The sequence below is a fragment of the Narcine bancroftii genome, chromosome 8 (assembly GCF_036971445.1).
Source record: "Narcine bancroftii isolate sNarBan1 chromosome 8, sNarBan1.hap1, whole genome shotgun sequence".
NCBI classification, from domain to species: domain Eukaryota; kingdom Metazoa; phylum Chordata; class Chondrichthyes; order Torpediniformes; family Narcinidae; genus Narcine; species Narcine bancroftii.
Window position 1 is genome coordinate 57,645,040 of NC_091476.1, and position 144,179 is coordinate 57,789,218.

General features: G+C 46.7%; 1 protein-coding gene across 3 annotated transcripts; it reads left to right on the top strand.

Moving 5' to 3' along the window:
• The first annotated feature begins 15,484 nt into the window (after positions 1-15,484).
• Positions 15,485-110,235, top strand: LOC138740725 (gamma-aminobutyric acid receptor subunit gamma-4-like). Of its 3 annotated transcripts, none has more exons than XM_069893790.1 (8): positions 15,485-15,500; positions 35,826-35,893; positions 73,422-73,642; positions 80,164-80,246; positions 82,690-82,827; positions 89,736-89,888; positions 104,787-104,986; positions 109,576-110,235. In XM_069893790.1, exons 2-8 carry the CDS (start codon positions 35,891-35,893, stop codon positions 109,852-109,854), a joined length of 1,077 nt encoding a protein of 358 aa, XP_069749891.1. In that variant the 5' UTR covers positions 15,485-15,500; positions 35,826-35,890; the 3' UTR covers positions 109,855-110,235. The 3 variants fall into 3 exon arrangements, with proteins under 3 accessions (XP_069749891.1, XP_069749893.1, XP_069749892.1); XM_069893792.1 differs by having other exon boundaries at positions 104,787-104,972; positions 109,576-109,714; XM_069893791.1 differs by lacking the exon at positions 15,485-15,500 and adding an exon at positions 24,291-24,388.
• Positions 110,236-144,179: the final 33,944 nt, after the last annotated feature.

Genomic DNA, 144,179 nt, shown 5'->3' on the forward strand with positions numbered 1-144,179 from the left:
AGCGCAGGTAGATAGAATAGAGTGTTGAGGACATTTGTGTTCATTGGCCAGGGCATTGAAACAGAAGTGTTGGGACATCATGTTGTACATGCTGCTGAGGCCACATTGGGAATATTGCCCAGCTATTGGAAAGATATAAGGTAGAAAGAATACAGAACAGGTTGACAATGTTGTTGCCAAGATTATGTAAGTTAAAGTGAGTGACTGGAAAAACTAGGCCTGATTTCTGTAGACCATAGGCATTTGAGAGAGATCTGATTGAGGGCTATAAAATCAAGAGGGATTGTCAGTTTCCTTGAGTGGGAGAATCTAAGACAAGGATGCATAATTATAAGGTATGGGGATTGGGATTTAGAAGGGATGTGAGGGGACGGTTCTTCACTCAGAGGGTGATCTGCACATGGAATGAGTTACCAGACACAGTGGCAGAGGCAGGGACATTTGCTTCCTTTAAGAAAGACTTGGGATAACAATGTGGATTGAAGGGCATTGGAGCGGTCCGGGCTTAAAATGGCAAGTGGGACGAAAGCAGGAGGGTACGGACAAGCTGCACTGTGGACCAGCTCCCTTGCTGTAGGACTCTGTGATTCTTGGACTCTCTATGAAGATTGTGAATGAGAATGATATAAATTGCCAGGTACTGGGATCCCTGTTGAGGCAGCTGGACATGTTTGTGGTAAGACCACAAAACGAAGATGATCGCATCTGCAGGGAAGTACTTTGGAGTTTCTCTATAACATGAAGGGGATATAATACAAAGACATAATCCTGGGCACACAGGAGACTGAAAACATTGGAATCTGAAGCTAAACACAATCTGCTGGAGGAAGTCAGTGGGTCGAGCAGCATCAGTGGGAGAAAGAGAACGATTGATGTTTCGGAACCCTTTTGAAATGAAAGGTCTGAACTCAAAGTGTTGATCATTCTTTACTCATTCTGATGCTGCTCGACCTACCAAATTCTTCCAGCAGTGATTATAATATAGGGTGTGCTGGTAGTTCAAGGGTTAAATTGCTGTTCTGTAAGGCACTAACAAGCCAGGGACCTGAACTCAGAGAAACACCAATATCGATTGTTTTAAATTCAGGTAATAATCTGTAAAATTGTTTTCAAAGCTATTAGCACAGAACTGTTGAATTGTTGCATAACCTGCCTGTCACTAATGCTCTTCTGGGAAGGAAGGTCTGCCACTGACCAGACCACACACTTGGTCTGGATGACTCCATGCCCACTGGCCCTGCAAGCTTCCCAGCTTAAGGGCAATCATTGCTGGCCTTGGCAATGGTGCCCAGATTCTGGATAAATAAATAAATAAATACACAGCATCAGCTAATTCACCTTGAGCTAACTTCCCTTCCTGCCTTGAGCCATCCCTTCAAAAAATATTTCACCTCCTGGAGCCTTTTATACTTTTATACTCTCCTGGCCCATGCTGCCTGAATCCACTCCCCATCTCCAACTTCTCAAGAGGACGTAGCTTTCTCACATAATACCTCATGAGGTGAGAAGTGTTCTTGTGTTGAGAGGAGTTTAACAGGCCACCTCTGACTGTCATAATTGACAGTGCAGGATAACAATGAAAAGGAAGATCAATTAGAACTAAGAGCTCTTGTGGGGCTCGTTCAGGAGCCTGATGGTTGCGGGCAGAAATTGTTGTTGTCCTCTTACAAACTCTTGAGCCTTCTCTCCAATGGAAGGAGGGAGAAGGGCGAGTGTGTGGAATGTGTTGGGACTTTCAGTATATTGGCAGCAGGAGATGGAGTCTGTGGATGGGAGGGAGGTTTGTGTGATGTTCTGAGGTGCATTCACCACCTTGCACAGCTTATTCTGTTCCTGAGCAGAGCAGCTCCCACCCCATGCTGAGAGGCATGCAGCAAGTCTGTTGGTTGTGCACCCATAGACATTGTTGGGATCATGGCAAACTCCCTTCATCTTCTGAGAAAGTAGAGGCTTTGTCAGTTTCATGTTCAATGGTGAAAGATAATCAATCATACGAACCAGCAAATCAAAAGGGACAGTGTGGGCCTAATGTTAAGGGCCAGGAGATAGGACTTGGTGTTCCCTCCCTTACCTGATGGAGTGGAGCGAGCTTTTCTTATTTATCACCATCTCTCTAGGAGGCAGGCAGCAGATGATCAGTGGATGGGGAGATGGGTTCCTGGGTAAATGCAGGAGCGTTTTACCTTGGCTCCAGATTGCTGGCAGCCATTGGGTGTGAGGGAGGCCGTGGCGTTCATTTGGAATGATTCAAAGCAGTTGCTGTTGAGCTTAGAATGGGTGCCAAAGTAGAGAGAGAGAATATGGCATTCAAATTGCTTTTATATACCAAGCAATGGCAAGTAACAGTGATTGGAATTAGTTTGGAGACACAGGAATCTGGAGCAACCCGCAAATCTGCTGGAGGACCGGTGAGGTGGGGAGCATCAGTGGGAGAAAAAAGAACAGTCGATGTTTTGAGTTGCAACCCTCCAGCAACCCTCCAACTGGTTTGGGATTGATGAAGGGCTGAGGAAAGAGAATAGGGCCGTGTGGAGCAGATTGAGTGGAGAGGGAACCTCTCTGACCAACTTTGCCCTGGTGCATTGCTTCAGTGGGGGTGGGGGTGGGGGTCATTTCGGCTTCAAGAGCAGGCTGGTGAGAATAGGTTGTGACTCAAAGCATGATGAGAATGGGGATAAATTTGAGATTGCCAACAGAAGCACAGAGAGATTCCTGTGCTGAATCACTTTCTTCTTTGCGTGAACTTTTGATGATTGACAGAGTTTAAAATGTCAAACTTGATGACATGATTAACTTCAGAGTTGCAGAAAAAGGCTTTTAGCAGGGTATGAGTAGGGGTCTAATTTAGGCACAAGTGCAAACCATTTCCTTTCCGTACATTTAATTGGAATCTGGGCACATCAGCTGCTTCCTCAGCTGTGTGAGAGTGGCTTAATCGACTCAAATTGGTGTGATGAATGAAATTCGCGTGGGCGGGGACTCAGGACAGGGTGGGCAGAAGGGCCTGCCTTTGTGCCACCTTAACTCTGAATGTAAATCACATTTGGAAAGCACGTTGGAAGAAATTCTAGTGAAGGAAATTCAAGGGGAATCATACAGGTAACAGGAGAGTGGAACCGACTGGGTAGCAGGGATCGATGGAACAAATGGTCTCTCTCTGTGCTGTCACATTCTGCAACCTGGAAGTTAATTCATGCAACTATTAAAAAAAAATTATGCTGCATTGGATAAGGTTCCGCACAAAAGACTAGCGTCCAAACTTAAAAACCATAGTATAGGAAGTATGGTATTAAGGTGGATAGAGAATTGGTTGAGGGACAGGAAGCAAAGAGTAGGAATAATGGGTTCTGTTCAGAATGGCAGCCAGTGACTAGTGGAGTACTGCAGGGCTCCGTGCTGGGGCCACAGCTGTTTACATTATAGATCAATGAGTTAGATGTGGGAATAGAGCTGGATGAGGTCCTCACCCAGGATGAGACATATAAGGCAATCGAACAACTGAAAAGTGGCAAAGCAGCAGGTATGGATGGAATCCCCCCAGAGGTCTGCAAGGCTGGCGGTAAAACTCTGCATGTCAAACTGCATGAGTTTTTCAAGCTTTGTTGGGACCAAGGAAAACTGCCTCAGGACCTTCGTGATGCCACCATCATCACCCTGTACAAAAACAAAGGCGAGAAATCAGACTGCTCAAACTACAGGGGAATCACGTTGCTCTCCATTGCAGGCAAAATCTTCGCTAGGATTCTCCTAAATAGAATAATACCTAGTGTCGCCGAGAATATTCTCCCAGAATCACAGTGCGGCTTTCGCGCAAACAGAGGAACTACTGACATGGTCTTTGCCCTCAGACAGCTCCAAGAAAAGTGCAGAGAACAAAACAAAGGACTCTACATCACCTTTGTTGACCTCACCAAAGCCTTCGACACCGTGAGCAGGAAAGGGCTTTGGCAAATACTAGAGTGCATCGGATGCCCCCCAAAGTTCCTCAACATGATTATCCAACTGCACAAAAACCAACAAGGTCAGGTCAGATACAGAAATGAGCTCTCTGAACCCTTCTCCATTAACAATAGCGTGAAACAAGGCTGTGTTCTCGCACCAACCCTCTTTTCAATCTTCTTCAGCATGATGCTGAACCAAGCCATGAAAGACCTCAACAATGAAGACGCTGTTTACATCCGGTACCGCACGGATGGCAGTCTCTTCAATCTGAGGCACCTGCAAGCTCACACCAAGACACAAGAGAAACTTGTCTGTGAACTACTCTTTGCAGACGATGCCGCTTTAGTTGCCCATTCAGAGCCAGCTCTTCAGCGCTTGACGTCCTGTTTTGCGGAAACTGCCAAACTATTTGGCCTGGAAGTCAGCCTGAAGAAAACTGAGGTCCTCCATCAGCCAGCTCCCCACCATGACTACCAGCCCCCCCCCCCACATCTCCATCGGGCACACAAAACTCAAAACGGTCAACCAGTTTACCTATCTCGGCTGCACCATTTCATCAGATGCAAGGATCGACAACGAGATAGACAACAGACTCGCCAAGGCAAATAGCGCCTTTGGAAGACTACACAAAAGAGTCTGGAAAAACAACCAAGTGAAAAACCTCACAAAGATAAGCGTATACAGAGCCGTTGTCATACCCACACTCCTGTTCGGCTCCGAATCATAGGTCCTCCACCGGCATCATCTACGGCTCCTAGAACGCTTCCACCAGCGTTGTCTCTGCTCCATCCTCAACATTCATTGGAGCGCTTTCATCCCTAACGTCGAAGTACTCGAGATAGCAGAGGTCGACAGCATCGAGTCCACGCTGCTGAAGATCCAGCTGCGCTGGGTGGGTCACGTCTCCAGAATGGAGGACCATCGGCTTCCCCAGATTGTGTTATATGGCGAGCTCTCCACTGGCCACCGTGACAAAGGTGCACCAAAGAAAAGGTACAAGGACTGCCTAAAGAAATCTCTTGGTGCCTGCCACATTGACCACCGCCAGTGGGCTGATAACGCCTCAAACTGTGCATCTTGGCGCCTCACAGTTTGGCGGGCAGCAACCTCCTTTGAAGAAGACCGCAGAGCCCACCTCACTGACAAAAGGCAAAGGAGGAAAAACCCAACACCCAACCCCAACCAACCAATTTTCCCCTGCAACCGCTGCAACCGTGTCTGCCTGCTCCGCATCAGACTTGTCAGCCACAAACGAGCCTGCAGCTGACTTGGACATTTACCCCCTCCATAAATCTTCGTCCGCGAAGCCAAGCCAAAGAAGAAGAGATAGCAATATCTTAAAATTTGCAAATGACATGTAATTGGGTAGTGGGGTTGGCTGTCTTGAGGACGCTAGGAGGGTGCAGAGTGATTTGGACATTTTAGGCGAGTGAGTCAAGATGTAGCAGATGCAATTTAATGTGGATAAATGCGTGTTCTTGCACGTATGCATGTAGTTGTGTGTGCGTCCATATGTGTGCTGACAGACGTGAATATGGTTTTGGGCATGTGTGAGTGCAAGTGTTTCCATTTGCGTGAGTATCTGTGTGTGTTTGCCTGGGACTGTTGTAATCCCATTCCCCATCCTTCCCTGCTGCTGACTTCTCCAGCAGCCTGCATTGTTACATTCCTCATGGTTTGTGTATTCGCTCCAAGGTCAGTGTACAGCTGTGCTCACATTTGTCACTCCTCTCCTCTCCTGAATGAGCAATAACCACACACCATTTCTCTCAGCTTTCTGTCAATTTTTCTGCTCAGGCTCCAACTCGTTCATCTTATTAACAAATCTATGAATTATGAGGTACTTTGTCAGATGCCTCTTAGAATTGCAAACACAGAACATGAGACTTATTAGTTTCATCAATCGTCATTACTTGTCAACAGAACTTAACCAGTTCGGTCAAAAGGAGCTGCCTTCAATAAAATTGTGCTGACGTTCATTGTGAGCCTGCACTTTTCCAAACATTAGACTATTGAGACAGAGGTAATTGGGTGTTCAATTCACTGGCCTGAAGCTGTTGGCCTTTATTCAGACCTGGTCTGGAACGCAGCAACAATAGCAAGGTTTAGACACAGCTCCCATCCGAAGAAACACTGGCGGATGTGGACTGAGCCCCCACACTTTCCACTTGACACATTCACCATGCACTTGAATTGAATGGTTAGTACCAAGATGCAGTGAAATTCCTATTTTGTGTGTGATCTAGGCAAGTTGACCATACTTAGTGCAGCAGGGAGTGAAATGATACAAGTGTGGTGTTACAAAGTGAAGTGGATCGCGAAAAGTATAGCTAAAGGTGCACGGGCATCCTGTTTTACTATGAGAGGTTCATTGGGAGTCTTTTAAAAGCATGGAAAGAACTGTTCTTGTGTCCAGAGGTTTGTGTTTATTCATTTTAATGCTATGACATTGTCCAAGGCCCTTCAGTCCATGAATCCCATGCTGCCCAATTAATTTACCAAACCCCAAACGTGTTGGAGGATGGGAGGAAACTGGAACACCCAGAGGAACCCCAGACAGGTTGCAGGGAGAATGTGCAAGCTCCTTCAGTCCATTGCTGCACAATGTTTTCAAGCTCGTGTATTTTCTGCCCGACAGGGGAAGGAGAGAGTGTGACCATGGTGGGATGGGTCCTTAAATATGTGGGCAGCTTTCCCCGAGACTGTGGGAGGTGTAAACAGAGTCAATGGAGGGGAGGGGAGTTTGTGTGATGGCCTGAGCTGCATTCACAACTTGAGCAGAGCAGTTCTTGTCCCAAGCTGTAATTTTTACAGATGGGACACTCTCCTGGGTAAACTTGTACCTCTCACTTTGTTCGTTTTAGATTGGTCACAGTGTTTGAGCTACCGAAAGAAAACAGAGACACACCCCGAGAGCACTTCCTCAGTTATAAGAACACTGAAGAAGGCGTTAACGAGATCAATGACAGCATACCATGTGCCTGAGTTCGCAGTAGCAATGTTTTCAATAAGGGTAACAATGTCCGGAACTGCCGAAGCAAATGATGGGGCATGTTTGTTCAAAAAAAAAATCAACTGTCATTCTCCAGGAGCCGTCCGGCTTCTGGACCGGCCAAACAAGGCTATTAAAGGGTGACGTTGTGAGCCTCACTACCCCCTCTTCTTGCAAAGCATCGATGGTGGCAGTAATCTCTTTCTGCCCTCCAGGGAGGCGATATTGTGGAATGCATACTGGTTTGGGGGGGGGTGGGGGGAGAGGCACCATCACAGGATCCCACTTAGCCCGACCCACCACTAGTCTTTTTGTAATGGTCCGAATTCCAAATGCAAATCCCCCTTGGCTAGTATTAAGGGCTGTACCGGCCAACATATTAATACCCAGGATACACTCGTCAGTGGCAGCCACCAGGGCATGTAACCATACAGGGGAAGGGCCATCACCCACCGTGGCGCGGACTTTTATTTCCTTCGCCAGGGTGATCGCTCCTCCCATCCCCTCTATTCAAAATGTCGGTCCAGTCCAGAGGTCCGTGTTACCAGGAATCACTGAGTGCTCCGCACCGGTATTGACCAAGGCCAAATTTTGGCGGTCATTACCCCCACCCCAATGGATTGTTAATAGTATGTAGGGCCACGGGTCCCCGTGTATCCGCCGTATTTCAATGGAGTAGACTCCGGGATCCCGCCCGCACCCTCATGCCTTAGTAGGGTTCGGGAGCTTCCAGGACCACATGTTACTATTATCCATAAGAGCCTTTTTAACCAATTGTTGTATCTCATCACGGGTAACTGGAGCAAGGGAAGCTGGCTCGATAGGAGCAGCAGTGGGAGCAGAAGGCACAGCTGGGCCAGGAGGACTCAACAGCTGGGGATGATGTCGCCTTGCCTTCCTCTTATAAAGGCCATAAAGGACTGCAGTAGGTTTCCCATCAATATCACTTTTAGGTACGCCTAACTTTAACAAGGTTAGAAAAAGGTCCTTCCTTGTCGGTCCGTTATTAGCAGCAGCCCCTCTCCTTTCATCCTGCTTGTCTGATTTAACCTGGGCTGTACGTGAGTGGATTTTACCTCCCAACTCTAATTCTCGAAGCCCAGATAAGGCGTGCACTGCCTCAGACACAGGGTGCCCAATTAGCGGACTAGTTACGGACAGATTCAGTCCCCGTACAGAGGGTTGGGCGGAACGAACCAATCAGGTATGCATTCCGGCCGTGAACATCTCTTTGTCAGGGCTCCCCCCATGTACCCACAGCCTCAAACGCCCTGCATACAAGGCAGAGGCAGGCCAGGGCCTGTTGACAAATGACTGCTATACCCTCCTCTGGGCTGCCCCAATTGTTCTGCAAATGTAAATCCCAATCTACTGGTGACGGGTATACTCGTAACAGGGCATCCCCTAGAGTGGCAAGTAAGTAATCCACCCCTCTCCTTCTACCACGAAGCTCAGCAGTGACCCTGATATCAGTAGTCAATGTTCCTAATCCCAACAATTCCTCAGGGGTTAAATATACATTACCCCCTCCTTGTTCCCAAACACGCAGGAGCCCAGCCGCCAGAGTTTCTCCTGCCTTTTGCCTAAATCGATCTCCAATGGCAGTCAACTCTTTTACAGAGAAGTCACGGATCATTGACGGCTTCCGACCCCTGTTCCCACTTTGGCCTACAGGGTCCTCCACCCAGTTTAGGGAAGGAGGCCGAGGCCATCCCGTAGAGGAGGGGGGCATAGAGCATAAGCAGGGGTTCAGGTATCTTCCCCTGGGTCCACTTGGGGGGCTGGGGCATCTATCCCTTCAATCTCTACCATTACATCATACCAGATATTTCTGTCCCAATCATCAATTACATTAGGATCGTCCCCATTCCTTATTATGGCACGAATACGGTGTGGATCGGGTTCTACCCCTTGCTTTTCCTTATCTGCACAGAGCTGCTGCCGGATTTAATATTATGGCAGATCGTTGGACATGCTTATTCTCCCATTCTTTGGCTCGGTCCTGACTGGTGCAAACAATCTTGCTCATCATGGAACAGCGTTTTCGCATTGGTTTCTATCTCCTCCTCTAGTTGCTCTCTCTTGTGCTGGGATTCTACTTCTTGTTGAACTAACCTCACAGGAAGATCTCATTTTCATTAATTCCCCCCTCCCCAAGACTCACTTTCCCTATTCCTTTCTGCCAGCTCTCTGCCCTGTCAGACTGCGTTCCTCCCCCCGCCCCTTCAACACCCTTTCTCCCACCAAGAAAGAGGCAGGGAGAGGGGACCCAGAGGTGATGGAGTATGAGTGAAGGTGTGGGTAGTGGGGAGACAGGTTGAGGGAGATACCATCAGGAAGTTGGGAAGGGATAGAAAAGTTATGGAGGGAGAAAAAGTTATGCAGCAGTAGATAGAGATGAGAACAAATCATATGGAGTGGGGGTGACCCGAGATTATTCATATTAAAAGGTTTTAACCTGGCCAGGAGAAATATGCTGTGTGGTATGTGAAGTTTACATTGAGTCTTGTTCTGACAATTGAGAGTCCAAGGACAGACCTGTCACTGTAGGAATGACCGGGGGAATTGAAACGTTCAACTGCAGTGTTAAATACGAAAATCTGCAGATACAGGGGTGGAGTGCAGTACACAAAGGTGCTGGAGAAACTCGGGTCACAGCAGCATCCGTTGAAAGTAACAGGTCTCAGGACCTGAGGCATTTCTCAGGAATTTGAGAAAGGAGGAAGATGCGGGAATTAAAATATTGGGGGGGTGGGGTGCGGGGAGGAGGAAAGGGCAGGGAAGGAGCACAGGCTAAAAGCTAAAGGGTCAAAGTGGAGAGGCGCGCACAAAGCCACATTGATTATCCCTGAACCCTGATGATCCGAATCCTACTCTATCCCGTCCCTGACGATCCAAATCCTTGTATATCCCGTTCCTGACGATCCAAATCTGAGCATTTCCCATCCTTGACGATCCTAATCCTGGTATGTGCAATCTCTTTAAACACATTCCGATAAGTGAGGATAGAAAGGAAAGACAATGAGGTGATTGGGGAGAGGGCTAAGAAGGGTAACTCTGATCGGAGAAGGAAGGGAAGTCATTGTGGAGCAAGAGGAAGGGAAACAAAGAAATAGATTGGGGAGGGGTTTAACTGAAATTGGAGAAATAAAAATTGATATGGTCTGGTCCACAGGAAACTCAATATCAGACCCACACACATCTGCCAAGTGGACCCAGGGGAAGATACCCGAACCCCTGCTTATGCTCTATGCCCCCCTCCTCTACGGGATGGTATTCAATGAAGCAGTCACTCAGTCCGAGTTTGGTCTACCCATCCCTCCATCTGCCATGTATTCTTTCCCATATGCCACACCCGAACCCCTGCTTATGCTCTATGCCCCCCTCCTCTACGGGATGGTATTCAATGAAGCAGTCACTCAGTCCGAGTTTGGTCTACCCATCCCTCCATCTGCCATGTATTCTTTCCCATATGCCATCAGCTCTGGGCCCCCCAGCTACCTTCCCTCTTTATATGAGGAATTTCACCTCTGGTCTTGATGAAAGGACCTAACCCAAAATGCTGGCTGACCATTTCCACCCATGAATGCAGCGTTCTCTTAAATTGGTGTGGACTAGAGGGGCCGAGATGACCTATTTCCATACTATAATTGTTCTATGGTTATATTATTGCATTGGCACCCAAGATTCCTTTTGTCTTTATCCAATCCCTTGATAGCTGAGTGCCAAGAGCATCCTGTGGCTGAGAATAGCCAATGCCTCCGTCCACAGCCCCTTACTGATTCCATTCCCTCCCCTCCATCACACCCTGCCCTCACCCACAGAATCATTGGTCATTGCAGCACAGAAAAACTGGTCCTTTGGCCCTCCTGATCGATATCAAATTATTATTCTGCCTTGTCGCACTGACCTACACCTGTTCCACATTCCTCCATACCCCTGCCATCCATGTACCTGTTTAAATGTTCCTTCAATATTAAAATTGTGCCTACATTCACCACTTCATCTAGCAGCTCATTCCGTATTCTCAGCACTTCCTGTGTGAAGAAGTTCCTCCTAAACATCTTCCCTTTCACCCTTAACACATCCTTTGGCTTGTATCTCACTAATCCTCAGTGGAAAAAGCCGATTTGCATTTACTCATCAGGATTTTGTATTCCCCTTAAATCTCCCCTCATTGTTCAACAGTCCATGGAATAAAGTTCTAACCCATTTAACCTTTCCTTGTTACTCAGTTTCTCAAGTCCCAGAAACATCATTGTAAATCTTCTCTACACATCCCAATCCTATACTCAATTCTTTGATTTATGCCCAGTGTGCCAAAAGCTCTCTTTGTGACCCAATAAACCAGTGATGCCACTTTCAGGGAATTATGTCTTTGTACTCCAGACCCCACCGTTCCAGCACAATCCTCACTGCACTACTTTTTAACCGTGTATCTCCTTCCTTGGTTTTTTCTTTCAAAATGCAACACCTCCCACTTGTCGGCATTAAGTTCCATTATGCAGCCCATTTTTCCAGCAGGTCCAGATCCCTCTGCAAACTTTGAAAGCCTTCCTCGCTGTCCAACACACCTCCAATCTTGTTGTCATCTGTAAATTTGCTGTTCCAATTATCATCTAGATATTGATACAGACAATGGACCCAGCACCTATCCTTGATGCTCACCACTAGTCACAGGCCGCTAGTCAGATAGAATTATCTATAATCACTCTCTTGCTTCTCCCAGTAAGCCAATGTCGAGTCGAGTTCACAACCTCACCATGAATTCTGAGCAGCTGAACCTTCCTGACTAACTTCTCATGGGACCTTGTCAAAGGCCTTACTAAAGTCCATACAGACAACATCTAGTGGTTTTCCTTCATCTGCTTTCCTGCTGACCTCCTCTATAAGATTGGTTAAACATGACCTTCTGTGCACAAAACCACATTGACTATCCTTAATCAGTCCCCAACTATCCAAATACTTGTAGAATCTCTTAGAACACCTTTCAATAATGTACCTACTGCTAACATCAGGCTCACCAGCCCATAATCCCTGAATTATTTTTGAAGCTATTTTTTTTTTAAATGGACCTCACCTCCAATTCTCCGGCACCTCACCCGTGGCTATGGACATTTTAAAACTTTCTGCCAGGGGCCCTGCAATTTTTCCACTAGCCTCTCTTAAGGTCCAAGGAAATATTTTGTCAGGCCCTGGAGATTTATCTGCCCTTCCCCCTATTCGTATTAAAACAGCAACCACCTCCTCCTCTTTAATCTGCATAGATTCCATGACATCACAGTTTGTTTGCCTCACTTCCACTGATCTTAAAACCTATTTAAGATCTTCCCCCATCTCTTGGCTCCATACAAAGCTGACCACTCTGATCTTCAAGAGGACCAATTTTGTCCCTTACTATCTTTTAACTCTTAATATACCTGTAGGAACCCTTAGGATTTTCCTTCACATTGTCTGCCAAAGCAACGTCTTTCTTTTTTGCTTTCCTGATTTCTTTCTGTTTTTTTTCTTGCATTTTTATACTCCTCAAGTATCCCCTTTGCTCCTTATGGCCCATACCTGCTATACATCTTCTTAACCAAATCCCCAATATCCCTCAAAAAAAAACAAAGGTTCCCTATGCCTGCTAACTTTGTCTTTAATCCTGCAAACTCTGACCTCTCAAAATTTCACCCTTGATGGTCTTCCACTTATCTCACACATCTTTGGCAGAAAACAACCTGGCCCAATCCACGTTTTAGATCCTTTCTTATTTCTTCATTATTGGCCTTTCTCCAATTTAGTATCTCAAGCAGAGGGCCAGACTTATACTTCTTCTTAATTATCTTGAAATTAATGGCATTACGGTGTTCCCTGAATACTTCTGTCTCGTTCCCCAATAGGAGATCCAGCATTGCACTCTCTCTAATTGGTACCTCAAAATATTGATTTAGAAAACTTTACTGAACACATTTGACAAACTCCAAGCCATTCAGATCTTTTAGAGTATGGGCCTCCCAGTTCATATGTGGAAAGTTTAAATCCCCTATTATCACAACTTATAGTTTAATGCAGTTGTCTGTTGCATCTCTGCAGATGTTCTCCTCCAATACTCACTGACTATTGGGGTCTATACCGCAAGATCATAAGACACAGGAGCACAAATAGGCCACAGCCCATCAAGTCTGCCCTGCCATTTGTCATGAGCTGATCCATTTTTCTAATCAGCCCTACTGCCTGGCCTTCTCCCCATAACCTTATCAAGAAGCCATCAATCTATCCCTTAAATACACCCAATGACCTGGCCTCCACAACTGCCCCTGCCAACAAATTCCACAGATTTATTACCCCCTGGCTGAAAGATTCCTCTACATCTGTTCTATGTGGACACCCTTCAATCCTGAAAGTGTGCCCCCTCTCCTAGACTCTCCCACCAAGGGAAACAACATTTCCATGTCTAATCTGTCCATGACTTTCAACATTCAAAATGTTTCAATGAGATTCCCTCTCATTCTCCTAAATTCCAACAAGTACAGGCCAAGCACTGTTCAACGCTCCTCGTGTGATAACCCTTTCATTCCCAGAATCATCCTTGTGAACATCCTCTGAACCCTCTCTAACACCAGAACATCCTTGCTTCAATGAGGAGCCCAAAACTGCTCACATAAAGCCTCAACATCACATCCGTGCTCTTGTATTCTATTCTTTTTCTTCACCATCGACTCAACCTGCAAGTTTACCTTCAGGCTGCCCTGCACCAGAATTCCCAGTTTCCTTTGCATTTTCAATTTTCTCTCTGTTTAGATTAGTCTGCCCATTTATTTTTTTAAATCAAAGTGCACGACCATCCACTTTCCAACATTATATTCCATTTGCCACTTCTCTGCCCATTCTCCCAATCTGTCATGTCTTTCTGCAGCCTCCCTGCATCCTCAACACTACCTACTTCTCTATTTACCCTCTTATCATCTGCAAACGGCCACAAAACCATTCATTCTCTCATCCAAATCATTAATATACAATATAAAAATAAGTGTCTCGAACACTGACCCCTGTGGAGCACCATTAACAACTGGCAGCCAACCAGAATATGATCCCTGTATTCTGACTCTCTGCTTCCTGCCAATGCTCCTCCCTCCCATGCTAGTTTGTTTCCTGTTTATTATCATGGGCTCTTATTTTGTGGCCTCATATTCGGCACCTCATCAAAGGCCTTTGAAAATCCAGACACAACATCCACTGCATCTCCTTCATCCAGCCTGTTTGTCACTTCTTTAATAGTTTTTCAAGCAAGATTTTCCCTTAAGGAAACCGGCCTGGCTTTTGCTTATCTTGTCATGTGCCTTCTTGCCAATCGACTCCAACATCTCCCCAACCACCGCTGTCAGGCTAAGTAGTCTATAAATTCCTTTCTGCTGCCTTCCTCCTTTCTTGAACAGTGGGGTGAAATTTGCGATTTTCCAGTCCTCTGGAATCTCATCCCCCTCCAACCCCACCATACTCACTCCACTCGCTGCACTCCTCTTCCATGCTCAGCCCTTCATTCCTCCACCCTTACTCTCTCACCCTCTTCACCCACTCAGCACTCCATCGCTGACTCTGCCCAAGTATCCCCCATCTTCACTCATTCACTCAGTGCCCCCTTGCACCTCCCACTCCCTCACCTCATCTGCCACTTCAACCCCACCCTTTTCCTATCGACCAGCAGGTTCCTGCCCTCCCCACCTCCACAGACACTCCTTCATTTCTCCCCCATCACCTTCCCTGTTCTCCTCACCTTCAATTCCCAACATCCACATCCTCTTCCACTTGACTGTCACTGCCCTCTCTGCCTCCTCCTCCTCCTCCTCCTCCTCCTCCTCCTGACCTTCTGTGTCTGGACACTGACCCCATTCATGTGGTCTCCCATCCCAGACCCAACTCACACCATCAAATTGTCATTAACCAGCCAGGAGAGAGCAAGAGACCTAACAGAAACATTGTACATTTGCCTGCTCTTGGGAGTATCCCTTGAATCTGGAGGCATATCATACTGGGGGTTGTAGGGTAATTGGGCAGCACAGACTCATGGGCCAAAAAGGCCTGTTACTCAGCTGTATGTCTAAATTTAAAAATTAAGTAGTGAGGGGCCCATGCTCAAGAATAACTCTGTGACATCCGTGACCTGGACATGCATGTCTATTGCTGGGTCCCAAGTCCTGGGCTTCCCTTTCCAGTCCCTTCGCCACAGGCTGCAGTGGCTCAAGAGTTAAGTATCTCTTCCCAGGTAGGGTGGACCATAAATGATCAAGAGGTGGATTTTCTGAAGGGTAAGTAGGGATGGGCTATAAGTGGTCAAGAGGTGGGTCTTTCTTCCCAAGGGTATTCAGGGATGAACAACGTGCTGGCCATGTCAGATGTTATGGAAGCAACCAAATCATTCTATTTCCACCCCTTCACAGGAGCAGGATTGAAGAAGAAGATGACGATGATGTGGGCATAAACAGGACATGGGTGCTCACTCCCAAGTCGCAAGACGCGGATGCAACGCACATCCTCAACTCGCTGCTTGGGGGCTACGACAGCAAGCTGAGGCCGGACGTCGGCAGTAAGTGACAGGGTTGTTGCAGCTCACCTGAGCCATTGGCTCATAGCAGGGTGAAGGGGGAGGGGGTGTGGAGGTGGGGGCAGCCTGTGAGAGGGGGCAGACATGTGGCCTTGAGACTTCACACCCCTGAAAGTGGCCACGCAGGTGGATAGGGTGGTGAAGAAGGGGTGCTTGAAATCTCACTGGGGCATGGAATAGGAGAGTTGGGGCATTTTGTACAAAATGGAGTATTGTGTGCAATTCTGGTCACCACAGGCTGGGAAGGTCATGGCTGTGCTGGAGAGAGTCCAGAGAAGATTCATGGAAACATAGAATATAGGTGCAGAACGCCATTCAACCCTTCAAGCATGCTCCACCATTCAAAATGATCGTGGGTGATCATGCAATCTCTGTCCATCATTCCTGCCTTCTCTCCATATCCCTTGATCCCTTTAGTCATAAGTACTACATCCAACTGCCATCAGGAGATTGGAGGCCTTAGTTACAGGGTTCAACCAGGTTTCTTTCTCCTGGAGTGAAGGAGCTGAGGAAGTGTGTGAGATGATGTGAGGGTAGATGTGGTAGCTAGTCAGAATTTCTTTCCTCTGATAGGCATATCAAAAGCTGGAGAGAGGAAGGATATTTAAAGATGATCTGAGGGTTTTATACATATTGGGACCTCACTGACAGAGCAGAAGTTGGCATCACCCGCAATCACTGGGTTTAAGAGACATTTAAATAGGCAGAACATTGAAGGATATGGTCCTAATGGCTGTAACAGATTTGTGATGGTGGACAAAAAGATTGACATGGACACGGTTCCTCTTGTATACACTTCTCTGTCAGTACAGCTGGAGATGTCAGGCAGGGGCCTGTATAATTGAAGCAAGGTATCTCGGTTCATTACTCTTGCAATGAAGCCAACATGATTACCTTGCTTTGTATCAGGCTGATGGTGGGACTAGAATGGGTGGCAGTGAGTGAGGAGAGCAGAGTTGGGGAGCTGGGTTGGACAGTAGAGCAAAGAGTCATCAGGATGGAACTGTTAGGGTGGAAGAAGCATGGGAGTGGGCAGATTGAAAGGGCTGGGTACTGGGATCATAAAATATCACAGCTGAATTAGGCTCATTGAATTTGCTCTGCCATTTGGATCATGGATGTTGTATTTCTCCTTTCAACCCATTCTACTGCCTTCTCCACATAATTCTCCAAACCTTTACTGATCAAGAACCTACTGCAGTATCATTGAAGAGTTTGAGAACTTATAAGGCTAACAGAGATGAGAACTTCTTCAGGGTGGCATCCCTCAAAGAGGCTGCAGTGGAGCAGCTGAACGGAGTTAAGAAATTCTGTAGATGCTGAGGTTGATTTTTACAGTCTACTGCACGAGCCCCAACCATCTGCAGACATCCTCAATTACCCTATCCCAGTACTGATCAAATTCTGCTTTAAATCTGCCCAATGACGTGGCCTCCACGGTCATCTCTGTTAACGAATTCCACAGATTCACCCCACTCTGGCTGAACAAGTTTCTCCTCATCTCCGTTCTAAAGGGAAGTCCTGTTCTGAGGCTGCATCCTCTGGTCCTGGACTCTCCCACTCCTGGAAACTTCTCCTCTTCCACTCTATCCAATCCACCTTGGATCAGTTTGGCAGTAGACATGGAGAGATTAGATAAGGTTTAAAGCATTTGAAGGGTGAGGGGAATTGGAACTCTGCTGCATGGGAAAACTGAAGGGTACAGAGTGCGAGATATTAGAGGAGGAGACTGGATGAGGGTTGGTGAGATATAAAAAGATCTAGGAACTGGGTGGTGGAGTTGATGTGGCTGGGACAATGTGTTCAGTGAGGGGTGGAGGGTTGCGTTGAGGACAGGCCATCTCCTGTGATAGAAACATCTTCAGGCCCCATTTGGGTGACTTGGCATTCTGTGATCCTACAGTTCTCTCCTGCTCATGGATCCCTTTCCTCATAGGCGTATCTAGGGTATGGCAGCCAGGGCACCTGCCCTGGGCACCACTTGAGGAGAGTCGGTTTTAAGCCTATTTGACCAATTTGATCAAATTGGGCCCCACGCCTCAAGGGGGCCCATACACGTGTTTGAGGCCAGGCCTTGAGCAGAAAATATTGTGTTGGACTTCATTTAAACTGGTAAGAAAATAATAATACTATGGGCCATATAAACTGAGGGATTTGTCAGTGAACTTGTGAAGTTATTGCCCTTAATTGATCATATTATCTCAGTGAAATATTTTTAGGAAATATGTCTTTGATTAAACTACTGACTTTAGGCCTCCTTTGTCTCCCTAGCCAAAAATTTCATGTTTCGTATTCATTTGACCCAGTAAGATAGATGTATTCCGGAGCTGATGAAGCTTCTCTTATTATTATCAAGATCAAAACAGGTGATAGGCTAATCAGTAAGAGAACTTGTACTTTAATATGAGATTGAGATAGCGTCATGTTAGGCTAGGGCCTAGGCTTAAGCAGTTAGCCTGAACATAAATAGCCTAGGCCCTAAGTGTAGAATTTCTGACTATGTTAGCAATCATAGATGGAATTGGTTAGGATATTTGGGTCTTGTAAAGATGAATAACCCCGAAGTTAGGTTAGTTTAAGTCGATCTTTACTAGGCTAGGTCGATATGGGGGTTATAGCCTACATCTTTACGAGCTGGTTTACAAGGTTATTCAGCTATTGGGGCATATACTGTACATCTTGGGGTTATTCATCTTTACAAGATCCAGATATTCTTAGCAAGGCTGCCTCTGTCATTGTTTCATAATTTTGCAGTAGTTTGATTTAGTATCAAAATAGTACTAGGCTACTGTTACTAACTGTGCTATTGCACTGCCAGGGCTTAATATAGCCTATTTCATATTTTTGGTGATTTGGAACAGGTGCAGTTTAGCTTGACCATGCGGAAATTGTTTTCTTTGGGGGCGAATTTCATCTATTACACGCATCAGTTTTCTGCCGATTTTCTAGCGACAAACTAGCGCTAGTCATTTGACTAGAAAATCAGCTAAACAAAATGGCAAAATTAAAGTGTGTCCCCCTGTCCTGGAATGTAACCTTAACTAACTAATCTAACCTAACCCCGTCCCCGCCTTCTCTCCGTAACCCCTAATTCCCTTATACTGAAAAAATATATCTAATTCCCTCTTAAATATATTCAATGAACCTGCCTCGACTACTCTCTGTGGCAATGAATTCCACAGATTCACCACCCTCTGGGTAAAGAAATTCCTCCTCATCTCAGTTCTAAATGGTTTGCCTATTATCCTTGAACCATGGCCCTGGGTTCTGGACTCCCCCACCATTGGAAACATCCCTTCTGCATCCATTCTGTCCATTCCTGCCAGAATTTTTATATGTCTCTATGAGATCCCCTCTCAATCTTGTAAACTCCAGTGAGTACAATCCCAAATTGCGCAATCTTTCCTCATAAGTTATTCCTGCCATTCCAGGTATCAGCCTGGTGAATCGCCTTTGCACTCCCTCCATTGTAAGAACATCCTTCCTCAGATAAGACGACCAAAACTGCACACAATACTCCAGGTGTGGTCTCACCAAGGCTCTGTACAGCTGCAGTAAGGTATCCTTATTCCTTACTCAAACCCTCTTGATATGAAGGCCAACATCCCATTTGCCTTTTTAACCGCCTGCTGTACCTTCATGCTCACCTTTAGTGACTGGTGCACAAGAACCCCTAGGTCTCTCTGCACTTCCCCATCTTCCAATTTATTGCCATTCAAATAGTAATCTGCCCTCTGGTTTGTATTACCAAAGTGGATAACCTCACATTTATCCACATTTTAGTGCATTTGCCATGTATCTGCCCAGTCCCTCAATTTATCCAAATCACACTGGAGCTTCCTGACCCCCCCCCCCTCTTCAGTGCACACAACCCCTCCTAGCTTAGTGTCGTCTGCATATTTGGAGATATTACATCCAATCCCCTCATCTAGATCATTAATGTAAATTGTGACACCTGGGGTCCCAGTACAGATCCCTGTGGCACCCCACTGGTCACCACCTGCTACTCAGAAAATGAGCCATTTATCCCAACTCTCTGTCTTCTATCTGCCAGCCAGTTCTCAATCCACATCAATACCTTGCTCCCAATCCCATGAACCTTGACTTTGCATGCCAGTTGTTTATGTGGGACCTTATCGAAGGCCTTTTGGAAATCCAGGTACACCACATTCACTGGCTCTCCCCATCTATTTTACCTGTCACCATCTCAAAGAATTCCAATAGATTTGTCAAGAACGATTTACCTTTTGTAAATCCATGTTGACTCTGTCCGATCCCTTCTCTGCTAGTCATATGCTCCGCTATTACATCCTTACATCCGGGGCCTCCGCCTGCCTCACTCTACCGAGGCCGGGGTCACTGCCTCCCCCTCGCTTTTGCCCGGATCGGGGCTGCCGCCGCCTACCTTCTGCTCGGACTGGGGCCGGGGCCGCCACTCAATTAGGCAGCATAGCTACTAGACAAATCACTAGACAAATAATGATATATATAGTGTTATTAATTATGCATGGCCTCTGCGCGCCGATCCTCCTAGGCCTTGACTTTCAGAGTCAGTTTAGGAGCGTGATTATGGCGTTCGGAGGCCCCAACCACCATTGACAGGTTGGATTGCGACCAGGTATGGTCCAACCTAGGAGGGGAGGCAGGCCCCTCCAGCCCGGGTAAGAAACCTGCATAGGAGAAGGCCACTCCGATATAAAACCTACGACCCAAGGACCTCTCTGCCATGTCCCAGCTTGCTTGGCCATGGCACACGAATCATGGGTGTAAAGGGTGGGGCCAGTACTGCGCACACTGCACTCCACCTAAAAGCTCCTTTGCGCAGGCCCAAGGACGTGTCCACGTCCTCCCCCTCCACGTCCTCCCCCTCAAAAGATGCTCACAAACTCAAGCTAGCATGCTGGAACATCAGAACCATGCTAGACAAGGCTGACAGCCACCGACCTGAACGTCGGTCTGCCCTCATCGCACATGAAATCCTCAGACTTGACATCGACATAGCCGCTCTCAGTGAAGTTCGCCTTGCAGATGTAGGCAGCCTCCAAGTACGCGGCGCGGGCTACACACTCGACTGGTCTAGCAAGCCTATGGATGAATGACGCCTATCTGGTGTAGGCTTCATGGTCAAGAACTCCATTGCCTCCAAACTCGAAAACCTCCCGACAGGCCACTCGGACCGGATCATGTCCATGCGACTCCCCCTACAAAACAAGCGTTGCATCACCCTCATCAGTGTCTATGCTCCTACCCTCCAGGCGGAACCAGCAGAAAAGGATAAGTTCTACACTGATCTGCACAACCTCATTCAACGCACCCCTACAGCCGACAAGGTTGTCATCCTTGGCGACTTCAACGGTCGCATCGGCAAAGACTCAGAAACCTGGCCAGGAATCCTGGGCGAGCATGGTGTCAGCAAGTGCAACGACAACAGGCGCCTCCTGTTGGAGCTCTGCGCAGAACAGCAGCTTGTCATTACAAACACCCTTTTTCAGCAGAGGGACAGCCTGAAGACTACCTGGATGCATCCCCGATCCAAACACTGGCACCTCCTGGACTACGTCCTGGTGCGAGAAAGAGACAAACGAGATGTGCTCCACACCAGGGTCATGCCCAGCACGGAATGCCACACTGACCACCAGCTTGTTCGCTGCAAGCTCAACCTTCACTTCAAGCCAAAGTCCAGGAACAGTAAAGCCCCCAGAAAGAGGTTCAATGTTTGAAACTTGCAGTCAGACGAAGTGAGAAGAAACTTCCAGGCAAACCTCAAAGCAAAGCTCGAGGATGCAATCCGCCTCACGGACTCGTCCCTGAAACCCTCTGGGATCAGCTGAAGACTGCCAAACTGCACTCCACTGAAGAGATACTGGGCGTCTCCTCCAGGAAAAACGAGGACTGGTTCGATGAAAACAACCAGGAAATCCAGGAGCTGCTGGCAAAGAAGCAATGTGCCCACCAGGCTCACCTTGGAAAGCTGTCCTGGACAGAGAAGAAATGAGCCTTCCGTCGTGAATGCAGCCATCTTCAGCGCAAACTCCGGGAGATCCAAAATGAGTGGTGGACTAGCCTTGCCAAACGAACCCAGCTCAGCGCAGACATTGGCGACTTCAGGGGTTTTTATGAGGCTCTAAAGGCTGTGTACAGCCCCTCACCCCAAGTCCAAAGCTCGCTGCGCAGCTCAGATGGCAAAGTCCTCCTCAGCGACAAGATCTCCATCCTCAACCGATGGTCAGAACACTTCCAATCTCTTTCAGTTTCAACTGCTCAGTCCAAGAATCCGCCCTGCTCCAGCTCCCTCAACAGCCCCTAAGGCTAGAGCTGGATGAGGTCCTCACCTGGGAAGAGGCATATAAGGCAATTGAACAACTGAAAAGTGGCAAAGCAGCAGGTATGGATGGAATCCCTCCAGAGGTCTGCAAGGCTGGCGGCAAAACTCTGCATGCCAAACTGCATGAGTTTTTCAAAGTCTGCTGCGACCAAGGAAAGGTGCCTCAGGACCTTCGTGATGCCATCATCATCACCCTGTACAAAAACAAAGGCGAGAAATCAGACTGCTCAAACTACAGGGGAATCATGCTGCTCTCCATTGCAGGCAAAATCTTCCCTAGGATTCACCTAAATAGAATAATACCTAGTGTCGCTGAGAATGTTCTCCCAGAATCACAGTGCGGCTTTCGCGCAAACAGAGGAACTACTGAAATGGTCTTTGCCCTCAGACAGCTCCAAGAAAAGTGCAGAGAACAAAACAAAGGACTCTACATCACCTTTGTTGACCTCACCAAAGCCTTCGACACCGTGAGCAGGAAAGGGCTTTGGCAAATACTAGAATGCCTCGGATGCCCCCCAAAGTTCCTCAACATGGTTATCCAACTGCACGAAAACCAACAAGGACAGGTCAGATACAGCAATTCGCTCTCTCAACCCTTCTCCATTAACAATGGCGTGAAGCAAGGCTGCATTCTCGCACAAACCCTCTTTTCAATCTTCTTCAGCATGATGCTGAAACAAGCCATGAAAGACCTCAACAATGAAGACACTGTTTACATCCGGTAATGCACGGATGGCAGTCTCTTCAATCTGAGGCACCTACAAGCTCACACCAAGACACAAGAGCAACTCGTCCATGAACTACTCTTTGCAGACGATGCCGCTTTAGTTGCCCATTCAGAGCCAGCTCTTCAGCGCTTGACGTCCTGTTTTGCGGAAACTACCAAAATGTTTGGCCTGGAAGTCAGCCTGAAGAAAACTGAGGTCCTCCGTCAGCCAACTCCCCACCATGACTACCAGCCCCCCCACATCTCCATCGGGCACACAAAACTCAAAACGGTCAACCAGTTTACCTATCTCGGCTGCACCATTTCATCGGATGCAAGGATCGACAAAAAGATAGACAACAGACTCGCCAAGGCAAATAGCGCCTTTGGAAGACTACACAAAAGAGTCTGGAAAAACAATCACCTGAAGAAACACATAAAGATCAGCGTGTACAGAGCCGTTGTCATACCCACACTCCTGTTCGGCTCCGAATCATGGGTCCTCTACTGGCATCACCTACAGCTTCCATCAGCGTCGTCTCCGCTCCATCCTCAACTTTCATTGGAGCGACTTCATCACTTCATCGAAGAACTCGAGATGGCAGAGGCCGACAGCATTGAATCCACGTTGCTGAAGATCCAACTACGCTGGGAGGTCACATCTCCAGAATGGAGGACCATCGCCTTCCCAAGATCCTGTTATATGGCGAATTCTCCACTGGCCACCGAGACAGAGGTGCACCAAAGAAGAGGTACAAGGACTGCCTAAAGAAATCTCTTGGTGTCTGCCACATTGACCACCGCCAGTGGGCTGATATCGCCTCAAACCACGCATCTTGGCGCCTCACAGTTTGACGGGCAGCAACCTCCTTTGAAGAAGACCGCAGAGCCCACCTCACTGACAAAAGACAAAGGAGGAAATACCCAACACCCAACCCCAACCAACCAATTTTCCCTTGCAACCGTGTCTGCTTGTTCCGCATCGGACTTGTCAGCCACAAACGAGCCTGCAGCTGACGTGGACATTACCCCTCCATAAATCTTCGTCCGCGAAGCCAAGCCAAAGAAAAACGAAGCAAGAAGAAAGAACATCCTTAATAATGAATTCCATCATTTTGCCCACTACTGATGTAAGGCTCACCGGCCTATAATTCCCCACTTTTTCTCTACCCCGATTTTTAAATACCTTCCAATCCATGGGTACTGATCCTGAGTCTATTGAGTTCTGGAAAATAGTTCTTAAAGCATCTGCTATCTGAATGTCCATTTCTTTAAGTACCCTAGGATGTCGATTATCAGCCCTTGGGATTTATCGGCCTTCAATCCCTTCAATTTCCCCAAGACCATGTCCTTAGAGATACTGATTTCTTTCAGCTCCTCCCTTGCATTAGTCTCTATGTTTCCCAACATCCTTGGGAGGTTATTTGTATCCTCTCTTTGAAAACAGAACTAAAGTAAAAATTTAATTGGTCTGCCATTTCCTTATTCCCCATTATATATTCCCCTGATTCTGTCTGCAAGGGACCTACTCTGGATTTCACCAATCTTTTCCACTTGACATATCTATAAAAGCTTTTGCAGTTGGTTTTTATGTTTGCCGCAGGCTTACTTTCGTAATTTATTTTTGCCCTCTTGATAAATCCCTTTGTCCTCCTTTGCTGCATCTTGAACTGTTCCCAGTCTTCAGATTTTGTACTTTTTTTTAGCCTGAAATTGATAACAAGTTAGAAAAGGATGACGTAGCTGTGAATCAAATTGAAGACGATCTCAATACACCAGAAGACAGTGCCAAAGCGGAAAGTCCACTTATAGCCGAAAAAGACTAAGCCCAAACATCAGGTAATGATGGATCATCCATGAGTACAGTTGTAATTAACATTTATGATGATCCAGCCAACTGGCCAGCATACATAAATCAAAATGTAAGAGATTATTTAACAATGAAACGTTCTCCTATTCCAGTGAACAACTTTTCCACGAAATGAAAAGGGATTGTGTTTTTCAAACTTTCACTGTAAGAGGAAACTTCCAAATGGGGAGTGCATTGAAAGACCTTGGATTATATACTCTCAGTCTGCTTATAGAATTTATTGCTTTTATTGTAAACTTTTAGTAAGAACACAACCAGTGCATTATCAACAAGTGGATTCAACAAATTGTCTAATCTTTATGTTTGTTTGAGCATGAAAATTCTAAAAACCATTTGGAAGCCACAGGAGTTTCTGGGAGTTACACCAAAGACTTTGTAGTGGACAGACAATTGACAAAAAACTTGAAATAATTGTCAATTAACGTGCGAAGCACTGGCAGTTAGTACTCAAAAGGCTAATAGCAATAGCGCAGTTTCTTGCTGAGAGAAATCTAGAATTTAGAGGAACAGAGGAAAAAGTTGGTCATGAGAATGTACACCATGGAAACCTTTTAGGTCTTGTTGAGCTGTTTGGAAAGTTTGACCCTGTTCTTGAAGAACATTTGTGAAAAGTCAAAACCCACGAAGTTCATAATCACTATTTAGGAAAAGATACTCAGAATGAACTACTAGACATTATGGCTACAGATGTTTTGAATGAGATACTGAAACGTGTAAAAGCAGCTAAGTACTACGCCATAATTTTCGACTGCACACCTGATATGAGTCACCAAGAGCAAATGTCTCTAACGATCAGGTATGTGTCTGATGGTAACTTGGCTCCTTCAGGTGTTTATGAACATTTCATAAAGTTTATCCAGGTTGAAAGTAGCACAGGAGAAGATTTATATAAAACATTATTAAACACACTGAAGGAATTAAATTTAGAGGCGAAAGACATTCGAGGCCACGGCTATGACAACGGTAGCAACATGAAAGGTCACACATCTTGAGTACAAGCACGACTGTTGAAGGATAATTCAAGAGCTTTCTTTGTACCCTGTGCATGTCACAATTATAACCTTTTACTCGGAGATGTAGCTGCGTTGTCCAGATGCTATAACATTTTTTGAGATCTTGCAAAAGATCTACATATTGTTCTCAGCATCATCTAAGAGGTGGGCAGATTTTAACAAGCATGTACCCGGGTTATCAGTGAAACTTGAGCAACACAAGGTGGGAGTATCAGATTGATAGTGTTAAAGCTGTTCGTTATCAGGTTGGAGAAGTATATGACGCACTTGTGGAAATATCAGAGATAGCAGCTAAAAGACTACAAATTTTTAGTTTCTTTGATATTTTGGCATGAAGTACTTTTTAAATTTAACTATGTAAGCAAGGAACTACAAGGTGAAGCAAAGGACATTGATGGAGTCATTTGAAAAACTATTATCATGGCTAAGAATTTATAGAGAGGGCAGTTTTAATGATGACCTAATAGGCACAAATGAATTGGCTGAAGCTGTTGAATTACCATTGGAGTTCAGACAATTTCAAGAAAAAAAAACTACATAGAAGGAAGAGAATGTTTTCATATGAGACAAAAGATCAAGCTTTAGATGATCCAAAAGAAGCATACAGAGTTCAGTGATTTAGCTTAGTGCTAGAATGAGCTCTCCGAACCCTCCTCCATTGACAACAGCGTGAAGCAAGGCTACGTCCTCACACCAACCCTCTTTACTATCTTCTTCAGCATGATGCTGAAACAAGCCATGAAATACTTCAACAATGAAGACGCTGTTTACATCCGGTACTGCACGGATGGCAGTCTCTTCAATCTGAGGCACCTGCAAGCTCACACCAAGACACAAGAGCAACTTGTCCGTGAACTACTCTTTGCAGATGATGCCGCTTTAGTTGCCCATTCAGAGCCAGCTCTCCAGCGCATGACGTCCTGTTTTGCGGAAACTGCCAAAATGTTTGGCCTGGAAGTCAGCCTGAAGAAAACTGAGGTCCTCCATCAGCCAGCTCCCCACCATGACTACCAGCTCTCCCACATCTCCATCGGCACACAAAACTCAAAATGGTCAACCAGTTTACCTACCTCGGCTGCACAATTTCATCTGATGCAAGGATCGACAAAGAGATAGACAACAGACTCGCCAAGGCAAATAGCACCTTTGGAAGACTACACAAAAGAGTCTGGAAAAACAATCACCTGAAGAAACACACAAAGATAAGCGTGTACAGAGCCGTTGTCATACCCACGTTCCTGTTCGGCTCTGAATCATGGGTCCTCTACCGGCATCACCTGCAGCTCCTAGAACGCTTCCATCAGCTCTGTCTCCGCTCCATCCTCAACATTCATTAGAATGACTTCATGACCAACATCGAAGTACTCGAGCTGGCAGAGTCCGCAAGCGTCGAATCCACGCTGCTGAAGACCCAACTGCGCTGGGTGGGTCACGTCTATCACCTTCCCAAGATCGTGTTATATGGCGAGCTCTCCACTGGCCACTGAGACAGAGGTGCACCAAAGAAGAGGTACAAGGACTGCTTAAAGAAATCTCTTGGTGCCTGCCACATTGACCACCACCAGTGGGCTGATATCACCTCCAAACGTGCATCTTGGATCCTCACAGTTCGGCGGGCAGCAACCTCTTTTGAAGAAGACCGCAGAGCCCACCTCACTGACAAAAGACAAAGGAGGAAAAACCCAATACCCAACCCCAACCAACCAATTTTCCCTTGCAACCGCTGCAACTGTGTCTGCTTGTCCCGCATCGGACTTGTCAGTCACCAACGAGCCTGCTGCAGACGTGGACATACCCCTCCATAAATCTTCGTCTGCGAAGCCAAGTCAAAGAAGAAGAAGAAAAGAAGAAGACAAACCTATTCAATCTTTTGGGTCTAGATTTAAGCAGCTTAAAAGCCATGTAAAATTATTTGGATTTTTAAATAACTTTCAGCTTACAAAAGGCAGAAATAAGGAAACATACTGCAGACCTTGAAGCAGCTTTAACTGACACCATACTAAAAAAGAGCACTGATGGAGGGGTAGTTACTGAAACAACTAAAGATGTGGATGGTTATCTGTTGGCCGAAGAACTTGAAGCTCTGAAAACTTTTCTTCCCTTTAGTGTTGTTAAGCTTCAAGCTCTGTTTGAATACCTGGTAGTAAACAATCAATTCACATAATTTCCTAATGTTTTTATTGCTTTGAGGATTTACTTAACAATGCCCAAGTAACAGTCGCATTAGGCAAAAGAAGTTTTTCAAAACTAAAACTGATTAAAACAAGAGAGGCTAAACAATTTGGCTGCTATCTAGAAAATGACATTACTAAAACCATTGACTATGAAATTATTTTGAAAAATTTTGCAAAAAAAAAGCCAGAAAAGTCTGTTTCTAAAAGACCTGCATCAACAGTATGTCTGTAATTGTTTTAACTTGTATTAAAAAAAATAAAACTTTCATATTGTCTTTCAATATTTAGTATATCAAGCATTTAATGCTTTTTGGCTAAGACTGGCATACTACAGGAAATATAAAACATCAATTTAGACTTTTGTAGAGGCCCTGCTATCAATTTTTTAATTGGGCCCTGCAATTCCAAGCACCGGCCCTGCACTTGAAGGGAGGGTGGAGGCACTTGTCCTAGCTCCTTGCCCGCCCAGAATCTTTGCTCCCTCCTTGACCTGCTGTGCCGAGTTTCTCCAGCATTGCTTTTAATGTAATCACAGTGTCTGCAGACTTTACTCCAGGGGTTTTGCTTCTTGTCTGTTGATTTGCTCTGCAGGCTGGGCCTGTCAATACCCAGGGGTGGCACCACCCAGAGCCCCCACGGTGACAGGTGCTGGGCTGCTGGTTACGGAGGTCATGCTGCAGCTGCCCCTTGCCCCTACTTGAGAGCATGGCCAGGCTCGGTCTATTCCCTGCCCCTCTCGCCGACAAGGGCTGGGTATCTACGCACCGCCTTGTGAATGCGAGCAAACCCGCCCCTGGTTGGTGGGGGGGCTGTCACTTCTTCTGTGTTTCTGAGTGTGAGCCGATCTTCCTGGGAGCTTCTGCCTTTTAACGTGGGAGCGGGTAGTGGGAAAAGTGGCCATGAAGCTCAGCCTGCACTCTCCCCTCGCCTTTGCTTTGGCTCTGATGTTGTGCAGATATCACTTAGTGTTTTTAAAACCCCTGCCCCAGCGCCATCCCTCCCTTGGCCGGAGGACGGGTCCCGCGCCGGTCACTGCACTGATGCAGGGCTCTCTGCTGCCGTGCAGCGGGGAGCCTGGGCTGAGACAAGGACGCCCGCCCTTCCATGGTCCTCCCCTGCCCCTGAAAACAAACCACACTACAGTTCGCTCCCATCTCCCCTCCTGCGCATCCCAGACTTGGCCGGCGCTGGGCAACTTCTGCCGGAATCTCAGGTTTTCTAAAGAGAACCCCCACCCCCATTTTGTTTTAAACCTGGGAATACTAGCCTGTTCTGCTTCATCTCTCTTCCCCGCTCGTTCCAGGGATCATGCACCTGATTGAGGGGCCCTGGCGACAAAACCCAGACTCAAACTCTGTCCTTGTAGCAGCCCCGATTCCTACTTGGACCCCGGGGATGTCCGTGTTGTAATGGGGAGAAACAGAGCACCCAGGCTCACACTCACATGAGAAGGGCAGCAACCAGTGGAGAGGGGACAGGTCGGGAAGGCGAAGTGGAGGGTTGTTTAAGGGTTGAAGTAAGCAAGTTTTAACGGGGTGAAGGGGGGAGGCAGGGCAATTTCAGTGCTTGTCACAGATGCTATTTCCTGTAGATCCGCCACTGCCTTTCCTGTGATCCGTTGCTAAGTCAAGAACTCCACCACTGGTCCCATCCAGTGAAGTTGGGAGACTAAGTTCCATCAAGTCCTGTGTGAGAGGCATGGGGGAGCAAAACCACAAACATTCCTCGGCCAATACCTGCATTTGGAGAATTGTCTAACACCAACTATCACTCTGAGGTGCCACAAATTTATCCTTAACTCTGGTACATTATATCAACTGGGATGCCCACCTCTTCCTGTTTACCCCTCCAGCCTTTTGGAATTGCCCGGAGATTTGATGTTTAAAATTTCCCACAGGATCTGGGAACACTGAGCTCTTCCCCACCATCCCCTTCATCTATCCACTAACCTCTCGGCCACATTTCTTTCTTGCCACCAGTGCAGTTTACTGGCCATTATCACCTTGGAGTCTGTGCTATTTTGCTGGGTGTGAACCGGCTGTTGACAGGGCAAACACACTTCTTTGGCTGCTGAGCTCTTTTGGGTGTGAAGGTGTTGTGAAATGTTCTGCAGAAATCCCTCTTATTCTTTCCAGAAAGAGAAGGATTCCTGGTGAGTGCCACATTAGTGCAGTGGCTTATGAGGGACCCTCCCAATGTGCCAGGTGCTATCCAGTTTACAACATGCCAGCAGGGAAGACTGAAGCCCATTCAGTAAAACCTTCCCATCCCACTACTCTAGAATGTTTGCTATGGAGCCAGCTTCAGGTTGCTGCCCCAGGGATTGCAGTCCTGCTGCCCCGTGAGTGAAGGAGTTCCCAGCATTCAAAACGCGTGAGGACTTCGTCAGGACCTGCTCAGCACGAGTCTACCACATTCCCATCTGCAGAGGAGTCTTTGGATGAACAAATCTGATTTAAAACACCAAAGTCTGCAGACACCCTGGACACAGAAATAAAAACTCAATGCTACTGAAGCACACAGCAGGTCAAGATAAAAAAAATATGTAATGGACGTTTCACCCTGTTATTTTTAAATGCTAGAAACCATGGTTTACACAATTTCTTCTTCTTTGCCTTCCATTGGTCGTGGTTGACCATGTGTATTGTGCCTCTGGTAGTCACTGTGGAGTGGCCTCTCCAGAGAGAAAGCCAGGGTAGGGTTGATGTGGAGATCGCTATGTTGCCCATGCAGTGGGGACTCCCCCCCTCCCCCCCCGACTTCATGTTAATGACAGGTCCAAAGGAACACAAAAGGTGCATACAGTTGGGTGCCAGCAGCATTGCAGGAGTTTCCGAGCTGGTGCTGGGTACAGCAGCCAGACATCTTCAGGACTCTGACTCCAGATTTTTCCTCGACGTTTACTCCCAAAGCCTTTCCTGTGAGTGGGTTGTTGTAAGGGTTAAGAACCAGACCAAAGTCAGGGTACAAAGCACACATTTATTTTGGGGGATGCAAATGGGGCAACAGGGTCGAAATACTAAATAAACCTAAACAAGCACAATACACATCGGATAATGAGGGAAATACCAACAGAGACGGAGAATTACTTAAATACATACAGTCAACAGTCAGGATCAAGGTGATACTACGTGACCCCACCGTGTATGGACACCGCCCTAGCTACCTAACCACAGGACTCACCCCAACCCTGTGTGAAAGGTGATACGTACATGCCATGAGGGGTCAAAAGAGACAGTACAAAGGGGAACATGGTCCTCTCTAGTTCTGCAGGCAGTACTGGGGGCCAATCACTTGGGGCAGGCTGGGCCCCCGCTGGCTGCTGTAGCCAATGGCTCGAAGCCATTTGCAGTGGCTCAGCAGGGGTCAGCTGATGGGTGAAGGACAGGGCTGAGTCTGGGCTGCAGCACCTGATGATTGAGGTGGGCGAATCACAAGGGTCATCTTGATAACTTGGGGTGATTGACATGCAATGTGTTGCCGCAGCCTCTCCATTACAGGTACATACACAAGGCAGCAGAAGTTTGAAATTGGAGTTTTCTCTCTCAGAGATGAGTTACCATCTGTGGTTAACAAGCCGGTTTCAAGGCACCAGTGGCCCACCTTTCCCCTTCTCCTGGCAGTGAGAACAGCTTCACTGGCCACAAGAGCTCGGCCACACATGAAGGCCAGGAGTTGGACTTGGTTGTCAGAAGCTGTTTGAGACGGACGCCGTGAAAAGCATTTGTGTATCAGTGGGAGCTCGACCCCACAACCACCCGTTGGCTATGACAACCTTTAGATTAATCATGTTAATTTCCTGAAGGGCTCAGGCCTGAAACGTTCTCCCCATGGATGCTGCGTGACCTGCTGAGTTTTTCCAGCACGTTTGTGTACTGCATTATTCTTGTTTCTCTGCTTTTAGGGTGGATTCTGCAAATATTTATATCCAAGATGGAGAGTGGCGGGTTTTTTTTGCAATACCTAATTGGTACACAAGACTGGGATTTTCACTCCGTCTCAGAACATATGACAATAAACTAATTACTATTGGAATAAGTCCTGAGGCAGGGATGAATCAGAGGGTCAGCGCAATATATTTCCTATTGGTCATTGGGAGGGGTTGTCTGGTTTTCCATTGGCCCATTGATAGATGTTGGGGGTGTTACTGGTTTCCCATTGGCCCATTAATGTGTGTTGGGGGTGCTTGATTTCCCATTGGCCCCTTGATGAGTGTCGAGGGATGCCTGGTTTTCCATTGGTTGGTTTATGGGAGAGTGTCGAGGGATGCCTAGTTTCCCATTGGTTGGTTGATGAGACAGTATTAGGCAATGTCTGGGGCTGTGGTTGCCTTCCATTCTTTGCATGACTTAGCTGCTCCTTCAACCTCAGAGCAGGTAACATCCAACTCTGGACTAGATGTGCCGCTCAGCTGTCACACTATCACACTGGGTGATTCACCAGTCACCTCACGCACAGCAAACTCCCACAAAGTTGGGGCGAGAATGCTGGGCGAACCTTTCTCTGAGAAAGAGGGAATTTTGCAGAGGTCATCATCCTATCTCGCCACCAGCAGGTCTGGCAGAGCTTTGCTCCAGTGCCTCTAGTGAAGGGCAACAACTCCCAAAATATGCACTGTGTCATGAACAGCTCACATCCAAGAGAGAGACTCCCATCAATGACTCCACCACCCCATCCCCACACAGAATGATACAGTTACAGGCCCTTCCGGCCCCTGAGCCCACACCACGTAAATACACCAGCATGACCAATTAACTTATGAACCCTGTATATATTTGAAATGTGAGAAGAAACCAGATGAGACCCATGCAGTCACGGGGAGAATGTACAAACTTCTTATGGACAGTGGCAAATTCAAGCCCGGTTTGCTGGTGCTGTAATAGTGTTGTGATAACATAGAACAGTACAGGCCCTTCGCCCACAAATTATTTTAGACATACAGCATGATAACAGGCCATTTTGGCCCACGAGCCCGTGCCACCCGATTTTCACCCCATTAACCTACACCCCCAGAGACACAGGGAGAACGTATAAGCTCCTTACAGACAGCACGGGATTCGCACCCTGGTCCCATTCGCTGTAAAGGCATTGCACTAACTTCTACGTCAACCATTTCTTTTTTCTTTCTTTGGCTTGGCTTCACGGACGAAGATTTATGGAGGGGTAAATGTCCACGTCAGCTGCAGGCTCGTTTATGGCTGACAAGTCCGATGCGGGACAGGCAGACACGGTTGCAACGGTTGCAGGGGAAAATTCATTGGTTGGGGTTGGGTGTTGGGTTTTTCCTCCTTTGTCTTTTGTCAGTGCAGTCTTCTTCAAAGGAGGTTGCTGCCCGCTGAACTGTGAGGCGCCAAGATGCACGATTTGAGGCGATATCAGCCCACTGGCGGTGGTCAATGTGGCAGGCACCAAGAGATTTCTTTAGGCAGTCCTTGTACCTCTTCTTTGGTGCACCTCTGTCACGGTGGCCAGTGGAGAGCTCGCTATATAACACGATCTTGGGAAGGCGATGGTCCTCCATTCTGGAGACGTGACCTACCCAGCGCAGTTGGATCTTCAGCAGCGTGGATTCGATGCTGTCGGCCTCTGCCATCTCGAGTACTTCGATGTTAGGGATGAAGTCGCTCCAATGAATGTTGAGGATGGAGCGGAGAAAACGCTGATGGAAGCGTTCTAGGAGCCGTAGGAGATGCCGGTAGAGGATCCATGATTCGGAGCCGAACAGGAGTGTGGGTATGACAGCGGCTCTGTATACGCTAATCTTTGTGAGGTTTTTCAGTTGGTTGTTTTTCCAGACTCTTTTGTGTAGTCTTCCAAAGGTGCTATTTGCCTTGGCGAGTCTGTTGTCTATCTCGTTGTCGATCCTTGCATCCGATGAAATGGTGCAGCCGAGATAGGTAAACTGGTTGACTGTTTTGAATTTTGTGTGCCCGATGGAGATGTGGGGGGGCTGGGAGTCATGGTGGGGAGATGGCTGACGGAGGACCTCAGTTTTCTTCAGGCTGACTTCCAGGCCAAACATTTTGGCAGTTTCCGCAAAACAGGACGTCAAGTGCTGAAGAGCAGTTGGATAACCATGCAGTTAGATAACCATGTTGAGGAACTTTGGGGGGCATCCGAGGCGTTCTAGTATTTGCCAAAGCCCTTTCCTGCTCACGGTGTCGAAGGTTTTGGTGAGATCAACAAAGGTGATGTAGAGTCCTTTGTTTTGTTCTCTGCACTTTTCTTGGAGCTGTCTGAGGGCAAAGACCATGTCAGTAGTTCCTCTGTTTGTGCGAAAGCCGCACTGTGATTCTGGGAGAACATTTTTGGCGACATTAGGTATTATTCTATTTAGGAGAATACTAGCGAAGATTTTGCCTGCAATGGAGTGCAGTGTGATTCCCCTGTAGTTTGAGCAGTGTGATTCCCCTGTAGTTTGAGCAGTCTGATTTCTCGCCTTTGTTTTTGTACAGGGTGATGATGGTGGCATCACGAAGGTCCTGAGGCACCTTTCCTTGGTCCCAGCAGAGCATGAAAAACTCATGCAGCTTGGCATTCAGAGTTTTTCCGCCAGCCTTCCAGACCTCTGGGGGGATTCCATCCATACCTGCTGCTTTGCCACTTTTCAGTTGTTCAATTGCCTTATATGTCTCTTCCCGGGTGAGGACCTCATCCAGCTCTAGCCTTAGGGGCTGTTGAGGGAAATGGAGCAGGGCGGATTCTTGGACTGAGCAGTTGGCACTGAAAAGAGATTGGAAGTGTTCTGACCATCGGTTGAGGATGAAGATTTTGTCGCTGAGGAGGACTTTGCCATCTGAGCTGTGCAGCGGGCTTTGGACTTGAGGTGAGGGGCCGTACACAGTCTTTAGAGCTTCGTAAAAACCCCTGAAGTCGCCAATGTCCATGCTAAGCTGGGTTCGTTTGGCGAGGCTAGTCCACCACTCATTTTGGATCTCCCGGAGTTTGCGCTGAAGATGGCTGCATGCGCGACGGAAGGCTTGTTTCTTCTCTGGCCAGGACGGCTTTGTAAGGTGAGCCTGGTGGGCAGCTCGCTTCTTTGCCAGCAGCTCCTGGATTTCCTGGCTGTTTTCGTTGAACCAGTCCTTGTTTTTCCTGGAGGAGAAGCCCAGTACCTCTTCAGTAGATTGCAGTATGGTAGTCTTCAGCTGATCCCAGTGGGTTTCAGGGGACGAGTCTGTGAGGCAGATTGCATCCTCGAGCTTTGCTTTGAGGTTTGCCTGGAAGTTTCCTCTCACTTCGTCTGACTGCAGGTTTCCAACATTGAACCTCTTTCTGGGGGCTTTACTGTTCCTGGACTTTGGCTTGAAGTGAAGGTTGAGCTTGCAGCGAACCAGCCGGTGGTCAGTGTGGCATTCCGTGCTGGGCATGACCCTGGTGTGGAGCACATCTCGTTTGTCTCTTTCTCGCACCAGGACATAGTCCAGGAGGTGCCAGTGTTTGGATCGGGGATGCATCCAGGTAGTATTCAGGCTGTCCCTCTGCTGAAAAAGGCTGTTTGTAATGACAAGCCACTGTTCTGCGCAGAGTTCCAATAGGAGGCGCCCATTGTCGTTGCACCATACCACCTATTTATTCCTTCCTTTAAAAAAAAGAACAAAACTCTCTCTATCCCGTAACCCTCTATTTTTCTTTCAGCCACGTGTCTAAGAGTGTCTTAAATGCCCCCAGTGTTTCAGCCTCCACCACCATCCCTGGCAAGGCATTCCAGGCCCCCTCAGCTCTCTGTGTAAAATAAAACCTACCCCTGATCTCCCCTAAACTTCCCTCCCTTCATGCTGTACAGGTGTCCTCTGGTGATTGCTATTCCCACCCTGTGAAACATGTACTGGCTGTCCACCTTATCTATGCCTCTCATAATCTTGTAGACCTCTATTAAGTCTCCTCTCATCCTTCTACACTCCAAAGAGAAAAGTCCCAGGTCTCTAACCTTGCTTCATGCAACTTGTTTCCCAATCCTGGTAAATCTCCTCTTCACCCTCTCCATAACTTCCACATCCTTCCTAGAATGAGGTGACCAGAACTGAACACAGTGCTCCACAAGTGAGGTCTCACCAGAGATTTGTAGAGCTGCCATATATTCTATCAACTAACTGAATATTGCACTTGTTTAACAGATCAGTCATTATAATTTGTAGAGCATGGTTTGTACTTGTGGTAATGATACCATGAGGTGACACTTGTTTTTTGCCTTGTTTCCTGTGTTTGTGTTCTTGCAGTCAAACCGATCGTTATTGATGTGGATATCTATGTGAACAGTATTGGGCCTGTGTCAGTGATCCAAATGGTAAGTAGTACTCTGGAGCTGGATATGGAGGTTGTGTGCACGTTGACTAAGTGTGTCTGCAATCAGTATGTGTCACAGGGGACATGGTCTGCACTGAACCATCATGGCAGCATCCAACCAATTAAAGAGGGCTGAACATTGGTAAAGAGACTCTTCCCCAACTTGTCTTTTGGCACCCATCTGCTTAAAAAAAAAGACAGGTAATATCCAATTCTATAGAATCCTTGTGGACAGAATTAAGAAACTGGAAGGGTAAAAAGACCCTGATGGGAGTTGTATATAGGCCTCGAAACAGTGGCCAGGATGAGTGTGCAAGCTACAGAGAGAAGGCACGTCAAAAGAGCAGTGTTACATTAATCACAGGGAATTGCAATGTGCGTGTTGATTGGGGAAACCAGGTTGATGCTGGATCCTCAGAGCAGGATGCCTTAATGCCTTCTATCTGCTGGACGATGTTGAGATTAAGGAAGAGAAAGTGTTGGGTCTTCTGAAAAACATTAAGATTGATAAGACCCTGGGTCTGGATGTTATATACCCCAGGTTGCTGTGGGAAGTGAATGAAGAGATAGCTGGAGCAGTAACTATGATCTTTGGGTTCTCCTTGGCCACAGGGGAGGTGCCAGAGGATTGGAGAATGGCAAACATCGTCCTTGTTGTAAAAGGGTAATAGGGAGAATCTTATAAAATCTTGCGTCAGTGGATAGGGTCCTGAATGCCTTCAGGATGGCTTATCAGAACAGCTTTTGGCTGAGCTGACCAGGCAAATGGCAACTCTGGGTTTGATGTTATGTAGTGACCAGAATTGATAAGGGAGCTGAAGGTAAGGGTAAGAGGCAGTCATTAGCCAGCAGGGGATATGACAGCACAATTACAGGCCCGTTGACCAACAATGTTGTGACAACCCAAAAAAAATTAAACTAAACCTTCCCTACCTCTATTTTTCTTTTATCCTTTATCCATGTACTTGTCTAAGAATCTCTTAAATTTTGCTATTATTCCAGCCTCCACCACCACCCCTGTCACAGGCCCACAACTCCCTGATGTCTCCCATAAACCTTCCTCCATTCACTTTGTACAGACTTCCTCTGGTGTTTGCTACTCCTGCCCTGGGTAAAAGGTGCAGGCTGTCCACCTTATCTGTGCCTCTCATGATCTTGCAGAGCTCAATAAAGTCACATTTCATTCTTCTATCCTCCAAAGTCCCAGCTCTGCTAACCTTGCCTCATGGAACATATTTTCCAATCTAGGCAACATCCTGGTAAATCTGCATCCTTTCCATAGCTTCCACATCCTTCTTGTAATGAAGTGACTAGAACTGAACACAATATTCTCAGTGTGGTCTCGCCTGAGATAAAGCTGCAACATCAACTCACTACTCCTGAACTCTATTCCCTGACTAATGAAGCTAATCAAAGGACAGGCCTTCTTAACTATCCTATCAACTTGCACAGCAACCTTGTGAGATCGATGGATTTTGGACTCCAAGGTTCTTCCATACTGTTATCCAGTCATTAACCATGCACTTTGCCTTCAAGTTTGACCATCCTAAATGCTTCACCCATCACTTGATCAGTTTGAAATTCATTGTCACTTTACCGCCCTACTCTGCATCTTGTCTATTTCCTTTCTAACCAGAAAAACCCTCAACACTACCCATAACTCCTCCAACTGCAAACTTACTGACCTATCCATCTATCTTCGTCAGGTCATTTATAAAAATCACAAAGAGCTGAGGTCCCATAACAGATCCCTGCAGAACTCCACTAGTCACTGACCTCCAGGCAGAATACCTTCTGTCTACTCCTACTCTGTGCTTTCTATATGCAAGCCAATTCTGAATCCACACAGCCAAGGTTCCATGGATCGCATGACTCATGACTTTCAGAATGAGTCCCTCATGAGGGACATTGTCAAATGCCTTACTAAAATCCATGCAGACCACATCTACTGCCCTACTTTCATCAATTTCCTTTGTTACCTCCTCAAAAAATTCAATTAGGCTTGTGAGGCATGACCATGCTGACTATCCCTGAGAAAAGTGCACGTCTCCAAATGCTCATCGATCCTATCCTTAAGAATCCTCTCCAATGATGCAAGACATTAATATTCTCCCTATTACCCTTTTACAACAAGGAGACTATGTTTGCCATTCTCCAATCCTCTGGCATCTCCCCTGTGGCCAAGGAGAACCCAAAGATCATAGTCATTGCTCCAGCTATCTCTTCATTCACTTCCCACAGCCAGACCCAGGGTCTTATCAATCTTAATGTTTTTCAGAAGACCCAACACTTTATCTTCCTTAATCTCAACATCATCCAGCAGATAGAACACCTTGGGTTCTCCTTAATCCTCTTGCCAAGACCTTCTCATGTCCTCTTCCAGTTCTCCCAAGTTCTTTCTTAAGTTCCTTCATGATCTCTTCCTGTTTTTCGCTTCTTAAATCTAATGTATGTTCTCTTCTCCTCTTAATTTGCTGCTTCACCTGTCTGTCAAACATGGTTCCCTTTTCCTACCCTATTTTCCCTGTATCAGTGAAACAAGCCTATTTGAAACTCCATGCAAGAAGTCCCAAAACATCCGTAAATGTAAAAAAAAAATTCTATTTAGACATACAGCATAGTAACAGGCCTTTTCAGTCCTTGATCCCATACTGCACAATTACACCCATTGACTAACTCTTCCCCCCCCCCCCCACCCTTGTACGTTTTTGAACAATGGGATGGAACCAGAGCCCCTGGATGAAACCCAAGCAGATGAGGGGAGAATTTACAATTCCTTACAGACAGTACTGGATTAGAACCCAGGTTGTTAGCACTGTAACAGCAAAGCACTGATCTCTACGCTAACCATGCTCCCCTAGAGGATCTACTCTCCCTAATTCCTGCCTTATTCCATCATAATCAGCCCTTCCCCCACTTTATCCTTTTGCCTGCTTTTATCTTTTGCCCACTGTATGCTAAAGCTTAGGGAGTTGTGGATACTATCACCAAAATGTTCCCCCATCAAGAGGTCTGTCACCTGACCAGTACTCGATCCAGTACGGACTCTACACTAGTCAGCTGTTCCACATACTATGTCAGCAATCTTTCTTGGACACATCTATACCTCTTGCAGTAAGAATGTGCCAGTCAATATTAGGGAAGTTGGACTCCCTGTAACAACCCTTTAATTTCTGCACCATTCCAAAATCTGCCTGCTTACATGTTCCTCGGTGTCCTGAAGCCTATAAGACTACTCAATACAGTCATTTTTTTTTACATTTTAAATTTAGACACACAGCACAAAACAGGCCATATTGGTCCACAAGTCCGTGCCACCAATTAACCTACAACCCCTGGTACATTCTGAACAGTGGGAGGAAACGGGAGTCCCTGGGGAAAATCTACACAAATATAGGGAGAACATACAAAATCCTTATGGACAGTGCAGGATTCGAACCCTGGTCCTGATCGCTGGCGCTGTATGACAAACCTTGTTGAATTTTTCAAAGAAGTGACAAGAAAGGTGGATGGAGGTAAAGCAGTTAATGTAGACTATCTGGATTTTAGCAAAGCTTTTGATAAGGTTCCACATGAAAGGTTAATAAGGAAGGTTCAGTCACTAGGAATTAATAGAAAAATAGTAAGATGGGTTCAGAGGTGGCTGGAGGATAGACAGCAGAGGCTCATGGTGGACAACTGTCTGTCAGGGTGGAAGCCTGTGACGATTGGTGTGCCTCAAGGATCGGTGCTAGGTCCCCTGTTGTTCATAATTTATATTAATGATTTGGATGATGGGGTGGTTAACTGGGTAAGTAAACACGATACAAAAATAGGGGGAGTGGTGGAGAGTGAGGCAGGTTTTCAGGGATTACAGAGGGATTTGGTTTGTCTGGAGAGTTGAGCTGAAAGATTGCAGATGGAATTTAATGTAGAGAAGTGTGAGGTGCTTCATTTCGGTAAAAATAATCAAAATAGGACATATGTAGTAAAGGGAGGACATTGGGGAATGCACAAGAACAAAGAGATCTTGGAGTAATGGTGCAGCATTTCTTGAAGGTGGATTCCCATGTTGACAGGGTGGTTAAGAAGGCATTTGATATGTTAGCCTTTATAAATCATAGCATAGAGTATAGGAGCTGGGAAGTGATGCTGTGACTGTTTAAGGTATTGGTGAGGCCAGGTTTGGAGTATTGTGTTTAGTTCTGGTCTCCAAATTATAGGAAGGATATAGGTAAGGTAGAGAGGGTGCAGAGAAGATTTACAAGGATGTTGCCTGGCTTTAAATACCTAGAGTACAGAGAAAGATTGAAGAGGTTAGAACTTTATTCATTGGAATGTAGATGGTTGATAGGGGATTTGATAGAGGTGTTTAAAATTATGAAGGGAATAGATAGACTAGATGCAAGTAGATTCTGCCCCTGAGAGCAGGGGAGGTTGAAACAAGAGGACATGAGTTGAGGGTAAGGCGGCAAAATTTTAGGAGAAACATTAGAGGTTGCTTCTTCACTCAGAGAGTGGTGGCTGAATGGAATAATCTTCTGGAGGAAATAGTTGAGGCAGAGTCAATTCTTTCATTTAAGAGGAGGCTGGATATATACATGGATAAGAGGTGGTTGGAAGGTTAAGGGGGGGAGAATAGGCAGGGGAGCTAGAGGAGTTGTTTGAGTGAACCGGCGTGGACTTAAAGGGCCGAGATGGCCTGTTTCCATGCCATAAAATGTTTTATGGTTATATGCAGTTTGGTAAAGAAATAAAAGGGCAGATATTATGAAGATGGGGTGAAAATCCAAAACTCAAAGGTGCAAATGGACATGGGAGTCCCCAAGCAGGATACCCTTAAGGTGAAGCTCCAGGGTGAGTTAGTGATGAGAAGGTGATGCAATGCTGGAATTCATATCTAGAGGAATAGGATTCAAGAGCAGGGATGTGATGTTGTACCTTTATAAGGCACTGGCGAGGCCTTATGGAGAACGGGGTACAGTTTTGGGCTCCTTATTTTAGGAAGGATGTGCTAGCATTGGAGAGGGTTCAGAGAAGATTCACAAGGATGATTCCTGGAATGAAGGGATTAACATACGAGGAATGTTTGATGACTCTTGGACTGGACTGCTTGGAGTTCAGAAGAAGGAGGGGAGACCTCATAGAGGCATTTTGAATGTTGAAAGGCCTGGTCAGAGAGGATGTAGCATTGTTATTTTCCATGGTAGGGCTGTCTAGGGAACAACTTCAGGATTGACTGCCTATTTAAAGTAGAGATACGGAGGAATTTCTTCTGCCAGAGAGTGATGAACCTTTGGAGTTTGCTACAATGGGCGGCTGTGGAGTCCAAGCCATTGGCTATATTTAAGGCAGAGATTGATAGCTATCAGAAATGTCAAGAGTATCAAAGGTTATGGGGAGAAGGCCGGAGAGTGGGGCTGAGTGGGAGAATGGATCAGCTTATGATGGAATGGCAAAGCAGATTCAAAAAGCTGAATGGTCTACTTTTGCTCCTTTGTCTTATGGTTAAAGGGTCATGGTCTCAAATGAAAGGCCACACCTCTGACAAGGCAGCACTTCCTCCGCACTACAGTACCTCACTCAGGTCCTGATGCATCTCCAAGCACCTCAAAGAAGGCGGCCCTCCCTCAGTACTGCAGCTCTCAATGTTGGCTCAGGTCCTGATCGTCTCCCAGCATCTCTGATAACTCCGTCAACAACCCCGACCTCTTCATTCAGCACCTGCCCTGACCTCCTCATTAAGACTGCTCAGTTTGATTTTCTCCAATAATAGAAAAAAAAGTATTGTAGTCTTCAATTATGTAAAATTCACTTTAATCAAGTAATTCCCGTTACTTACAATATCTAAATTTAAATTCAAACCCCAGTTTCTGGTGCTGTGATTGCATGAACTACCTCGCCAATTGTGCGCCTGTCATCATTAATCTCCCCTCTCCCCTATTATATATATATTTAATAAAACATCACTAAAGATAAAGACTCTTACTAGGCAGGGACAGGGAGACTCTTTGGGAAAATCGTCCCAGGAGCAGCATTGGCCGGCTCCTCATCCTGGGCACCTCCATTTTATTCAAACACAACTTTATTGAAACTTTATTCAACAGCTGCCGTGGGCGGGGCACAGCCGGGGTGCTCCACTGGCTGAATATTTGCTCCCTTCTTCACCAAGAGCTGTTGTGTTGCTTTGGAGAACATCTACTTTTTCAATTTTAAACTTTATTTATTGATTTCCCTTTTTTTGCTGATTGTTTAAGTTTCTGGTTGATTGAATGCTGGATAATGGGAATTTTACTGTATAACTATTTCAGAATGATTTACTCAGTTACAGGGCACAGTTCATCAATGTCACAACCTGCAGGAAGAAGCCATTTCCCAGCATGATGGTCCTGAGTTTGATGCTCCTGTACCTCCTTCCTGATGGTTTTGGGTCAAAGACTGTCTACTGGATGGAAAGGGTTTTCTGTAATTCTTTGAGGCCTATTTAAGCAAGGAACCTGTGAATGTTGTCAGTAGAGGAAAAGGAGACCCCAGTGATCTTCTCGGCCCTTTCTGATACAGTTATCGTGCCACACAACGATGTAGCCAGACAGGGCCCTCTCAGTTGCGCTCCAGTGAAAAGTTGGGGGTCGGTACCCTTGCCCTCCTCAAACTCCTTTGGAAGTGTAGGCACTCCTGCACCTTCCTGACTAATGAGGAGGTGTGGTGTTCCCGTATCTGTGCACACTAGGGAGCTTTGTGCTTTTCACTCTCCACAACAGAGGCATCGATGGGCAATGGAGAGTGGTTGACCTGCAATGGACCCAGGGGCTTCTAGGATCTTGCTCGATGAGCCTCCCTCTCTGCAGCATCTCTCAATGTCAAGGTGAAGTGCACCTGGAGTTCAGGACTTGGAATCCGGTTCTCATTTAGGAGGGCTGCCGAACCTACCCTGAGCTCTGGAAGAAAGTTGAGCCGCTGTCCCCAGCTGGAGCAGGAGATCATGTGGTTTTTTTTCTCTGCCTATTTCTGTGAATTAAATCACTGACTTGAAGTTTGTGCGAAAAAAATGCTGAAGAAGCTTTCTGCCTCTTTCTATTAACTTCAGCAGAATTACTGTGCACAATTGTTTGTCCTTATCTCAACTCTCCTCTCTCACGTCCCCTCCCTGCTCAAGGTTGGAGCCCGTGGTTCCATCTATCTCTTGGAATGTCTCTAAACTTAGGGCAGCACACTTCACGCAGCAGTGAGGCAACGCTGTTACAGCCTCAGTGACCCAGCTTCAAATTTGGCACTGTCTGTAGGAGTTTGTACATTCTTCCCTTGTAGGTTTTCCCCAGGGGCACTGCTTTCCTCCCACCCTTCAAAACGTACAAGAAGTGTAGGTTAATTGGAGTATTTGGTCAGCAGTGGCTCATGGACCAAAAGGGCCTGTTACCATGCTGTGTGTCTAAATTTAAAATTTAATTTAAATTTAATTTTACTGATGACAGCTGATGGGTTGCTCAGTGCAGATAACAGACAAGTGCTTTAAGCCAACAATATATTCTGCCTGAGAAGGCATGCACGCAAATTATTGGATCGTTTACTTGTTAAATTCCATCGATGCGTCTATGAGTAAGTCCATGTTGTGGCCATTCAGCCCATCAGTTGTCTGCACTGCCATTCCCTCTTGGGTGATTCATCGATCCATTTCAACCCCATTCTCCTGCCTTCTCTACATAATCTTTTACACCCTTACTGATCAAGAACATCAATCTTGACTTTAAATCTACCCAATGACTCAGCCTCCACAGCTATCCTGAGACAGTGCCCAGTTCATGGTACCGAGTCCGTGCTAACCATAATCCCCCATTCACACTGATTCGACCTACATCAATCCATAAGACAGAAGACAGGAGTAGAAATAGGCCCCGCCATTCAGTCATGAGCTGATCCATTTTCCTGCTCAGCCCCACTGCCCGGCCTTCTCCCCATAACCTTTGATGCCCTGGTTCATCAAGAACCTACCAATCTCTATCTTAACTACACCCAATGACTTGGGTTCCACAACCGCCAGTGGTGAAAAATTTAACGGATTCATCACCCTCTGGCTCAAGAAATTCCTCCACATCTCTGTTCTAAGTGGACACCCTTCAATTCTGAAGTTGTGCCCTCTTGGCAAAGACTCTCCTATCATGGGAAACAACCTTCAAATTTTAAATGTAGACATACAGCACAGTAACAGGCCCTTCTGTCCCATGAGCCCATGCCACCCAAATACCCCAATTGACCTACAGGCCCTGTACGAGAAGGAACAAACTGCTGACGGACAGTGCAGGATTTGAACCCCGATCGCAGGCGAGAAGGTACAAACTGCTGACAGACAACGCGAGATTTGAACCCTGATCACTGGGGAGAAGCTACAAACTGCTGACAGACAGCGCGGGATTTGATCCCCGATCGCTGGGGAGAAGGTACAAACTGCTGACAGACAGTGCGGGATTTGATCCCCGATCGCTGGGGAGAAGGTACAAACTGCTGACAGACAGCGTGGGATTTGATCCCTGATCGCTGAGGAGAAGGTACAAACTGCTGATACACAGCGTGGGATTTGAACCCCGATCGCTGGTGCTGTAATAATGTTCCTATCAACTCCCCAGATTCTGCTCCTCACTAATACAGAATGGAATGAGAATAAGAGTTTATTGTTAGGTATACAGATGCACCAAAATTCTTACTTACTGCAGGAACATAGGATGCACCAACCAGAATATTATACATTAAATGGCTGGGGATTCAGATCTCTGCAAGAAGTCCAGGTACAACCTGAGGAAGGCCATCTCTGCAACAAAATGGCAATTCCAGAGGAAGCTAGTGACAGAGACAGATACAAGCCAGCTATGGCAGGGAGTGCAGGCCATTACAGCGCACAAAGCATGGGTGAGCACTATAGATGGTTGTGATACTTCATTATCCAATGTGATGAATATCTTTTATGCCCACTTTGAGAAGGAGAACACAACAGTACCCTCAAGAATCCCTGTAAAGGTTGAGGACCCTGTTATCTGCCTCTAAGGCCAACGTCAGAACATCATTCAGGAGGATGAACCTTCGTTAGGTGACAGGTCCTGATGGCATACCTGGCAGGGTACTGAAATTCTGTGCCAACCAACTAGCTGGAGTGTTCACGGATATTTTCAGCCTCTCATTGCTGCTGTCAGAGGTTCCCACCAGCTTCAAAAGGGCATCATTCATCCCGGTCCCCATGAAGAGTAGCGTAAGCTGCCTCAACGACCAGTAGCACTAACTTCCACTGTGATGAAATGCTCTGAGAGGCTGGTCATGGCCAGAATTAACACGTACCTAAGCAAATATCTGGACCCACTGCAATTCGCCTATTATCACAATCACTCCACGGCAGATGCATTATCGCTGGTTCTCCACTCAGCTCTGGATCACCTCGAAAACTCGTACATCCAGCTGCTCTTCATCGACTACAGCTCAGCCTTCAATAACATTATTCCCTCAGTACAGGCCAACAAGCTCCAAACTCTTGGTCTCTGCACACCACCCCCCCCCCCCCACAAAACATAAAAGACATAAAAGACTTTTTCATTGGAAGACCACAGTCAGCACAAATTGGAAACAACATCTGCTTCGCACTGATCATCAACACAGGTGCACCTCAAGGATGTGAGCTTAGCCCACTACTTTACTCGTTATGCACCCATGACTGTGTGGCCAGGTACAATTCCAATGCCATTTACAAGTTTGCCAATGACACCACAGTTGTTGGCTGAATCACAAACGGCAATGAGGAAATGTGCAGGAGGGAGATAAATTGCCTCATTGAGTAGTGTGACAACAACAACTTTGCGCTCAACTTTAGCAAAACCAAGGAGATGATTGTGGACTTCAGGAGGAAGTCAGGAGGACTCAAACTAATCCTTATCAAGAGCTCAGTAGTAGAGAGGGTGAAGAACTTCAAATTCCTGGGTGTCAATATCTCCAACGATCTGTCCTGGAGCCTCCAAGTTGATGCAATCGTGAAGAAGGCTTGCCAGTGGCTATACTTTGTGAGGTGTCTGAGGAGATTCGGTATGTCACCGAAGATTCTCGAAAACTTCTACAGGTGTACTGTGGAGAGCATTCTGGCTGGTTGCATCACTGTCTGATGTGGAGTTCCCAAAAATCTCATCCTGCAACATCACAAGTACCCAGTCTTCATGCCATCAAAGAAATCAGCCTCTATCTTCAAAGACCCCCACTACCCTGTTCACTCTGCAACCATCAGGAAAAAGACGAGCACTCAATGGCACAAGCACAGCTTCTTCCCCGCTGCCATCAGATTCCTGAATAATCAGTGAACCAAAGACACTGCCTCACTTTGACTTTTCATGCACTATTTTTATTGATTTTATTTTTGTTGGGTAGTTTATATAACTACTTGTACTGTGATGCTGCCACAAAAAAAATTTTGTGACTTGTTCATGACAATAAAGTCTGATTTGGATAAATTACAACAATATGCCAAGATATAAATATCAAATTATATTGTTGTAGGGCAAGAAATAAAGGTGACTTTTCAGTAGCGTAGACGGATTTTATGATGGTCCCAGAGTAGTTTATGGTTAGGGTTAATACCATACAGGGAAGTTCAAGAGCCTGAGAGCTGTTGGATAGAAACCATTCTTGAATGCTAGAGGGTCTAAACATCAGATTTCTGCCCCTTCTGCTCATAGGCAGCAGGGAGCAGAGGTTGTGACCAGGGTGATGGAGGTCATTTATGATGCTGGCTGCCTTCTTGAGGCAGCGTCTCACATAGATGTCTGCTCTGGATGGAAGGTCCAAGCTTGTGATGAACTTGCCTAGGTTTGCCACTTTGTGAAACCTTCCTGCATTCCTGGGCATGAGTTTCCAAACCAGGTTGTGATGCAGCCAGTCAATATACTTCCGAGAGTGCACCTGTTGTCTCTATGCCAAATCTCCCCTGACTTTATGGAAAATCATGGTCAATGAACCTACCAACCCTGCAAGTCTCTGGGGTGTGGGAGGAATACAGACTACCCGGGGTACTCCGGATTCAAGCTTGCCTTGGCACTGTGAGAGGGATGTTAAAGGGTGTTTTATCTTTTGAATGTCTGTGACTGTTGGTGCTGGGACCCTTGCTGTTTGTAATGCATGTGAATGGCTTACATGTAGATATGGAAGAAAAGTCATTTCTTCAGATGACATTGAATATTGGCAGAGGTTTTCACTGTGAGTGTAGCCTTAGCCTGCAGAGAGGACATTGATGTATCAGTGAAGAGGCAGATAAAGTTTAATTCTGATCACTGAGTGGTTCAAAGATCAAAGTTCTAATTTATTTTTAGAGTATATACATTCTGTTGATAATGGGGAGTCTATGCATACTGGGCTGTGTCCACTACCTTTTAGAGGGCTTTACACTTAAAGGAATTATTGCTCTCATACCAGGCCATGATGGAGCCAGTCGGCACATTTTCCACCACACATCTGTAGAAGTTTGCCAAGGTTTCCAATGACATACCAAACCTCGCAAACTCCTGAGGAAGTTGAGTTACTAATGTGCTTTCTTCATGATGGGATTAATATGAAAGGTCCTCTGAGATAGTGATCCCTGGGAATTTAAATTTGCTCTCACTCTTTATCTCTGATTCCCCCCAATGATCACTGGATCGTACACGTCTGGCTTTTCTTGGTTTTGGTAATATTGAGTGCAAGGTTGTTGTTGATGCACCATTCATCCAAGTTTTCAATTTCCATCCTGTAGTTTAATTCATTTCCCCTTTTTATACAACCCACTACCGTGGTATCATCAGTAAATTTGTAGATGGTAGGTTGTTGTATTGAGCCACACAGTCAGAGGGTGTAGAGTAATAGAGCAGGGGGCTAAGTCAGCAACCCTGGTGCTCCATTACTGAGGGATCTCGTGAAGGAGATGTTTTTGCCAATCTACACTGACTGGAATCTGGAGGCGAGCAAATCCAGGATCCTATTGGATAGTGGGGTGTTGAGGCCCAGGTCGGAGTTTGCTTATCAGTTTTGAGGAGTTTGATGGTGTTTTAATTGTATTGATTGTAGTTGATAAAGAGCATCCGTGTTTTGAGATGGCATCCACTGTAGAGGTGTTGCTGCGGTAGGAAAATGGGAATGGATCCAAGTCGCCACTCAAACCACCTCATCACTGCAGATATGAGAGCTACTGGCCAGTAGTCATTTAGGTAGGATATAACACTCTTCATGGACTCCAGTACCATTTAAGTCTGTTTGAAACAGATGAATACCATGCCCAGTGAAGTGAGACTACGATATCCATGAATATACAAGCCAGTGGTCAGCACAGGTTTTCAGTACTCAGCCAGGTACAGATACATTCCTTGCATCATGAAGGCAGCCAATGCCTTCACAATGGGTGGAAAGTTCAAGGGAGAGGTAGGTATTTTACCCAGAGAGTGGTTGGTGTGCACTGACCAAATTAGCCAGAGTAGACATTTTCAGCCTCTCCCACCTGCTTCAAAAGGGCATCATTCATCCCGGTGCCCAAGAAGAGCTGTGTGAGCTGCCTCAATGACTATCACCCAGTAGCACTAACTTCTACTGTGATGAAATGCATTGAGAGGCTGGTCATGGCCAAAATTAACACATACCTAAGCAAAGATCTGAACCCATTGCAATTCACCTATCATCACAATCGCTATCGCTCCACAGCAGATGTAATATCGCTGGCTCTCCACTCAGCTCTGGATCACTATGAAAACAGCAACTCATACATACGGCTGCTCTTCATCGACTACAGCTCAGCCTTCAGCACCATTATTTTCTCAGTGCTGGTCAAGAAGCTACAAACATTAAGCATCTGTACACCACCCCCCCCCCCCCCCAACCCCCGCAACTGAATCCTTGACTTTCTCATTGGAAGACTACAGTCAATATGAATTGGAAACAATGTCTCCTCCTCATTGATTATCAACACAGGGTCACCCCCAATGATGCGTGCTTAGCCCACCGCCATCAACAAGTTTGCTGATGACACCACAATTGTCGGAAAAATCACAAACAGCAATGAGGAAGCATATGGGAGGGAGATAGATCAGCTCGTTAGGTGGTGTAACCTTGCTCTCAACATCAGAAAACCAAAGAGATGATTGTGGACTTCAGGAAGAAGTTAGGGGAACATGACCCAGTCCTTATCGAGGGCTCAGTAGTGGAGAAGGTCAAGAACTTCAAATTCCTGGGTGTCAACATCTCAGATGATCTGGCCTGGAGCCTCCACATTGATGCAATCACAAAGAATGCTCACCAGTTATACTTTGTGAGGTGTCTGAGAAGATTCGATATGTCACTGAAGACTCTCGTAAACTTCTACAGGTGAACCGTGGAGAGCATTCTGGTTGGTTGCATCACTGCCTGGTATGGAGGCGCCAACTCTCAGGACAAGAATAAACTTCAAAGGATTGTTAACTCAGCCTGTAACATCACAGGTACCAGATTTCACTCCACTGAGGAGATCAACATAAGGGGGTGTCTTAAACAAGTAGCATCTATCCTCAGAGACGCTCCCCACCTAGGCCAGGCCCTCTTCACTCTGCTACCATTGGGGAAAAGGTATAGGAGCCTAAAGATGAGCCCTCAGCGGCACAAGGACAGCTTCTACCCTGCTGCCATCAGATTCCTGAATGATCAATGAACCAAAGACACTGCCTCACATTTCATGCACTACTATTGTTATTTTTTATAGTAATGTTGTAAGATGGTTATAATATGTATGTTTTCACTGTGATGCTACCACAAAACACTGGATTTCACAACTTGTTTATGACAATAAATTCTGATTCTGAGAAACTCGGTGAGCCATGCAGCATCCACAAGTAAAAATGGGCAGTAAAGAGTTTGGGCCAGACTTCTACTGAGCCTCTTCAGCAACTCATTGGTTGATCAAAATTCCAACATCTGCAGTCCTTGTGTGTAGAGCACATTGAAAGAACCAAAGACTTGTTGATCCAAACCAAGGCTTTTATTAACTAAAAGACTGGAGCATATCACGTGGGTCGACCAGTACAGAACGACCTGGTCTGGCTAGGAGCAATCCTTTAAGACCTCCCAGTAGGTGTGGCTACACTCTCAGCCAATCAGAGTCATCCTACACTACCATCTGTACATATGTACATATACACATTGATGATAGAATCTGTACTATCACATTGTGTTTCCCCAACACATTAGTTACCAGCCACAACAGGCTATTTCTGCTAGAAAACACGAAATAGGCTCAGTAGGTCATGCAGCATCCATGGGAAGTAAAGGGTCATCAACATTTTGGGCCTGGCCCATGTCTGCTGTCATTTTAGCTCAGTTTTTCTCTTTCTGTTGGTGTCTGGCAGTGAGTGCCCTTGCAATGAGCAACATATTATACGGACATACAAGTCTGAAGCTGCCATTTTAACTTACCTGGTCTCTTCCTAACAGAGATACCTCTCTGCCGTCCCTCACCTTCCCTGTGACTGAAACAAACTTTTTCTCTCCTTTTTCCACAGTTCTGGTGAAGGGTTTCAGCCTGAAACATGGATGCTTACTCTCTCTCTCTCTTATACACACACACACACACTCTCTCTCTCTCTCTCTCTCTCTCTCTCTCTCTCTTCTCTCTCTCTCTCTCTCTGCCTTTCTCTATCTGCGTTTCTCTCTCTGGTCTCTCCCCCACCCAAACCCCATCGTTCCACAGACACTGCCTGACCAGCTGAGTGTTTACAGCCTTTTCTGATTTTATTTCAGGTTCCCTGCACCCCACTTTGATCTGCATTCATAGCTCAAAGCTGAGCTGGATGGTGACAAGACTTTGCCCAACAGAAGTCAGTCAGTTGTGACAGACATTAACATTGCTGGCAGAGTAAAAGAAGTGTGTCACTCCCCTGGAGCGGTGATGACAGATTGCAACATGTTGTTTGCTTAATTGAGGAAAGATAATACAAAAATAAGCAGCAGTAACTGTGACAGCTATCACGGTGCTGTCCTCCTCTCTCTCTCTCACACACACACACACACACACACACACACACACACACACACACACACACACACACACACACTCACACTCACACAAACATACACACACTAACACACTCACTCTTCTGTTCCTCTTTTCCTTCTACATTTTTGTTCTCTATTTTCATTTCCTTCTTTATCTATCTCTGTCCTCGTCTCTCTTTTTCTCTTTTGCTTCCCTCCATTACAGGAACATCCTCGAAGATTCTCCATCGTTAGATCCTGCAAATGTGACAAAGCTGGGACTTTGATTGTGAGAACTGGGTAGATCTCTCTCTCTCTCTTCTCCCCCCCTTCAGCAGACCCCTGGGTTTGTCTTGCCTCTTTCTCCCTCTGCCTGCCCTCTGCCTCTGTCCATCATGTCTTGCCACTGCCTGGCTGACCAATGCACCATGCTTCCCATGTTCAACTCTGTCCTCTTTCACACTGTTTCTGTGCAAAGTGCCCTCAGTCCTGATGAAGGGTGGCGGCCTGAATCTTCAACCATTCTTTCTCTCCCTCAGATGCTACTCGATCAGCCGAATTCCTCTAGCAGGTTGTGCTTGGCTTCAACCCACTTTATTGCGAGTGACCAAAGCCCTCCTTCGGCTCCCTGCATGCGGACAGGAATCTCAGCCTCTCACCTGCCTATTTGTACTTCTAAAAACTGAACACGTCAAACTTTTCAGGGATTCAGTGAAATCTCAACTAATTTTTAAATAGTCAGCATTTTACTCTATTTAGTGATTTCTTCGATTTGTTCAGTAAAATGTGTAGTTATAAAACCACTTCTCGGACTTTTCCTTGAGACTTAATGATGCCTCTTGAGTGATACTTGTAACTACTTCAGTTATGAGTACAGTGGTCTGTCAGGCAAAGAACTTGACTAGTATGAATAACCTCCCTTGAGTGACACCTCATTGTTTTAACTGTGAGTAGACGTACATCTGTATGTGTGCACTGTTGCACCTGGTGAAGAATTCAACCAGCACAGGGGTCAGCTTTACTTGGTGTGACCAATGCTCTTGATACCTTTGCAAGTCTCCTGTAAGTGAGAGATCATACTTGTTTTATAGTGGAGCTGGGTGTCCATGAACAAAAAGTGGCGGAATTCAGCAGGTCAGGCAGCGTCCTCAGACAGATCACGTCGGGGCCCTTCAAGGTCAGCCTGAACAAACAGAATGTCCTCTGGTGAAGTTGCGCTGCGTCGTTAGGTCATATGCATTAAATGGTAGGCTATTGAGATGTGCAGAGCAACAAAGGGATTTAGGAATTGTGGTAAATAGTACCCTCAGGGCTGATACTCATGTAGATGGTGTGTTGAAGAAGGCATTTGGAATGTTGGCCTTCATAAATCGGAGTATTGAATTCAAGAGTAGGGAGGTTATGATGAAATTGTACAAGGCATTGATGAGGCCAAATTTGGAGTACTGTGTACAGTTTTGGTCACCAAATTATAGGAAAGATATAAACAAAATAGAGAGAGTGCAGAGAAGGTTCACATGAATGTTGACAGGATTTCAAGGTTTGAGTTACAGGAAAAGGTTGTGCAGACTGGGGCTTTTTTCTCTGGAGCGTAGAAGATTGAGAGGGGACTTGATAGAGGTGTTTAAGATTTTAAAAGGGACAGAGTAAACGTGGATCAGCTTTTTCAATTAAGAGTGGGGGAGATTCAAACTAGAGGGCATGGTTTAAGATTGAAGGGGGAAAATTATAAGGGGAATATGAGGGGAAATTTCTTTACGCAAAGGGTGGTGGGGATGTGGAATGAGCTTCCGACAGACGTGGTCGAGGCGGGATCATTGGTTACATTTAAGGAAAGACTAGATAGTTACATGGATAGGAGAGGACTGGAGGGGTATGGACCGGGCACTTGTCAGTGGGACTAGGAGCGTGGGGATTTGTTACGGCATGGACTAGTAGGGCTGAACTGGCCTGTTCTGTGCTGTAAGTGGTTATATGGTTTGGTTATATGGTTATCTTGCTGTTCCCTATGGTCAAGGGAAGATGGTTGGTCATGTTACCCCTCCAATTGATGATTGTTGGTGTGTTTTGTTGTTCCTGTGGGACCCTGTCATCTCCCTCCTGCCATAATAACAGCAAAGTTTCATTCCTTCCCCTGCAATACATCAGCCTGTCTTCCACACATCAGCCTGTCTCCCATTTTTCCTTGAAGAAGGGTTCAGGCCCGAAACGTCAGCAATATATCTTTGTTCTCTAGAGATGCTGAAAAGACTGGCTGAGTGCCTCCAGTATTTTGGTGGGTTTACTACAATCACGGCTTCTGCAGCCGAACATGTTTCACTCCCTCAATCACTCAGAGTTGGAGACTCAGAGAGAGAGAGATGGCATGGAAGCAGGCTGTTCGTCCCCCAAAGTCATGCCAGCCTTCAACCACTTAGTCACACTGAACATTGAGTCAAGAGTAAAGTTGGAGTTCTGGTTAGACCACACTTGGAATGTTGGCTTCAGTCCTGGTCACCTCATTACAGGAAGGATGTAGATGCTTTGGAGATGGTGCAGAGGAGATTTACCAGGATATTACTTGGATTAGAAAACGTGTCTTATAAAGCAAGGTGGGCTGAGCTGGGGCTTTTCTCTTTGAAGCTACAAAGGATAAGAAGTGATTAAACAGACGTGTAGAAGATTATGAAGGGCTCAGATAGGGTGACAGCCAGTATCTTTTTCCCAGGATGACAATAGCCAATACCAGAGGACACCTTTTCAAGATGAGTGGAGATGTGTAGGGGAGATGTTAGAGCTAAGTATTTTACACAGAGTGGTGGGTGGGTGCCTGAGATGCATTGCGGGGTTGGTGGTGGAGGCTGGTACAATGGGGGCATTTAAAAGACCCTTAGCCAGGCAAAAATAGAGGGTGATGGGTGTGAGTGAGGGAAGGGTTAGATTGTTATGGAGTAGGTTCACATTGGACAGCACAACATCGTGGGCTGAAGGGCCTGTACGAATGTTCAATGTTCTGTGCAACAGCCTTAAATAATGCTTATTAAAGAACACTCATTGTGCCTTCTTTGCAAGGTTGCAAGTATTAAAAATGCGTCGAATTTTGCAGGGGACAGTGGGTTAAAAGGACTGATGTGTGTCAATCCAACGGGAATAATTTGCATGGAATAATTTTAGCGCTGATTGAAAGTGACAGAATCTTGACAGGAAAACATGGTACAGGAAATGTGACAGAGATGGTGTGATTGAATGTGTGATAGAACTAATGCTTTTAATAAATCCAACTGAAAAACAGACGTGTGCTGAATTCTATACACTGAGCTGTGCCTGTTGTAACTGAACCACAAGGTTCTGTGAACCAACATGCACCATGCAGGGTCAGGACAGTGGGGAAGGAAACACATACTCGCTGTCTCTCAGTAATGTACACCCCTACATGGGGTACAATTTAGGAGGAGTAGCTGAAGGCCATTCAGCCCCTTGAGCCTGCCTCTCCACTTCATAAGATGGCTGGTCCATCACTTAGCCAAGTTGGCCAATGAGCCTGCTTCTTTGCTGTAATACTCTTTGAATTTGTGTCCAATCAGAAAAAAGCAGAGACTTTTTACCTCATTTGGATTCTTATCTGAATTGGGAGGAAATCGTTGACCAACTGTAATCTGTGCCTTACACATTCCATATCTCTCCAACGGGTGATGGCCGCACCTTTCCTTTAGGAGAAATTGCTTCAAGTCCTTCATGGAGTCATGCAGTGTGGAACAGGTCCTTTGGCCCAACTGAACCACACTAACCAAGGTGACATTCTGGACATCCCATTCACCTGCATTGGGTCCATAAGCCTTGAATCTGATGCTATCTGTAAGGTTTGTTCGTTTTCCTCATGTCTGCGTGGCTTTCCTCCGAGGGCCCTGGTTTCCTGCTACGTTCCAAAGGCATACGGGGTTAGTAGGTTAATTGTTCACATGGGTATATTTGTGTGGTGCAGGCTTGTGGGCCAGGAGGCCCTGTTACCGTGCTGTATCTCTAAATCAGATTAAAATGTTAAAATTAACCCCGAATTCCGGCGAGAGCGGGAACAGCAGCAAGGAGCCAGACTCAGTGAGGAAAGGCGCAGCGAGAGCAGCAGCAAGGAGCCTGACCTGGACACAGCGAAGCCCAGCGGGAGCAACGGCGAGGAGCCTGACCTGGACACGACAAGGCCAGGCCCGCAGGAGCAGCAGCCAAGGGAAGCTCAATTTTTGATCTTTTAGCAATTAGAGCAGTGGTTTTTCTTTCTACTCATGTACCATTTTAAGTAATCCCTGTTCCATAGGTGCTCTGTGATTAGTAAAGGATTGCTTAAGGTGGAAAGAAAAAGTTTGAAAACCACTGTTTTAATTGTCCCTAATTGACTATGTGCATGGTTTAATAACGCCAAAGGAAATGGAGCAATGACAATTTTTCTCAAGCAAAATATTTCAGTAGCAATTGGGTCTACCTTCCCTTCCACTCACATCCCACCTTAAGTAATCACAGTGCACCGATGGCATTGGGATGACTTAAAGTGGAAAGAAAAAAAGTTGAGAACCACTGAATTAGAGTAAGAATTAGAATTAGAAAAAAACTTGCTGGCCGTGTATCACAAACATTGGTGATGTCCTGGAGCTCTGCTTGATTGTCATTAGGGAGTCACGGAGGAATTTTCCAAAGTTTTTCCTGAAATTGGCTCAGGTTTTTTCTTTGTTTTTTTTTGCCTCACCCAGGAGCCATATTATCAGCATATTAGGGCAGAGAGTGGTAGTAAATCCAAAAGGAGCAGTGGTAATAGATAGGGACAGATAGATAGAGATATTTATATATGTATATATACAGGATATTGACAGGAGTTACAGGGACACTATCACACCTAGGAGGCAGGAGGAGGGTACATGGGTGACAGTCAGGAGAGGGAAAGGGAACAGGCAGTGTCGGGACATCCTTGTGGGTGTTCCCCTGAATAATAAGGATACCATTTTAGACACTGTTGAGGGGGATGACCTACCAGGCACAAACCACAGCAATCAGGACTCTGGCACAGAGTCTGGTTCTGTGGCTAAGAAGGGAAGGGAGGAGAAGAGGTGAGCTTTAGTGATAGGGGAGTCCATAGTTACGGTGACAGATAAGAGGTTCATTGGAGGAGATCGAATATCCCAGATGATATATGGCCTCCCTAGTGTCAGACTCGGAGATATATCAGATCGAGTTCACCACATTTTCAGGAGGGAGGGTGAGCAATCAAATGTCATGGTCTATGTAGGGACCAATGATGTGGATAGGAAGGGTGGGGAGGTCCTGCAAGGAGAATTCAGGGAGTTAGGCACTAAGTTGTTCAGGACCTCCAGGGTTGTTTTCTCTGGATTGTTTCCCATGCCACATGCTGGTGAGATTAGAAGTAGGAGGATAATGCAGCTTAACATGTGGCTAGACATAGTGTGTAGGAGGGAGGGCATCAGGTGATTTAGATCATTGGACTCTCTTCCAGGGAAGGTGGGAGCTGTTTCAATGGGATGGTTTACATCTGAACTGAAGGGGAACTAAAATCCTTGTGGGAAGGTTTGCTGGTCCTAATTTTTAGGGAGATGGGAACCAGAGTGCCAGAGCAGAGAGACGAGTGGAGCAGGGAAAAGGTGATGTGAGAATTACATATGCCATTAGAAGTCAATGAGTTGTTCGTGGTGGAAATGTCCTCAATGCAAGGAGTTTTGTAGGAAAGACAGACGAGGTTAGAGGTGGATTGGCATGTGGAATTATATATTGTGGCCATTAGTATTGCAGGAGGGGCAGGACTGGCAGCTCAATATTCCTGGCTTTGTTGCTTTAATCACAATAGAATGAAGGAATGAAAGGGGGACGAGTGGCATTGCCCATCAGGGAAAATATCACAGTGGTGCTCAGGTAGGAGAGACCAGAGGGCTCATCTACTGAGGCTATATGGGTGGAGCTGAGGAACGGAAAGGGGATGACCTCACCCATGGGGTTGTATTATAGACCACCCAATAGTCAGCGAGAATTGGAGGAGCAAATTTTTAGAGAGATAACAGACAGCTACAGGAAACATAAGGTTGTGATAGTCGGGGATTTTAACTTTCTACATATTGACTGAGACTCCCACACTGTAAAAGGGATAGATGGCTTAGAGTTTGTCAAATGTGTTCAGGAAAGTTTACTAAATCAATATATAGAGGCACCAACTAGAGAGGGGTGCAATACTGGATCTCCTGTTAGGGAACGAGACAGGACAGGAGACAAATGTATATGTAGGGGAACATTTTGGGTCCAGTGATCATAATGCCATTAGTTTCATGTTAATTTTGGAGGAGGATGGGTCTAATCCTCGGGTTGAGATTCTAAATTGGAGAAAGGCCAATTTGGAGGAAATGAGAAAGGATCTGGAATGTGTGGTTGTGATAAGTTGTTTTCGGGCAAGGACGTCTGAGGTAAACGGAGGATCTTCAAAACCCAAACTGTGAGAGTACAGAGTTGGTCTGCTGCTGTCAGGATTAAAGGCACCATTAATAGGCATAGGGAACCTTGGTTTGAGGTATAATGGGGATCTGGTTTGGAAGAAGAGAGAGGCGGGTACCAAGTCGAGGCAATGTGGAGCAAATGAGGAGTATAAAAAATGCAAGAAAGACCTCAAGAAAGTAATCAGGAGAGTAAAAGAATATAGAAAATGTGTAGGAAAATACTAAGGGTTTCTATGGGTATATTAAGAGCAAAAGGATAGTAAGAGACAAAATTGGTCCCCATCATCCAGGTCAAGGCTTTGTATGGAGCCAAAAGAGATGGGGGAGATCTTAATTTTTTTTCATCAGTATACACTCAGGAAACGGGCACTGAGTTGTGGGAAGTGAGGAAAACCAGCACTGAGGTGATGGAACCATTTAAAGAGGAGCATTGTATTAAACCAAATACATAGAAACATAGAAACATAGAAGATAGGAGCAGGAGTAGGTCCTTCGACCCTTCGAGCCTGCTCCGCCATTCAACAAGATCATGGCTGATCTTAAAGTTCAGTACCCCGTCCCCGCCTTCTCTCCATAACCTTTAATACCCTTATACTGAAGAAATAGATCTAATTCCCTCTTAAATATATTTAATGAATCTGCCTCTACTGCCCTCTGTGGCAATGAATTCCACAGATTCACCACCCTCTGGGTAAAGAAATTCCTCCTCATCTCGGTCCTAAATGGTTTGCCTATTATCCTCAAACCATGACCCCGGGTTCTGGATTTTCCCATCATTGGAAACATCCCATCTGCATCCATTCTGTCCAGTCCTGCCAGAATTTTATATGTCTCTATGAGATCCCCTCTCAATCTTCTAAACTCCAGCGAGTACAATCCCAATTTGCGCAATCTTTCCTCAAAAGTCATTCCTGCCATTCCAGGTATCAGCTGGATAAATCCCCAGGGCCTGACAAGATATTCCCTCAGGCCTTAAAGGAGGCTAGATTAGAAATTTCAGGGGCTCTAGCAAAAATATTTAAAATATCCTTAACCGTGGTGTGGTGCTGGAGGATCGGAGGGTAGCTCACGTTGTTCCATTGTTTAATAAAAGGCTCTGAAAGTAACCTTGTAAATTATAGACCAGTGAGCCTGATGTCAGTGGTAAGTAAATTATTTTAAAATGTTTTAAGAGATTTGAAATACAATTATTTGGATAGCTTGAGGCTGATTAGTGATAGTCAATATGGCTGTGCATGGTAGATCGTGTTTAACCATTCTTGTAGAGTTTTTCAAGGAGGTTACCAAGAAAGTTGAAGAAGGAAAGACTATGGATGTTATCTACATGGACTTTAATAAGGCCCACATGGGAGGTTAGCCAGGAAGGTTCAAACGCTAGTTAATCATGGTGAATTAGTGAACATGATTCCACAATGGCTGGACGGGAGAAGCCAGAGAGTAGTGATGGATGATTGCTTCTCAGACTGGAGGCCTGTGACTAGTGGTGTGCCTCAGGGATCAGTGCTGGGACCATTGTTGTTTGTCATCTATATCACTGATCTGGACGATAATGTGGTTAATTAGATTTGTAAATTAGCAGCTGACATTAAGATTGGAGGCATTGTGGACAGTGAAGAATGTTTTCAAAGCTTGTCTAGGGATCTGGACCAGCTGATGAAGTGGTTGAAAAATTAGCAGATGGAATTTAATGCAGACAAATGTGAGGTGTTGCATTTTGGAAGGACAAACCAAGGGAGGACATAAACTGTAAATGTTATGGCACTAAGAAGTATGGTAGAACAGAGAGATATGGGAATACAGATACATAATTTCCTGGTTTTATAGGGTTGTAAAGAGTTTTTGGCTTATTGGCCTTCATAACAAAGTCTTGAGTACAGGAGTTGGGATGTTATGGTAAAGTTGTATAACACATTTGTGAGGCCAAATTTGGAGTATTGTGTGCAGTTTTGGTCACCTAACTCTAGAAAGATATCAATAATCTTATTATTATCATTATTGGAAGAGTGCAGAGAGAAGATTTACTAGGATGTTGCCCAGGCTTCAGGAACTGAGTTATAGGGAAAGGTTAAGCAGGTTAAAATTTTACTTCCTGGAGTATAGAATAATGATGGGAGATTTGATAGAGGTATTTAAAATTATGAAGGGGGTAGACAGAGTAAATATTGGTAGGCTTTTCCTATTGGGGGTGGGTGAGATTCAAACATGGGTTAGGGATAAGGGTGAAAGGAGAAATGTTTAGGGGGAACATGAGGGAGAATTTCATTCAGAGAGTGGTTGGAATGTGGAATGAGCTTCCAGCTGAAGTGGTAGATGCAGGCTTAATTTTAATATTAAAGGGAAATTTGAACAGGCATATGGATGGGAGAGGTATAGAGGGTTATGGACTGAGTGCAGGTCAATGGGACTAGGCAAGGAAAAATGGTTCGGCACAGACTAGAGGGGCCGAGGAGCCTGCTTCTGTGCTGTAATTGTTCAATGGTTCTGAGCTTCCAGACCTGCAAGAAAGTGTCACCGGATCAGAGGAGCCCACCCTACCATTCTCCATTGGACACCTAGCCCCAAATAGAACATCATACAATAGCTCCAGTAGTCCTGGAGACTCTCAGACTCTGACCACCTCCCACTGCTTAACGGGGACCATCCAACTGCTTAACAGGGACCAATGTCAGTCACCCAGTCAAGTGGCAAGCCAGGATTGAGGTGTTGAGTGTCATCTTCCTTCTCTCTTTCCTGCTCAGTTTAATAGGGAAGTGAGAATTCTCCCTGCATAAAATAATTTGCATGATCACGAATAGAAAATTTTTCAGTGCCCAATTAGCAGATAAATTTCTGTTTCCCTTTCATTGTATTACAGAAGTCTTCATACATGTGAGTGAATGAATGAATGTGTATTTACTCTACTAACAATAAACAGGAATACAACAACCTGGTGCAGTGTTGGAGCCACAGAGTGTAGTTTACCAGGCCTGAGTAACATTGTGTTCAGAAATTGGGTAAATAGACAATGTGGAGGTGTCGGAGGATTGGAGAATGTTTAAAAAAGGTAATAGGGAGAATCCTGGGTATTATAGATCAGTGATTCTTACATCAGTGGTGTGAAAACTATTGGAGAGGATTCTTAAGGATAGGATCTGTGAGCATTTTGAGGTAGTTTACTCAAGGATAGTCAGCATGACTTTACGAAGGGAAGGTCGTGCCTCATGAGCCTAACTGAGTTTTTTTGAGGAGGTAACAAAAGAAATTAATGAAGGTAGGGTGGTAGATGTGATCTCCATGGATTTTAGCAAGGCTCATCCAGAAACTCATTAGTCATGAGATCAGTGGAACCTTGGCTGTGTGAATAAATAATTGGCTTGTAGGAAGAAAGCAGAGAGTAAGAGTAGAAGGAAAGTATTCTGCCTAGAGGTCGGTGATTAGTGGAGTGGCCGCAAGGATCTGTTTTGTTCTTTGTGATTTTCATAAGTGACCTGGATGAAGAGGCAGAAGGATGGGTCAGTAAATTTGTAGATGACACGAAGGTAGGAGGAGTTGTGGATGGAGCTGAAGGTTGTCGAAGGTTACAAGAGGATATAGACAGGATGCAGAGTTGGGCAGAAAAGTGGCAGATGGATTTCAATCTGGATAAGTGTGAGGTGATGCATTTTGGAAAGTCAAACCAGAAGGCTGGGTACAGGGTTAATGGTCGGTTACTTAAGAGTGTAGATGAACAGAGGGACCTTGGGGTTCAAATCCATACATCCCTCAAGGTCGCTGCACAGGTTGATAGGATAGTTAAGAAGGCCTATGGGATACTGGGATTCATTAATAGTGGTATTGAATTCAGGAGTAGAGAGGTCACGTTACAACTCTACAAATCTCTGGTGAGACCACATTTGTTGGTAGATTAATCAGGCTATTCAAGAGAGAGATTGACAGAGAGAGAGTATTGTGTTCAGTTCTGGTCACTTCATTCTAGGAAAGATGTGGAAGCTATGGAGAGGGTGCAGAGGAGATTTACCAGGATGTTGCCTGAATTGGGAAACAAGTCTTATGAAGCAAGGTTAGCAGAGCTGGATTTTTCTCTTTGGAACATAGAAGGATGAGAGGAGACTTAATAGAGGTCACAAGATTCTGAGAGGCATAGATAGGGTGGACAGACAGGATCTTTTTTCCCAGGGCAGGATCAGCAAACACCAGAGACCATCTGCATAAAGTGAAGTTTAGGGGAATCATCAGGGGTCAGTTTTTTACACTTGTGGGTGCCTGAGTTTTTCCAGTATATCCTGTTTTTATTTTAAGCACAGTATCCCAGGAAATGAGCTGGGGATGGTGGTGGAGGCTGAAACATTAGGGACTCTTAGACAGACACATGGATAAAAGAAAATAGAGGGTTACAGGGTAGGGAGTGTTTAGTACTTTTTTTAAGGACTATTGAGGGTCAAAGGGCCTGAAGTGTGCTGCAGTGTTCTATGTGAAACAATAAATGCACCCAGTTTCTTGGTGAACTTCAGTCCTTTCAAATGTGAGGGGGTTTGCATTGTACCTCCCTAAGAGGGAGCTTTATGAAGGAAGATTCTTGAAGAACCACAAACTGGCACCAATTAAGTGTCCCACCCTCATTATTTTCTCTGGGAGCTTTGCCACTTTCTATGCACGAAGCCAACTTCCATTTCAATGAATTTGAAAGCAGAAGCACAACTGATGCACAATACAAATTGCTGCCAGTTCTCACCTACTTAGATATTCCTGCATCTAAAACCACAGAGATTTAAAGCAGCAAGATATGGAACTATACCTTGTTTTTATACAGCCTCTCTGGCTGAGCTGTGCAGATTTGAACCCTCCCCAGCTCATTCCCTGGGACACTGCTTCTTAAAATAAATAGAAGACATGCTGGAAAAACTCAGCAGGTCAAGCAGTGTCTGGAGAAAGGAACAGTGAAGGCTTCAGGCTGATGCCCCCTTGTTCAGGGTAGACTGGTGAAGGGTGTTAGTTTTCAGTTGCAGAGAATATGGGGAAGGGAATCTGTGGTAGGGCAAGGATTGCCAAGGGGATCCTTTTGATAGAGCTGTATAGTTGGTAGATTAATCAGGCTGTTCAAGAGAGAGAGAGAGAGAGAGAGAGAGAGAGAGAGAGAGAGAGAGGCATTCAGATAGACAGAGGCAGAGAGTGTGTGTGAGAGAGAAAAAAAAATCAATTGTCAGGTGATGTAAAATCTATGAAGTGCAGGTAATAGCTGGAACCTAAACAATGCTGGAAATGTCCAGCAGAATGATGGAGTCTGTGGCGAGAGAATAACTGAGTCAATATTACAGGTAGGGGATTTTACAGCAGAAAGGGACAGGAAAGGTAAGTTACCTGAAAGTCTTGAATTTGACTTTTTCTTGAAGGCTGCAGTATACAAGACAGATGATGCGGTCCTGCACCTGAACGAGAGCAGAGGAGGAGGGGCCACAGACAGAGATTGGTCAGAGGGGCAGCGGATGGCGAATGAAAGTGGCAGGTGATGGGGAACAATGCAAAGGGTTCTCCCTTCAGAATGTGGCCACGCCATTCAAGGTGAATCAAAGTCAGTGGGGAGCAGGGATTGAACGGGGTGGGTGGAGAATTGTGGACACCGTCTGGGCTTCAAGTGAGATAGACATGGGACAATAAGTGCAACAGATATAATGGGGAATCAAGGGGAGGAATGAGCTAACATAATTCATTATTCTCTGTACAAAACCATGAGAGGAATAGACCGGGTGAACACAGAGAGACTCTCACTCAGACTAGGAGAATCTGGTTACCAATATAGGTTTAAGGTGAGGGGGGGAGAGATTTAACAGGAACCTGAGGGGTAACTTCTTTACACAGAGGGTGTTGGGTGTATGGAATGGGCTGCTGGAGGAGGTGGTTGAAGCCAGTACTTTTGCAGTACATTTGGACAGATAATCGGACAGGAGGTGTTTAGAGGGATATGGGCCCAATGTAGATAGGTAGGACCGGTGTGGGAGGGATGGTATGGGCATTGGGCCAAAGAGCATGTTTCCACTCTATCAATTACAATCACTGGATAAAGATTGGGAGAAATCAAATTATAAAGTAATCATTAGCATGGATAAGATGACCTATATCCTTGGTTCTTGACGGTTGGCAAGGTGGTTAGCACAGCACCTTTACAGCGCCAGAAATCAGGAAGGGTTAGAATCCCACACTGTCCGTAAGGGTTAGAATCCCACACTGTCCGTAAGGAGTTCATACTTTTTCCCTTTGCTTCGGTTTTCCCCTGGAGCTCCAGTTTCCTCCCATCGTTCAAAACATACTTGGGGTTGTAGGTTAATTGGGTGGCATGGTCTATTTCGGCCCACGAATCCATAACATCCAATTATGCTGTATGTCTAAATTGGTAATTTAAATTTGAGGGATGTTGGCAGGTAAAAGTGCCTGGGAAATTATTGCAGGCCCATTGTTGACGATCAGAGGGCTCTGCAGACATGAGTCTGACACCACGCCGGGTATGAGGTCAGGGAGCCTTGTGAAAACACAGGGTCAGCACCTGAGGAGGAGGAGGGAGGTTCTGTCAGGTAATTGTAAATATATTGTCGGATTCAAGTGGTGTGGGAAGTGGAACCAGGGATAGAACAGGCATAGAAGAGATGATTAAGCTGTCAGCATCCACTGGTGTTCTGAGGTGGTGTCCCAGGGTCGAACTCTGAAATTCACAGGGGCACTTACCCAGCGAGTTCAAGTTCAATTGTGTCTGCAGCTGACGGTACATACACAGCCAGTTGAAACAGCGTTTCTCCAGTGAGCATCCACTGAGTCAGTGTGGGTGGAAGTTAGAAATAGGAAGGGAGCTGTCACTATGCTGGGAGTGGTCTATAGGCCCCCAAATAGCCCTGGGGACACCGATGGGCAGATGTGCAGGCAGATTTTGGAAATTTCAGGATGATCGTTATAGGAGATTTCAACTTCTCTAATATTGACCGGCACCTCCTGACTGCAAGAGGGATAGATGAGGAAAAATTTGTCATGTGTGTCCAAGAAGGATTTCTGACACAGTATGTGGACCAGCCAACTAGAGGAGAGGCTAGACTAGACTAGAGGAGAATTAGATCTAATTCTGGGTAATGAACCTGGTCAGGTGGCAGACCTCTCGATTGGGAAGCATTATGGTGATAGTGACCACTACTCCTTAAGTTTTAGCTTAGCCATAGACAAGGGTAAAAGCAAACAAAATGGGAAAGCATTTAATTGGGGAAGGGCTAATTATGGGACGAGGCAGGAACTAGGGAGAGTAAATTGGAAACAGATGTTCACAGGAGAAAGCACAGAATGAACATGGAGGAAGTTTAGGAACCATTTGCATCAGGTTCAGGATAGGTTTGTCCCACTGAGACAGGGAAAAGAGGGTGGGAAAAGGGAACTATGGCTGACAAAAAAGTGAGGCAGCTAGTTAAGTGGAAGAAGAAAACATACATTAGATTTAGGAAACAAAATATTGGAAGGGCTCATGAGAATTATATGTTAGCCAATAAGGAACTTAAGAAAGGACTTAGGAGAGCTTGAAGGCGTCAAAAGAAGGCCCTGGCAAGTAGAATTAAGAAGAACCCCAAGGCGGCCCATGCGTATGTGAAGAACAAAGGATGATGAGAATGAAGGTGGGGCTGCTTAAGGATAAAGGAGGCAACATGTGTCTGGAGGCAGAGGAGGTTGGAGAGGTCCTAAATGAATACTTGGCATCTGTATTCACCAGAGAAAAGGACCTTGGTCAAGGTGAGGTCAGAATAGAACAGGCTTGTGTGTTAAACAATGTGCAGATTACAGAAGTGGAAGTGCTGGATCTTCTTATGAAGATTGATAAGTCCCCTAGGTTGCTGCGAGAAAGGAGGGAATAGATTAATTGCTGAGGTGTTAGCAATAATCTTTGCATCCTCCTTGGACACGGGTGAGGTGCCAGAGGATTGGAGAATGGCAAATTGGAACTCTTGTTTAAAATGGGAACAGGGAAAATCCTGGGATTATAGACCAATGAGTCTGACATCAGTGGTGTGCAAACTATTGGAGACAATTCTTAAGGATCAGATCTGTGAGCATTTGGAGAAGTATAATCTTCTCAGGGATAGTCAGCATGGCTTTGTGAAGGGAAGGTCATGCCTCACGAGCCTAATTGAGTTTTTTGAGGAGGTAACAAAATAAATTGTTGAAGGTAGGGCTGTATATGTTATATATATGGCTTTTAGAAAGGCATTTAACAAGGTCTCCCATTCAGAAAGTCCACGTCAGCTGCAGGCTCGTTTGTGGCTGACAAGCCCGCATCGGACTTGTCAGCCACAAACGAGCCTGCAGCTGACGTGGACTTTTTACCCCCTCCATAAATCTTCGTCCGCGAAGCCAAGCCAAAGAAGAAGAAAGAAAAGAAGAAAGGCATTTAACAAGGTCTCCCATTCAGAAAGTCATGAGGCATAGGATCCATGGAACCTTGGCTGTTTAGATTCAGAATTGGCTTTCCTGTAGAAAGTAGAGAGTAGTAGTGGACAGAAAATATTCTGCCTGGAGGTCAGTGACTAGTGGAGTTCTGTGGGGGTCTGTTCCAGGACCACTGCTCTTTGTGATTTTTATAAATGACCTAGATGAAGCAGAAAAATGAGTCAGTAAGTTTGTGAAAGATATTAAGTTTGGAGGAGTTGTAGATGAAGCTGAAGGTTGTCATCGGTTACAAAAAGCATAGAGACAGGATGCAGAGTTGGGTAGAAAAGTGGCAGCTGGATTTCAATCTGGATAAGGGTGAGGTGATGCATTTTGGAAGGACAAACCAGAAGGCTGAGTACAGGGTTCATGTCCTCTGGTTTGTATCTCACCTACCCTCAATGGAAAAAGCCTATCTACATTTACTCTGTATATCCCCCTCATAATTTTAAATACCTCTGACAAATCTCCCCTCATTCTTCTATACATCAGAGGATACAGTTCTAACCTGTTTAACCTTTCATTGTAACTCACTTCCTGAGGCCTGGACAACATCCTAGTAAATCCCTGCACTCTTTCTATCTTATTAATATCTTTCCTGTGGTTCGGTGACCAAAACTACACACAATCCTCCAAATTTAGCCTCACCAATGTCTTGTACAACTTTACCATAACATTCCAACTCCTTTACTCAATAATTGATGAAGGCCAATATGCCAAAAACTCTCTTTACAACCCTGTCCACCTGTGACATCACTTTCAGTGAATTATGTATATGTACTCCAGATCCCTCTGTTCTATCATGCACCTTAGCAGAGAGGGAATACTGGATGCAAGCACTGAAGCAGAGCAGTTCTCACCCAGATTCCATCATGACACCATGTGTTTGCCTGAGCTGATTCCTCTGAGCCTGTGGGGAACTAGCGGTAAACCTTCTTTGAACATTCTCTGTCAATGTCCAAACCAGGCAGAAGATCCAAGGGTCTCAGGAAATTGGCCTACTGTCGTCACAGGAGATGGCCCTGCCCTGGGCCACCCGATACCCTTGCTGTGAACCCTCAGCTCCCCATTTGTGGCGAGCTCACATTTAGCAAAACTCAGACTTGTGTGAAATTGGAATCACAAACTCATTGCTCCTAAAATATTTTGAGCTGTGGTTCTAGCCTGCGAGGCATGAGCTGACTTCAGGAATTGATCAGGTTTGATTAGAATTCTGTTGCTTTCCTGCAGTTTATTTGGCTTGTGATCTTTGGTGCTTATCAGAGAGAGAAATTCAATCTGCTTTATGGGTGCTGGTGAACAGTGCGCATTCAGACGCATCTTCTGTCTGGGAATTGGACCCAACAGTAAGGCAATTAACTTGGCTGCTCACGTGACTCTGCTGGAATGTCACAGTGATTCATGGCTAGACCTCTGGGACTGGAAGTGTTTAAGTTGTTTCAGTGTAATCCAGATAATAACAATTTCTTTTAACATATGTTCCCTTTTACAAACATGTTTCATCATCCAATAGACATTGGAGGAGAATTAGGCCATTTGGCCCATCTAGTCTACCCTACCATTTACCATTTACATGGCCGATTTACTATTCCGTTCAAAACCATTCTCCTGCCTTCTCCCCATAACCCTTGTTTCCCTACCTCATCAAGAACCTATCTCCTTCCGTCTTAAATGTCCCCAACAACTTGGCCTCCACAGCAACCGACGGCAGTGAACTCCATCTTCTGGGAAAAGAAATTCCTCCTCATCTCTGTTCTAAAGGAACATTTTTGTATTCTGAGGCTGTGCCCTCTGGTCTCGGACCTACCCACCATCGGAAAACATCCTCTCCACATCCACTCTATTCAGGCCTTTCAGTATATGATAGGTTTCAATGAGATCCGCCCCCCCCCCCCACCTCATTCTTCTAAACTCCAGCATACACAGTCCCAGAGCCATCAAACACTCCTCATTTGACAACCCTTTCATTCCAGGGATCATTCTCATGGCCTCCTCTAATACTGAAGGAGCCCAAAACTGCTCACAATGCTGGTCTAACTAGTCTATCTACTAGACCTCATCTGACTAATGCCTTTTCAAGTCTCAACATTATGTATCTGCTTTTATTTTCTATCCCTCTCAGAATGAATGCATTTTCCTACCGACCCTACCTGCAATTCAGGGAATCATGTAGGAAGACTCCCAAGTCTCTCTGCCCTTCTGGTTACCGACCTCATTGCTCATTTAGGAAATGCTCTTCCACCAAAGTGCATGATCGTGAACTATGTGGTATTCCATCTGCCATTTCTTTGCCCAATCTCCTAAACTGTCTGTCCTCCTGTAAACTTTAAGTTTTCTCAGCACAACCTGCCCCTCCTCCAATATTCATATTGTCCACAAACTTGGCCACAAAGCAAATTAGATCTAATTTATTAAATACTTGACAATTTGCATTGTTTACAAGAACCTCTATTCTTTTTGACTTTCAGCAAATCATCCCCCTTAATTATATAATCGGAACAAAAAGGCTGGTTTCTGGCAGAAGTGTCCCCATCTGCAGTTGCATCCACAATCTGATCATAGTCACAAGATAAAAGAACTGAAGTCGGCCACTTGGCCCATCGAGTCTGTTCCGCGAATCTACCCTTCGCTGAACTATACTCACACCTAGTTCCAATTGCCAGCCTTTTCCTCATATCCCCTGATGCCCCAACCAATTAGATATTTATCAATCTCCTGCTTAAACTTTCCCAGTGATTGGGCCTCCTTGACCCTCTCACTAAAGAATTTTTTTTCTGATCTCTTAAATGGATAACTAATTTTAAGACTGTGCCCTCTTGTTCTTGGTTCACCCACCAAGGGAAACATCTACATCCATTCTGTCAAAACCATTCAAAATTCAATATGTTTCTATGAGATAGATCCCCTCTCATTCTTCTATACTCCGATGAATACAGTCCAAGAGCTGCCAAATGTTCCTCATATGTTAGCCCTTGTATTCCAGGAATCATCTTTGTAAACCTCCTCTGCACCCTTTCCAACAACATCACATCCTTTCTCAGGTAGGGGGTCTAAAACTATAATTTTGATCAGTTTTACCAACAACATTCGTGGATTGAGAATATCAACTGAACCCAAGATAAAACTGCCCATTTCCAGTTGGTTCCATGAGGTGTTGCCCTGAATAGGTGATCCAAAAGGGTTCTATAAACTCACCGCCCCCAACACTTTGGCCAACACGGCTTCCTGATGTAAAGATTAAAATCTCCATAATTCAAACTCTTCAAATTCAAGCTCTGTGTGCTCCCAAGGGGAGCACAAAAACCAGGAGAGTAATGGATCGGATGAACGCAGACAGTCTTTTGCCCAGAGTAAGGGAATCAGTAACTTGAGGACACAGTTTCAAGGTGAGGGGAGAGAGGTTTAACTGGGACCTGAGGGGTCACTTTTTTACACAGAGGCTGGTAGGTGTATGGAACGGGCTGCTGGAGGAGGTGGTTGAGCCAGGTACTTTTGCAACATTTAACAAACATTTGGACAGATAATTGGACAGGATAGGTTCAGAAGGATATGGGGAAAACACATGAAGGTGGGACTAGTGTGGGTGAGACATATTGGTCAGCGTGGACATTTGACTGAAGGGCCTGTGTCAGTGCTGCGTGACTGCGAGTCTCCATAAGAGCTGACCCTGAGAGGAGTGTCCAGTTGTGAGTGGGAGGAAAGATGTTGGAAGAGATGCTCATGATTCATACTTTCCACTGAGAGTTCAACGGTTGCATTTCAATGTGTCTGAAGTAGCAGCATTTGAAAGATTGGACCTAATTTACACTGACATTGCTCCCCATTAATCAAACAGTGTGGGTCCTGGGTGTAAAGACTAGGTTGAACCTGGTGATGATTCAGTGTCTAAGCTCCCAGCTTCTTTTACCAAACAACAGCCTGGTAGAATTATTCACACTGTCAGTTGGACTTTGATTCCAACACCGGGTTCCTTTTCTGTCACACATTTATTGACAGCTGGCAGTTCAAGCTTCTGCAGATGTGGCAGGCGTGTGTTGACAGCATTGCTGACTCAGATGTCCAGAGCTCAGACAAAGGAGCAGATAAGTCAGCAGATTTTGGAGGGGTGCAAACCTACAGGGTTGTTGCCATGGGAGATTTCAAGTTCTCAAATATTGACTGGCACCTCCTTACGGAAAGAGGAATAGCTAAGATATAGGAGCAGAATTAGGCCATTCAGCCCATCAAGTCTGCCCTGCCATGAAATCAGGAGCTGATCATTTCCCCACGCCATCCCACTGCCCAGCCTTTTTGATGCCCTGGCTAATCAAGAACCTATCAATCTCTGCTTTAAATAAACCCAATGACCTGGCCTCCTCAACCGCCTGTGGCAACAAATTCCATAGATTCACCACCCTCTAATTCAAGAAATTCCTCCGCATCTCTGTTCTAAGCGGACGCCCTTCAATCCTGCAATTGTGCCCTCTTGTCGAGACTCTCCCAACATGAGAAGAAACCTTTCTACATCTACACTGACCATGCCTTTCAACATTCAAAATGTTTCAGAGATCCTCCACATTCTCCTAAGTTCCAATGCCGTCCAGGCCAAGAGCTGTCAAACACTCCTCATGTGATAATCCTTTCATTCCCAGAATCATCCTTCTGAAGCTTCTCTAAACTCTTTTTAACATCACTACATCATTTTTTAAATGAGAAGCCCAAAACAGCTCACAATGCTCCAAGGGAGGTCTCACCAGTGCCTTATAGAACCTCAGCATCACATCCCTGCTCTTGTATTCTATTCCCCTTGAAATGAACACTAGTATTGCATTTGCCTTCTTCATCACCGACTCAACCTGCAAGTTTACCTTCAGGCTGCCCTGCATGAGGACTCCCAGGTCCTTTTCCATCTGGGTATTTTCAATTTTCTCCCCATTTAAAAAATAGTCTGCCTGTTTAGTGCATGGCCGTACACTTTCTGACATTATATTTCATTTTCCACTTTTCTGACCATTCAGAGCATCCATGGGGAGAATTCTTCAGGTGTGTCCAAGAAAGATTCTTGACACAATGTGTAGAGAAGCCGACAAGAGGAGAGGCCATACTGTCTCTAGTACTGAGTGATGAACCTGGTCTGGTAACAGTCCTTCCTATAGGGAGCATTATGCTCATAACTCCCTGACTTTTAGCATAGCTATGGGCAAGGATGGGGAAGGGCTAATTACCATGGGGTGAGGCAGGAATTGGAGAGAGTAAATGGGGAACAGATGTTCGCAGGGGAAAATACAGAAGTAATGTCAAGGATGTTTAGGAACCTTTTTGCAGTGGGGTTCCAGGTATAGTTTTGTCCCACTGAGACAGGGAAAAGATGGTAGGATAAGGGAACTGTGGTTGACAAAACAAATGGGGCTGCGAGTTAAGAGGAAGGAAGCAAATGCCAGGAAGGGCTCATGAGGATTATGTGGTAGATGGGAAGAAGCATAAGAAATGAATTAGAAGAGCTAGAAGGGGGCATGAGAAGGCTTTGGAAAGAGATATTAAGGAAAGCCCTTAGGTAGTATGTGTAAGTGGAGAACAAAAGGATGACTAGACTGAAGGTAGGGCCTCTTCAGGATAAAGGATGGAACATGTGCCTGGAGGCAGAGAAGGTCCTAAGTGAATATTTTGCTTCATTGATGTCATGGGCTGTGTCCACTACCTTTTGCAGAGCTTTACACTCAGGGGTATTGGTGTTCCCATACCAGACCGTGATGCAGCCGGTCAACACACTTTCCACCATACCTCTGTAGAAATTTGTCAGGGTTTCCAATGTCATACCAAACCTTGGGGTTGACATGTTTTCTGATGCCATTTAATCGGAATTTATTGTCATGAACATGCCACGAAATTTATTGTTTTGCGGCAGCATCACAGTTATATAAACCACCTTAGAAAATAAATAAAAATAGTGCAAGAAAAAGACGAAGTGAGGCAGTGTCTGTGGTTCATTGATTATTGAGGAATCTGATGGCAGTGGGGAAGACGCTGTCCTTGTGATGCTGAGGGCTCGGTCTTAGGTCCAGTACCTTTTCCCCGATGGTAGCAGAGTGAAGAGGGCCTGGCCTGGGGGGTGGGGGTCCTTTACTTTTGAATATTTTATTTTTGATTTTATCAAACAAACAATACCAAAATATATCACAGATAAGTAACTAAATGTAAATCATTAATACATGTTCCAAATATGACTCCTATCCCTCTTCCCCCATAAAACACATTTTGAGTCTCTGGTATAAAATGAACTATTTAATTGGTACAAGAAAAAAATTACTCCAAAAATGCCTTTGTTTCAGAATAGACTAATTCCTCTAATTCTACATACATGGTTCCATAAAAGGATCAGATATGTAGAAGGTTGTTCTATACAAGGGCAATTAATGTCATGTGAACAATTAAAAAAATAAATACAATATTTATAACAATACAAATAACAATTTATTACTTTCATTTAAGAGCTTTTCTTAGAGAAGAATTAGGTCTAACTATGACATTACCAGAGTCAGTGAAATGGAGATTCTAATTCGAAAGGGGACCACAAAGAAGTTCATAACAGTTATATATTATTTAATCCCACTGGGTACTCCTAAATGGGAGGCACTTAGATCAAAGCGAAGATGGTGGTGAGGGTCTTTGAGAATAGAGGCTGCTTTTTTAAGATGTCCTCAATGGTGCCTGTGATGTTTCAGGCTGAGTTAACAAACTCTGGAACTTTTTCTTGTTCTGAGCACTTGGTACCTCCGTACCATACAGTATTGGATCTGGGAAAGATTCTCCGAGAGGGTGACTCTCAAGAATATCAATTTGTGAGCACTCTCCACAGCTACACATTGACAGGTATGATGTTGTGGCAATCACAAAGCCATGGCTAAAGGATGGATGTCATTGGGAGCTGAATGTCCAGGCATTAGGCAATAGGCAGGTGTGCAGAGGGGGTGGCGTGGCTCTGTTGGTAAGGAACAACATTAAATCATGAGAAAGAGGTGACATAGGATCAGAAGATATAGAATCATTGTGGGTTGAGTTAAGAAAAGGCAAAGGGCGAAAAAAACACTGTTGGCGGTTTTATTACAGACCTCCAAAAGGTAGCCAGGACATGGACAGCAAATTACAACAGCAACTAGAAAATATTATGGTAGTCCTAGGAGAACTACCGTGCAAGTGTATTGGGAAAACCAGGTTGGGACTGGATCTCAAGAGAGAATTTGTAGAATGTTTATGAGATGGAATTTTAGAGCAGTTTATTGATGAGCCCATGAGGGGATCAGCTGTACTGGATTGGGGGTTGTGTGTTACACCAGAGGTAATGAGAGAGCTTCGAGTAAAGGAATCATAAGGGGGCAGTGATCACAATATGATTGAGTTCAATTTGAGATTTAACAAGAGGAAACTGAAGTCAGATGTGTCGGTGTTTCAGTGGAGTAAAAGGGATTACAGCAGCATGAGAGAGAAAATCAACAATCATGCAACATACATAGAATAGAGTCACTCAACGCCCATGCTGACAAAAAAGACCCAACCACACAAGTTCTACCTGCTTATGTTTGGCTCTCCAAACCCATCCAAAATGAGGAGAAGGCGACTGGCCCCACGAGCATTGAGGTGCTGGCGTTAAAGAAAGGGGCTGTCTGAATGCAATCCCATAACCTTGTGTTGCAGGAGTACACTATCGATATCTTCTTCGCTCAGACATGGTACGACAGGAGGCTGCGTTTTAACAGCACGCTGAACGTCCTGACCTTGAACAGTAACATGGTGGGGAAGATCTGGATTCCAGACACCATTTTTCGGAACTCCAAGAGGGCAGACTCTCATTGGATCACCACGCCCAATCAGCTGCTGCGGATCTGGAATGACGGCAAGATCTTGTACACTCTGAGGTTTGGCTTTTCCTTTCCATGTGTTGCATGACCTTTCACCTGACAGGACCGTAGAAGCAGAGAACATTACAGCACACAAACAGTCCCCTTCGACCCTTCTAGTCTGTGCCGAACCATTTTTTTTGCCAATCCCTCTGACCTGCACCCAGACTATATCTCTTCCATGATGTCCCACAACGTCAGCTGATAGATCCACTTTTCACTATCCAGTTGTGCCTCCAAACCATGGGGCACCCACTTTGTACCCCAACATGTGGTTAACAGTTAGCATGACACCTTTATAGCACCAGCAACTAAGTTTGAATCTGACTCTGTCTGTAAGTGTTGTACGTTCTCCGCATTTCAAAGACACGAGGTTAACATGGGTGCATTTGGCAAATGTGGCTTCAAGGGCCTGTATCCCTAAATATTAAAAAATGCAGAATTATTTCCAACATTTGCTCTGAATTTGCTTCTGCTGGTGCCTTGGAGGTCAATCCTGGCAACTCAAGAACAATACTGGATATGTGGGAACCCATGTGTGAGATAAGTCTCCATTGAACCACATTGACGGCAGCTCAGTAAACCAATCAGATCTAGAATTGGTGCAGAAGGTGCAGGCTATCGAGGGAGCTGTGCATTCACAAAAATTAGTGAGAGGATACTGCATCAGCACTTAACTTCTCAAACAAATATCTGCAATATTCTTCAGTGGAGTGGATGTTTCACTACTGCTTCTTGACAGCCCAACCATCATATGTGCAACCAGAACAATATACCGAATGGTAAGGCAGGAGAGTGCCAGCTCAGTACAGCAGGGAGGAGGCAGATGGAATACCAGCATCTTCACTGACACCTTGGCCAATTAATGGATGGTGGCAGTGGGGAAATCGTCCCAGTCACAGAGGTCAAGATACAGAGTTACAGGGAATCAAAGAGTACAGGGTGTGGTGCTACAGTGGCTCACAGAGTGCAAGGTGGGCTGATACAGGGAATCACAGGTTGCAGGGTGGGATGTTACAGGGAATCAAAGAGTACAGGGTGTGGTGTTACAGGGAATCACAGGGTGCAGGGTGGGGTATTACATTGAATCACAGGGTGCTGGGTGGGGTTTTACAGGGAGTCACAGGGAGCAGGGTGGGGTATTACATTGAATCACAGGGTGGGTGGGTGGGATGTTTCAGGGAGTCACAGGGTGCAGGGTGGGGTGTTACAGGGAATCACAGAGTGCAGGGTGGGATGTTACAGTGAGTCACAGAGTGCAGGGTGTTGTTTTGCAGCGAGAGTGCAAGGTGTTTCATCTTTGTCTCACACTTTGCCACATGACCTTGAGATATTGCCTTCAGCATAGTAGACAAGATGGCACTCAGATCAGCCAGGATGAACTCTGGGTATACAGACCCATAAACAGCTGTGCCACTCTGGCGATCGAGGCGCATGTGGGAAAGAATCATAGATCACAAGTCACCCTAGCGATTCAACACCAGTGACACCAGTGTTCTTGACAGCCAACAATATCTATGTAAAGAACAGAATGAGGTCAAAGAACTTCTGTCTCCTGTGAAAAACAGACTCCTTGCATAGCCACACCTAAGATGAGGAAATCCTATCTAGGATGAATCCACACAAGGCAGTGGGCCCAGACAACATGCCTCGTCAGGTACTGAAGGACTGTGCAGACCAACTGACGAAGGTCCTTATGAAGGCCATTGCAACAGTCCATTGTCCTCATGGGTTTCAAGATAACCATCATCATTGCGGAACCAAAGAAGGCAACAGTAACAGGCCTCAATGACGAACACCCCGTTGGCACTGACCTCCACCATTATAAAATGCTTCGAGCATTTGGTAATGGAACGCATCAAAGTGCACTTCCCAGTGACGCTGGACCATTTCAATTTTACTACAGATGGAACCAATCCATTGATGATGCCTTATCCCTCCACTCTCTCCTGACCTACCGGAGAACAACATCTCATATGCCAGGTTGCTGTTCGTTGAATTCAGCTCGGTGTTTAATATAATCATTCCCCAGGGACTGGTGGAGAAGCTGTCCTCACTGGGACTCAACTGTAACAAAATTCTGGAGTTCATTGCAGAAAGATCACAGTCTCTCGAGGTTGGCAGCAGAGCATTGAGCACCATCACACTGAGTACTGGCGCACCTCAGGGCTCTGATCATGTTACTGACCCACGATTGCAAGGCTGTTCACACCTCCAACAGAGTCATCATTTGCAGAAGATGCAACAGTCGTTGGCCTCATCAGCAACGACAATGAGTCCCACTACAGAGAAGAGGTGGAAAATCTTATGAAATGGTACCAGAGTATACCCTGAGTCGGACCATGGAGAACACCAAGGAGTTGATCGAGGACTTCAGGAACTCTCAGGGCGACCACCTTCCACTCATAATTCACTCATGGAGAGCATCAAGTTTCTCAGAGTCTGTAGAACATTACAGGAGAGTAAATAGGCCTTTCAGCCCTTCTAGTCCGTGCTGAATTATTATTCTGCCTCATCCCACTGGCCTTCACCACTCCATATCCCTTCACACCCCTCCTGTCCATATACCTGTTAAAATTATTCTTAAATGGTAAAATTGAGACCACATTTACCACTTCAGCTGGCATCTCATTTCACACTTCCATCTCTCTCTGTGTGAAGATATTCCCCCTCATGTCCTCCCTAAACTTTTCCCCTTTCACCCTTAACCTATGTCCTCTAGTTTGTATCTCACCTGCCCTCAGTGGAAAAAAGCCGAGTTGCATTTACTCTGTCTCTCTCCTTCATAATTTTAAATTACTCTATTAAATCTCCCCTCATTCTTCTACACTCTAGGGAATAAAATCCTAACTTGTTTCAATTTCTTTCCCTGTAACTCGGTTCCTGATGTCCAAGCAACATTCTAATAAATCTTCTCTGTGCTCTTTCAATTTAACTAGTGACCTATCCTGGCCACACAACATCTCCTCACTTGTCTGAAAGGCTCAAGAGTGACAACATTTTGTTCGAAGGCTAAGGCAGACAAGGCTACCAGCCACCATCCTGTTGACTTATTACAGGAGCTCTGTCGAGAGCGTCCAGGCTGCCTGCATCACAGTGTGCTATGGTTGCTGCAGAGCATTGGGTCGAGGGTCAATCCACAGGACCATAAAAGTGGCAGGGAGGATCACTGGAGTCTCCCTCCCCCCCCTTCCCCCCCCCCCCACCCCCCGCAATCAATGTGATCTACTGGGATTATTGTTTAAGGAGGGCTTACAGAATCAGTGATAATCCAGATCACCCTGCACACAGCATCTTCCAGCTGCTCCCATTACAGAATTACAGTTGCAGAGGCAGCACCCCACGAGGCTGAGGAACAGCTTCCCACAGGCAGTGAGACCGGAATAACTGTTAAACTGTTGAGACAACTCTCCATGACTCTACTATAATTATTACTGTTTATTTTGTGCATATAGGTTCTGCATATATGTGTATATTTCCTTTCTTTCTGATCCTCAACCAATGCTGCATCCCCTTTACTCGGACGCGGCAGGAGTAAACCCACGCAGGCCGATTCCAGGGCGCACCACTCCATAACTGTGGACAGCGGTCGTAGATCTCCAGATATGGTTCAACCTAAAAGGGGAGGCAGGCCTCTTCAGCCCGGTGAAGCAACCTGCATAGGAGAAGGTCACTCCGATATAAAACCTACGACCCAAGGACCTCGCTGCCACGTCCCAGCTTGCTTGGCCAAGGCACACGAACCATGGGTGTAAATGGTTGGGCCAGTATCGCACACACTGCACTCCACCTAAAACCTCCATTGCGCAGGCCCGAGGACAGGTCCACGTCCTCCCCCTCAAACTATGCACACAAACTCAAGCTAGCATGTTGGAACATCAGAACCATGCTAGACAAGACTGACAGCCACTGACCTGAACATCGGTCTGCCCTCATCGCACATGAACTCCTCAGACTCGACATCGACATAGCCGCTCTCAGCGAAGTCTGCCTTGCAGATGTAGGCAGCCTCCAAGAACACGGCGCGGGATTCACATTCTACTGGTCTGGCAAGCCTCAGGCTGAACGATACCTATCTGGTGTTGGCTTCATGGTCAAGAACTCTATTGCCTCCAAACTCGAAAACCTCCCGACAGGCCACTCTGACCGGATCATGTCCATGCGACTCCCCCTTCAAAACAAGCGACGTATCACTCTCATCAGTGTCTATGCTCCAACCCTTCAGGCGGAACCAGCAGAAAAGGACAAGTTCTACACTGATTTGCGCAACCTCATCCAACGCACCCCTACAGCCGACAAGGTTGTCATCCTTGGCGACTTCAACGCTTGCGTCGGCAAAGACTCAGAAACCTGGCCAGGAATCCTTGGCAAGCATGGTGAAGACTACCTGGATGCATCCCCGATCCAAACACTGGTACCTCCTAGGCTACGTTTTGGTGTGAGGAAGAGACAAACGAGACAGCACGGAATGCCACACTGACCACCGGCTTGTTCGCTGCAAGCTCAACCTTCACTTCAAGCCAAAGTTCAAGAACAGTGGTGCCCCCAGAAAGAGGTTTAATGTTGGAAACTTGCAGTCAGACTTAGTGAGAGGAAACTTCCAGGCAAACCTCCAAGCAAGGCTCGAGGATGCAAACTGCCTCACGGACACGTCTCTTGAAACCCTCCGGGATCAGCTGAAAACGGCCATACTGCAATCCACTGAAGAGATACTGGGCTTCTCCTCCAGGAAAAACAAGGACTGGTTCGACGAAAACTACCAGGAAATCCAGGAGCTGCTGGCAAAGAAGCGATCTGCCCACCAGGCTCACCTTACAAAGCCGTCCTGGCCAGAGAAAAAATGAGCCTTCCATCTCGCATGAAGCCACCTTCAGCGCAAACTCCGGGAGATGCAAAATGAGTGGTGGACAAGCCTCGCCAAACGAACCCAGCCGACATTGGCGACTTCAAGGGTTTTTATGAGACACTAAAGGCTGTGTACGGCCCCTCATCCCAAGTCCAAAGTCCTCTGCGCAGCTCAGACGGCAAAGTCCTCCTCAGCGGCAAGATCTCCATCCTCAGTCAATGGTCAGAATACTTCCAATCCCTTTTTAGTGCCAACCGCTCAGTCCAAGAATCCGCCCTGCTCCAGCTCCCTCAACACCCTTGAGGCTAGAGCTGGATGAGATCCTTACCCGGGAAGAGACATATAAGGCAATTGAACAACTGAAAAGTGGCAAAGCAGCAGGTATGTTCTACCAAGGTAGAACATACACTGTAAATGGTCGGGCACTGAGGAGTGCGGAGGGACAAAGGGATCTGGGAATACAGATACATAATTCCCTGAAAATGGCATCACAGGTGGACACAGTTATAAAGAGAGCTTTTGGCATATTGGCCTTCATAAATCAAAATACTGAGTACAGGAGTTGAGATGATATGGTAAAGTTGTATAAGACATTGGTGAGGCAAAATTTGGAGTATTGTGTGCAGTTTTGGTCACCAAACTGCAACAAAGGTATCAATAAGATTGAAAGAATACACAGAAGATTTACAAAGCTGTTCCAGGGACTTGAGCTAAGTTTCAGGGAAAGGTTAAACAGATTAGGACTTTATTCCCTGGAGCATACAAAATTTGAGGGGTATAGATCAACACAAGCAGGTTTTTTCACACTGAGTTTTGGTGGGACAAGAACAAAAGGACATGCGTTAAAACTTAAAGATAAAATGTTTAAAGGGAATATTAGGGGGAGCTTCTTCATGTAGAGGATAGTGGCGGTGTGGAATGAGCTGCCAGCTGAAGTGGTGAATGTGGGCTCAATTTTGACATTAAAGCAAAATTTGGCCAGGTACATGGATGGGAGGGGAATGGAGAGCTATGGTCTGGGTGCAGGTAAGTTGAATGAGACAGAATAATGGATTGGCACAGTCTAGATGGGCCACAGGGGCTGTTTCTGTGCTAAAGTGTTCCATGGTTCTATGGGTAAGGCTACAATAGGAGTGCCAGCTTATGTCTCAACTCACCTGCTCCACAGACTCTGAAGGTTCCTCAAAAAGGTTCCTGGAGTTAAAGTGACAAAGGTGACAGAGGTGGACATAAACCTGCTTCAGCAGAGACAAGCTGTTCCATCAGCAGGTGTTACAAGGACCTGGAGACACAGACTCAAAGGTTTGGGTAAAAGATGCAAGTGGGGATGGGGTAAATCAAGGTAAACCCTTTCTGCTTAAAGCTGAGGTTTCAGCTTTTGTGGGGTAGAAATGGAGCCAATCACAGCTCAGATAAGCGCAGACCCAAAAAAGGTAATGTGGCTGCTGGCAATCAATGGGCTGAATGGCCTCCTGAGTTTTGACCGTCACTAAAAATAACTACGCACTTGACTTTGACAAATCTGCTGTGTAACAAACCGCATTAAGTTTACTGTTACAGTGGCTGAGTGAGCTGGTGTGGTGGTTGTGGGGATGTTTGAGGCCTTCGGCAGAGAGGGAAAGGGAGGGCGGTCATTTTGCAGGCTCCAACCGTAAACAGTGCAGTTGACAGCATGTATTTCTCTCCTTTGCAGACTGACCATTGAGGCAGAGTGCCAGCTCTATCTGCACAACTTCCCCATGGACGAACAGTCCTGCCCTCTAGTCTTCTCCAGCTGTAAGTGTGTACTCAATGCAACCTTGCCCGCCTCCCCCACCACCCCTCAGAATGGCATTGTCTCTCCCTCCCTCGCCTTCCATTATCTTTCTCTCCCTCCATCTCTCCCTCTCCGTCCCCATAGCCTGAATACACCTGGGATTGTCTGATCTCAGAAGCTAAGCAGGCTTAGGGGAGACCGCATCTCAGAAGCTAAGCAGGCTTAGGGGAGACTGCCCGGGAACTCCAGGTCCTGTAGGTTTCTGTGAAGGGCACTGGACAAAGTAAGACAGAGTCTTACATTTCACTGCACATGTGAGGGTCCACCACCCCAGTGTTGAAATGGAGAAGAAACTCATCGGGACACGAGGTGGGAACAGGCCCTTCAGCCCACCTGCCCGTTGCCAACCAAAATGTCTCACCCACACCAGTCCCACCCTTACCTCTCGGACCAAACACTGACCCGTTCCATCCAATGTTTCTTAAACATTGCCATAGTACCTGATTCAACCACCTCCTCCAGCAGCCCGTTCCTTACACCCACCTCCCTGAGGATACTGTTAATCACTCCCCTCTCAAATTAAACCTGTGTCCTCTGGTTACAGATTCCACTACTCTGCATTCACTGGATCCATTCCTGTCATGATTTTGTACAGGTTTCTGTGAGATCACCCCTCATCCTCCTGCACTCCAAGTAATAAACCCCTAGCCTACTCAACCTCTCCCTCTAGCTCAGCTCCCTGAGCCCTGGCAACATCCTCATAAATCTCCACTGCACCCTCACTGGCTTGACAGCATCAGGCTTATTGCACGGTGACCACACTCCTCCAAATTGCGCCTCACCAATGTATTACACAATGGCAACATGACCTCCCATGACACATCACGCTGAGTACTGCCACACCCCAGGGCTATGTGCTCAGTCCACCCCTGTTCATGCTACTGACCCACGACTGCATCACCAGATCCAGCTCCAAGTTTGCCGATGGAACGATATTAGTTGGCTTCATCAGCAACAACGCAGAGAAGAGGTGGAATCTGGTGATGTGTAACAGGATTTGACAGGCAGCAGTGAAATAATTTAACCAGGTGGTCGACCGTTAAAATGTTGATTGAAGAATAAATACCTTGCAGGACAAATGAAGAGGGTACTGGCCGTTCCTTGGAGTACATTCCTCTCGGAGGGCAGCAGAGCTCTCAGATTCAGTTTTCCTTGAAGGATGTTGGATCTTCACTTGTCCAGGAAAAGAGTCCACATCATTGGACTGACTTGACTTCCTGCAGGACACCCTGACTCTTGAGTTGCTGTTCCTGCTGTGCTATGGATCAGATGTAACCCTGCGATGGTCAGTGTGGAGGGAAGAGTCATGGCAATGCCACTGAGTGTAAATCAAGTTCTAGTTTATTGTACTGTCTGCCAGGGTGCAGTGATAGAGATTGTTTTGAGGTATGAGATGTCACAGAGTGAGATCAGTTGGTACGGAATAAAAATGACATTATTTCATTTGTGTAAAGTTCATTCAAGGCAAGAAAGAAACTGTCCTTGAACATAATGGTGTGTGATCTCACACCTGAATCTGTTTCATGTTGGGGGGGGGGAGGTGAAGTGAGTGTGGTGGAGTGGGAATGTGGGGAGAGGAGAGAGGTGGAGTGGAGAGTGTGGAAGGGAGGGTCTGAATGCAGTGTTGGGAATGCTTGATGCTCTATCTTCATGTGGACCTGTGCTTAGTTGGAGCTGGCATGTGTTACTGTGGGTGTGGTGTGTAGCATTCTATCTGTGACCAATGGCTTGGAGTTGCCTGCCTGTGATTGGAGGTGTGTAGATTACTGCCTGTGACCAGTAGTGTGTTTTTCTACCTGTGACAAGCAGTGTGTGGTTTTCTGCCTGTGACCAATGGTGTTTGGTTTTCTGCCTGTGATGAAGGGTGTATGGTTTCCCACCAGTGACCAGCAGAGTGTAGTTTTCCACCTGTAACCAGCGGTGTGTGGTTTTATACCCATGACTGGCGGTGTGTGGTTTTCTGCCTGTGACCACCAGTGTGTAGTTTTATACCTGTGACCAGCAGTGTGTAATTTAATGCCTGTGACTGCCGGTGTGCACTTTTATACCTGTCACCAGTGGTGTGTGATCTTCTACCTGTGACTGGCGGTGTGGTTTTCTGCCTGTGACCAGCAGTGTGCTCTTTTCTGCCTGAGACAACAGGTGTGTGGTTTAATGCCTGTGACTGGCGGTGTGTGCTTTTCCACCTGTTACCAGTGGTGTGTGATCTTCTACCTGTGACTGGTGATGTGTGGTTTTCTGCCTGTGACCAGCAGTACATGGTTTTACACCTGTGACACATGGTGTATGGTTTTATGTCTGTGACCTGTGGTGTGTTATTTTCGCCTGTGACTCATGGTGTTTGGTTTACACCTGTGACCAGCAGTGTATAGTTTTACCCTTGTGCCTTGGTGTACCCCACAGATGGATACCCAAAGGAGGAGATTACCTACCGGTGGAGGAAGTATTCCATTGAAGTAGCAGACCAGCGATCCTGGAGACTGTACCAGTTTGATTTTGTCGGCCTGAGAAACACATCAGACTTGCTGAAAACAACGGCAGGTGTGGAGAGTTGAGGGCAGGGGCTGGTGAAGTGGATGACCTGCCTCACTGACAGGAGGGAGGGAGCCCAATGGGTGGTTCTGGTATCTCATCTGTAATTATAGAGTCGTTTGCACAACCCTACCCTCCACAATCCACACCTGATCCCTCTTAAAAGTCCGTCGACCAAGTCTACACCTGATCCCTCTTAAAGGGCCCAGTGTCCACATTCCATATATAACCATATAACCATTTATGGAGCGGAAACAGGCCATGTCGTCCTTTCGAGTCTGCACCAGTTCACTAGAACAACTGCACTAGCTCAAACCTCCCGCTCACCGCCAATAACTCTTCAACTCCCTCACCTCCATGTACACATCCAACCTTTTCTTAAATGACACAAGGGACCCTGACGCAACTATCTCATTCAGAAGTTCATTCCATTCTGCCACCACTCGCTGAGTGAAAAAGCCACCTCTAATATTTCTCCTAAATTGTTGCCCCCTTACCCTTAACTCATGGCCTCTTGTTCCAACCTCCCCTGCCCTCAGGGGAAAGAGTCTGTCTAAAATTATGAATTTTAAATACCTCTATCAAGTTCCCTCTCAGTCATCAACATTCCAATGAATAAAGTCCCAGTCTCCTTAATCTCGCCCTGTAGTCCAGATGCTGTAAGCCAGGCAACATCCTTGTAAACCTTCTCTGCACCCTCTCTACCTTATCTATATCCTTTCTATAATTTGGAGACCAGAACTGAGCACAGTACTCCAAACCTGGCCTCACCAATGCCTTAAACAGCTGCAGCATCACCTCCCAGCTCCTATACTCTGATTTATGAAGGCCAGCATATCATATGCCTTCTTAACCACCCTGTCTACATGGAAATCCACCTTCAGTGAACTCTGTACCATAACCTCCAGGTCCCTTTGCTCCTCTGCATGCCTCAATGCCCTCCCCTTAACTGTATATGTCCTATTCTAGTTATTTTTACCGAAATGCAACACCTCACACTTGTCTACATTGAATTGCATCTGCCATCTTTCAGCCTGCTCTTCCAAACAAACCAAATCCTTCTGTAATCCAAGAAAATCTACCTCACTATCCACCACTCCCCCTATTTTCATATCATCTGTATATTTGCTTACCCAGTTAACCACACCCTCCTCTAAATCATTAATATAAATAATAAACAACAAGGGACCCAGCACTGATTCCTGAGGCATCCCGCTTGTCACAGGCTTCCAACCTGACATACTCTCTGTATAGATAGCAGAGTTGTCCACCATGACTCTCTGCTGTCTATCTCCCAGCCACCTCTGAACCCACGTCACAATCTCTCTACTAATTCCTAGTGACTGAACCTTCCTTATTAACCTTCCATGTGGAACCTTATCAAAAGCCTTACTAAAATCCAAATAGATCACATCCACCGCTCTACCTTCATCCACCTTTTTTGTCACGTCCTCAAAAAACTCAACAAAGTTCGTCAACCATGACTCTCCTTTTAAAAACCCATGCTGGGTGCCCCTAATCAATCCCTGCCTATCCAGATATGCGTATATATTATCTCGAAGAATACCCTCCATAACCTTCCCCACCACCGAAGTCAAACTTATTGGCCGATATTGGCCTTTTTTGAACAATGGAACATTTTCAGCCCTCCAATCCTGTGGTACCACCCCTCCTCCAGTGATCTTTGAAAAATCAATGTCAGTGCCCCCACTATTTGTTCCCTGATCTCCCTTACAGTCCTGGGGAAAATCCCATCAGTACCAGGAGACTTATCCACCTTAATTGACCACATGTGATCCCTGTTACTTATCTTGCATATCAATAATAAGCTTACAGTTAGAGTATCATAATCTGCAGAGAATGCAAAGCTGTAGTCAGTAAAGTTCAGTGTGTACCAGAATATGGAGAAAGAAGCAAGTTGTACTTCAAAGATCAAATAAACACAATACTGCAAGACGGTTGTAGTGAAGCATAAAGTGGATGTTATTCAAAATTCATTTTATTGTCACGTAATAAATACAGTGCAATATTACACAAAATTTGTTTTTGTCGGCCATAAAGTGGACAGATTCACCATCGACAGAAACACCTCTTACTGTCAGAGGATAATACAGGATATGGAGATCTGATTTGGAGGTGACAAGGAAATAAATCCATACCATCAGTGTCACCAGGAAGCAAAGGTGGCTGGAGGGATTGACTTTCAGAGTGGGGAGGGGGGGGGGGGTTCTGTTACAACTCTACAGGGCACCTGGGGCACCTCATGCAGTTCTGGTTTCCTCACTTGTGAAAGGCTTTGGAGGCGGTAGAGAGGGGGTTCATCAAGTGGAATCCAGAGGTGAAGAGTTGATTGAGTAGCTTGGGACTATACTCATTAGAATTTAGAAGCATTGGGGGAGGGGGGGTGGAAATCTCAGGGACATAGCCTCAAGATTCAGGGAAGTAGATTTATTTTGGAGCTGAGAAGGAACTGCTTCTTCCAGAGAGTGGTGAATCTATGGAGTTCTCTGCCCGAGGAAGCAGTAGAGACTGCCTCATTAAATATATTTGAGAGAGTTAGATAGATTTTTGAAGCATAGGGGAATTAAGGGTTATGAGGAACAGGTGGGTAGATGGAGATGAGTCCACAGCCAGATCAGCCATAATCTCGTTGAGTAGTGGAGCTGGATGAACGGGCCAGATGGCCAACTCCTGCTCCTATTTCTAATGCTCATCCAGGGACTCAATCAGGTAGAAACTATGTGTCATATTTCCTACAACAGTTCTCACTCCAAAATCGGCTATTAAACACTCTGGGTCACAAACAGTGTGAGAAACCTGTTAAATCAGAACCTGTTGAACCAGAACCATGGAACACTATAGAACAGAAATAGACCCTTCAGCCCAACTTGTCTTTACTGAGTAATTATTCTACCTCTGTACCTCTCCCATCCATGTCCCTATCCAAACTTTTCTTGGATCAAAATTGAGCCCATATTCACCAATTCAACTGGCAGCGCATTCCACACTCACACCATCTTTGTGTGAAGACATTCCCCCTCATCTTCCCTTTAAACATTTCACCTTTCACCCATGCCCTCTAGTTCCTGTCTCACCTGACCTCAGTGGGAAAAGGCTGCCTGTAGTCACATGATCACAATCCTCTCCGAGTCCATGCATGGAGCTGCCAGTTTCTCTCCTGCAGCTCATGCGTCAGCTCATGCATACGACCCATGAGCTCTTAAATCTGGGTTCCACGGACGGCTGCTTCTCTGACTGGGGCAGTGTGAAGGTATCAGGGACTGATTCAGCTGTAATGGGGGCTCAGTGCAGAGAAGTTAAACTAGAAAGTCTACAGATGCTGGGGTTGAATAAAGTACTCAAACATGCTGGAGAATGGGCCATGTAGCAGTTAGCGCAGTACCGTTACAACGCCAGCAATCAGGACCAGGGTTTGAATCCCATGCCATCTGTAAGGAGTTTGCATGTTCTTCCCTGTCTGCATGGGTTTTCCTCAGGGGCTCTGGTTTCCTCCTACTGTTCAAAATGTACCGGGATTGTAGGTCAATCGGGCAGCACAGGCTTGTGAGCCAAAATGGCCTGTTACCATGCTGTATGTCTAAAATTTTTAAATTTAAACTCAGCAGGTCACGTGGCATCTAGACGAAGTAAAGGGTAACCGATGATATGGGCCTGGGCTCTTCATTAGGAATCTGGGGGGGAAAAACTAGGCAGATGCCTGAATGAAACTGTGGGGGAGGAGAGCAGAGGAGGGAGGAGCAGTGGGAGGAGCACACCTGATTCATCAGTCGATACAGGTAGGGGGGTAGAAGCTGGGAAATGATAGGGGGAATGCTGAGAAGGGTGCCTGTCTGATAGGAGGAATGAAAATGGTTGGCCACTGGGAGGTCTTCTTTGTTATGGCAGAGTAAAGGTGGTGAACAAAATGATCTCTTCAGCCTGGGTCCAGTCTCCCTGGTCTAGAGGGGGCCACAACGGGAGCACCAGATACAGTAAACGATCTTCCAGGGCCAACCATTTTAATTCCATGTACCATTCCCATACCGAAATGTTTAATCATGGCCTCGTGCTCTGCCAAACTGAGGACATCACAAACTGGAGGAACCACACCTCGTATTTTCTCTCAGCAGTCTTGAACCAGACCGCATTAACATTGACTTCTCCAGTTTCTGTTAACCCCCCTCCCCAAGTCTCTCTCTCCTTATTCCTCCATGTCCTTTCCTTCAGCTCCCTACTCCTCTCCCTTCCCTTTCCTATCAGAGCTACCCCTCCCTTTGTCTTTAACCTCTCACCCCCTCCACCTGTTCCCATGATCTCTTACCTGTTGCACTGTGCTCCTTCCCCTGCCTCTTCCTCCCTCCTCTCCTCCCTCCCTCCCAACCTTTGATTCAGGTGCTGGCCTGTTTCAGCTTGTACCCGATGAAAGGCCCAGCCCAAAACCTTGTTACCTTTGCTTCCTGTGGATGCAATGTGACATGGTGTGATTTTCCATCACATTTTTATGTTGCGTTCAGCCCGGAGAGCTATGAAGAAGAGAGAAAGGGTCGTAAACAAGTCCATATATAGTCACCAACTCCAGAAGGTAGCATGACAGGGGAAATCAGATGGTGGGGATGGCAGTTCGGACAGAATGCCAGACCAGAGAGGTTAAAATCGTGGGTTAGATAAGGCCACAGGTGTAGCTGCGTGCACGCCACTGCAGAGGGAATTGACATGGGCATTGCCATAGCTGGTAAACTTGGCTTGCCTGTTGTTGGTTTAGAGCCATGGAGTCAGAGTCACAGCAGGAAACAAGCCCTTCAGCCCAGCTCATCCGTGTCAACCATGTTAGCATTCCGGGCTGCATTTGCCTGCATTTTGGTCCATATCCTTCCAACCCCTCCCTGTCCCTCCAAACGTCTTCTGAGCTGTGGAATGTGTGCCCACAACAGTTTCCTCTGGCAGCCCATTCCAGATACCAAGCCCCCAGCCGTCTTCAGATTCAAGGGGAAATCTAATGACAAAATATAAAAATGGACAAGGCTTTGTGCTGTGACATAGAGGAGTCTGTGGAGAGCATGTAAATCTGTGGAATGCACTGCTCCCAGGGGAGTGGGGGCCAGATCATTCAATCAATTCAAGATGGAGATGGGCGAGTATTGAGGGTGCTGAAGACGAGTATTGAGGGTGCTGAAGGAACCCGTGCAGAAGAGTAGTTGAAGCCAGCGTTGAGCCACCTCCCTGCCTGCCTTCTTTTGTGCATGTGACTCATTCCCCAATGAGGGGCAGCATGGTTGGTGAAATGGTTAGCACAATGCCTTTATAGCACCAGTGATTGGGACTGGGCTTCAAATCCCGCACTGTCTGTAAGGTGTTGGTACGTTCTCCCCGTGTCTGCGTGGGTTTTCCCCAGGGGCTCTGGTTTCCATTTGGGGCTATAGGTTAATTGGGCGCAATTGGGCGTCATGGGTCGTGGGGCGAAATGGCCAGTTACCGTGCTGTGTGTATGTATTGGCAAGGTGGAAGGATTGGAGGGGACTGGGTAACAGGTGGTGGGGTTTGGGGCTCGCTACCTGAGAGAAGGTAGTTCCTTCTCACTTGGACAAGCTCCCAAGGTGACATTAATTTTTAATTTTTTCATTTAGACGTACAGTGCGGTAACAGGCCTTTTTGGCCCACGAGCCCACACTGCCCAATTACACCCAATTGACCTGGTACATTTTGAAATGTGAAAGGAAACCGGAGCATCCAGAGGAAACCCATGCAGACACGAGGAGAATGTACAAATTCTTACAGAAAGCGCGGGATTCGAGCCCCGGTCCTGATCACTGCAGCATTGCATTAACTGTGCCACTAAATGAGCCGTAAGGGAACACTCCAATAGCTGTCCTCAGCCAGCACTTGCAGGATGGGCTGAATGGCCTTCGACTTTGCTGCCGTTATCTTTGATTTAATCGCTGCACACCCCTTTTCCTGTATCCCAGGTGCATATCTCACCCGTTGTAGCACCCCGTTTATCTGCTTCAGACCATCCTCATGTGTCTACTGGACACATCCGTAAAGCAGATTGTTAGGAATAAATAGAAGGAATGCTAACCCCAGCAGCCATTGCCTGGGACACAGGCAGAGGTGGGAAGGTAAGTGAGGAGAATGTTCCCATGTTGCTGCAATGAGTTCTGCCCCTATGGTTAGAAAAGAGCATAGCAACAGGTCTTTCGGCCCTTCAGTCAGTGCTGAACATGATGTGAAGTTCATCTGAATCGCTTCTGCTTGCATCCGATGTATATCCCTCCATTCGCTTTACATTTGTGTCAGTCTAGAAGGCCATTATTGTATCTGCTTCCATCACTATACCTAGTAGCCCATTCCAGGCACCCACCACTCTCTGAGTAAAATACTTGTCTTATGCATGCCCTTTAAACTCTCCCCATCTCATCTGAAATTCAGGGGCCTTGATTAGTCAGAGAAACTCAACAAAAAGGTGGCCTAGCAGCTTAGTGGGTAGTGCTGTTGCCTCCCAGCTCTAGAGTCGCGGGTTCAACCCCACCTCCAATGCTGTCCATGTGGAATTTGCACACTCTCCTCCATGGGTTCCCCACATACCCCGGGTGCTCCATCCATGTGTGGTTCATTGTCTGCTGTAAAGGGTGAGAGGCAAAATCTGGGGAGAGTTGAGGGGGATGTGGGGTTGAACGATGTTGTTTTAATGTGGGGGTATCTGATGGTCAGGAGGGACCCACCCGATGGACCAAAGGGTCTGTGCTACATTCGTGACTGTAATTTGGCCAATTTAGATTTCTGTGACCTGAACAAATTTTTGGAACAAAGACTTTATCATCACAGTCACAGAAGTGACTAAAATAATGTAGCAACTGTTAATTGTAACACATGAGAATGAGCTCATGTGTTAATTCATCTTCTCTTTGTGTTTCACACAGGAGACTACACGGTAATGACTGTTTACTTTGATTTAAGCAGAAGAATGGGATACTTTGCGATCCAGACCTACATCCCCTGCATATTGACTGTTGTACTATCATGGGTCTCATTTTGGATCAAAAGAGATTCGACTCCAGCCAGAACCACACTTGGTGAGAATGAGGTCTTGGAGGTGGGTGCTGTGATTGTGGAGCCCACGGGGAGTGGGACACGACTGGACAGGAGGTGGGTGCTAGGTTTATGGAGCCCACGGGGAGTGGGACTCGTCTGGACAGGAGGTGGGTGCTGGGTTTGTGGAGTTCATGGGGAGTGGGACTCGGCTGGACAGGAGGTGAATGCTGGATTTGTGGAGCACACGGGGAGTGGGACACAGCTGGACAGGAGGTGGGTGCTGGGTTTGTGGAGCACACGGGGAGTGGGACACGGCTGGATAGGAGGTGGGTGGTGGGTTTGTAGAGCCCATGGGGAGTGGGACACAGCTGGATAGTAGGTGGGAGCTGGGTTTGTGGAGCACACGGGCAATGGGATGCAGCTGGACAGGAGGTAGGTCCTGGGTTTGGCATTGTTGAGCACTGTGGAGAGGTGGTGTTGGCAAGGGAATGAACAGAGCGCATCAGTGACCTTGCGAGAGGAGCATGTGAGAAGGTTGGACCTTGCCTGAAATGGCTGGAAGTCTCGCTCAGCACTGAGACTGCAGCTCTGTGATAGGCCCAGGGTTTATCTGGAATAGCAGAGAAGTTGAAGGAGAAAGTTCAGTTTATGGTGTGTTGACTCTGTTAGTCACGAGGTGCCTAGGTTTTGCTGGTGAAGGGGTAGGTTCTGCGACCCATTCAGGAATGTGTAAAGTTCTGAAGGCAATCAACGGTGTGGCTCTGGGTCTGGTGATTTGTGCAACACATCCGTGAGGCAGCGACAGGATTAGGCAAGCTTGGGGTGAGAGGTGGCTGATAGGTCACACCACCTCCAGTCCACAGCAGCACGTCACCAGGGATATTGGTGAAAGCCTCTGCCTCGGCCCATTAGAGTGGCCCTGGTTCCCCAAGCCTACACTATCCCTTCTGTTGCAATGGCTCAGGGCCTGTTCAGTTCCCAGAAGAAGGATGCATACTACTTCATCTTAAATTAATCAACTTTCCCCTTGATAACTCAGTGAAAAGCCATAGTTAAGATGACAAGATGAATGGAGTAGGTAGAACAGTAACAGTCTGCATGGTTGTGACCTCAGGATTGCTACCCATGCTGGTGAGGTTAGAAATAGGAGGGTAACACAGGGCTAAAGACATTGTGCAGGAGGAAGGGGTTCAGGTTTCTGGATCATTGGGCTTTTCCAGGAAATTTGGGACAGTTTGAACTGGAGGGGGATTAATATCCTTGCGGGAAGGTTTGCCAGTGCTGCTCCAATGGGTTTAAACTAGTTTTGCAGGGGGATGGGAACCAGAGTACCAGAGCAGATAGAGGAGTGGAGGAGGGAAAAGATGAGGTGAAAATTGCATGTAACATTAGAAGGTGAGAGTTGGAAGGTACGTGGTGGAAATGTTCTAAAGTGCAACTTTTCAATACAAGGAGTATTGTAGGAAAGGCAGATGAGCTGGGATTGGCACATGGAATTATGACATCGTGGCTACTGGTGAAATAGTTGCATCAGGGCAGGACTGGCAGCTCAGTGTTCCAGGCTTCCGCTGCTGTAGATGTGATAGAACGGGGTGAGGAGGGGGGAACGAAAGGGGAAAATATCACAGCTGAGCTCAGGCAGTACGGACCAGAGGGCTCATCCACAGAGGCTATATGGGTGGAACTGAGGAACAGGAAAGGTATGACCACACTTGTGGGGTTGTATAATAGACCACCCAATAGTCAACAGGATTTGGAGGGGCAAATCTGTAGAGAGATAGCAGATAGCTGCAGGAAACATAAGTTTCTGATAGTAGGAGATTTTAACTTTCCACATATTGACTGGGACTCCCACACTGTAAAAGGGCTGGATGGCTTGGAGTTTGTCAAATATGTTCAGGAAAGTTTTCTAAATCAATATATAGAGGTACCAACTAGAGCGAGTGCAATACAGGATCTCCTTTTAGGGAACGAGACAGGACAGGTGACAGAAGTGTATGTAGTGGAACATTTTGGGTCCAGTGATCATAATGCCATTAGTTTCAAGTTAATTATGGAGAATAATAGGTCTGGGCCTTGGGTTGAGATTCTAAATTGGAGAAAGGCCACATTTGAGGAAATGAGAAAGGATCTTGTATTGGGATATTGTTTTCAGGCAAGGATGTGATTGGTAAGTGGAGGTGAAATGTTGAAAGTACAGAGTTTGGTTATTCCTGTCAGGATTAAAGGCAAGGATAGCAAGTTTTCAAGGGATATTGGAGATCAGGTTCAGAAGAAGAGAGAGGTATATAACAGATATAGGCCACATGGGGCAAATGAGGTACTTGAGGAGTATATAAAATGCAAGATAAACCATTTAAGACCCCCCCCCCATCTCTTTTGGCTCCATACAAAACCGACCACTCTGATCTTCAATGGGACCATTGTTGTCCCTTACTATCCTTTTGCTCTTAATATACCTGTAGAAACCCTTAGGACCTCAGATGAGGTCCAGTTGGTAAGGAGCGAAGAGGCGGGAGCGTGCTGTGCTGAACGGACGCGAGTAGAGTGGTCCTAATTTATCTATTTATTTAAAAAGTCAGGTATGTATTTATTTATTTAAATTGTAAGGGGAAGGGTTTGTTGGTGTAAATTTAAAGTTAAAGTAGTTAATTTAATTTTAAGTTAAAATTTAAAAGGGGGAGGGGGGCTAGTGCGCAGGCGTGTGATGACATCAGCAGGGGAGGGAGTTTTAAAAACAAAGAAAACCTTACCTCAGTTGAGGTCCAGTTGGCAAGGAGCGAAGAGGCGGGAGCGTGCTGTGCTGTGCTGAACGGACGTGAGTAGAGTGGTCATTTAGTCTTAATTAAGAGTTAATAATTTAGGTGGGGATTGCTGTTTAGTGCAGAGACAGTAATTGAATAGGGAGTGCAGGTGTGAGTAATTAAAGGAAACTGGTTAGGATTGGACAGTGCTAGTGGTCACATTGGGTAGTGTATTAAAGTAAAGGAAAGGTTTTTGGGAGCGACAGCGAGTGAGCGGGAGCACAGGTTGAGGACGAGTCACTGCACATTAAGGTAAGATAGTATTTATTATTACTTCATTGGGGTAAAGGATGAGTGTTAGGGCTGTGTGTTGTTGGGAGTGCCAGATGTGGGAGGTCCGGGAGTCTTCCAGACTCCCTGATGTCCATATCCACACTAGGTGGGTCGAGCTGCAGATTCTTAGGGACCATGTTAAGGAACTAGAGCTGCAGCTCGATGACCTCAGGCTGGTTAGGGAAACAGAGGAAGTCATAGACAGGAGTTACAGCCAGATGGTCACGCCAGGGCCACGGGAGGAGGAAAGATGGGTAACAGTTAGGAGAGGGACAGAAAAACGTAAGGTGCCAGAGAGGAGCCCTATGACTGTAACCCTCAGCAATGAGTACGCCTCTTTGAGTACTGTTGAGGAGGACATCAAAGTTGGGGGGAGCAGCAGTGGCTGTGCCTCTGGCACAGGGTCAGCCCCTATAGCTCAGAAAGGTAGGGAAAGGAAGAGGAGGGCAATAGTGGTAGGGGACTCCATAGTTAAGAGGACAGATAGGGGATTCTGTGGACACAGCAAGGAGAACCGGATGGTGGTTTGCCTCCCTTGTGCCAGGGTCTGGGATGTTGCTGCTCGTGTCCCGGATATCCTAAAGTTGGAGGGACAGGAGCCAGAAGTCGTGGTACATGTAGGTACCAATGACATAGGGAGGAATAGAGAAGAGGTCCTAAAAAGTGAGTACAGGCAGTTAGGTAGGGAGTTAAAAAGAAGGACCGCAAAGGGGGTAATCTCTGGATTACTCCCTGTGCCACGTGACAGTGAGAATAGAAATAGAATGAGGTGGAGGATTAACATGTGGCTGAAGGGGTGGAGTAAGGGGCAGGGTTTCAAGTTTCTGGATCACTGGGACCTTTTTTGGGGAAGATGTGACTTGTAAAGTAAGGACGGGTTACACTTAAATCCCAGGGGGACCAGAATCCTGGCAGGGGTATTTGCTAGGGCTACTCAGGATCCTTTAAACTAGAATAGTTGGGGGGAGGGAGCAAAATAGTACAGAGCAGTAAGGAGAAGGTTAGAATGCAAACAAAGAAAGTTTGTAGTAAGTATTTGAATATGGATGGGAAGGTGATAGAGAAAGGAAATGCTCTGGAAGAAGATGAAGGGCAATTGACAGGAAAAGGAAATAATATTGTTATTAAAGATGAGGGAAAACAGGGATTAAGAATTGGGAAATCTCTGAAATTCATATATTTTAATGCCAGGAGTATTGTAAAAAAGGTGGATGAGCTGAAAGTGTGGATTGAAACTTGGAAGTATGATGTGGTAGCGATTAGTGAGACATGGTTGCAGGAGGGATGTGATTGGCAGCTGAATATCCCTGGGTATCGTTGCTTTAGGTGTGATAGAGTCAGAGGGGCAAGAGGAGGTGGTGTTGCATTGCTTGTCAGGGAGAATATTACAGCGGTGCTTAGGCAGGATAGATTAGAGGGCTTGTCCACGGAGGCTATTTGGGTGGAACTGAGGAGTGGGAAAGGAGAGGTTACACTTGTAGGGGTGTATTATAGACCACCCGGAGGGGACCGAGACCTAGAGGAGCAAATCTGTAGGGAAATAGTGGATATTTGTGATAAGCATAGGGTTGTAATTATGGGAGATTTTAATTTTCCACATATAGATTGGGAAACACATTCTGTGAAAGGGCTGGATGGGTTAGAGTTTGTGAAATGTGTGCAAGATAGTTTTTTACAACAATATGTAGAGGTGCCGACCAGAGAAGGACCAGTGTTAGATCTACTGTTGGCAAATGGGATGGGTCAAGTGACGGAGGTTAGTGTTGGCGAGCACTTCAGGTCCAGTGATCATAAAGCCATCAGCTTCAATGTCATTATGGAAAGAGATAAGTCAGGGCCAAGGGTTGAGGTTTTTGATTGGGGGAAAAGCTAGATTTGAGGAGATGCAAAAGGACTTGCAGGGTGTGCATTGGGACAATTTGTTTTATAGGCAGGATGTAGTAGAGAGATGGAAGTCTTTTAAAGATCAGATTTTGAGAGTGCAAAAGCTTTATGTTCCTGTTAGGTTAATAGGAGGGGCAAAAGGTTTGAGAGAGCCGTGGTTTTCAAGGAATATTGGAAACTTGGTTCAAAGAAAAAGAGAGGCGTACATTAGGTATAAGAAGCATGGAATTAAGGAGATGTTTGAAAAATACATTGAATGTAAGAGGAATCTTAAGAGAGGAATTAGGAAAGCTAAAAGAAGGTACGAGGAGACTATAGCAAGCAGGGTGAAAATTAATCCAAAAGGGTTCTACAAATATGTTAATGGTAAAAGGAAAGCGAGAGACAAAATTGGTCCCTTAGAGAATCAGAGCAGAAAACTGTGTGTGGAGCCTAGAGAAATGGGGGAGATATTGAACAGTTTCTTTTCTTCAGTATTCACTAAGGAGAAGCATATTGGGATATGTGAGATAAAAAAAGCAAATTGGGTAAATATGGAGAATATAGTGATTACGAAAGATGTAGTGTTAGGGCTTTTGAGGAATATAAAGGTGGATAAGTCTCCGGGACCAGACGGGATCTTCCCCAGGACATTGAGAGAAGTAAAGGAGGAAATAGCAGAGGCTCTGACGGTAGTTTTCCAAATGTCATTAGAGATGGGGATAGTGCCGGAGGATTGGCGTATTGCGCATGTGGTTCCGTTATTTAAAAAGGGTTCAAGGAGGAAGCCTGGCAGTTATCGGCCTGTAAGTTTGACATCTGTGGTAGGTAAATTAATGGAGAAAGTTCTTAGAGATAGTACTTATAAATATCTGGATAGACAGGGTCTGATCAGGAGCACTCAACACGGATTTGTGGGCAGAAGGTCCTGTTTGACAAATCTGATTGAATTTTTTGAAGAGGTGACTAGGAATGTGGATGAGGGTAGCGCGGTGGATGTTGTCTATATGGACTTCAGTAAGGCCTTCGATAAGGTACCACATGGAAGGTTAGTTAGGAAGGTGCAGTCTTTAGGTATAAATTTTGAGATAGTCAAATGGATTGAACATTGGCTGAAAGGGAGAGGCCAGAGAGTGGTAGTGGAAAATTGTCTGTCAGGTTGGAGGCCGGAAACCAGTGGTGTGCCTCAGGGATCTGTATTGGGCCCATTGTTGTTCGTTATATACATTATTGATCTAGATGATGGGGTGGAGAATTGGATTAGTAAATATGCAGACGATACTAAGATAGGCAGAATAGTGGATAATGAAGAAGGTTTTCAAGGATTGCAGAGGGATTTGGACTGCTTAGAAAAGTGGGCTGAAAAATGGCAGATGGAATTTAATGCTGATAAGTGTGAGGTGCTTCATTTTGGTAAGAAGAATCAGAACAGGACATGTGTGGTAAATGGGAGAGCATTGATGAATACAGAAGAGCAGAAAGATTTAGAAGTAACGGTACATTGTTCCCTGAAGGTAGAAACTCATGTGAATAGGGTGGTGAAGAAGGCTTTTAGTATGCTGGCCTTTATCAATCATTGCATGGAATATAGGAGTTGGGAGGTGATGTTGAGATTGTATAAGACGTTGGTGCGGCCTAATTTGGAGTTCTGTGTGCAGTTCTGGTCGCCTAATTATAGGAAGGATATAAACAGAGTGGAGAGAGTGCAGAGAAGATTTACCAGAATGTTACCTGGGTTTAAGCATTTAGAGTACAGGGAGAGATTGGGCAGATTAGGTCTTTATTCTTTGGAATGTAGAAGGTTGAGAGGGGATTTGATAGAGGTATTTAAGATTATGAAAGGGATAGACAGAGTGGATGTGGATAGACTATTTCCGTTAAGAGTAGGAGAGATTGAAACAAGAGGACATAAGTTAAGAGTTAAGGGGCAGAGGTTTAGAGATAACATGAGGGGGAACTTCTTTACTCAGAGAGTGTAGCCGTGTGGAACGAGCTTCCGGGAGAAATAGTGGCGGCAGAGTCAATTTTATTATTTAAGAAAAAGCTGGACAGGTATATGGATGAGAAGAAGGTGGAGGGTTATGGTCATTGTGCAGGTAGGTGGGACTAGAGAGGAATGTTTGGTTCGGTGCGGACAAAAGAGACTAATGGCCTGTATCCGTGCTGTAACTGTTATGTTATGTTAACCTCAAGAAAGAAATCAGGAAGGCTAAAAGAAGACATGAGGTTGCTTTGGCAGACAATGTGAAGGAAAATCCTAAGGGTTTCTACAGGTATATTAAGAGCAAAAGAATAGTAAGGGACAACATTGGTCCCATTGAAGATCGGTTTTGTATGGAGCCAAAAGAGATTGGGGGGAGGGCTTAAATGGTTTTTTCATCAATCTTCACTCAGGAAACGGGTGCAGAGTCATGGAAATAAGGACATAGGTGAGGTGCCTGTGGAATGGAGAGTAGATCATGTTGTTCCCATGTCTAAAAAAAGCTCCAAAAATAGCTCTGGAAATTATAGGCCGGTGAGGCTGACATCAGATTATTGGAAGGTGTTCTGAGAGATTGGATATACAATTATTTGGATAGGCATGAATTGATTAGGGATAGGCCACATGGCTTTATGCGCAATAGGTCGTGTTTAACAAATTTTGTAGTTTTTTAGGAAGGCCTTTGACAAGGTCCCATATGGGAGATTAGTCAGGAAGGATCAGATGCTAGGTATTCATGGTGAATTAGTGAACTGGATTCAACAATGGCCCGATGGGAGAAGCCAGAGTCGTGGTGGATAATTGCTTCTCAGACTGGAGGCCCGTGACTAGTGCTGTTCCTCAGGGATCCATGCGGGGACCATTGTTATTTGTCATCTATATCATTGTTCTGGGTGATGGTGATAATGTGGTAAATTGGATCAACAAGTTTGCAGATGTCACAAAGACTGGCTATGTTGTGGACAGTGAAGATGGTTTTCAAAGCTTGCAGAGGGATCAGGATCAGCTGGAAAAATGTGCTGAAAAATGGCAGATGGAATTTAATGCAGACAAGTGTGAGGTGTTGCAGTTTGGAAGGACAAACCAAGGTAGGACATACACTGTAAATGGTAGGGCATTGAGGAGTGCAGTAAAACAGAGGGATCTGGGAATATAGATACATAATCCCCTGAAAGTGGCATCACAGGTGGATAGGGTTATAAAGAGAACTTTTGGCACATTGACCTTCATAAATCAAAATATTGAAGATAGGAGTTGGAATGTTTTGATAAAGTTGTATAAGACATTTGTGAGGCCTATTTTGGAGTATTGTGTGCAGTTTTGGTCAACTAACTACAGGAAAGATATCAATAAGATAGAAAGAGTGCAAAAATTTATTAGGATGTTACCCAGACTTCAGGAACTGAGTTACAGGGAAAGGTTAAACAGGTTAGGACTTTATTCCCTTGAGCGTAGAATGAGTGGAGATTTGATGGGTATTTAAAATTATGAGGAGAATAGAATAAATGTAGATAGGCTTTTTCCACTGAGGATAGATGCGATACAAACCAGAGGACATGGGATAGGGTGAAAGGGGAAACGTTTAGGAGGAACATAAAGGGGAACTTCTTCATAGAGAGCAGTGGGAGTGTGGAACGAACTGTCAGCTGAAGTGGTGAATGTAAGCTCAATTTTAACATTTAAGAAGAATTCTGACAGATACATGGATGAGAGAGGTATGGGGGCTATGGACTGGGTGCAGGTCAGTGGGACTAGGCAAAAGAAAATGGTTCAGCACAGACTAGAAGGGCTGTACGGGCCTGTTTCTGTGCTGTAGTGCTCTGTGGTTCTATGGGAGCTCATCTGCAGGAGTTTAATTTGGTGCAAATCAGTGCTGAGTTTTGTCACGGTGGGACTGGGCCATGGGACACATGCAAACCAGTCTTCCTAGTGTTCTGGACATTCTGCTTACCCCACAGCTTTCTGGCCATGCCACAATTGTGCCACAACCATTGCTGTGACTGTGCTGTGAATGTTCAACAACTGTACCACGATTGTGCCACAACTGTGCCAGACTGTACCGTGACTGTGCCATAATCATGTCATGCCTGTGCCATGCTGCTCCATGGTTGTGCCACAAACTGTGCCACATGTAGCCTTGTGCTGCGATGACAAATGAGATGCCAGACACAATTTCCATCAGGACCGGACCACCACAGGGCTGTGTTCTTAGCCCCCTGCTCTACTCACTTTACACCTACAACTGTGTGGCTCGGTTTGACAATAACACCATCTACAAATTTGCTGATGATGCCACAGTTGTGGGAAATATAAACAATGGAGATGAGTCAACATCTAAGGGGATATTGAAAACTTAGCTGAAAGATGCACCAACCACCACCTTGCATTCAATGTCACCAAAACCAAGGAGCTGATTGTTGACTTCAGGAAGGTGTACGATCCAGTAATCATTGGGGGATCAGAAGTGGAGAGAGTGAGCACATTTAGGTTTTAGGGAGCCACTATCTCTGAGGATCTTTCCTGGACCCAACACACCAATGACATCACGAAGAAAGCATGTCAGCGCCTCTACTTCTTCAGGAGTTTGGGGACGTTTGATATGACACCAGAAACCCTTGCAAATTTCTACAGATGTGTGGTGTAAAATGTGCTGACAAACTGCATCATGGTCTGGTATGAGGACATCTATACCCCTGAGTGTAAAGACCTGCAAAGTGTAGTGTACGCAGCCCAGGACATCACAGGCAAATCCCTCCCCACGACTGAGAACATCTATAGAGAGAGCTGCTGTCAGAGAGCAGCAGCAATCATCAAGTACCCACACCACCCAGCACACGCTCTGTTCTTGGTGCTGCCATCAGGAAAGAGGTACAGGTGTCACAAGACTCACACCCCCAGGTTCAGGAACAGCTGCTCCCCCTCCACCATCAGATTCCTTAACGACAAACTCAATCAGGGACTCGTTTAAGGACTCTCACATGCACTTTATTGATTTTCTTTCATCTCCCTGTATTGCACAGTCAGTTTGTTTACATTAATTGTCTGTTTACTGTTTGTTTCCATGTTCACTTCATGTAGAGTTTATTTTTACACCATCAATTAGTGATAATTCTGCCACACCCACAGGAAATGGAATCTCAGGGATGTTTGTGATGTCATGTTTGTACTCTTGACAATAAATTGGAAACCTGACTATCTCCATGTCAGTTGCCACTGCCATCCCCACATTCCCCACACTCAGTCTGTAGTGCCCACCATTGGATGGGAGCTCCACTAGACCATCTAGGTGACTGGGGCAGGTGAGGAGCAGAATGATGGGAAGGAGCAGGCCTGGAGCTGCCCATGGTCTGGGGAAATCACCCCTCCTGCAACCCTCAGTCCTGGAGCAAAGCCAACAGTGGATCCGGCAGCATCTGTGGGGGAAAGAGTGTTGCACCTCGTCTCCAAACACCTGCAGCCCCCTTTGCCCCACCAATGCTGCTTGACCTGTTGATTCCTCCAGTGCTTTCTTTGCTCCAGATTCCAGCATCTGCAGGCTTCTGTGCCTCTTAACACCTCCCACTGGTTGGAAGGCCTTGACTGCCACCTACTGCAGATGCTCTGACAGGCTGCACCTCCCTAACTGTGGGCCTCTGCCGCCAAGACAGGCAAGGATTCCCTCCTCAGAGATACATGGCTGTCTGTCACCTCAGGGTGCCTACATCCTGAGCTTCATGTCGAACAACCGTACCCGGGGACCACCCAGGAAAAACTGAAGGATCATCTCTAAGGTGGAGAATGCTGCTCCTCCATCATCATTGGGTTATACAACAGGCCCTTCAGGCCATCATCCATGCTGGCCAAAAGAATTCCTGAGGGCCTACATTCTACTGATCATCCCACTGAACTTTTCCGGTCCAATTTCCTGTCCAAATGTCTCTCAAATGTTGCAGTTGTTCCCCCCACCCCCCCCCCCCTCCAGCCTCTAGCACGTCCTCTGGCAGCTAGTTCCATACACTCACCACCAGAAAACTAGAAAATCTACAGAGGCTGGGGTTCGAAACTCAGCAGGTCATGCAGCATCCAAGGGAAGCAAAAGGATATCAACATTCTGGGTCTGGTCCCTTCGTCAGCTATGAATATATAGCTGATGAAGGGCCCAGTCCTGAAACCTTGGCTACCTTTACTTGCTATGGATGCTGCGTGACCTGCTGACTTTCTCCAGCGTCTTCGTGTATGGAACCCTCTGGATGAAGAAGGTGTCCTTTAAATCTCCCCTCTCTCGACCTAATTCTTTTGACCTCTCGGCTTCGAACAGTGGTTTTCGAACTGCGCCCCCCAAACTCACATACCACTTTAAGTGATTAATAAGGGATTGTTTAAGGTAGTACGTGAGCGGAAAGGGAAGGTTGAGAATCACTGCTGTTGACCCAATTGTTACTGACATATTTTGCTTGAGAAAAATTGTCATTGGCCCATTTCCTTTGGAGTTATGAAACCGTGCACATAACGAGTTAATGAGGGTCAATTAAAACAGTGGTTCTCAGACTTTTCCTTTCCACTCACATCCCACCTTAAGCAATCCTTCTACACCAGAGAGTTTGGACACAGACTGGGAGATTGCTTTGTTAAGCACCTCGGCTCTGTCCACCGCAATAACATGGATCTCAGTGGCCACTCATTTCAATTCCCCATCCCATATTCTTGCTGAAGTCTACCCATGGTCTCATGCACTGCCGGACTTGAGGTCACCCACAAATTGGAGGAACAACACCTCATCTTCCGACGGGGCACCCTCCAACCATTAACGTTGACTTTTCTGGGTTTTATTTGAACTGCCATCTTTCCCCTTCTCTCCTCTCGCTCTATCTCACTCTCGAGGTGCTTTAATGCCAGGCCTCTGCCTCGAGACCGACTCCATCCATAAAGAAAATTTTGAACTTACCTTTTCATGGGGCAGCCCTAAAAGGGTGCTCTTTCGTTGCATTCATGCAGAGCGGCGCCTCGTTGTAGTCTCCAGAACATATGGAGGCAGAGCGAGTGGTGCAGTAGTGTGCCCCTTCACCATGGGGTCTAAAAATGCACCAAGCAATGGCCGTCTTCGATACTCATAATCCCCCATGCAGATGGAACCACTCTGCATTTTCTAGAGTGGTTCCAGCTGCGTGGGTGGTTATGAGTAACGAGGTCGGCCATTGGTCATTCTTCTGCCTACGCTGCCAGTCACTCAGGTCCCAGAGACTCCAGTATTGGTTATCATAGCCGCGCCTGACACTGACTAAAATAAGAGAGTGTGATTAGAATTTTACCAGTGGTGTGTTCCCCAAAGCCGACCCATGGATCCACCCCCTATTCAGGGAAGTATCTGTGAAATCTTTTCGCCAAAGATCATCCTTTCTCATTTAACATCTGAGCAAGTCTCTGTCTCTGCCTAACGCTTAGTTTCCATTGTGTGTCTCCCATCCCGATTTGTTCTCATTTCTCTATCTCCATGCTTCCATCTTTGGCTCTCACTCCCCACACTTGTCTTTTCCTTCCCTTTGACTTCGGTTCACTTTCTCCATCCTTTTCTCTCGATCAGAGAACAAGGCACTCAGCAAACCGAAATTGGGGCAAAGAGGGAGGATGGGGGGTGGGGGAGGAGAAAGAGAGAAGGGGTGTGGAGAGATTGTGAATGTGTGAGAGAGGAGAGGGAAGGAGAGAGAGGTATGTGAGGAAGAGAGATAAGGGAATGGGAGAGGATGTGAGAGAGAGAGGGATGTGGGGAAGAGAGATATGGGAATGGGAGAGAATATGATAGAGGAAGGGAGGCACCGAGAATGTGGGAAGAACATGGGAGAAGGGAGAAGGAAAATGAGGGGAGGTTGAAGAATGAGTGCTGGCGGCATAAAGTGCTCAACCATTTGAAATGTGCCAGATCATGTCCTGGTTCTTTCTACTCCATTCCTCCCCCATGTACCTCCCACTCCTTAATTTTGTTTATCCAGGGTCAATATTTTTCATTTTCGCCTTAAACTTGTTACTTCTTTCACTTGGCGAGTTGTGTTCAGATGCAAATGTGAGCAGGGAGGGTTGGCGACATCGCCCTTCGCATCCTCGCCAGATCTGCCCTTATCTCCGTGTTTGATGTTGAGTTGGGGATATTCTCGGATTGCTGACTCTTGGACCAAATTGAGCGGAGGACTATTGGAAAATGTGTGCAGTATTCAATCGGAAGGTAGCAGTTCCCAGGAAACGAGACTGCAGTGGGCCCATCTTCCACTGGGTCCTGGGTTGCGGACTGACGGCGTCATCAACACACCCCCAGCCAACCGCTTGCAGCAGCGGTTCGATTATGAAGCGAGGCGGAACATTCCGCTCCACTGGCACGAGGTTGAAGAAGGATCGGAGTCGGCGTCCTGGAGCCGCTCAAGGAGCATTTATGAAATTAAGTTCTGCGGCGTAAGGGCAGGGAATCTCCACCGTAACGGTCGGATTTTTTCTCTTTTCCCTCTGTTTAGTTTCTCTTTTCCCTCTGTTTAGTTCCACGGACCCCTTTTCTTCTTTGGCTTGGCTTCGCGGACGAAGATTTATGAAGGGGGTAAATGTCCACGTCGGCTGCAGGCTCGTTTGTGGCTGACAAGTCCGATGCGGGACAGGCAGACAAGGTTGCAGGGGAAAATTGGTTGGTTGGGGTTGGGTGTTGGGTTTTACCTCCTTTGTCTTTTGTCAGTGAGGTGGGCTCTGCGGTCTTCTTCAAAGGAGGTTGCTGCCCGCCGAACTGTGAGGCGCCAAGATGTACGGTTTGATGCGATATCAGCCCACTGGCGGTGGTCAATGTGGCAGGCACCAAGAGATTTCTTTAGGCAGTCCTTGTACCTCTTCTTTGGTGCACCTCTGTCATGGTGGCCAGTGGAGAGCTCGCCATATAACACGATCTTGGGAAGGCGATGGTCCTCCATTCTGGAGACGTGACCCACTCAGCGCAGCTGGATCTTCAGCAGCGTGGACTCGATGCTGTCGGCCTCTGCCATCTCGAGTACTTTGATGTTAGGGATGAAGGCGCTCCAATTAATGTTGAGGATGGAGCGGAGACAACGCTGGTGGAAGCGTTCTAGGAGCCGTAGGTGATGCTGGTAGAGGACCATGATTCGGAGCTGAACAGGAGTGTGGGTATGACAACGGCTCTGTATACGCTTATCTTTGTGAGGTTTTTCAGTTGGTTGTTTTTCCAGACTCTTTTGTGTAATCTTCCAAAGGCGCTATTTGCCTTGGCGAGTCTGTTGTCTATCTCGTTGTCGATCCTTGCATCTGACGAAATGGTGCAGCCGAGATAGGTAAACTGGTTGACCGTTTTGAGTTTTGTGTGCCCGATGGAGATGTGGGGGGGCTGGTAGTCATGGTGGGGAGCTGGCTGATGGAGGACCTCCGTTTTCTTCAGGCTGACTTCCAAGCCAAACATTTTGGCAGTTTCTGCAAAACAGGACGTCAAGCGCTGAATGGGCAACTAAAGCGGCATCGTCTTCCCCCAACCAATTCTCACCTTCCCTCTCTCCTGTTCTCTTACCTGTTGGTCTGCTCTCCTCCCCCTCCCACTCTTCCACTCTTTTCCCCTACACTTGCCTGTCTCTCTTTTGGCTCATACCTTGAAAAGGGCTCAGGTCCGAAACGTCTGACCTTTACCTCCTATAGATGCTATGAGGCGGACTACGTTCCTCCAGCATCTCTGTGTTTTATCAGTTTGTTGCCCTCCCACCAAGCCACCTCTCCCTTCTGTCCTTCCCCTCCTGGCTGCGGGACATCCTACTGATGACGGTGGTGTATTCGGAGATTTCTGGTTGGAGTGTGGCACGTAGAACTTTCTCCAAACTTCAGCATCAAGGTTGAATGTTTGTCAATGTCTTGCTGGGACATTGTTTGAATTCTGAGCCCAGCACAAGCCTACCAACTAGGGAGGAGGTGCCGTTCCAAAGTAAGGGTCTTCCCAGTCTCTATCACTGAGCCAGAGGTGCAAGGTGATGGGCTTTCTTTCAAAGTGCAACTGTTTTGTGTTTCTGCAGGGATCACCACGGTTCTTACCATGACAACACTGAGCACAATTTCTCGTAAAGCCCTGCCCAAAGTCTCCTACATCACTGCCATGGACCTCTTCGTCTCCGTCTGCTTCATCTTCGTCTTCGCTGCCCTCATGGAGTACGCTACCCTCAACTACCTCGTCGGGACCAAGAGACCAAACCCCATAAAACGTAAACTCAATGCTGTACGTTTCTAACCACCTGCTTCCTGCTGCAGATGCGAGACATGAGACCCCACCTGATGCCGAGGGGCAGGGTTTCTGTTTGAAGTATGTAGGACCAGTGTGAGGGGTGGGACAAGGTTATGGGTCTGGAAATTATGATACAAATCAACTCGTCGTCAGGCAGAGGACGAGGGGGATCGGGGGGCGAGGGGGATCGGGGGGCGAGGGGGATCGGGGGGCGAGGGGGATCGGGGGGCGAGGGGGATCGGGGGGCGAGGGGGATCGGGGGGCGAGGGGGGCCGGGGGGCGAGGGGGGCCGGGGGGCGAGGGGGGCCGGGGGGCGAGGGGGGCCGGGGGGCGGGCGAGGGGGACCGGGGGGCGGGCGAGGGGGACCGGGGGGCGGGCGAGGGGGACCGGGGGGCGGGCGAGGGGGACCGGGGGGCGGGCGAGGGGGACCGGGGGGCGGGCGAGGGGGACCGGGGGGCGGGCGAGGGGGACCGGGGGGCGGGCGAGGGGGACCGGGGGGCGGGCGAGGGGGACCGGGGGGCGGGCGAGGGGGACCGGGGGGCGGGCGAGGGGGACCGGGGGGCGGGCGAGGGGGACCGGGGGGCGGGCGAGGGGGACCGGGGGGCGGGCGAGGGGGACCGGGGGGCGGGCGAGGGGGACCGGGGGGCGGGCGAGGGGGACCGGGGGGCGGGCGAGGGGGACCGGGGGGCGGGCGAGGGGGACCGGGGGGCGGGCGAGGGGGACCGGGGGGCGGGCGAGGGGGACCGGGGGGCGGGCGAGGGGGACCGGGGGGCGGGCGAGGGGGACCGGGGGGCGGGCGAGGGGGACCGGGGGGCGGGCGAGGGGGACCGGGGGGCGGGCGAGGGGGACCGGGGGGCGGGCGAGGGGGACCGGGGGGCGGGCGAGGGGGACCGGGGGGCGGGCGAGGGGGACCGGGGGGCGGGCGAGGGGGACCGGGGGGCGGGCGAGGGGGACCGGGGGGCGGGCGAGGGGGACCGGGGGGCGGGCGAGGGGGACCGGGGGGCGGGCGAGGGGGACCGGGGGGCGGGCGAGGGGGACCGGGGGGCGGGCGAGGGGGACCGGGGGGCGGGCGAGGGGGACCGGGGGGCGGGCGAGGGGGACCGGGGGGCGGGCGAGGGGGACCGGGGGGCGGGCGAGGGGGACCGGGGGGCGGGCGAGGGGGACCGGGGGGCGGGCGAGGGGGACCGGGGGGCGGGCGAGGGGGACCGGGGGGCGGGCGAGGGGGACCGGGGGGCGGGCGAGGGGGACCGGGGGGCGGGCGAGGGGGACGGGGGGGCGGGCGAGGGGGACGGGGGGGCGGGCGAGGGGGACCGGGGGGCGGGCGAGGGGGACCGGGGGGCGGGCGAGGGGGGCGGGCGAGGGGGACCGGGGGGCGGGCGAGGGGGACCGAGGGGGGGGGGACAGGGGGGGGGGACAGGGGGGGGGGACCGAGGGGGGGGGGGCGAGGGGGACCGGGGGGGGCGAGGGGGACCGGGGGGCGAGGGGGACCGGGGGGCGAGGGGGACCGGGGGGCGAGGGGACCGGGGGGCGAGGGGGAGGGGGGGCGAGGGGGAGGGGGGGCGAGGGGGATGGGGGGGCGAGGGGGATGGGGGGGCGAGGGGGATGGGGGGGCGAGGGTTAGAGGGTTATGGGATGATGGAATTTGGTTGATGGGGTTAGTAGGCAATGGAATTACAGTGTGATGGGGTTAGAGGATGTTGGGATGGTGGGGTTAGAAGGTGATGGTGTTTAGTGGGTGATGGGATTGAGGGTTGAGTGGGTTTGCAGGTGATGGGTATTAGGGTGTGATAGTGTTTGTGTGTGTTGGGTTTGGAGTGTTGGCTGCTATGGGGTGATGTGGCTGGAGGTTGATGGGGCTAGTGTTGATAGGGATTAAGTGGTAGTGGTGTTGGAGGTTGATGTGGTTGGGGTGATGGGGTTAGTGGGTGATGTGATTAGAGGGTGATGTGATTAGAGGGTTATGGGATGATGGAATTTGGTTGATGGGGTTAGGAGGTAATGGGATTACAGAGTGATGGGGTTAGAGGATGTTGGGATGGTGGGGTTAGAAGGTGATGGTGTTTAGTGGGTGATGGGATTGAGGGTTGAGTGGGTTTGCTGGTGATAGTGTTTGTGTGTGTTGGGTTTGGTGTGTTTGCTGCAATGGGGTGATGTGGCTGGAGGTTGATGGGGGTGGTGTTGATGGGGATTAAGTGATAGGTTTGGAGGGTGATAGGATTAGAGGGCAATGGGGTTAATGGTTGATGGGGTTTGGGTGATGGGGTTAGAGGGTGATGGAGTAAGTAGTTGATGTGGGTAAAGGGTGATGGGTTTAGAGGGTGATGGGGTTAGAGGGTGATATAGTTTGCTGGTGATGGGGTTGGAGTGATGGGGTTAGAGAGTGATTGGTTTGGGGAGTTGTGGTTAGCGGGTGATGGAATTTGGTTGATGGTGTTAGTAGGCAATGGAATTACAGGGTTTGCAGGTGATGGGTATTAGGGGGTGATAGTGTTTGTGTGTGATGGGTTTGGAGTGATGGGGTTTGGAGTGATGGGGTATGGGGTGATGTGGTTGGAGGTTGATGGGGGTAGTGGTGATGGGGATTAAGTGGTGATGATGTAGTGTGTCATGAGGTCTTGGGTGATGGGGTTTGTGTGATAGGTTTTTGGGGTTGGTGGTGTTAGAGGGTGATGTGGTTGGTATGATGGGGTTTGAGGGTGATGGGGGTTAGGGGGTGATGGGGTTAGAGGGTGATGTGGGTTAGGGGTGTTTGGGTTAGAGGGTGATGGTGATTAGGGGTTGATGGTGTTGGGGTTGATGGGGTTGTGGTGATGGGGTTAGATGGTGATGAGTTTGGGGTGATTAGGTTAGACGGTGATGGGGTTGGGTTGATGGGGTTAGAGGGCGATGCAGTTAGGGGATGATTGAATAGGTGTGATGGGTTTAGGGTTTGATGGATTTGAGGGTGATATGGTTGGGGGTGATGGTATTTGTGTGATGGGTTTAGAGTGTGATGTGGTTAGAGATGGTATTTGTGTGATGGGTTTAGAGTGTGATGTGGTTAGAAGGTGATGGGTTTAGAGGGTGTTAGGTTTGTGGTGATGGGTTTAGAGGATGATTGGGTTGGGGTGATCGGGTTAGAGAGTGATTGGGTTAGAGGGTGATGGGGTTAGAGGGTGATGGGGTTAGAGGGTGATGGGGTTGGGGTGATGGGGTTGGGGTGATGGGGTTGGGGTGATGGGGTTGGGGTGATGGGGTTGGGGTGATGGGGTTGGGGTGATGGGGTTGGGGTGATGGGGTTGGGGTGATGGGGTTGGGGTGATGGGGTTGGGGTGATGGGGTTGGGGTGATGGGGTTGGGGTGATGGGGTTGGGGTGATGGGGTTGGGGTGATGGGGTTGGGGTGATGGGGTTGGGGTGATGGGGTTGGGGTGATGGGGTTGGGGTGATGGGGTTGGGGTGATGGGGTTGGGGTGATGGGGTTGGGGTGATGGGGTTGGGGTGATGGGGTTGGGGTGATGGGGTTGGGGTGATGGGGTTGGGGTGATGGGGTTGGGGTGATGGGGTTGGGGTGATGGGGTTGGGGTGATGGGGTTGGGGTGATGGGGTTGGGGTGATGGGGTTGGGGTGATGGGGTTGGGGTGATGGGGTTGGGGTGATGGGGTTGGGGTGATGGGGTTGGGGTGATGGGGTTGGGGTGATGGGGTTGGGGTGATGGGGTTGGGGTGATGGGGTTGGGGTGATGGGGTTGGGGTGATGGGGTTGGGGTGATGGGGTTGGGGTGATGGGGTTGGGGTGATGGGGTTGGGGTGATGGGGTTGGGGTGATGGGGTTGGGGTGATGGGGTTGGGGTGATGGGGTTGGGGTGATGGGGTTGGGGTGATGGGGTTGGGGTGATGGGGTTGGGGTGATGGGGTTGGGGTGATGGGGTTGGGGTGATGGGGTTGGGGTGATGGGGTTGGGGTGATGGGGTTGGGGTGATGGGGTTGGGGTGATGGGGTTAGAGGATGATGGGGTTGGGGGTTCGGGTGATAGGGTTAGAGGATGATGGGGTTGGGGTGATGGGGTTAGGGTGATGGGTTTAGAGGGTGATGTGATTGAGCTGATGGTGATTATGGGGTGATTGGGTTGGGTTGAAGGGGTTTGAGGGTAATAGGGCTGTGCTGATGGGGTTAGGGGGTGATGGGGTTGGCGTGATGGGGTTGGGGTGATGGGGCTAGAGCATTGGTTCCAAAACGTTTTGTTTTTCTGTACCCCTTGGGTATTTTTATAAGTTCCTGTGTACCCCTAAAAATTAAGGATGAAAATAGGACGACATTGTGCAATCTGACTGCTGATTACAACACTCTGTATTGTACGGTGGTGGTTATCTCTCAGACCCAATATACCCCCTGAAGAGTGCAACTGTACCACTGTTGGTACATGTTAGAGGGTGATGGGGTTGTGGTGATGGGGGTTAGAGGATGATGGGATTAGGGTGATGGGGTTGGGGTGATGGGAGTTAGGGGCTGATGGGGTTGGGGGTCAGACTGTGTAGGGAGCCAACATGATCCCGGTGGGAGAGCCATTGCCCTCCCCTGTTGATGAACTGTCATTTTTCCACAGGAGGCGTGTGTGGGAGGCACAGACCCATGCTTCACCACCATCACCATCAATGAGCTGGCACCATGGCAGGACACAGAGGTGGTGAGTTCTGCCCTCTGTCTGGAGGGCCAGGACTGCCGCTCTTTCTTCTGCTGCATCGAGGACTGTCGGACGGGTTCCTGGCGCCACGGTCATCTCCACATCCACATTTCCCGGCTGGATTCCTACTCCCGTGTGTTCTTTCCCACTGCCTTCCTGCTCTTTAATCTGGTTTATTGGATCTCATACCTCTACATGTGACCCTGCCTCTCTGCCTCAGAAACTACAGGTTAACGACGCAATAAAACATCGCCCTCCACCAGCTCGTCTCCTGTCTGGCTACAACATCCAGTTTGGCAGGTCGGCTGAGGGTGCTGAGGTCGGACAAGACTTGTATAAGTCAGCCTTAAGCCACAGGAGCAGAATTAGGCCATTCAGCACCGAGTTTGATCCACCATTCGGAATATAACTGATACATTTTTCCTGTAACCCCATCCTCCTGCCTTCTCCCATAACCTTTAACACCCTTCCTTATCAAGAACTGATCAACTTCCACTTTAAATTGACCCAGTTGCTTGACTTCTTGTTACACGTTCTTCAGATTCACCACCCTCTGGCTGAATAAATCTCTCCTCATCTCTATTCTGAAGGGACTTCCATTTGTTCTGAAATCATGCCCTCCAGTCCTGGATCTCCCACTGCTTTGTGCTTGTGTGTCATTTTGCTGGTGGTCCAGACATGGGGTGACAAAGTTCCCTCTTTCTGACCAGCAGGGTTTGGTGATGAAGTTCTGCTCTTCTCCCAAAGGGTCAATCGTCTCTATACTGGCTGGGATCACCGGGCCACCCTGACCAGGAGACTTCCATCTCTCTCCCTCCAATGGCCACCTACTACCCTTCCAACCGCCTCTGCCCATGCCCAACTATGGGACCCTCCATCCAGTAACAGAACACGGGACATTGCCGAGGTGGTCAGCATGCCAGGTACTCTCACATCACGGGGGTGTTACACCATGGTCAGGTGACCCCATGATGTCTGGCTTACATAACTGACCTGCCTCTCTGTGCTTGGGGCACAACATCAAGAGGGAGGAGGGAATGGGGAATGATACAAAGGTTGGAGGTGTTGTGGCTAGTGTAGAAGACTGTCATAGATTCCAACAGGATGTAGACAGGATGGGCAGAGAGATGGCAGATGGAGTTCAACCTGGATAAGTGTGGTGAATCAATTTGTAAGGTTAATGCCAAGGTTCTTAACAGTGTGAGGAAGAGAGAGTCCTTTGGATCCTCGACAATAGGTTCCTCAAGGTGGTTATGCAAGTGAGTGGTGGAGTGACTAAGAAGGCATGTTGTGTGCTGGCCTTCATTAGTTGGCAGATTGAGCTGAGACTTAATGTTGCAGCATCATAAAACTCTGGTTTGACCACAATTAAAGTATTGTGTGTTGCATCAGGATGTTGCCTAGATGAGAGAACATGGTCGACAAGAGCAAGGGCTTTTCTCTTTGGAACAACAAAGGATGAGGGGTGTCTTAATCGAGGTATATTAGTTTATATATTTTTTTAATTTAAATTTAGACAGACAACATGATTACAGGCCATTTCAGCCCATGAGTCCATGCCGCCCAATTAATCTCCATCCCGGTACATTTCAAACAATGAGAGGAAACCAGAGCCCCCAAGGAAAACCCACGCAGACACAGGGAGAGCATACAAACTCCTTAAAGACAGCGCGGGATTTGAACGTCAGTCCCGATCACTGGCGCTGTAAAGGTGCTGCACTAACCGCTACGCTGACCTTCAGGAGGTTAGATAGGGTGGGCAGCCAGCACCATTTCCCTGAGTGAGAGTAACAAATTCTGGGGGACATCTGTTTAAGGTGAATGGAGATGTGTAGGGGAGATGTTAGAGCTAAGTATTTTACACAGTGATGCCTGAGATGCATTGCGGGGGTGGTGGTGGAGGCTGGTACAATGGAGACATTTAAAAGTCTCTTAGCCAGGCACATAGATGTAAGGAAAATAGAGAGTGATGGGTGTGAGGGAGGGAAGGGTTAGAGTGTTGTGGAGTGGGTTCACATTGGTCAGCACAACATGATGGGCTGAAGGGTCTATACTGTGCTTCAACCTATGTTCAATGGATCCCCAGAACAGGGGCTGAGGAAAGAGTAGGAAATCAAAGGCATGTTGAAACTCCAGGTGTAGTTCATCAAGGCAGATTCATTCAGAGTCATCTTCAGCCAAGATTACCCTTGAGGACATGTCCCTTGTTAAATTCATAGCAGGTCCAGCTAACATTTAGTGCAATGTCAAGGAGCACTTGTTCCACCTGGCTGAATCCAACATCCACAAAACCAAAACAGCCCAGACCTGTTCTGTCCACAATAAGTTCAAGGCCCCTCTCACACCAATATCCCTAACATAGCTCTGGCCAAGAGTGGGGTTCAACATCTTACAAGGGCATAATTGAGGGGGTCTTGTCTGGCTGTATCATTGAGTGGTAGGGTTGCTATAAAACATGATACTGGATGTAACACAAAGAGTCGCCATGAGTGTTGCCCAGTGCCCCTTACAGTAAGAGAGAAAGAGAAGCAAAAGAAGTGCAGAGGACCCCAAAACGCAACAGCAAAAGAAATTCACCAAGACAAATGGTTACTTAAACAAAAGTTGCTTTTTGTTTTCTTTAAACATGAAAACAGGATCAAACTTTAACTTATCACCTAACAACCCCTTCTAATTCTAAGCGCACGTGTATGTAATGTGTACAAATTGGTCCCTTAGAAAATCAGAGTGGAAAACTGTGTGTGGAACCTAGAGAAATGGGGGAGATATTGAACAGTTTCTTTTCTTCGGTATTCACTAAGGAGAAGGATATTGGGAGATGTGAGATAAAAAAAGCAAATTGGGTAAATATGGGGAATATAGAGATTACAAAAGGTGTAGTTTTAAGGCTTTTGAAGAATATAAAGGTGGATAAGTCTCCGGGACCAGACGGGATCTTCCCCAGGACATTGAGAGAAGTGAAGGAGGAAATAGCAGAGGCTCTGGTGGTAATTTTTCAAATGTCATTAGATATGGGGATAGTGCCGGAGGATTGGCGCATTGCGCATGTGGTTCCGTTATTTAAAAAGGGTTCAAGGAGGAAGCCTGGCAACTATCGGCCTGTAAGTTTGACGTCTGTGGTAGGTAAATTAATGGAGAAAATTCTTAGAGATAGTACTTATAAACATCTGGATAGACAGGGTCTGATCAGGAGCACTCAACATGGATTTGTGGGAGGAAGGTCATGTTTGACCAATCTGATTGAATTTTTTGAAGAGGTGACTAGGAATGTGGATGAGGGTAGCGCAGTGGATGTTGTCTATATGGACTTCAGTAAGGCCTTCGATAAGGTACCACATGGAAGGTTAGTTAGGAAGGTGCAGTCTTTAGGTATAAATTTTGAGATAGTCAAATGGATTGAACATTGGCTGAAAGGGAGAGGCCAGAGAGTGGTAGTGGATAATTGTCTGTCAGGTTGGAGGCCGGTGACCAGTGGTGTGCCTCAAGGATCTGTATTGGGCCCATTGTTGTTCGTTATATACATTAATGATCTAGATGATGGGGTGGTGAATTGGATTAGTAAATATGCAGACGATACTAAGATAGGTGGAATAGTGGATAATGAAGAAGGTTTTCAAGGATTGCAGAGGGATTTGGGCTGCTTAGAAAAGTGGGCTGAAAAATGGCAGATGGAATTTAATGCTGATAAGTGTGAGGTGCTTCATTTTGGTAAGAAGAATCAGAATAGGACATATGTGGTAAATGGGAGAGCATTGAGGAATACAGAAGAGCAGAAAGATTTAGGAGTGACGGTACATCGTTCCCTGAAGGTAGAAACTCACGTGAATAGGGTGGTGAAGAAGGCTTTTAGTATGCTGGCCTTTATCAATCATTGCATGGAATATAGGAGTTGGGAGGTGATGTTGAGATTGTATAAGACGTTGGTGCGGCCTAATTTGGAGTTCTGTGTGCAGTTCTGGTCGCCTAATTATAGGAAGGATATAAACAGAGTGGAGAGAGTGCAGAGAAGGTTTACCAGAATGTTGCCTGGGTTTAAGCATCTGGAGTATGGGGAGAGATTGGACAGATTGGGTCTTTATTCTTTGGAGCGTAGAAGGTTGAGAGGGGATTTGATAGAAGTATTTAAGATTATGAAAGGGATAGACAGAATGGATGTGGATAGACTATTTCCATTAAGAGGAGGAAAATTTAAAACAAGAGGACATGAGTTAAGAATTAAGGGGCAGAGGTTTAGAGGTAACATGAGGGGGAACTTCTTTACTCAGAGAGTGGTAGCTGTGTGGAATGATCTTCCAGGAGAAATAGTGGCGGCGGAGTCAATTGTATTATTTAAGAAAAGGTTGGACAGGTATATGGATGAGAAGAAGATGGAGGGTTATGGGCATTGTGCAGGGAGGTGGGATTAGAAAGGGGTGTTTGGTTCAGTGCGGACTAGAAGGGCCTAATGGCCTGTTTCCGTGCTGTAATTGTTATGTATATGTATGTATATATATATATGTTATGTTATGTAAGTTCAACAAAGTTTTTTGGCTCAATCTCACTTCTCATTCCTCCAAGTTCACTGGTTGCAGGCAATTCTTATACTGTGCACAGAATTTAACATTTATGAAGTTCACCCAAGTGAAACATTAGGCAGCCAATCCTCTCTTGAATCATTCACAAGTGCTTTGACCAGGCTTCACAACCCATCTTCAAAATGGGGTTTTCTGCAAGCTTACCAGCTTGTCCTGTTCCAGTGCCAGTTGCTGCTGCTCAACTGAATTCTCTCTCTCACTCAGAGAAAAGCCTGTTTAAACACTCTGCTTGCAAAACCGCTTGACCCTCTTAGAACAGCAATCTCCGCTCAGACAGACTGCGGCTCCGAGTCTGAATCTAGTCCTTCGAGTTCTTTCATCTGTTGCTTTTCAGAACAACTATACATTGGTGAGATCCCTTGGGCACTCTTCAAAGTTTTTTGCAAAGGCACTCAGAACCACCCTGTCTAGCTTGAGCAGAGCTCCAGTATTTTAAGTGAAATCTGTTTTGAAGTGTTTGTATGCGAGCTGTACTAAAAAACCTGCCACAGTTTATCTTCTTTAAAACATATCTATATACAATACAAACACAACACAATCTGTCACAGTTGCCCCCAGAGTCACTGAATGTCCATGGATTCGCCTCCAGCGCTCCCACAGCATCTGCTGCCACAGACTCCTGTTCAATCCATCGGCAACTCAAGCTCCAATACAATCAGGAAGCCTTCAGCACCGGAGGCCCTTCGGGAGCCCTTCTTCCCCTCAGCATCCTCTCGAGTCCCGGCTCCGGTACATGGTCCCCATGCACCAGTCTCCCATCTCCCATGCGCTAGTCACTCACTGCATGAGTGTGTCCCTCAGCCACTGAGCCCCTCGCTGGTCTGCTGCCAAGCACAGATGTCACCATCTTGGGCACAGACTTCACGGTTGCAGGTTTTACTTACAAAATACCATTGGCTCCTTTAACAGGTCACTTAAAGCCTGTACAAGCTGCCAGCATTTAGACCAGGCAGGTGAAATCTTCGGAGCAGAGCTTGTTTCTGCTCGCCACTTTCCGCAGACCCGTATCAGCGGCAGCACTGCCATTACTGCAGCTCCGACAGGGCCATCAGATTTTGTGGCCAATACAAAGTATCAACAAAATGGCAGAAAAGATCAGTGGGGTCTCCCTTTCCTCAGGTGGGGCTCAATTTTAACAAAGAACATAGAAGGTAGGCCCTTCAGCCCACATTGTTATGCTGACCTAATAACCTATGATAACTGCCTACAATTTCCCCACTGCATTACAGATTCCCCCTCCTGCCCACTGAGGAGGTCAGATTATGTGGGGGCATTAGGGTAACTACCCTAATGCCCCCCACCCCACTAAGACTTGTTCTGGCATCAACCCTCATGCCTCCTTACTTTCTGAATGAGCCTTATCAAATACCTTTCTGAAATCCATGTACACTGACTGCATCCACCACTCTACCTTCATGAATGTTCTTTGTTACATCCTCAAAGAATTCAAGCAGATTCACAAGACCCTGATGAAGCAATTGTTACAGGCCCAGAGGACCCCAAACCCCAGCTGCAATAAAAATTCACCAAGACAAATGGTTACTTAAATAAAAGTTGCTTTTAATTTTCTTTAAACATAATAACAGGATCAAACTTTAACTTATTGCTATTAACTTAACTCCCTTCTAATTATAAGCGCACGTGTACGTAATGTGCGTATGTTCAGGAAAGTTCTTTGATTCACAGTCCAATCTCACTTCTCACTCCTCCAAGTTCATTGGTATCAGGCAATTCTTATACTGTGCACAGAATTTAATGTTTATGACATTTCACCAGGCTCCAGTGAAAAGGTAAATGGTTCTCACTCAGGAAGGTTCTTGTTGCTTTCAGGATAGATTTGTTGCTCATTGGACATACACAAACTCATTCTCTCCAATCAGTCACTTCAGTGTCTTGCTGAAGAAACTTGCCCCATCAGGGTTTTCCAAATGATGACTTCTTCTTTTGCAGGTCACCACAGAGTTCCTTTTGTTTCCCTTATTTCAGGTGAAACACACTGGCCAGTCATTTCCTCTTATATGGACCACAGGGGTTTTCAACAGGCTGAACTCAGAACTCAAAGCCCATCTTCAAAATGGGGTTTTTCCACGAGCTTCCAAAAGCCACTGCCAAACATCTCTCTCTCTCTCTCTCTCTCTCTCTCTCCCTCTCTCTCTCAGAGTAAACCTGTTTGCTCAATTCTCTCTCTCTCTCTGCTTGCAAAACCACACAACCTTAGAACTGCAAACAGACAGATTGCGGCACTGGAACCAGCCTCTGTTGCTTTCAAAACAATAATCCATTTACACCTGCTTTTGAAATTCTCTAGCAAAGCAGTTTTATTGTTTTTGCCAAAGCTCTCGGTGTCGGGATGACTGGCTTTCACCAAGACTCTTGCATTTTAAATTAAATCTGTTTTGTGAAGTGTTACTGTGTTTGTTTGTGACCTACGCTCTGACCCCCCCCCCCCCCACAATCCATCTCTTAAACAAAACGTTTTTTATATAACATAAAATATAATATGACCGTCACACCATGCTGACTAACCCTAATCAAATTATGGCTCTCTAAATGGTTGAAATTCCTGTCTCTCGGGATCTCCTCCAACAACTTGTCCCCCACTGAAGTAAGACTCACTGGTCTAGAATTTCCTGGGTTATCTCTACTCCCTTATTTTTTTGAATATTTTATTTTTGATTTTCCAAGACTTGCACAAATCCAAAACCACAATACAACCACTCAACAATTATATATTTCATTCAGAGTCCATTTCCCCCTGCCACCTTACTCCCTTCCTTCCCATACCCTATTACCACGAGTAAAAGATTATTTACATTAAACACACATAAAGAACCAAAAATCTATTGAGTTCCAGACCATTAAAGTAACCAAATATAAACCCAGAGTAACATAAAGTAAAATGTAAAGATACGAAACAAGAGCTCGTCGTCTGCACCCCAACCTACTTCATTTATCTCAGTCGTTCCCCTATAAGTACAGATTTTTATTCTATTTAGAAGGCGTGTAACTATATGTTGCAGATAAGGCTCCTACACACTAACAAATCTATCATATTTCCTCCTCAAATTGTACGTGATTTTCTCCAGGGGAACGCAACTCTTCATTTCCGTATTCCATCGTGTAATATTTAGTTGGGAGTCAGACTTCCACGTGACTGCTATGTACTTCCTGGCTACCAACATTTGGTACTTGGACAGTTTAAAACACACGACCATAATATTTCCCAGAAGGTTCTTCCTTCCTTTTCTTGAACAAGCGAACAACATTTGCAACCCTCCAATCCTCCGATACTTCTCCTGTCCACAGTGACGATATGAAGATCACCACCAGTGGCTCAACAATCTCCTCCCTCACCTCCCACAGTATCCTTAGGTAAATCAAGTCTGGTCCCAGCACCTGAGCTAACTTCATGCTTTTCAGATGCTCTAATGCATTTTTTATCTGAATGTCAACATGCTCAAGTGTTTCAGTCCACTTCATTGGTGAGGCCAAATTGTGTGCAGTTTTGGTCAGGAAAGATATCAATAGATTTACTAGGATGTTGCTGGGACAAAGAACTGAGTTACAGGGAAAGATTAAACAGGTTATGATTTTATTCCCTGGAGGGTAGAGTATATGGGGGAGACGGTGTAAAATTTTGTGCTGTTGTTTGTTCTTTCTTGAATTCAAATCGAATGTAGACAAATGAGTCTTAGAGAGCAAGGACAAACATTTTAAAAGGTAATGATGTTAATACAGTCAATAAGAAGGAAACATAAATGCCTGCTTTTATTTCTGCAAGGATAGAATGAAATAACAGTTGCTCAATTTATGCTGTAACTTCACTACATCAAATGTGGAGGAGTGCATCCAGGTCCAACAACCAGATGATGAAAATGCAAGGAAGGGTTTGGTGAAAGGATGCTTGGAGATCAAGGAAGACGTCAGCAAAGGCAACAAAAGATTATTAAATGATCAAATTTAATGGATATTCAAAAGAAGTTATTTGAAAGTACTAAAACAGAAAAGATGTACACATCAGGACACCAGGGAGGTGCAAGTCTCACTTTGGGGAAAACTTTGGTAGGCGATGAGTTCGAATGAGGTTCAAAGATTACAAAACCATCTTGAAATTGCTAACACTGGACAGGGCACAAATATCAAAGAGCAAATGCAAAGGAAACAGCTCTACCCTGATGAGCAAGGTGATTCAGGACGGGAGGGGAAGGAATGTGTCCTCGTGCTGCATGAGAGATGTTGAGGTGGACCAGAGATAACAGTTGGTTTGGATGGCCTGCTGCCTCCCTTTTTGTTGTTCTTGCTCCATAGAACCTTAGAAATCTACAGTACAGAAACAGTCCTTCTAGTTTGGGTGGCCTGGTTAGTCAACACTTACAGCGGCAACAATTGAGATTAGGGTTCGAATCCCACACTGTCTGTAAGGAGCTTGTATGTTCTCCCTATGTTTGTGTGGGTTTTCCCTGGGGGTTATGGATTCCTCCCACCTAGGTTGTTGGTTAATTGGGTGGCATGGCCAAAAATACCTGTTACCATGCTGCATGTCTACATTTCACTTTAGTCTGTGTCGAACTATCATTCTGCCCAGTCTAATTGACCTGCACCCAGACCACAGCTCTCCATACTCTTCCCCATCCATGTCCCTATCCAAATTGTGCTCAAATGTCAAAATTGAGCCCACATTCACCACTTCAGCTTGCAGCTCATTCCACACCCTAATTGCACTTTGTGTGAAGAAGACCCCACGATGTTTTCTTTAAACATTTCACCTTTCAACCTTAACCCATGTCCTCTAGTTTTTGCCTCACCCAACCTTGGTGGAAAAAGCCTGCTTGCATTGACTCTATAAAAATGGCAGTCCTCCTCTGTGGGGTCCAACCACCCAGTCCAAATGCTGATGGCTCTTTAAAGGCTTTAAACAGCCTGTTAAAGGAGCCAAAGTTGTTTTTACTTAAAATCCTGCAACCTCGGGGTCTGTGCTCAAGATGGGGATGCCTACACTGGCAGCAGCCTCTTGGGGTTGCAGACTCGAGGGGAGCAGTGGACCATCGCAAGGCACTAGCAATGGAAAGAACAACCCCTCTCCCAACAATGCCACACCCACAACCCCGCTCCCTGCCACTGAGATAGAGAAGCAGAGGAGACAACCCTACAGAGTGGTGACAACAGCAGCGGACTAATGAGGGGTTTGACGTGGAGAAAGAGCCCACATAGGCTGCTGGAGACTGGCTTACAGGAACTGGGTATCGGGATTCAAGAGGTTGCTGAGGGCAGGAAAGGCTCCTGAAGGCTAAAGGCTTCCCGATCATCAGAGTTTTGGATTGGGAGTTCGGGTTGCCGATGGATCAAACAGGAGCCGGTGCGGCTGCAGTAGCCCTGGAGGTGAATCTACGGACTCTCAGTGATTCCAAGGGAACTCTATTTTGCTTCTCTTTCTCTGACTGTAAGGGGCTTTGGGCAATACTAATGGCGATTATTTGCCTTGTGTCAGACAAAAGTAAATTCCATGTAACATTACATGTTCTGTTTTATTACATAATAATAAAGAATTGAACTCCTTATGTACCTCATGAACATTTAATTTCAAGGCATTTAGAGGCTTGTAAGCCCATTTCACCTCAATATCCACACTGGGGGTGGAAAGGGTGGTTGGAGTCACACATCGGCCAGACCATTTTGGAATGGAAGATGTCGTTCTCCAATGGAGAATAATGAGCTGGCTCCATGTTCCCATTACTGGGGGCAGGATTTTATTGTGGTTGAGGATTGGAGGGTAGCTCCATTGTTTAAAAAAAGGTGCCAGGAGTAAAGCTAGCAATTATAGGCCTATAAGTTTGATGTCAGTGGTGGGTAAGTTAATGGAAAGTATTCTTAGAGATGGTTATGTAAAGATATTTGGACAGGCAGGTTTTGATTAGGAAGAGTCAACGTGGATTTGTGAGGGAAAGATCATGTTTGACAAAACATTGAATTTTTCGAGGAGGTTACAAGGAAAGTGGATTTTGTTCATATGTTAGTTAGGAAGGTTTAATCATTGAAGAAGGAAAATGGATTCGACAATGATTGATTGGGAGATGCCAGAGAGTAGAGGTAGACAACTGTTTGTCAGATTGGGAGCCGGCGATGAGTGGTGAGTCTCAGGGTTCAGTATTGGGTGCATTACTGTTTGTCATATTCATTAATGATCTGGATGATGGGGTGGTAAATTAGATTAGTAAGTGTGTGGATGATACTAAGATAAATGGAGCTGTGGATAGTGAAGAAGGGTTTCAAAGCTTGCAGAGGGATTTAGGCCAGTTAGAAGAGTGGGCTGAATGATGGCAGATGGAGTTTAATGTAGAGAACTGTGAGGTGTTACATTTTGGTAGGGTTAATCAAAATAGGACATACATGGTGAATGGTGGGGCAATGAAGAGTGCAGTAGAACAGAGGGATCTAGGAACAATGGGACATAGTTCCCTGAAGGTGAAGTCACATGTGGATAGGGTGGGGAGGGAAACTGATGGTATATTGGCCTTTATAAATCAGAGTATTGAGTCTAGGAGCTGGAATGCTATTTTAAAACTGTACAAGGCATTGGTGAGGCCAAATTTGGAGCATTGTGTGCAGTTTTGGTCACCAAAGAATAGGAAAGATATTAACAATTTGGAGAGAGTGCAGAGATTTACTAGAATGTTGTCAGGGTTACAGGGTCTAAGTTATCGGGAAAGGTTAAATAAGTTAGGTCTTTATTCTTTGGAGCACAGAGATTGAGAGGGGATTTGATTGAGGTATTTAAAATTATTAAGGATTTAGATCGAGTGGATGTGGAGAGGTTTTCTCCTTTAAGAAAGGGGGAGATGCAAATGAGAGGATGTGAGCTGAGAGTTAGGGGGCAAAGGTTTAGAGGAAACATGAAGGGAAACTTCTTCACTCAGAGAATGGTGGGTGTGTGGAATGAAGTGGCGGAGGCAGACTTGATATTAGCATTTAAGGAGAAGTTGGATATGTACATGGATGTGAAAGGAATGGACGGTTATGGGCTGAGTGTAGGTCAGTGCGGTTAGGTGGGAGAAAGTGTTTGGCATGGACTAGAAGTCCTAAGTTGGCCTGTTACTGTGATGTAATTGTTATATGGTGATATGGTTGTCATGGACAGCTTCAATCTACATCATCAATCTGAGCCTGAGATCGACTGAGATACAGGAAACGTAAAACCAAAGCAGGAAAGTGTTGATTAGGTCAGGCAGCATCTGAAGGGATAGAGGCGGTCAGCATCTCTGATCAAAGACTCTTTAGTTGACGATCAAGTTCATATTTATTATCATATGACTGTACACATACAACCCAACATAACATGGTTTCTCCAGATCACTGTGCACATACATGATATACATAATAATCACATATATGCACAGTTATAAATATTTTGGAATGATTTACTCAGTTACAGGACACTGTTCATCAATGTCACAGCCTGCAGGAAGAAGCTGTTCCCCAGCCTGGTGGTCCTGAGTTTGATGTTCCCTGTACCTCCATCCTGATGGTAGTGGGCAGACATACTGTGTGCTGGATGGACAGGGTCTTCAATCATCATTTGAGCCCTATTTAAGCAATGGTCCCAGTGAACGTCATCAACAGAGGAAACAGAGACCCTGTGGCGGCGCACATATTTGTAGCGGCAAACCGGCTCCCCTTGTTATGCCTGGACAGCGGAGCAGCCACGGCAAAGATAGCATCGTGGGTCCTTCTCTTACAGAACAGATCGGAAGTACGTGTACTTGCTTACATCAGCGCGACATGAGTTCTGGTACATAAGGGCGGGCTCCAAAAAGCCTTAAAGGTGGTCACGCGAGCTTCAAAGTAAACAAGTTGTGCTTAACGAGCTGACAGCTTGCTGTCTCAGTTCTTCTTGCTCCACTCATGCACAACCCCAGTGGTCTTCTGATGATCCTCTGGGTATTGACTTCCAGTCCAATGCTTTGCAGCTACCGTCCCACACAGTGACGCAGCCAGACAGGACCCTCTCAATTGTGCTCCTGTAAAATGTCGTCGAGATGGTGGCTCTGTAAACTCTGTTGTTGCCCGTGAGACCAAGTGCTGTTGTATCATCCGCAAGCTCAATGAGTGTTAGAACTGAATCTGGCTGTGCAGTGATGAGTCAGTAGCCTCACTGGGAGCTTCTGATGACAGGCTTTGCTATTTAAAAAGAAATATTTTCTTCTTGAAATTTGCAGGTTGCTCCATTTTGTAGCTGAAACTCGATTTTCCAGAACAGTTTACCTATTTTCCACAGCGGCAGCTGGATTCAATCCCTCTGAGAGCAGCAAAGGCATTTGCGTTGAGGGAGGGACTATTTCTGGAGTCCGCGTGACGGGGGTGAGGTGCCCCGCTTCAACCAATTTTTTTTGCTGAGATTTGTGATAAAAGTTCTTTTGTCTTTATTATTGAGCAGGTTATTAGATTTTCCCAATTGTTGTAAATGCATCATCCATCAAAACTGACAAAAATAAACAACTTATTGCTCCTGGAGGTGTTTTACAGCACTGAGCCTGTTAATAACAAGGTGAGGATTCGATCAGCTCATGGTTGATCTGTGCTGCATTTCAGTCCTTGTACCCTGTGTGGAAATGATTTAACTCCTCCGTAGCTCACCTCAGGTTGTTAAACCTCACACAAGTGGAATTAATGCAACGCGCAAATGTGACGGAGAAAGTAGCAGGCCACGCAGCATCCATAGGAAGCAAAAGGTAACCAGCGTTTCAGGCCTGGGCCCTTCGTCAGGTGTAAGCGGAATCAGTGGATAAAAAGTGAAAGAAGTCGAGAGGAAAGGAGGGAGGGGTGGGGGAGGAGCACAGGCTAACAGGAAAGAGGTTATAGGTGGATACAGGTGGGAGGGTCGAAGAGAAAATGCTGAGGTGACGGGTTAGCTATCTGAATGGAGAGGTGATGGGGAGCTGGGCGAAAGGAGCCAGAGGGTTAGGGAATGAGAGATACTCAGGGAGGGGGTTAATGAAAATTGGAAGTCGCTGGTAATGCGATCTAGTTGAAGAGTGCCCAGACAGAATATAAGGTGTTGCTCCTTCAATTTGTGGGTGTTGGAATTAATTTTGGTTTATCAATGGTTTCAAATGATTTTTCACATTTTAAAGTGTTGGCCGGAAAGGAATTCAAAACAGTGACCTGGAGTGAGCAGGGACGGTGGGAGCAGAGAAAGGAAATGTCCTTGTTCTTTGCCATGTGCTTGAAGGAATGGAGGGCAGACATTTTGTGAGGCTATTCTTATAACCACTGTGTTGTGACCTGGAATAACATGCAACCAGTGTTTGGCTGATCTGCTGTGGATGGGTCCAACTCTGGGTCAGGACAAAGGAACATGTAGTCAGGCTGCAACCAGGGGGATACTGCAGCGAAGTGAGTAAACCTTTAACCTTGGTCAAGAGCCAATTAAATGTGACACAGAATGGCCAGGCGAGACTCAGCCAATGAAATTGAACCGCAACAGTTGGTCTGATCAGGAGGAGTACAGAGATGGAGAATTGGGGTGGAAAGAGAACCGAGAACTCTGGAGACCAACCATCTCCTTAGACAGCACCTCCCAAACCCACCACCTCTCCCAGCTCAAAGGACGAGAGCAGAAAAAGCCACACACCACCCTGACTCTCAACCATACCTTCACTGTGGCCGGAACTCCCTCTTGAGCTGCACCGTGGGTACGCCAACACCCCAAGATCCACGGCGGTTCACCCACACCCCTCTCATGGGCAAATAAGATCATTAAATGCTGGCTCAGCCTGCAAAGCCCACCCCCTCCAATGAATTAAAACATCCCATGGCACCACTGCACATTAGGGACAACCTGCCTATCTAATTTCCTATTCCCTGCCCTCCACACTTTGCTCTCTCTGGATTCTTACCCCTCTCAAACTGCACGCTGTATTTCCTGAGGAACAATGGCCATACCATGACCATTTGGGAACCTTAATGGGGTACGAAACATGTTCCATGCTATCCAGGTCATCACCTCTGCTGGAACCTACAATCCATTGAACCTACAAGATCAACTTCCTACCCTTTTATGGGGTTTTGCTTAACTTTGTGGCCCAGTAATGTTTCAATTCACAGTTCTCATGGAAATCACATTGGCCCTGCCACTGTCTTCTCCTGCCATCTTGCTGTATGCCCATACTTGCCTTAACTGAAACCTAGCCTACCTCTGAACACAATCTTTGTTACATGATCTGTGCATCACACAGATACTCCCAGTCCAAGGAGACTTTGTTCACAAGGAAGACAATGATCAATCATCACTCCTCTGGACCATTGACCCCTTCAGCACCACTAAGGTCTGGAGAGACCAAACTGCACTGCTGCTTTCATGTACTCAGCCACCCCTAAGCCTAGAGAGTGTGTCAGTCATGGGCAGGGACTCGGAAGACCAGGTCCCATGGAGGAGAAAGGGGAGGGGAAGTTCCATGTTCCAAAACCTTGGGGAGATGAAAATATGGGAGAAGCCAGATGCCAGAATCAGTGGGGGACAGGGAGCTGGAGGTTCAGGAGCTAAGCTCTGCCCTATAGGATGCTGACATCAGTCTCTCCTTCTTTCCTGTATGTTCATCTGTGGGGATCAGAATCACAACCAAGTGTAGTGGTTAGCTCAATGCTATCACACTGACCACCGGCTGGTTCGCTGCAAGCTCAACCTTCACTTCAAGCCAAAGCCCAGGAACAGTAAATCCCCCAGAAAGAGGTTCAATGTTGGAAACCTGCAGTCAGACGAAGCGAGAGGAGACTTCCAGGCAAACCTCAAAGCAAAGCTCGACGATGCAACCCGCCTCACGGACCCGTCCCCTGAAACCCTCTGGGATCAGTTGAAGACTACCATACTGCAATCCACTGAAGAGGTACTGGGCTTCTCCTCCAGGAAAAACAAGGACTGGTTTGACGAAAACAGCCAGGAAATCCAGGAGCTGCTGGCAAAGAAGCGAGCTGCCCACCAGGCTCACATTACAAAGCCGTCCTGTCCAGAGAAGAAACAAGCCTTCCGTTGCACATGCAGCCATCTTCAGCGCAAACTCCGGGAAATCCAAAATGAGTGGTGGACTAGCCTCGCCAAACGAACCCAGCTCAGCGCGGACATTGGCGACTTCAGGGGTTTCTACGAGGCTCTAAAGGCTGTGTACGGCCCCTCACCCCAAGTCCAAAGCCCGCTGCGCAGCTCAGACGGCAAAGTCCTCCTCAGCGACAAGATCTCCATCCTCAACCGATGGTCAGAACACTTCCAATCTCTTTTCAGTGCCAACCGCTCAGTCCAAGATTCCGCCCTGCTCCAGCTCCCTCAACAGCCCCTAAGGCTAGAGCTGGATGAGGTCCTCACCCTGGAAGAGACATATAAGGCAATCGAACAACTGAAAAGTGGCAAAGCAGCAGGTATGGATGGAATCCCCCCAGAGGTCTGGAAGGCTGGCGGCAAAACTCTGCATGCCAAACTGCATGAGTTTTTCAAGCCTTGTTGGGACCAAGGAAAACTGCCTCAGGACATTCGTGATGCCATCATCATCACCCTGTACAAAAACAAAGGCGAGAAATCAGACTGCTCAAACTACAGGGGAATCACGTTGCTCTCCATTGCAGGCAAAATCTTCGCTAGGATTCTACTAAATAGAATAATACCTAGTGTCGCCGAGAATATTCTCCCAGAATCACAGTGCGGCTTTCGCGCAAACAGAGGAACTACTGACATGGTCTTTGCCCTCAGACAGCTCCAAGAAAAGTGCAGAGAACAAAACAAAGGACTCTACATCACCTTTGTTGACCTCACTAAAGCCTTCGACACCGTGAGCAGGAAAGGGCTTTGGCAAATACTAGAGCGCATCGGATGTCCCCCAAAGTTCCTCAACATGATTATGCAACTGCACAAAAACCAACAAGGTCGGGTCAGATACAGCAATGAGCTCTCTGAACCCTTCTCCATTAACAATGGCGTGAAGCAAGGCTGTGTTCTCGCACCAACCCTCTTTTCAATCTTCTTCAGCATGATGCTGAACCAAGCCATGAAAGACCTCAACAATGAAGACGCCGTTTACATCCGGTACCGCACGGATGGCAGTCTCTTCAATCTGAGGCGCCTGCAAGCTCACACCAAGACACAAGAGAAACTTGTCCGTGAACTACACTTTGCAGACGATGCCGCTTTAGTTGCCCATTCAGAGCCAGCTCTTCAGCGCTTGACGTCCTGCTTTGCGGAAACTGCCAAAATGTTTGGCCTGGAAGTCAGCCTGAAGAAAACTGAGGTCCTCCATCAGCCAGCTCCCCACCATGACTACCAGCCCCCCCACATCTCCATCGGGCACACAAAACTCTAAACGGTCAACCAGTTTACCTATCTCGGCTGCACCATTTCATCAGATGCAAGGATCGACAATGAGATAGACAACAGACTCGCCAAGGCAAATAGTGCCTTTGGAAGACTACACAAAAGAGTCTGGAAAAACAACCAACTGAAAAACTTTACAAAGATAAGCGTATACAGAGCCGTTGTCATACCCACACTCCTGTTCGGCTCCGAATCATGGGTCCTCTACCGGCATCACCTACGGCTCCTAGAACGCTTCCACCAGCGTTGTCTCCACTCCATCCTCAACATCCATTGGAGCGCTTTCATCCCTAACGTCGAAGTACTCAAGATGGCAGAGGTCGACAGCATCGAGTCCACGCTGCTGAAGATCCAGCTGCGCTGGATGGGTCACATCTCCAGAATGGAGGACCATCGCCTTCCCAAGATCGTGTTATATGGCAAGCTCTCCACTGGCCACCGTGACAGAGGTGCACCAAAGAAAAGGTACAAGGACTGCCTAAAGAAATCTCTTGGTGCCTGCCACATTGACCACCGCCAGTTGCCTGATATCGCCTCAAACCGTGCATCTTGGCGCCTCACAGTTTGGCGGGCAGCAACCTCCTTTGAAGAAGACCGCAGAGCCCACCTCACTGACAAAAGGCAAAGGAGGAAAAACCCAACACCCAACCCCAACCAACCAATTTTCCCCTGCAGCCGCTGCAACCGTGTCTGCCTGTCCCGCATCGGACTTGTCAGCCACAAACGAGCCTGCAGCTGACGTGGACTTTTATCCCCTCCATAAATCTTTGTCCGCGAAGCCAAGCCAAAGAGACCAGGAACTGCTGTCTGCAAGGAGTTTGTATGCTCTCCCTGTGACCTGCCTAAGTTTCCTCCCACGTTCCAATGATTTATGATGTTAGAGGTTTAATTGGTCACATTTGGGCAGTACAGGCTTGTGGGTCAGAAGGGCCTGTTACTGTGCTGTAATAACCTCTGTTCTTTTTCTCTCTCTCCCTCTCACTCTTCCTCCTCTCTCTCCCTCCTTTACTTCTCTCTTTTTCTCCCTCGCTCTCTTCTGCGTCTCTCTCAAACACACACATTCTCTCTCTCTCTCTCTCTCTCTCTCTCTCTCTCTCTCTCTCTCTCTCTCTTGCTCTCCCTAACTCCTTATCCTCTCTTCCTTTAATTTCTCAGTTGAAGGGGTTTCATGCTGAAGCATTGACCTGGTTCTCATTCTACAGATGCTCTCTGACAAGTTGGGTATCTCCAGAATTTTCTGGGTTTTTTTTTCAGAATATGAGCAGCTTTTAAATGAATCTAAAAAATGTGAACAAAGGGTCAAATGTGTAGCATACAGAGAAATATGGCACACTTACTGTATGTTTAACTGTCTGGGCACGCCTATTGGGTGACTGCACCAGTGGCTTCTCCCATTGACCCCTGAATAAAGGTGACTGTTTCACAGCCACCTCCTGAGTTCAGGAGAGTCGACCAGCATGGACGTGGACTCCATTCTATTGCAAAAAAAAGCCTACAAGTTTTACATAACTCCTAGTCTTTTGGAATTATTGATGGTGCATCATTTATCTTGGAATTATTTAGCCAAATGTTCTGCAATGAATCTATGCTTAAGTAGATTTATTGCTGTAATATCAGTGTTTGTCCAATGTTGGCACCAGCAATAAATTGTCCTGGAGCTGTGGAATATTCGTGCATTTCATTGCAATATCTGACATGAGCCAGTGGTGTAGCCAAGAGTTTTGAAAGTTTCCATAAAACTCTGCTTAGGCCACACTGTGTCCAGTCTGGTCACCTCATTATAGAAATGACGTGGAGGCGTTGGTATAGGTGCACAAGAGATTGACCAGGATGCTACCTAGTTTAGAGAACATTTATTATGAACAGAGATGAAGAGTGCAGGGGTTTTACATTTTGGAGAGAAGGAGGATGAGTGGAGACACAATAGAGGTTTACAAGATATGGAGGAATAGATAGAGTAGATGGCCTTTGCCGCCTGCCCAGTTCACCATTGCTCAAAACCAGTGCCTCATTCCCAGGGCACCACTGCTCAGTACCAGTGCCTCCTTCCCAGTGCACCGCTGCTCAGTACCAACACCCCTTCCCAGTGCAACCCTGCTCAGTATGAGCACCTCCTTCCCAGTGCACCACTCCTCAGTACCAGCCCTCCTTCCCAGTGCACCACTGCTTGGCACCAGAGCCCCTTCCCGGTGCAACACTGCTCAGTACCAGTGCCTCCTTCCCAATGATCCACTGCTTAATACCAGTGCCTCCTTCACAGTGCACCACTGCTCAGTACCAGCACCTCATTTGCAGTGCACCACTGCTCAGTCCCAGTGGCTCCTTCCCAGTGCACCGCTGCTCAACACCAGTGCCTCCTTCCAAGTGCACCACTGCTCAGTACCAGCACCTCCTTCCCAGTGCACCACTGCTCAGTACCAGAGTGACCTTCACAGTGCACCACAGCTCAATACCAGTGCCTCCTTACGAGGGCACCACTGCTCAATACCAGCGCCTCTTTCCCAGTGCACCACTGCTCAATACCAGCCCCTCCCTCCCGGTGCACCACAGCTCAGTACCAGCACCTCCTTCCCAGTGCTCCACTGCTCAATACCAGCGCCTGCTTCCCAGTGCACAGCTGCTCAATTCAAGTCAGGTACTGTTGCAATGTTTATGAAGTTGGTCTCGAGCCTTATTTTTCCCACACATACTCCCATACACAAAGTACCTATTGCATCCTAAGCGGTTAGAAAGGTGGCATGTGAGTGGCAATAAAAAGGTTGAAAGCCTCTAACTTAGACAGATATGGGCCAAGCACAGGTAGGTAGGACTGATGTGGGTAGGACATTTTGGTGGGCATGGGCAAATGTTTCCACACTGTGTGACTCTAAATGTGATGCATTTGGTCTGACCCCTAGTTCTGGATTGCTCCACTGCCCCATCAAGGTTCCTCCGTATCTCCTGCTTCCATTGAGTTCCCTTTCACTTACAGGCTGACCAATCCAACCCTTCCTAGTGAGACAAACTTCCTATTCCAGCAACTGGTGCAGCAAAGTTGCAATCTGTGTACAAACAGAAGTCACAAGGTGGGGAGAGGGAAGGTAGATGTTTGGATTGATATTATACAGGAACACGAGTGAGAATGTCCTGTCTGGCTGAATCGTTGTGTGGTATGGTAACTACATCATAAGTCAATAAAGAGGATCATCAGAACAACCACTGGGGTCTCCCTTTCCTCCATTCACTGGGATCATTACTTAAATAGGCCTCCAAGAATTATTGAGGATTCCTAACATCCAGCACAACCAATAGGAAGGAGGTACAGGACTATCAAAGTCAGGACTGTTGAGCTGAAGAATGGCTACTGTGAGACAAACTGTGAGATCAATGAACCTGTGACCCTGGGCCTTTTATGAATGAAATGAAGAAAATTACATTGGACAACAATTTATTTTTTCAAAATGTTTGCTTCCTGAAAAGAAATTGGGAATTGTGATAGACAACTTCAAGCTGAACACAAAGATAATTTCAGATTTACTGTATCAGGATGGAAGTTGGAGAAAGGTTAAATTAACTTTTATTGAATTTAGCATGTTTAATCACATCATTGCATTAGTTCAACTGAGCTAAATATGTTTTTCCACTGATTTTAATTTGTACTCAGCATCTGATGCCTCTATGCCAGTGCCCAACAATAGCCGGCCAACATTGATGAAAAGCCCTGATATCGCTTTTCCATGGTTGCAATGTCCTAATGAAACCTTTCACCATTTTTGTCACTGAACCAAAATCAGCAGGGAAGATGTTCAAGGGCGAATGCAAAAAATGAATTTTCAATGATATGCTTGAACTTAAATATGACAGGAAATCACAAAAATAGGTTATATCTAAAAAACAGTATGTGATAGGAAAATTTTAAAGTGATTCTCATGATCAGCAGCCCTAAATCCATAAAATACACCCAAAAGTGTTCAGGAAGTAAAATCTTCATTGTTCAATGTAATTCCTGAATATTTATTCAGTACATGTTTATTTTACATTATATTTAATGCATGGAATTATTATGAATCATGTGCGAAAACACTCTAAGTGTATGTGTATGTGTATGTGTTTCTTCTTTGGCTTAGTTTCGCGGACGAAGATTTATGGAGGGGGTAAATGTCCACGTCAGCTGCAGGCTCGTTTGTGGCTGACAAGTCCGATGCGGGACAGGCAGACACGGTTGCAGCGGTTGCAGGGGAAAATTTGTTGGTTGGGGTTGGGTGTGGGGTTTTTCCTCTTTTGTCTTTTGTCAGTGAGGTGGGCTCTGCGGTCTTCTTCAAAGGAGGTTGCTGCCCGCCGAACTGTGAGGCGCAAGGATGCACGGTTTGAGGCAATATCAGCCCACTGGCGGTGGTCAATGTGGCAGGCACCAAGAGATTTCTTTAGGCAGTCCTTGTACCTCTTCTTTGGTGCACCTCTGACACGATGGCCAGTGGAGAGCTCGCCATATAACACGATCTTGGGAAGGCGATGGTCCTCCATTCTGGAGACGTGACCTACCCAACGCAGTTGGATCTTCAACAGCGTGGATTCGATGCTGTCGGCCACTGCCATCTCGAGTACTTCGATGTTAGGGATGAAGTCGCTCCAATGAATGTTGAGGATGGAGCGGAGACAACGCTGGTGGAAGCGTTCTAGGAGCCGTAGGTGATGCCGGTAGAGGATCCATGATTCGGAGCCGAACAGGAGTGTGGGTATGACAACGGCTCTGTATACGCTTATCGTTGTGAGGTTTTTCAGTTGGTTGTTTTTCCAGACTCTTTTTATAGTCTTCCAAAGGCGCTATTTGCCTTGGCGAGTCTGTTGTCTATCTCGTTGTCGATCCTTGTATCTGATGAAATGGTGCAGCCGAGATAGGTAAACTGGTTGACCGTTTTGAGTTTTGTGTGCCCAATGGAGATGTGGGGGGGCTGGTGGTCATGGTGGGGAGATGGCTGATGGAGGACCTCAGTTTTCTTCAGGCTGACTTCCAGGGCAAACATTTTGGCAGTTTCCGCAAAACAGGACATCAAGCGCTGAAGAGCTGGCTCTGAATGGGCAACTAAAGCGGCATCGTCTGCAAAGAGTAGTTCATGGACAAGTTGCTCTTGTGTCTTGGTGTGAGCTTGCAGGCGCCTCAGATTGAAGAGACTGTCATCCGTGCGGTACCGGATGTAAACGGCGTCTTCATTGTTGAGGTCTTTCATGGCTTGGTTCAGCATCATGCTGAAGAAGATTAAAAAGAGGGTTGGTGCGAGAATGCAGCCTTGCTTCACGCCATTGTTGATGGAGAAGGGTATCTGACCTGACCTTGTTGGTTTTCGTGCAGTTGGATAACCATGTTGAGGAACTTTGGGGGGCATCCGATGCGCTCTAGTATTTGCCAAAGCCCTTTCCTGCTCACAGTGTCGAAGGCTTTGGTGAGGTCAACAAAGGTGATGTAGAGTCCTTTGTTTTGTTCTCAGCACTTTTCTTGGAGCTGTCTGAGGGCAAAGACCATATCAGTAGTTCCTCTGTTTGCGCGAAAGCCGCACTGTGATTCTGGGAGAACATTCCCGGCGACACTAGGTATTATTCTATTTAGGAGAATCCTAGCGAAGATTTTGCCTGCAATGGAGAGCAGCGTGATTCCCCTGTAGTTTGAGCAGCCTGATTTCTCGACTTTGTTTTTGTACAGGGTGATGATGATGGCATCACGAATGTCCTGAGGCAGTTTTCCTTGGTCCCAACAAGGCTTGAAAAACTCATGCAGTTTGGCATGCAGAGTTTTGCCGCCAGCCTTCCAGGCCTCTGGGGGGGATTCCATCCATACCTGCTGCTTTGCCACTTTTCAGTTGTTCAATTGCCTTATATGTCTCTTCCCGGGTGAGGACCTCATCCAGCTTTAGCCTTAGGGGCTGTTGAGGGAGCTGGAGCAGGGCGGAATCTTGGACTGAGCAGTTGGCACTGAAAAGAGATTGGAAGTGTTCTGACCATCGGTTGAGGATGGATATCTTGTCGCTGAGGAGGACTTTGCCATGGGAGCTACGCAGCGGGCTTTGGACTTGGGGTGAGGGGCCATACACAGCTTTTAGAGCCTCGTAAAAACCCCTGAAGTCGCCAATGTCCGCGCTGAGCTGGGTTCGTTTGGCGAGGCTACTCCACCACTCATTTTGGATCTCCCGGAGTTTGTGCTGAAGATGGCTGCATGCGCGACGGAAGGCTTGTTTCTTCTCTGGCCAGGACGGCTTTGTAAGGTGAGCCTGGTGGGCAGCTCGCTTCTTTGCCAGCAGCTCCTGGATTTCCTGGCTGTTTTCGTCGAACCAGTCCTTGTTTTTCCTGGAGGAGAAGCCCAGTACCTCTTCAGTGGATTGCAGTATGGTAGTCTTCAGCTGATCCCAGAGGGTTTCAGGGGACGAGTCTGTGAGGCGGATTGCATCCTCGAGCTTTGCTTTAAGGTTTGCCTGGAAGTTTCCTCTCACTTCGTCTGACTGCAGGTTTCCAACATTGAACCTCTTTCTGGGGGCTTTACTGTTCCTGGGCTTTGGCTTGAAGTGAAGGTTGAGCTTGCAGCGAACCAGCCGGTGGTCAGTGTGGCATTCCGTGTTGGGCATAACCCTGGTGTGGAGCACATCTCGTTTGTCTCTTTCTCGCACCAGGACGTAGTCCAGGAGGTGCCAGTGTTTAGATCGGGGATGCATCCAGGTAGTCTTCGGGCTGTCCCTCTGCTGAAAAAGGGTGTTTGTAATGACAAGCCGCTGTTCTGCGTAGAGCTCCAACAGGAGGCGCCCATTGTCGTTGCACTTACCGACTCCATGCTTGCCCAGGATTCCTGGCCAGGTTTCTGAGTCTTTGCCGACGCGAGCGTTGAAGTCGGGTAGGGGTGCGTTGAATGAGGTTGCGCAGATCAGTGTAGAACTTGTCCTTTTCTGCTGGTTCCGCCTGGAGGGTTGGAGCATAGACACTGATGAGGGTGATGCGACACTTGTTTTGAAGGTGGAGTCGCATGGACGAGGCAATGGAGTTCTTGACCATGAAGCCTACACCAGATAGGCGTCGTTCATCCATAGGCTTGCCAGACCAGTAGAGTGTGTAGCCCGTGCCGCGTTCTTGGAGGCTGCCTACATCTGCAAGGCGGACTTCACTGAGAGCGGCTATGTCGATGTCAAGTCTGAGGAGTTCATGTGCAATGAGGGCAGACTGACATTCAGGTCTGTCGGCCTGGTCTAGCATGGTTCTGATGTTCCAGCATGCTAGCTTGAATTTGTGAGCATCTTTTGAGGGGGAGGACGTGGAGGGGGAGGTTGTGGAGGGGGAGGATGTGGAGGGGGAGGACGTGGAGGGGGATGACGTGGAGGGGGAGGACGTGGACCTGTCCTCGGGCCTGCGCAAAGGAGCTATTAGGTGGAGTGCAGTGCACGCAGTACTGGCCCCACCCTTTACACCCATGGTTCGTGTGCCGTGGCCAAGCAAGCTGGGACGTGGCAGCGAGGTCCTTGGGTCGTAGGTTTTATATCGGAGTGGTCTTCTCCTATGCAGGTTTCTTACCCGGGCTGGAGGGTCCTGCCTCCCCTCCTAGGTCGGACCATACTGCCCGGACTGGGGCCGAGGCCGCCGCTGTTTTCCCTGTACCCGGACTGGGGCCGCCGCTCCAGGGATCTCCCTCAGTTAAGTCCCCTGATCATTCATCATCATTTAGACATGGAGACAGGAAATCTAAATTGTTGGCAATGCCAAATTTGAGGTATATGAATAGAATCAGTTAGCAGGCAGCAGGTTTGGCCCAATCCTTCCGTTCTGAACAAGGTGCCTGCCAAGCTGAGCTTGCCCATTTGCAAACATTCAACTCATATCTTTCCTATTCACGTACCTGGTTCCACCACTTCCTCAGGCAGCTCGTGCCCCTCAGGTCCCTTTTAAATATTTCCTTTCTCACCTTAACCTTGAGTTTTAAATGGCCTAACTATGAAAAATAGAACCCTGTAATCCTCACTGAGGTGGGTGTTTCAAGGGCTGGTATTTTGCTGCATGTGATTTGGTCAATACCAAGGTCCTGACTCTCCGAGTGATTCCCCAGACAATGAGCAAGGATACGGAATGTCTGTGCAGTATGATCAGCGCTGGTCCAACCTGTCAGTGGGGTACAGCGAATGCAAGCAGGAACAAAGAGGCCCACAGCCGACAGTACAGAAAAGCTCCCTGGTTGCTGAATATGCAGTGGATATGCAGTTATCAGGGCTATCCATGGATCCCCATGGGATGGTACGGCTGCTGCTATCTGGAATACATAGTATTATTCCTACAGCTCATCAACATCATGGAGGTGCATTTAGCCTATGCGGACATCAGGACAAAAATGCGATTACTGAGGCAGGGAGGGTCTGTTTGGATGGTGATTTTCCAAAACTGCAGGGCTTTGGACTCCCTGCTGGCAGCCAAGGACATCTCCTGTGCTGTAGTCAGTAAAGAGTGATGCACTGAAATTCCTGACGAATCGGGGAGAATCACTCACTTGACTGACTACACACAAGAGTCAGTGAACAAAATTAAGTGAGCCAGGGGCCAGTTCCTTGACCACGACATATCGTGGGGAAGCTGGTGGCCTTTGGGAGCAGTAGGAAGTTGGTGGACCACTGTGATACTACATTGGGCAATGACCATTGGACTCATAATACTGAGTATAATTCTACTCCATGCTGCATGTAAGTTGACAGGGCATCCCCAGGGATTTGACTGGCTTATGGGTAGAAAGTAACCTATTGTGGGTCATCTGATCTAATTTGTAGATAGTTTCTGGACGTTGAGTGCCTTGCCTGCTTTTTGGGGAAAGGAGACAGTTATTGTCTGAGTTATGATTATTTGTCATTTAGTTAACAGGCGGAGGCCCCGGTCCGGGCAGAAGCGAGGGGAAGGCGGTGGCCCTGGCCTCGGCAGAGCGAAGCAAGCGGAGGCCCCAAGAAGCAGGCGGAGGCCAACAGGTTGGATTGCGACCAGGTATGGTCCAACCTAGGAGGCGAGGCAGGCCCTTCCAGCCCGGGTAAGAAACCTGCATAGGAGAAGGCCACTTCGATATAAAATCTACGACCCAAGGACCTCACTGCCACGTCCCAGCTTGCTTGGCCACGGCACACGAACCATGGGTGTAAAGGGTGGGGTCAGTACTGCGCACACTGCACTCCACCTAAAAGCTCCTTTGCGCAGGCCCGAGGACATGTCCATGTCCTCCCCCTCCACGTCCTCCCACTCAAAAGATGCTCATAAACTTAAGCTAGCTGCTGGAACATCAGAACCATGCTAGTTAAGGCTGACAGCCACTGACCTGAACGTTGGTCTGCCCTCATCGCACATGAACTCCTCAGACGAGCCCACCTTACTGACAAAAGACAAAGGAGGAAAAACCCAACACCCAACCCCAACCAACAAATTTTCCCTTGCAACCGCTGCAACCGTGCCTGCCTGTCCCGCATCGGACTTGTCAGCCACAAACGAGCCTGCAGCTGACGTGGACATTACCCCTCCATTAATCTTCGTCCGCGAAGCCAAGCCAAAGAAAGAAATGATCATGAAATTGGTTTGCACACGGGAGTGCACATCTCCTGTTGTGGATTTGTTTCCCATTGTAAATAAAAGTCACAGTTTAATACTATGTGTCCAGGGCTGACACTCTTTGACCTCTTCAAACTTGTTCCCACCACAGCTGTTTTCTCTGTAACTCTACGCAACATTAAAAAAATGCTAGACGAACTCGGTCTCGTCTTACCCCATCCCATGGCTTCCCTTCTCTTTCCCCTCCCCGACGTGCCCACATTTCCTCTTCCGGCTCCCCATCCTCTTCCTTTCCTCCTATTTCTCAGCCCTCCACCCACTCCTGTATCTGCCTTCTCCCTTTTCCCACTCCTACCAGCATCCCGAAGACTGTGCTCCCCACTCCACCCCTACCTTCATATTCGGCCATTTTCCTGATCTCTAGCACTCCTGAAAGAGTACTTGGGGCCCGAACCAACAACTGCCCATTGCCGTCTGTGGGTACCATGTGACCTGCCTTGTTCAATCCCCAGCCTCTGCAAACTCTTTCTTCCCCTCATAACTCTGCACTGTTTTTACTCCTGTACTATGTATGGGTTGTTGAGCTAGATTGCATGCAAAACAAACTTTTTTTCCCATGTACCTCAGCACAAATAACAAAAAAAGTTAATACTTATACTCAACAGAAATGTGTCACTATTGACTCCAAAATGCTCAAGTAGTTTACATGTCTGTTGGGAGAGGTTTCTGGTCTGGCCCTTGGGTTTCCATTGTTGTATAGTTCCACCAGCGGAAGAGGCTCTTTCTCTTTCTCGAGCTGCAGCCTGGCCCAGAAGAGGCATCTCCCGACACTAATGTCTGTGGTGTGTGGAAGAGAGGACCTTTGTTAGGGTGAGGCCGAGTGGGTGGAGGATCTGTCAAGAACTCCCAGAAAACCAATTTGCTCTGTGGAAGCAGACTGTTGATTTATGGAAAATGTGGAGCATGAGGAGGGTGGTGACTGGAAAACTGGAGTAGGAGATGCCCTCAGCTCCAAATCAGTCCACAGGGGAAAGGAAGGACCACAGATGCAGCAAACTCTCAAACGAAACAAAAAGAACAGGATATTTCTGAGCATAATCTGTGTTTGTATTAGCTATTAACAATAGTGTGATTTTTGGAGACCGTGGAAAGCATAAAGTTCCTCAGTGTACAGACAAATGACGACCTATCCTGGACCCATAACACCTCCTCATTAGTCAGGAAGGTTCAGCAGGGCCTACACTCCCTAAGGAGGCTGAGGAGGGCAAGACTGCTGGCCTCTATTGTGAGAATCTATGCAGGAGCACAACTAAGAGTGTTCTGTCTGACTGCATCAGTGTTTTTAATGTTTAAATTTCAGATTTATTGCCAGAGTACATAAATGGTATCACATACAATCCTGAGCTTCTTTTTCCTGTGGGCCAGGCAGAATTTCTAATTATTGCTAACTATAAACAGTACTCAAGAATACAGAAATATGCACAAAAGAAAGAAATGAAATACAGAAAAATAAATATTCAGTAATAAATAATGAGCAAAGACCTCTTAAATGAGTCCCTGATTGAGTTTGTCATTGAGGAGTCTGATGGTGGAGGGGTAGCAGCTGGTCCTGAACCTGGTGGTGCGAGTCTTGTGGCACCGATACCTCTTTCCTGATGGCAGCAGCGAGAACAGAGTGTGTGCTGGGTGGTGTGGATCCTTGATAATTACTCTGCTCTCCGATGGCAGCATTCCATATAAGCATATAACCATTTACGGAGCAGAAACAGGCCATGTCGGCCTTTCAAATCCACACAGGTTCACTAGAACAACTTGACGAGCTCAAACCTCCTGCTCTCCACCAATAACCCTCCAACCCCCTCACCTCCATGTACACATCCAACCTTCTCTTAAATGACAGAAGGGACTCTCCCGTAACTATCTCATTCGGAAGATCATTCCATTCTGCCACCACTCGCTGAGTGAAAAAGACACCTCTAATGTTCCTCCTAAAGTGTTTCCCCCTTACCCTTAACTCAACCCTCTTGTACCAACCTCCCCTGCCCTCAAGGGAAAGAGTCTGTTTATGTCTAGTCTATCTATTCCTTTCATAATTTTAAATACCTCTATCAAGAACCCTTTCAGTCATCTACGTCCCAGTCTCCTTAATCTCTCCCTGTAATCCAGATGCTGTAAGCCAGGCATCATCCTTGTAAACCTTCTCTGCATCCTCTCCACCTTATCTATATCCTTTCTATAATTTGGAGACCAGAACTGAGCACAGTACTCCAAACCTGGCCTCACCAATGCCTTAAACAGTTGCAGCATCACCTCCCAGCTCCTATACTCTATACTATGATTTATGAAGGCCAGAATACCATATGCCTTCTTAACCACCCTGTGGATGTTCTCGATGGTGAGAGTGTTTTGCCTGTAATGTCCTGGGCTGTGTCCATTTACTGAATTTTTAGTTTTTCTGCATGCACTGTCAGTTTCTCTACCTTTCTTTCTTTATTTACATTTCTCTTTTTTGTATTCATATCTTTCTTCTGGGTGCAGCTCAGTGGGACTAGGCAAAAAAAATGGTTCAGCACAGACTAGAAGGGCTGAAGACCCTGTTTTCTGTGCTGTAATGTTCTATGGTTCTGTGGGTATTGGACTTGGCTCCCCTTGGAGTCTGCAATGGTCGTCCATAGATTATCTCTGCAGCTGATAATCTGGACCCGCATCTGTATTAATGCCAGGGGTCGAACCAGCCAAATCCAGCCAAGTTTCCCCTGTTAATTTTCCCAAATTTGATCTTAAAGTTCCATTTGCACATTCCAATATTTCTGCTGCTTGTGGGTGTGAGGACCAGTGGAACTACTGATCCATCATCAATCCTTTGCATAATTCTTCATTTGTTCTTGCATTAAAATGTGAATTATTGTCCAAACGTAACATTCAGGTAGTCCATAATGTGGAATAATATCTCGTAGCAATATTTTTACAACAGTGTTATTGGTGGTAGGTGTAGCTTCAATCCACTGACTAAACACATCCACAATGACCAAGGACAGTAGAAGTCGGAAAATCCGAACGTTGAGGGATTGGGTCGGTCCGGATTTTCCAGATTCTAGGGCAGTACTTTTAAAATTCAAGTTTCTGGAGAAGTAAAGTGGCTCTGCTGGTGGATGGGACACTTGCTGCTTGACACTTCTTCTGCTTTCTTTTCTTCTCTTTCTTTGACTTGGCTTCGCGGACGAAGATTTATGGAGGGGTATGTCCACGTCTGCTGCAGGCTCGTTGGTGACTGACAAGTCCGATGTGGGACAGGCAGGCACGATTGCAGCGGTTGCAAGGGAAAATTGGTTGGTTGGGGTTGGGTGTTGGGTTTTTCCTCCTTTGTCTTTTGTCAGTGAGGTGGGCTCTGTGGTCTTCTTCAAAGGAGGTTGCTGCCCACCGAACTGTGAGGCGCCAAGATGCACGGTTGGAGGCGATGTCAGACCACTGGCGGTGGTCAATGTGGCAGGCACCAAGAGATTTCTTTAGGCAGTTCTTGTACCTCTTCTTTAGTGCACCTCTGTCTCGGTGGCCAGTGGAGAGCTCGCCATAGAACATGATCTTGGGAAGGCGATGGTCCTCCATTCTGGAGACGTGACCCACCCAGCGCAGTTGGGTCTTCATAACAGCATCTTCATTGTTGAGGTCTTTCATGGCTTGTTTCAGCATCATGCTGAAGAAGATTGAAAACAGGGTTGGTGCGAGAACGCAGCCTTGCTTCACGCCATTGTTAATGGAGAAGGGTTCAGAGAGCTCATTGCTGTATCTGACCCGACCTTGTTGGTTTTCGTGCAGTTGGATAAACATGTTGAGGAACTTGGGGGGGGCATCCGATGCGCTCTAGTATTTGCCAAAGCCCTTTCCTGCTCAAAGGCTTTGGTGAGGTCAACAAAGGTGATGTAGAGTCCTTTGTTTTGTTCTCTGCACTTTTCTTGGAGCTGTCTGAGGGCAAAGACCATGTCAGTAGTTCCTCTGTCTGCTTTCTTTAAATACTTTGTAAGACGTAGTGATAAGATTATTCTGCACCATGTGCGCATGCACAACGCCATGAAAACTGAGGTGATGGTTCTGTTCCACAAATTAAATAACCATTTCCATGGACTTTTCTGCAGTTGTCTTTTTTATCACATATGTTATAGACATTCCTCTCTTTCTCAACCTTTACTATAAACATGTTATAGTAAACAATCCACAAGAAGAATAGAATCCAGAATCGAGCAGTAAGAACAGAAACATCACTATATTGCAGTACAGAATACAACGGGGAACAATATTGTCCCTCTCTCCTCAATTTGGAATATTAAAAAAAGAGAAACAAAATTATTGTTAAAACCCCATCTACCCAACCAAAATAAACCAAAATCACCAACAAAAAATCCTGAGCAGTCTAAAGGAAACCCCCTTTTCCCCTGGCACCCTGTCCCAGGAATTAACTGGGAATTTACTGGGACAGAGTCCAGTGGAAAAGGAACACTGTCTGAACACCGTGTCAAATGTCATCACTTCACATGTCTAACCATCTCTACCCATACTCAAAACCCTGGCATTTGCTGACACCTTCATGCTGATAAAGCCAGTGGAAAAGAGACACCAGAAAGTCACCCTTTATCCAGTTGAAGGTAGAACACTCCAATCCCCGGCTATGAGTTGTGTTCAATGAAAAAGCATTTATTGTCCCAGTGGCCCAGTGGTAATGGCACAAAGGGCTTCCTATCCCGGGACACTGCATGGCCAATTAACTGTGACGCCACCTGAAAAGTGGCGTGAGAGTTCATTACAAAAGATCAATACAAACTATTTATCTGCTCCTTGCCAAGAAAAATCCAACTGAAATCCAAAACAGTCAAAGTACAAATTAATTCTATAAAGGATGCCAAGTCTCTTCAAATTTAAGAGGTAACAAAAGTGCAACTAATTTTGTCTAAACTGAAACATGACATAACTTGAGAGAGCCGTTGTATCAAAGTTGGTGAATTAGGATCTTTCCATTTAAATGAAATGGCTCTTCTGGCCAACAGGCAGAATGTGCAGAAATGGAAACTCAACCCTTGGACTTTTCAATGTCCTATGTTTCCAGTAGAACAGTATTGCTCACCCCACATTCTAGTTTCTTAATTATTTCAAGTTTGCCAATCATTTTAAATGTGTTTTTCTTTCTCTTCTCACCATGAACCTTGTCCACTTTAGGATCCATTATTATGGGTTTGTAAGTACATATGCTATATGTGTGCATCTGTGGCACTTACATGTGCTCATGCACAAGCGTGCATACACACCACACACACACACTCACACACACACACAGAGTCCAGATTTGTGGACTTCTACTGTAATATTAGTACTGTAATATATGTACATGCATTAACTCAATAAAATCAAATTGCAAGCTTGAAAACTTAGGTAGGGGGTTTTCCCTGTGGAACATGGAGACCTCTTTCCAACATATTGCTCCTGGCAAATAAGACATGCCTTGGCCCTCTTTTGTTACCCTTATGACATTTTGGGTGCCAGCAAGTCTGTGAAAGATTATTGACCATTCCCTCCCTGCCAGGATGGATACAAGCAGACACATATTCGATTGACAGTGATAGGAATAGGGTGGGAACACAAAGCTGATCGGCCGGTGTTATCCACAAATTTGTGGTGGGCCACAGAGTGCAACCCATTTCAGTCCATTGTTGGTGCTCCCCTTCACAGGCGTCCTTCTGAAAATTATTCACTATCTCCATGTCTGGCAGTTCCGTCCTGCTGGAGTGGAGCTCGCAAATCTCACATGGGGTCTGTCAGGTTAGAGTGGGAAGCTGCTTTCCTTGATTCCTTGGCTCACTGATCTTTTGTCCATGACATTTTGGCAGGAAGTTGCAGAGTTTTAACTGATTTAAAAGGGGCAATAACAAAAATAGGAGTATCAGTGTAAGGAAAGCTCAGTCTTCCCAAGGTGCACCATAATCATGTGTTACACCAGTAGAATCAGTATAGATGTTAACAGAACAACTGGCACTTAAAATACACATGCGGGTGAGTGTAAAAAGTTCAGTTTTTTGATCAGATGAGGATGAAGAAAAAGAATAATTTTCAATACATTTGGAATCAGAAACAAGATAGCCAGAATGTCGCTGACCACTATCACCAATGAAAGAGCTGCCATCCATATAAAGGGTTAAATCAGCATCTGTGCATGGTATATATCAGATGAATCATCTTGAGAGGTAGTAAAAATGTAAATTTAAATTTTTTAAATTAATTTGTATTTAAATTTAGACATACAACACGGTAACTGGCCATTTCGGCCCATTAGTCTGGGCCAACAAATTTACACCTCATTAACCTACACCCCTGGTACGGTGGAAAGAAATTGGAGCCTTCGGGAAAAACCCACGCAGACACGGGGAGAGCGTACAAACTCCTTACAGACAGCTCAGGATTCGAACCCCGCTGTAAAGGTGTTGCGCTAACCACTAGGTCGACCGTGCCACCCACAGTAGATGTGGAGTAAGCAATCATGGTCAGAAGAAAGTAATCCAGAGGGTGGTGCTTGTAGAAGGGTAGAGAGAGGTTAGAGTTATACAATGAAGGGAGACAAAGGGTTATTAAGTAAAGCCATTTCATGTTTGTCATGGAGTGCCTGGGTTAGATGCTGGGTTTGCTGAGACTTTAAAAGATTTACTATGGAACACTGGGAGTAAAATTGAAGAGGTTGTTGTAAAGTAATAGTACAGGAAAAACATTCCTAAAGAAACAGGGTCTAATTCTGTTGAGTAGTAAGCTACTGGTCATCTAAATTTATTCACCGTAGGTTAGTGTGAGGATGGAAGTAGCCCAGCTATCAAGGATTGTTTCAAAAGGTGGAAAGAAGCCATCATCTAATGGATGGCCAAGAGATGGAGCCTGTAATAAACTTTGTTGTAAGTCTTCAAAGTTGGTGCATTCAGAGAGAGTCAGGTCATATTGCAGGGTACCTTAGGGGAAGCAGTCGTTATTATCTGCAGAAGTTAATCTGCAAAAGCTCACTGATGTTTTAGTTTGTATGTTGTACAGAAGTCTGAACAATTGGAACTAATTTTGGGTATAGTTTAGCTTAGCGTAGAGTCACGGAACAGACACGATGGGCCGAGTGGCCTGCTTCTTGTGATCCTGCCTCTGTCAACATTCCATCTGTTGCACGAATTGGCCTGGTTTTAATTTATGGGGAGGGATAACATAGTCTAAAAAATGTAAAGCATTCAGCAAAATTGGGGTGTTTGTTTCATATGCTGCATGGAGTGGGCGAGCCAACAGTCTGTCACTGACAGGCTCAGTCTCTGAACTACAGTGGAGTCTCCTGGCGGGTGGAGTCTGCAACTGATGGTGGTGTTTGAGAAAATATCATGGAGTGTGAATGAAATCTTGCAGTAGGCCCGTCCAGGGATATTGTTGTCCATCAAAAGAGAAGGCAAATATGTACTGAGAATTCTGATGGATGGGGATAGGAAAGAAAGCATAAGTGAATCAGCTGAGATCTGACTGATTATTGTGACAGATTTGGGACAAGTGGATAGAAAGGGGTCAAAATCTTGTTTATTTTCCTTGGACAAGGCTGCACTTTCAGTGGGTTCTGTGGGAGTGATGGCAAGGTACAGTTGGGGCAAACCATGATTCCAATGGGTGGGTAGGTTGTTAAACCGACTTCAAGGCTGGAGACTGCCTGGAGATCAAGAACTAGAGCTTATGATTTGACCACTTGGTGTGGTGCTGATTAACACCCTTCTTAAATTGTGCAGGGCTGCAGAAGTAGGGTTTCCCATCTCTAAGTCAGGGACAACCCTCACCCTCACCCTAGCCCACACCCTGACCCCGACCCTTACCTTAATCCTGACCCTACCTCCAACCCTAATTTTAACCCTAACTCTGACTCTTTTGGGTGAGAACCAATGCCAAATACCCTAGATATTTAGCTTAATCTCCCACATTGACATCAATAGTTAAGTGAGGAACTACAAGACCGTTCATTAGCCAAAAAAAGGTGAGACATACTAAATAGGCTCTACCTTCTTTTTCTATAATTTCTCCTGTAA

Excerpts from the sequence above, each read along its gene's own strand:
- LOC138740725 (XM_069893790.1), top strand. Across the intron at positions 82,828-89,735 it reads CTTGCTGAAAACAACGGCAG|GAGACTACACGGTAATGACT; the intron begins GTGTGGAGAGTT and ends TGTTTCACACAG. Across the intron at positions 104,987-109,575 it reads TAAAACGTAAACTCAATGCT|GAGGCGTGTGTGGGAGGCAC; the intron begins GTACGTTTCTAA and ends ATTTTTCCACAG.